Source organism: Haliotis cracherodii, unplaced genomic scaffold, assembly GCF_022045235.1.
Source record: "Haliotis cracherodii isolate W230 unplaced genomic scaffold, xgHalCrac1.p SCAF_6, whole genome shotgun sequence".
In the NCBI taxonomy this organism is placed as follows: Eukaryota; Metazoa; Mollusca; class Gastropoda; order Lepetellida; family Haliotidae; genus Haliotis; species Haliotis cracherodii.
In genome coordinates this window covers 50,612,101-50,756,279 of record NW_027266319.1, presented here as the reverse complement: position 1 = coordinate 50,756,279, position 144,179 = coordinate 50,612,101, and the positions used below count along the sequence as shown (strand labels likewise).

General features: G+C 40.6%; 4 protein-coding genes across 5 annotated transcripts; all 4 read left to right on the top strand.

Annotated features, from left to right (window-relative positions):
• The first annotated feature begins 15,334 nt into the window (after positions 1-15,334).
• Positions 15,335-15,715, top strand: LOC139446482 (uncharacterized). Its single transcript, XM_071227792.1, has one exon. It carries the CDS (start codon positions 15,335-15,337, stop codon positions 15,713-15,715), a length of 381 nt encoding a protein of 126 aa, XP_071083893.1.
• Positions 15,716-30,898: 15,183 nt separating this feature from the next.
• On the top strand, positions 30,899-44,874 carry LOC139445526 (serine/threonine-protein kinase Nek4-like). 2 transcript variants are annotated; one of them, XM_071226667.1, is made up of 11 exons: positions 30,899-31,051; positions 33,963-34,223; positions 35,005-35,105; positions 39,502-39,598; positions 39,955-40,062; positions 40,166-40,309; positions 41,157-41,495; positions 42,223-42,301; positions 42,981-43,026; positions 43,377-43,461; positions 43,787-44,874. In XM_071226667.1, exons 1-11 carry the CDS (start codon positions 30,962-30,964, stop codon positions 43,901-43,903), a joined length of 1,467 nt encoding a protein of 488 aa, XP_071082768.1. In that variant the 5' UTR covers positions 30,899-30,961; the 3' UTR covers positions 43,904-44,874. The 2 variants fall into 2 exon arrangements, with proteins under 2 accessions (XP_071082768.1, XP_071082769.1); XM_071226668.1 differs by lacking the exon at positions 43,377-43,461 and having other exon boundaries at positions 43,787-43,902.
• A 1,146-nt stretch (positions 44,875-46,020) lies between these two features.
• On the top strand, positions 46,021-59,960 carry LOC139445960 (uncharacterized). The gene is made up of 11 exons (XM_071227208.1): positions 46,021-46,166; positions 49,000-49,260; positions 49,969-50,069; positions 54,360-54,456; positions 54,899-55,006; positions 55,188-55,331; positions 55,492-55,899; positions 57,350-57,443; positions 57,833-57,878; positions 58,676-58,760; positions 59,005-59,960. The coding sequence occupies exons 1-11, from the start codon at positions 46,077-46,079 to the stop codon at positions 59,119-59,121; spliced, it is 1,551 nt and encodes a 516-aa protein (XP_071083309.1). The 5' UTR covers positions 46,021-46,076; the 3' UTR covers positions 59,122-59,960.
• A 15,330-nt stretch (positions 59,961-75,290) lies between these two features.
• Positions 75,291-100,418, top strand: LOC139446005 (uncharacterized). The gene is made up of 12 exons (XM_071227274.1): positions 75,291-75,793; positions 77,619-77,894; positions 79,042-79,142; positions 80,002-80,098; positions 82,030-82,137; positions 82,492-82,605; positions 83,637-84,236; positions 85,630-85,693; positions 88,388-88,446; positions 89,771-89,946; positions 95,105-95,189; positions 96,990-100,418. The coding sequence occupies exons 1-12, from the start codon at positions 75,701-75,703 to the stop codon at positions 97,068-97,070; spliced, it is 1,854 nt and encodes a 617-aa protein (XP_071083375.1). The 5' UTR covers positions 75,291-75,700; the 3' UTR covers positions 97,071-100,418.
• Positions 100,419-144,179: the final 43,761 nt, after the last annotated feature.

Genomic DNA, 144,179 nt, shown 5'->3' with positions numbered 1-144,179 from the left:
CGCAATTCGTGTACTAGGTTCTACTCCAGCCAATCAGAACCAGTTGTGACTGTGCCGTTTTCGTAGTGAGCCTTCAATGCAGATCGAGAGATATCTGCAGGCTGTGCTTGGATGATTTTGTGTAATATTTTTATGTCTTTTAAATGTACATCCATCCAGTTATTAAAACTGACCATGTTTTTCTATATTTAGTACTGTCTTTTTCAACATGATGACTATGTTTGATGTGACCACAGATATTTTCAAGTAGATGACATTTGGCGCGGAACTGGGGGTGGTGTGTTTAGCTTCCCGGAGCTGGCTAAACAAGTCATTTCTTTGTTTTTATTGCTGCTCTAAGGCCAGACTGTGCACACACGTACAGGTAAAAGCTGTTGAATGGATAATAATTGTTAAAAACATTATAACGTTATCATAGAAGTCTGTTGGAAAACATTTGGTTGTGTGTAACCACTAAAGTCGCACTATTAAGCCGACAAGAGTGGTCTCCCTTTAGTCACTGGTCGAGAAGAAGCTGGATAAGGGCCCGGTCCATCCATTCCCCGCAAATGCACAGGAGATATAAGCTAATTAACTTACCTGTGGCATTACTTTGTTTATTGTATACATGATTCGTTTAAGAATTTAACGCCGGCTCTACATAATATTTCCAGCTGTATTACCACTCATCCAAATGCCAAGGCAGGGCGGCTATTTAACGAGACTGCCAAGCCCCACTCCCCTGAATCCTGAAAACCATCTCATTTTTCACTCTGAGTCTCATTGCTCAACCCTGAATCCCGAATACCGACAACTTAACACAAATCTCAAAAGCATTGACAAAAGGGTGTGGCTTGAGGTTTACTTGCTAAAAAAATATCTATAACACATTAAAAATATACAGGAAATATTTACGTGCACCATTATTTTTATTTAAATGTTAAATCTGCGAACCCAAAGCGATTATATTTGCGTCCCAAGTACCACATTGCTGAATCCCCAATGCCCTCTAAATAGACCCCAGAATCCCGCGTACCAAAAAGGGGTTGGCAGCCTCTTTAATTTTAAGGCAAAGTACGTGTTCACCTGGTCGTAATGAGTGACCTGTTTTGACATTCATCATTGTTGTCCGTGCATGTATTTGGTCAGTGAACCTGATCTACCATCTGGTCAAGATTAAACGCATCACTTTGATTTTAAGCTTCCCTACTTTTTAAATCAAACATGATTATAGGTAGGCCGTATATTTATACCACTACTACTACTACTACTACTACTACTACTACTGCTACAACTACTACTATTTCTACTACTACTACTACTACTACTACCACCACCACAATTAAGGAGTAGCATAGTGGTTAAAGCGTCCGCTCGTCACGCCGAAGACCCGGGTTCGATTCCCCATATGGGTACAATGTGTGAAGCCCATTTCTGGTGTCCCCCGCCGTGATATTGTTGAAATATTGCTAAAACCGGCGTAAAACCATACTCACTCACTTGGAGTCATGGCCATGCATATGCATGAGGATATTGGGATCGTCGTGGCTCAAGGGGAGACTAAACCTGCTCAAATTGGCAGTTCTTGTCGGGTTGGTTCACGTTTTTCAAACATAACTTTGTTTGCTTGATCGGATTGTATGTAGTCAATATCTATCTAAGAAGTAAGGAGTACCCCGATTGTCCCAGTCTCATACAAGGCATTAAGTACTACGTCTATACCTGGACTGAAAATGAGCGCGAGTCGAGGAGCACAAGCCCCCTTTCAGTCTTAAAATATATCCAAATATCTAAAGACTCGGTAACGGTAAAACAGTCACAAACAACGAAGGGAGATTACTCTCGATCATTCACGTTTTCATGAAACTTATAGTAAGTGAAGTGATCGTAAAATAACCAGTGTTCCGACATCAACTTTGTAGCTATGGCAACCCATGTTGATCTATTAACTTCGGGTTTGCCGTCACAGACTGCTAGTAGAATACTCTCGGCTAGAAGACAGCAACACAGCGGGATAGGGCAAATTACCCCCTTAATTTCTTCATTTGTTGATTAGTTTACTCTGTGTAACAACTTCAAGATATATTAAGACCAGAGTCGGTTCAGCTGCCTCTCCTGCTGTGTTGCTGTCATCTTGTCGTTATTAGATCCAAGGAAGGAAGGAAAACAGACTCTTGTGTATACCATTCATCAATATTTATTTAGATATAATCAAGTAATAGAATGGCAAGTGCTAGAAGAAAGTATCTGAATCGGGGCCAAAAAGGAAGAACAGTCCTCTGAATAGAAGACAAATAAACTTGGAAATGTCAGCCAAAGGGTATGCCAAAACATACTAGATCGAAAAGTGAGTCCAAACATAAGCCAAAAGTGTGCAGCCAAAAAAGACCAAAAGGGGGAATAGTTTACTAGACGAGCACCAAAACACATCCTCTCACACACAATCACTTACACCCGAACATGCACGCAAAACACATCTTCATTACCCACACACACTCACACACAATCATACAAGCGGAACACACCCTTCACATGCACACACAATCACACATGCAAAACACACCCTCTCACATGCAAAACCCAATTACATATGCAAAACACACCCTCTCACATGCACACACAATCACAAATGCAAAACACATCCTCTCACATGCAAAACCCAATTGCATATGCAAAACACACCCTCTCACATGCACACACAATCACAAATGCAAAACACATCCTCTCACATGCAAAACCCAATTGCATATGCAAAACACACCCTCTCACATGCACACACAATCACACATGCAAAACACACCCTCTCACATGCACACACAATCATACATGCAAAACACACCCTCTCACATGCACACTCAGTCACACAATCATGCAAAACACATCTTGCATGCACATCCATGCAATCACACATGCAAAATCCATCCTCTCACTAAAACACACTTCCACCCAATCACTCATGCAAAACTCATCCTCTCACATGCACACCCAATCAGACAAATCGCACCCTCACATACATACACACTTACATCCACTCACACATGCAAAACAGGCCCTCTCGCACGCGCGCACACACACATACACACATACATATACACAGGCACGCACACACAAGCACACTGGATGAGAAATCTACGAGAAGATTCTCCTCCAGAAGGAAGCCACTCTCCTCAGTGCCTTCCTCAGAGGATGAACTTCTCGGTCCTCCACAAAGCTGTCGTCGTCCTCGTCCTCATAGACCCAGTAGTCACTGTCGTCGTCACTAGGGGCAGGGATGTACGTAGGTGATGGTGACTGGGGCAGGGAGCGTCTCGCCGAGGTCAGGGCGGGCCCAGAAAGGGGTGAAAACACTCAGAGGATTGGGAGAGGGGGTCGGGGACGCAGCCTGGGGACGCTACATCAGTGATGGGGGAGGGAGGGAGAAAGGAGCGTCATTGGGCGAGATTTTTAGGAGGTTTTCAAAGACAAATTACAAGAGAAAGTCAGAGTTCATTGCCCCTGGTTACACATGCTATGAGAAGGTAACTCATGACAAACAAGCTGATAGACTGTTAGAAAGAAATGTTAGTGGGTAAATGGGAGAGGGGTACCCTGAGACTCATTTACAGCACATCATAACGATGGAAATATAATATAATGTCACTAGTATGCGTAAGAGGACATCCATACAAGGCCAAAAGAAGCAAGCTATTCGGTCGAATCTGAAGAACAGGTAGATAAGATACATACACAGTCGGATTCCTCATCCAGCGACGGCCATAAACTCGCAGCAGGAGTGACATGATACCGGATCATATCTTCCCGTGCTGAAAATCATCAAAACAACACACATTTAATAAACTCTACATACATGACGTGTACAATGGAAACAAAATGATTTGTGGCCGCCTGAAGGAAAGCGAGTCAAGCAGATTCCGCCAATATAGACCCTTAGGGGACACGTATAGGCCACGAGAATGCGTTCAAGGAATTAAAACGGGCATTTAATCGTTGTGTTGATATATACTGCATCTTTAAGTAATAGACTGCCCGTTTGAAAGAGAAGTTCACAAATATAAATGTAATAAAGTTAAGTCTTATATATATGAAAAAATAATCTTTGGTAATTTAACAACATCGTCCGTCATATGTAAATAACAACAGCTCTCATTTCAGTCACAGAAAAGACATTGACAAGATATAGATTTCTGAATTTTCACAAATTGCAAATGGCGGCCAGAGTGATCCCCACCGATCCAGCTGTTGAACAACGGCCAATTTCAGTGTAAATCTACATACTAACACTTTAAAATACAATAACTGTCTTCTTAAATACCTTGAATATGCAGCCTAGTAAACATCTTGTTAGTAGAAGTCCTCGAAACCATGTTGTAGTCAATGAAATGCAGAGCGATAGCAAGCAAGAGCGATAGTGAATCTGTTAAAAACAGAGGGGGCCGTTGGCAACGACAACGGTAACTATGTTATGAAGACGAAGTCAGAACGAGGCGTCATCGTCCATTTCCGGCAACGTCAAACAGCCAGGTGTAGCTGCATGCCATGGAGCCAAACACTTGGCGACTTTTAGGTTTCAAATCTTTGCCTATATACCCAAACGCCGGATATATGGTAGTTCACCACCAATTCGTGCCTGTTAGCTGTTGAAAAGAAACTATTCACTCTCTAAAGCCGGGTTAAGATTTGTACCAATAAGAAAAAAATAGGATTCGTTTTCAGTCAGAGAGAGTTGAGTCTTCCGATTTCCTTTTCGCTGTTTCATACATGTTTATAAAAGAAACAGACGTTGCAGTCTATAAACTTGCAGTCACGATTATAATGGCCTCTTGTACTTCGTTATTAACACCAATTGCATGATGCTGAAATATAGAGGATAAGATTACTGGACGTGGCCATTTGTTATGATGAAGACTGGAAGAAAGTCCTAAACTGTCGGCGCAGAAACAAACGGCTAAATGAAAGGAAGCAGATGATCCTGGTTAGACGGCCGTTGTCATGGTTTCCGGCGGTGATAAAATGAAGGCCAGGTTGTGTTTGTTTTGACCGTGGGTATTAAGTGGCTAACTGGGGAACGTATGTAATTGCTGGCAAAGACAATTCATCCGACCTGGGAAGGGTCTGCTGGTGTGTAGCTCGTGATGTACGTTTAAGGTTGCCGGTAGCTGCACTAATTGCTGCGGAAAGACAAGCTGCGCAATTCGTGTACTAGGTTCTACTCCAGCCAATCAGAACCAGTTGTGACTGTGCCGTTTTCGTAGTGAGCCTTCAATGCAGATCGAGAGATATCTGCAGGCTGTGCTTGGATGATTTTGTGTAAGATTTTTATGTCTTTTAAATGTACATCCATCCAGTTATTAAAACTGACCATGTTTTTCTATATTTAGTACTGTCTTTTTCAACATGATGACTATGTTTGATGTGACCACAGATATTTTCAAGTAGATGACATTTGGCGCGGAACTGGGGGTGGTGTGTTTAGCTTCCCGGAGCTGGCTAAACAAGTCATTTCTTTGTTTTTATTGCTGCTCTAAGGCCAGACTGTGCACACACGTACAGGTAAAAGCTGTTGAATGGATAATAATTGTTAAAAACATTATAACGTTATCATAGAAGTCTGTTGGAAAACATTTGGTTGTGTGTAACCACTAAAGTCGCACTATTAAGCCGACAAGAGTGGTCTCCCTTTAGTCACTGGTCGAGAAGAAGCTGGATAAGGGCCCGGTCCATCCATTCCCCGCAAATGCACAGGAGATATAAGCTAATTAACTTACCTGTGGCATTACTTTGTTTATTGTATACATGATTCGTTTAAGAATTTAACGCCGGCTCTACATAATATTTCCAGCTGTATTACCACTCATCCAAATGCCAAGGCAGGGCGGCTATTTAACGAGACTGCCAAGCCCCACTCCCCTGAATCCTGAAAACCATCTCATTTTTCACTCTGAGTCTCATTGCTCAACCCTGAATCCCGAATACCGACAACTTAACACAAATCTCAAAAGCATTGACAAAAGGGTGTGGCTTGAGGTTTACTTGCTAAAAAAATATCTATAACACATTAAAAATATACAGGAAATATTTACGTGCACCATTATTTTTATTTAAATGTTAAATCTGCGAACCCAAAGCGATTATATTTGCGTCCCAAGTACCACATTGCTGAATCCCCAATGCCCTCTAAATAGACCCCAGAATCCCGCGTACCAAAAAGGGGTTGGCAGCCTCTTTAATTTTAAGGCAAAGTACGTGTTCACCTGGTCGTAATGAGTGACCTGTTTTGACATTCATCATTGTTGTCCGTGCATGTATTTGGTCAGTGAACCTGATCTACCATCTGGTCAAGATTAAACGCATCACTTTGATTTTAAGCTTCCCTACTTTTTAAATCAAACATGATTATAGGTAGGCCGTATATTTATACCACTACTACTACTACTACTACTACTACTGCTACAACTACTACTATTTCTACTACTACTACTACTACTACTACCACCACCACAATTAAGGAGTAGCATAGTGGTTAAAGCGTCCGCTCGTCACGCCGAAGACCCGGGTTCGATTCCCCATATGGGTACAATGTGTGAAGCCCATTTCTGGTGTCCCCCGCCGTGATATTGTTGAAATATTGCTAAAACCGGCGTAAAACCATACTCACTCACTTGGAGTCATGGCCATGCATATGCATGAGGATATTGGGATCGTCGTGGCTCAAGGGGAGACTAAACCTGCTCAAATTGGCAGTTCTTGTCGGGTTGGTTCACGTTTTTCAAACATAACTTTGTTTGCTTGATCGGATTGTATGTAGTCAATATCTATCTAAGAAGTAAGGAGTACCCCGATTGTCCCAGTCTCATACAAGGCATTAAGTACTACGTCTATACCTGGACTGAAAATGAGCGCGAGTCGAGGAGCACAAGCCCCCTTTCAGTCTTAAAATATATCCAAATATCTAAAGACTCGGTAACGGTAAAACAGTCACAAACAACGAAGGGAGATTACTCTCGATCATTCACGTTTTCATGAAACTTATAGTAAGTGAAGTGATCGTAAAATAACCAGTGTTCCGACATCAACTTTGTAGCTATGGCAACCAATGTTGATCTATTAACTTCGGGTTTGCCGTCACAGACTGCTAGTAGAATACTCTCGGCTAGAAGACAGCAACACAGCGGGATAGGGCAAATTACCCCCTTAATTTCTTCATTTGTTGATTAGTTTACTCTGTGTAACAACTTCAAGATATATTAAGACCAGAGTCGGTTCAGCTGCCTCTCCTGCTGTGTTGCTGTCATCTTGTCGTTATTAGATCCAAGGAAGGAAAACAGACTCTTGTGTATACCATTCATCAATATTTATTTAGATATAATCAAGTAATAGAATGGCACGTGCCAAAAGAAAGTATCTGAATCGGGGCCAATAAAGGAAGAACAGTCCTCTGATTAGAAAACAAATATACTTGGAAATGTCAGCCAAAGGGTATACCAAAACATACTAGATCGAAAGAGTGAGTCTAAAAATAAGCGAAAAGGATGCAACCAAAATAGACCAAAAGGGGGAATAGTTTACTAGACGAGTACCAAAACACATCCTCTCACACAAACTCACTTACACCCGAACATGCACGCAAAACACATCTTCATCACCCATACACACTCACACACAATCACACATGCAAAACATACCCTCTCACATGCATAACACAATCACAAATGCAAAACACACCCTCTCACATGCAAAACACAATCGCACATGCAAAACACACCCTCTCACATGCACACAAAATCACACATGCAAAACACACCCTCTCACGTGAACACATAATCACACATGCAAAACACACCCTCTCACATGCACACACAATCACAAATGCAAAACACACCCTCTCACATGCAAAACACAATCACACATGCAAAACACACCCTCTCACATGCACCACACACAATCTTGCAAAACACATTCGCATGCACACCCATGCAAAATCCATCCTCTCACTAAAACACACTTCCACCCAATCACTCATGCAAAACTCATCCTGACACAATCTGACAAAACGGCGCCGACAGTAAGCTATTCAAGTAATAAGATAATCTCCATAAAAACCCCATCCCTACCACCATGTTTTGTATAAAAACGTCGTGCATGCGTGTTCTTCCATCAAATCGTCCATTATTACACAGCACACACGGGTACGCAAACCCCCGTTCCTTATATAAGCGTAGACACCTTGAAATGGGATAACTGAAACAAAATACTCCATATTGCACTCATTAATCTCATTAAAACAGATCGTGTCAGCCCTCTAGTTTACTGAAGTCCGAATAAAATACCCCATAATCTACACGTGTTTCTGTTGAGCCGCTCAATAATTACTACATATGTACATATCGTGTATTCGGTGTTTACCTTCGGAGGAGATACGGGTTGCCGTACGATTTGTAATTCGCCATGAAGAGGTGTATCCTTTACGCGTGTCAGACACTTATCGTGGGTTCGATCCCACTTTCGCCCATATTATGTGACTTGATTTGTGAGCACCACACCCGTGCTCGTAGGTTTCACCAATGTGGTAAACGCTTTAGACCTGCATCACTTTGGGCTTTCGTCCCACATAACGCTGACACGCCGTGATATGATTGAAATATTGTTGAGCGCGGAGTTAATCTAACTGACTCACTCACTACCCCAAAGGCTAGTATGTGTGTCCATCCATTTATCTTCTGTACACTGTCACCTTGAGGAAGAATAAGAATAAGAATAATAAAAATAAAAAATAAAAAATCTGTTTCGTAATCAATGTTTTTGTTTTTGTCCAATGTGTATTATATCTGCTAATTGGCCCCATTTCATACAGGCAGGGGTATTTGGGAATGTCTGAAAGCCGAATCACCACATAGGCCGCTTACGATTAACCGATGCATGAATAGGATTATGAGGTCCGATGGATTTTGGCACACATTGCAATTAATCCCTTTGTCATTGCGATGCATTATTTACCACGTGTATACCTTCTTTGTGGGGTAACTATACGCCGGTCAGTGTGTGTGCTGCGTTTCCATGCGAGCTCAGGACATAACGCCATACTGCGGAACGTCAATCCCTGAACGACCAGAGCTGGTATGTTGTGATCAAGCTTCTCTTTACGCCGACCTACACAGTGTACCTACCAGGTGGATATTGCGACTGTAGTTTATCGGTATGTGGACTCCAAGCCTCTGCTGTGTTCTCCTTACAACTCTATGGATATTAAGTTTCATTGGTAAGTAGTGCGGGCTAAAGATCTCTTTACTCAAAACCATTTGATTTTCTGGGTAAGGGCAGGGATTATTTTTTGAAAATGTGTTCATGAAACATTGGAAAAAATAATTTTGCTCCAGGTTATATAAATGAAAAAAGAGTGTCGTGGACATGATGGATACGTGAACGAATCTGTGTAAAGAATACTTTTTTTCTGTTGTTGTGTGCCATGACAGTGACTATCGTCTATATAATTCTCTAACAAACATCCCCATTGTGGTTGCACTCACTGCGGTAGTCTAACCAGACACTAACCGCCAAACCTAAGCATTGTCCTTCACTGAGTATGTGGTGTGCACACAGCGTATGATACGGCGCAGTTTGAACGTGTGACCCTTTCTTTTGGACCCCTTTGAAATTAAGGACGTTACAACATTATTCAACTATAGTTGAACACCATTGTGACGAAGCGTTTTGTATAATCATAATTTAAAAGTGTAAATAAACAAAGCTTGGACGGAACCTTCCATTCCTTTTTCAGTACTACCCGTGACGATCCGGGGTAGAATAGATCTTCAGCAACCCATGCTTGCCGTAAAAGGTGACTATGCTTATCAGAAGAGGCGTCTAACGGGATCGGGTTGTCAGGCTCGATGACCTGGTTGATGCATGTCGTATCCCAATTGCATGGATCGATGCTCATGCTGTCACTCATTGGATTGTCTGGTCCAGGCTCGATTATTTACATGTGGTGAGGGGTGGGTCTTAAACCAACCCAAAAAATCACAAAACTCCATATGTAAACCATTATTGATATTTTTTACTTTACCGACCAAATCAACATGTTATCATGGTAGAAAATGCGCATACCAAATGTCAACAGATGTGAAAAATGGGTGGCCCCTCCTAGAACCGCCCCTCCTCTGGAACCGCTACTGTCTGGCCTCCCAGTCTGCCTATGATAGTATAGTCCCTGAGTCTCGATGGTGCTGACTTTTACGTCCCTTCGTCACTCAAATAGTGTAATGAATGCGGTTTTTTTGCTAGAAAATGTGGAAAACCCAGATCCAATAAATTAAACCGAGGAACAAAAAAACATAAGTCGCAGTTGATTTTATCATAAAAAATTATGTTTGATTATTAATTTAAAAAACCTTTCGCATAAAACACAACTGGTGATGGGTATCATATCGGCACAAATTTACATTTCAAACACGACAGTGGATATGCTATTGCAAATTGATTTCTCTATCAGTCTTCATTAAACCAATTTATTTTTACAGAAGATTATCAAGCCACAGATTACCCTTTACAAACTGTTGCAGGAAAGAGTGATTGATGGTTAAATAGAAATAATCAAATTTAAAACAGTTCTTTCAATTTTCAATTACATAAAAAACAAACTCGATGTACTTTCTTTTGTCCCTCAGTTTACCTGTCACATGGTCACCTGCTTGTAACATGGCCGTATCGAGTATCGATCGGTAGTTAGGATTAACACAAGTGTGTTGTAAATAAGATTGAAAACTACCTGAAAATTGCAGTGATTGGTCGTTTTGGTTATCACTCGGGAGGAAATAGAACTATATATATGTTTTAGTTAAACCCAATTTTCAGAACACAAACATTTTAGTTCCAGATGTGAGTGCAGGAACCAACTGCGGCTACTACAACTCCTACGGCTACTACCGCTACCGCTACTGCAGCCGTGGCTGCTGCGGCAGCAGCTACGCATACGTCTGCTGTTCCGTTTCCCCAACGTAAGTGGATACTCTGTATAACACATTCCTTATGTAGAGCAATAAGTGAACTGGCATTGAGTTGGTGTGATCGTTTTTTTACGCCGCAGTGAGTGAGTGAGTTAGTGAGTTGGGCTCCGCGGGTAGAAACACCGAATAAATGCATTGAAAGTATACAGCGGATATGACCGACATATGCATGGGTTTTACCAAGGCATAAAGCCATGATTTGTAATTTCAGGATCGTGTTGTCTGCTAGCGCCATCACAGGTATTGTGATTGGAGTCTGTTTTTGTGTTGCTTGCATCGCCTCCTTTCTCATCCTGTTGAAGAAAAAACGGTACTGGAGAGGCCGGAGCATCGTCGGTAACCGGAACAACATCGTAGGTGAGTATCGTCGTCGCCGTCAGCCATATATTATTCAACAGCCAAGCATTGTTCTCAGTCACGCATTATTCCGTGCCAAGTATTATCCTCTGCCAAGGATTTTTCAGAATCATGCATTATCCTCAATCATGCATTATTCAGAACCACGCATTACCCGCATTCATGCAATATTCCAAACCCCGCATTATTCTCTGTAATTACCCCGAACCACTTATTATCCTAAGTCATACATTATTCCTAACCACGCACTATCCTCTGCCATACGTTATCCCGAACCACGCATTATCCTCTGTAATTATCCCGAACCACTCTTTATCCTAAGTCATACATTATTCCGAACTACGCATTATCCTAAATCTTGCATTAATCCGAAGTACGCATTATCCGCATTCGTTCAATATTCCAAACCTCGCATTGTCCTCTGTAATTATCCCGAACCTATCATTATCCAAAGTCATACGTTATTCCTAACCACATACTATCCTCTGCCATACGTTATCCCGAACCACACATTATCCTCCGTAATTATCCCGAACCACTCATTATCCAAAGTCATACATTATTCCTAACCACGCACTATCCTCTGCCATACGTTATCCCGAACCACGCATTATCTTCTGTAATTATCCCAAACACTAATTTTCCCAAGTCATACATTATTCCTAACCACGCACTATCCTCTGCCATACGTTATCCCGAACCACACATTATCCTCTGTAATTATCCCGAACCACTCATTATCCAAAGTCATACATTATTCCTAACCACACACTATCCTCTGCCATACGTTATCCCGAACCACACATTATCCTCTGTAATTATCCCGAACCACGCATTGTCCTAAGTCAAACATTATTCCGAACTACGCATTATCCTCAATCTTGCATTAATCCGAACTACGCATTATCCTCTCCGATGCATTATCCCGAACCACGCATTATCCTCATTCATGCATTAATATTATTCCTAACCGCGCATTTTCATATGTAATTATCCCGAACCACGCATTATGCAAGTCACACATTATTCCGAACTACGCATCATCCCCAATCTTGCATTATTCCGAACCACGCATTATCCTCTCTCATGCATTATTCCGAACCACGAATTATGGTAATATATTATAACCAGTCATATCAGAGAAAGTTTGTACTTTTGAACAGAGTTAAGGGATATTGGTTTCGACGACGTGTACCACTTTGATTAAACCCAACAAAGTGTGTTCTGTAGTGAGAGACCAAGGGTTATAATCGGGAAGAAACCTACGTGAGCTGACCCTTGTAGTTAAGGGACGAAACTCTTGTAAGAGCTACAACGTGGCCGTGTTGAAAGACAACAGAAGGTTTTAGCGAGTCTCACTATGACCATTGGTCACGAGCATAGTATATTGACAGATGTCAGAAAATACAGGTTTAAGATTATTTTGGGTAGAATCTTGGCAACAATGTTTAAAATCACCAAACACCAATGAGTACGAAATATATTGTTTTTCCACGAGATATGTGTTTTGTTGCCATTGAGATATAACCGAATAGTAATTATAATTGAAAGTGCATAAAATGAGGTTTTATTTGAGAAAGATATATATAATGTCTATGTGGCACAATATCAGGACAGTTAAATTTTGATCATGGCAGATGACAAATGTCGGCCATTTTGAAATCCAAGATGACCGCCGTGGTAGAAAGTTCGTGGTAAAACTGAACACATTGTTTTTTGAAAAGTGATGTTTTTTGATGATCGGAAACCTTGTAGCAAAGTTTCTATTGTTTTCTTACATTAGCCTGTTCAAGGTGCCGCGATTTGTCGTGCAGTGGTGCCTCATATAGGCGCGCCACAAATTTATGACCGTGGGTTAGAGTCTCCCCGACTTCGTTTCAGAACCAAAGTGATGAAAGTGTAAGATCTACACCACTTCCGGCTTTTTCCCCACAAAAAGTTGACACGGCGTAATATAGCTGAAATTCTGTTTATAGCACTACCACTAACTCCGTGACTAAATACATTTAGATGTATTTAGAACGTATACACTACTTTTTTAGGGATTCACATTTATCATTCATCAATACATATATTCCCAACAGTAGAGTCAAACACTTCCATCATCTGCGACAGTTAACCAGCTCGCCCTTTCTTTTCAGTGAGCAGTTCGACCACGGCCAGCAAGCCTGTCTCCACAGTCCAGGTGGCGCCCCCCGTCCCACATAACCCTTACCCTGCCTATCCACCCCCACCATACCCCCCACCACCCCAACAACCCCACCCCTCAAACAACCCACCTTACCCCCAACCCCAACAACCCCACACCTCAAACCCGCCACCCCAACAGCCCTACCCCTCAAACGACCCAGCTTACCCTCCGCCGCCCCCTGTCTACAGCACAATGTCGACCACTACCCATGTGTATTAAGATTGCTATTGTCAGCATTTAGGAAAACATCAACCCAGAAGTGCTTTTGTTTTATTTGGAGCCTCGAGAAATCAAAAGACAAAAAGAATTATATTTAGGTCGACCTTCCCACTGAAAATATAATAGCCACGTCACTTGTTAACTTAGAGTGTGGGGGCGTGGTGGCCCAGTCGTCTTAGGCGCCGAAATTGGCTGTGCAGAGTTGCGTCCCTTGGACACGCCAGAAATCTATGATTCGCATCCCGGTTCGCCCCGATTATGTTTCTAGGTTTGTCAGCACCATACCCGTGCACGTGGGTTTTACCGAAGTGGTAAACGTCTGAGACCTGCATCACTTCGGGCTTTCCTCCCACATTTGTTGCATTTCATATCGTTTTCACAGACAGAAAAACAATGACTTATGTCACACAAAAAGTTTATGGCACGATGACCAAAATTGACAGTCTTCCCACTCACAAGTGCTGTACATTTGAGATGAAATAATCCTGCTTAAGTTCATTCTAGAAGATCAGGAACGGTGGAATCTGGGTTTTGTAAAGAATAGTTAAGAATAATATAATGGGTCATTATTTCTGAATATACGTTCATGACGTTTGGTGACCTGTACGCTAATTTGAGGTGAGGTGAAGTGGGGTTTAACGTCGCGTCAAAGATTATTGCACTTATATAGCGACGTGCATGTTCGTGTTTGTGTGGCTGCTTGTACTAGTCCGGACTGATGCCGATTTCTAGTCCTAGCTCACTGAGATACCATTCCTCAGTTTAACATGAATACCACACTCAGACACAGTATACTGACTCCGAGCCGACCAGTCCTTGTTTTAGCCCCTTAATGCCGAGCGCCAGACAGGGTAACAACAAGTACCATCTTTTAAAGTATTTTGGTATGACTCGGTCGGGGATCGAACCCCGGACCTTCCGCTCTCCGGAGTGGACGCTCTACCATTAGATCACGGAGGCGGTCCACGTTAATTTGAGCACTGGTATCTAGCCATAGTTCCAGTGATGTCCAGATGATTATCACTTTGCCGCAAGTGTTCAAGAGTTTGTAAGTCTGTCTCACAAAGGTTCCATGTATTACTGTCTACATATCCCATTTTGAATAATCTGCTATTAGTAGGTAGGGAGTGATGTAGAATTATATATTGAATCCATTGGAGCTTAGTATCCCCAGTGTACCGAAAGGGTATACTATTACAAACTGACGGCCAAAAGAGACTTTACCACAGACTTTAAAAATGAAACTGCAAAAATTAGAGAACACAAGTTCAAACTAAATCAATGCAAAACACATCGACTAAAAACAATGCATTCCTGACAGTGACGTCAGCGACGAATTCCTTAGGGCACAGTGGCTTGGCGATTCCTGGCTCATGGAATTCGGGCTTACAGACCTTACAGAGGAACGTTATTGACAGCGGAACATCGTTGGCAGCGACGTGGCTGGCAGAGGGTCGTCTTCACTGATGAAAGGCGGTTCTGCGTGTTTAGAACTGATGGGTTACAGCGCCTTTGCCACCGACGGGGAGAACGAACCGCGGCATATTGCGTTCGGGAGGTCGTGCCGTGTGGTGGAGTGGGCATTATGGTGGTGGGAGAAATTTGTGGGCAGGAGAGGACACTGATGGTCATCAGTGACGGAAATTTGACAGCTCAGGGTTACATGAATGACATTCTTCGTCCGATTGTCCTAACATTTCCACAACAGCTGCCACGTGGTGTCCTTCATCAGCATGACAACGCCAGACCCCATACAGCCCGAATCGTAAAGAACTTCCTTGTAGCCAACAACGTCAACGCGTTGCCGTCCTCAGACTTCTCCCCGAGAGAACACCTCTGGGATGTCATGGATCGTCGTGTTCGACAGCGTCCACATCCTCCAGCCAACCGACAAGAACTGATCCAGGCCCTCCAAGGAGAATGGCGACTATCTCACGTGACGTCATCAGGTGACGTCATCAGATGACTGACTTTTTCCATGTGCCGGAGAGGTATCCGTGTCTTGTTTCAGGGGGTGGTCATACACGCCGTTCATGTGACGCGTCATTGAACGTGAGCGAGTTTCGATGGGTATGCATTTTGTCCATTATGTTGAAAGTTTGTTTGTGCTACTCCACCTCAATTCGGTCAACGGTCATACCAATATCGGATGTTGTATCACTGTCGTTTTAAATGTTGATTTCGTTTAGATTTTGATCTTTTCAATACATTTTACTTCATGCATCTATCGGTTGTGGTTTATAATCTACAGTGATTTCAAACTATGGTAAAGTTTCTTTAGGCCATCCGTTTTGTTCCTCCAGTCTTAAGATATTGCTTCTTGCAAAATAGTTTTCTGTTTCGTACAATGTTGATTTTTTCACAATGTTTGTTAATCCTGAAATGTGTGATTAATCAAATGTAACTGTGTGGTATGGTACAGACTCGATAAACGCGAATAAAGGTTTTGTTGCAAATAATGTACTTAAATAAAAAATAAAAGAATTTAATTGCTTTGCGTTAACTTTGTGTAGCATTTTTGTAATTGAAGAAGTTGCCCGTTTCATTTGTCTATAGAAATAACCACAGCAACAATATAACAATGGGATCTTCCCGAAAAATAAAAGCGACAAAACCATTTCCGTAATCATAAGAATTCTCTACCAAAAGCAGAGGCGGTTGTACAATTCCGACCACATCACGAGAATGTGTCCATGAATCGCCATTAAATGGTGGTGATACCAGGTGTTCGCGAAAAGGTGAGCGTACCCTGCCCCACCGGTAGCACCCGTCACAAACACATGCAAAGGCAAGTCAATTGTTCACCTGAAAAGGGGGAACATATGGTACACGTCAAAATAGAGAATAGCATCGGACATCATTCTTGTCACTGATGCGTCAGATTTGGAAATGTCATCCACCTTTTGAAAGCTTTAACGAGGCATTGAATGCTGTAACCTTTATCAAACAACTTTTGAGCACGAGTCTAGAAAGAGCATGTTTAACTGTACCCCAAAAGTTGTGAAATGTAAACACATAAGGCTGGAGCTGTTGGAATATTGCTCGACATAAAGGGAAAGTTGACAACTGGAAAGTTGAAGTCATCCCTCTTGTCATATAGTCTTTTGGAGAGTGCTGTCCGATTAAAGAGAACCAATCTAACTATCAAGTAATATACAGGGTTTCAATAGGACAAAAGGCTCACGCGTGGAACAACCACTAACAACACCTCGTATTTTGAAACATTTGCACATCCAGTGCAGTCTGCATTTTGTTGCAATTAAATAAAAATGATGTCTCGTATGATCTTAAAAATACAAAATTAAGTTTTGAAACATTGTCAGTTTCCAGAGGTGTCAGTGCATTCAGAACACCCCAAAGGAAAGAAAAAAAATATATATCTCGGATATTAACTATTAAAAGAAGATTCCAATTGAAAAAAGGGACTGCTCTCAGTCTAACTGTTATAGAGATGTGTCATACGAGGGCATGTTTTGCACGTGCGATATTTGAGCACCTGGAGAGTGAGTGAGTGAAATTTAACGTCACATCGGCAATATTTCAGCCATATCGTGACGAATTTGAGCACCTGGAGCATATTCGGGTAGCTTGTGTATTGTGGTGAACATAACATCTCAAAGTCCACCACTTAATCTTCTGTAAATCTTTAGAAATATTTCCAGAAATTCATCACAACGTTTGGAGAGAGAGAGAGAGAGAGTGAGTGAGTGAGTGAGAGAGAGAGAGAGAGAGCATATTTCCATTGTAATGATCCAATGTTTGTTTAAGAAAGCCCATCCAGTTGATATTCAACCCAATCAAAGAACAATTCACGTTATAGAAATAAAGACAGTCAGGAGTTGGATTTTCACAGAAATGTTATATGAGAACATGATCCCAGAGCATATATCTAACAACACATTCACCTCAATTCCATTCTCAACCCCTTCTTAGCTCTAGCATGTAGTCAATACCCATCCCCACACCGATGTTATATGATGATAGTGTAACGTAAAACTAGTGAGTGAGTTGGGTTTAACGCCGCTTTTAACAGTATTCCAGTTATATCACGGAGTGTCAGCTTAATGTGGGAGCCGTGTCTCAGACGTTTACCACTTCGGTGACGAATACGGGTATGGTGCTGACAAACCTAGAAACATAATCGGGGTGAACCGGGATTCGAACCCGCAATCATAGGTTTCTGGCGTGCCCAAGGGGCGCAACTCTGCACAGCGAAACGCGGGGCCTTAGACGACTGGGCCACCCGTGCCCCCTAAAATGAAACTAAAGCACGGACAATTACAAAACATCCATAGTTCGAGCATCGATTATGTCCCTGCGATTTAATCAATATGTATAAGGTATTTTGGTAAACCCAGTCTATAATAACAAAACAATAAATTTGATTATTTTTTTATTACTTAAATATACATACTGATCGAAATGTATGAATAAAAATCCGTAGCAAAATTGAATAAATTAAAACACATGTACAAATACGCATGCACATGTTACATCGGATTGCACTTGGTTGCTGATAAATACAACAAGAATTGGAGCCTAACGTGCCAGTTGTACACATTAGCTAAGAGAGAAACAAATGTAAATGTTAGTCACATCAGCCATGCAAATATTTGCTCTAAAACTACAAACACGTTAGCATACGAATGTACATATTGTTGACAAGAATTGATATTTTGCACCAAATATATTTCAATGTTTAGTCACTATACGATGTTTAGCACTTGTGTGTCTTCATTTAGCGGGAGTCTCGTCACACGTGTCGTGGACGATGTTGCAATGACGTCGCTGGAGCTACTGCTGCTTGTGCGCTATGAATGAATACAGCCTCTGTACCTGGCTCTGTTGGGGCGTGAGCACCGAGGGTTGTTGGTGGGGGAGGGAGGGGTGCTGGGGTTGGGCTCCGGGGAGAGACCCCCCTGGGTGCATCATAGATCCTGGGGCACCTTGGGGGTAGGGGAAATATGGGCGTGGCATCATCTGGGCTGCCTGTCCGGGGGCCATCATGGCGTTCGGTGGGAGGAAGGAGTATGGCGAAGCGGCTGACATAAGAGCGGACATTGGCTGAGCGTTGTAGGGATTGACTTGCGGTAGAGGCGTTGACTGCTTGTTCTGTTTGGCTTGGCGTCTCATCCGGGCACGTTTGTTCTGGAACCACACCTACAACAGACCCGAAATATTTCATGAAGAGGACATAATAATCAGGGGAAGAGATGCATCATTCATATGTTACATTAAATATATTAAATATGTATAGCACCTATAATGAAGGAAACGAAGACAACTGCTCAGGAGATCATGTACTCGTCCTTACAAATAAGTAGCTGAGCAACGTAGTGACATCTCAGAAAATAACGTTTCATGGGGTTTTATTTTACTGCCATGGTGAATATTTTTTAACATGGAATACATTATTCTGCAATTGTGATGTGTTCTCTTTCTTTTTTTCATCAGTATATGTTTGCATCAGTATCTACGCAAGAGTCATGAGTGAGTGGGTAGTTGGGTTAACGCCACTTTGAACAATATTCCAGTTATATCAGGGCGTGTCAGCTTAATATGGGAGGAAAGCCCGAAGTGATGCAGGTCTGAGACGTTTACTACTTCGGTGAAATCCACAAACACGGGTATGGTGCTGAAAGACCTAGAAACTGCCATTGACAATCAGGAATTTCAAACCTCGATGATGGGATTCTGACACGCCTAAGGGACGCAACTCTGCCATCGGCTTAATCGATTTGGCCACTCGTGCCCCATACTACATGAGACAGATTCTGATCCACTTTCAGATAATGCCTATCAAACAATTTCAGATAGATGTTTTAGATAATATTTATTTGTTTGTTTGTTTGTTGTTTAAGGTCGCACTCGGCAATATTCCAGCTCTATGACGGCGGTCTGTAAATAAGTCTGGGCCAGACACTCCAGTAATTGATATGATGAGCACTGATCTAGGCAATTTGGATACGATGACATGCAGCAACCAAGTCAGCGGACCTGACCATCCGATCCCGTTAGTCGCCTCTTACGACAATCATAGTCGCCTTTTACAGCAAGCATGGCTGCTGAAGACCTATCATCGACCTGGATCTTCACGGGTCTAGATATACTCCAAGTTTCAGAGACAACACGTACCCTAAGCCTCTGGTCAGGGATGTCCAGTTCTCTGGCCAGCCTGTCTATGGTATCACATTCCGGGTACGGGTTTTCCATGTACACCCTCTCCAGCGCCCGGAGCTGACCAGGGGTGTAGCTGGTGCGGGACTTCTTCTTGTAGGACCCCATGTCGGGGTCGGGGTTGGGTCTCTTGCCCCTGGTGGCGCCTGTAGACGACGAGGATGACGCCGTGGAGGAGATGGAGGTGTCACAGATGGAACTGGCAGACGAACACCTGGATCTCATCAAGGAGGTGTCGCTCAGGCTGGAGTTGGAGTCCTCCATACAGGGTAGGTGTGATGCGGTGAGCTCAGGACTACTTCTGGATTCGATGGAAGAAGATGGCGAGACACTACTGGAGTTGACGTCGATAGCAGAGTCATCTGAAAGGAGACAACGATAAATATATAGACGTGTTACCCATGTATTAGTCTCGAGTTCACAGCACGACATATGTATTCTCTCGAGAGAGATCGTATGCTAAATGTATATTGAAAACATATCCCTTACAGAAACGAACACCTTTGACGTTTGGTTATGGAAAAGGTTAGCAGAACCAAATGTCCTTATAGCCGAGCTAAATGCTGATAGAGTGTTACAATATGTGACCTGCCACTTCAGACCTGGTACTTCAGACCCTGACGGGCTGGAACGCTGCTCGTTCTGCCAACATCTGATTTGCCGAGCCAGGACTCAATTATTTACAGGTATCTGTGATATAGCTGATACTGTCAACTGTATCTGTATATCCGAGGGGAGTAACACTATCAAAATATGTTCTACTTCCGTAATTGATTTCTTTTATAGATAATTCATTGAACATACCTTTCCCCGTACATGTTGGACTCGGGTTTGAATCTGGGGATGATGAGAAGGGAGGTAACTGCGTGTTGACGCCTGTCATCTGCTGGGTAAAGAAACTAGGTGACATGAAAATGTTGTTGGAAAAGATGGCTGGGTTGACAGAAGCATCCTGCTTCTCTGGTGTTGGTTGTGCTGGAACGCTAGACGCCAAACTCGCGGTTAGGGCATCTGATGTCTTTGATTGGTCGTGGAGCCTGGACACCATGTGCTGGTGTTGGAGGTTCGGCTGGCTGTCCATGGACCTTGGGAACTCACTCAGAAAGTAACTCAAAGCATCAGACTGGCTCGGGAGATGCGGTTCTGGTTTCACTGTCTGGACGGGTGACTCCTCTTGTGGAGTCTGCTTATCGTTTGATTCAGACGGGATGTTTTCTTCAGTCGAGACTGGTGGCAGTTGCGGCTTTGGATCTGGTGCATATCCGGACCCCAGGCCTGTGTTATATGGATGCTGGAAGGGCTGGCTGTAGGCTGTACTGTTGACCCAGGGTAGGGAGCCTGGTGGAAACATAGGTGGGTATCCGTTGGATAGTCTCACTGGCTTGGGGTGTGCCAAACCACTTGAAGCGATCTTGGCAGAAGAGACGTGTTGTTCCCAGAAGTTAACTGGGTTGGTAGAAGGAGCTTGGTTGCCAAGGGAACTATAAGGAGTATTTCCTGAACTTGAATCAGATGGAGTGTTATCGGAAACAGACTGTCGGTCGTCATCACTGGAGTCGGACTCGGATGAGTGGCTACTGGGTGGTTGAGGAGTGTTGGGCTCAGAAAGCGAGTCCGCGGACTCTCCATCGTGTAGCAGCAGACGTGTAGAGTGAGTTTGTTGAACTGTCTGGTGGACCTGAGGCTGTGGAACAGCCTGGCCGTAAGTGATGGTAGCGCTGTGGTCAGCCGAGGTCAAGCCAGGGTCGTGTCCGTCTTGGTCTGTCCTCTGCGGCATCCCAGATAGGGTGCTATTGATCAGATTGTTCAGCTGCATCTGGAGGCTGGTCTGACTGGTATTGTCTTCGCTGGCCGGAGGAGGGCTTGACTCGGGGGCCTTGTCTTCATAATGTGTCTGGCTGTCGTCTTTCGGCTCTATACGTTGTGTTGACGGACGAGCTATGATTGGTTGCACCAGATAGTTGGAGTTACGGAGCCTTGATGGCAGCTGGGGGTGATGTTGAGCCAGCAGAGGACTGATGAGGTGACTGGGCTGTGGAACTCGAGTAGGCTGCGGTGCTCTATGGTGTGATACTGACACAGGCTGGGCTTGAGACAGCTGAACAGAATGCACCTCAGACTGGTGTGCAGGCTGGACTTGGGGCTCGGGATCGGACTTGGTCTGGCACTGGATATCTGGTTTGGGCTGACCGTGTACACCGGACTGAGGTTGAACCTGGAACGTATTCCAGGGCTGGATGGAGTGGTAAATCTGAGTCTGATTGGGAAATGGCTGGATTTGTGGCTGGTTGGAAGTCTGTGGTAGAGAACTGGGTTGACACTGGGACTCTGGCTGTTGCTCTGGTTCTGCCAAACCTTGATCCCGAGGATGTTCGGACGATTGGGGCTGTTGAGTCACGACCTGTCCGCTTGACTGAAGGTGGGACCAATGTTGTCTGAAGTTGGCGTAATCTGCTGCACTGAACGTAAAAGACTGTCCAGGGTTGCCTAGCAATGTATCCTGCATACTTCTCTGAGTATCCATGTGAGAAGGTACTGTCACGGGCGTGTATGACATACTGCTGACAGGCGTAGCAGACAGATAGTCGCTGTAGCAGGTTGTGGGGGCGACGTCTTTACCAATGTCAGACATCGTGCTGATTTGGTTGATTGTCTTCTCGTTCAGATTTAGGTGGTCGGTGTTCTGGGTCCAAATCGTCTGCTCGGTCTCCGGGAAACTGGGAATGCCCTGTTCAATGTCGTCTGCTTTGTCGCTCAGGAAGGCAAGCCATGGCAGGAGGTCGGAGCTGTTGGAGTTGCTGAAGTGTGGAGCTAGTAACGCTGCAGCGCTGGACGGAGGCTGAAAAAGATGAATTACAGATACATATAAATCGGCCGAATATGTAGCGAACATTTGTTTAATATTGCAATGGTCGTGTGTATTGTGAGACGCGGTAAAGACGTGATTCATTTCTTGATCATGCAGGATGCAAAACTTGTATGAATCTGACAATACCTGATGAAGTGCTGAAGCATCTTTGGCACGTACATTTTCAGATATTTCAGTGGGTCTCTACACATTGTTATACCCAGCAGTGTAAACCCCAGGAAATTAAATTTTGAAAAGAAATTACAGATTTCACGTATGTAGCTTACAAATATTTCTGTTCTTGGACAAAGTGAAATTATTTTGTATTTCCTTGAAAGAAATATATTTTTCAACGAAAAATTAAGAGTTGTCTAAGTATGAAATTCCTGACCAGATTTCTAACAGATATTATTGACGTCTCAGTTATATTGTTAATGACTTGGAAATATATACATATGTATACCCGTCTGATTTATCGAAAACGTATAAGTTAAATGATCATACTCGAATCAGAGAGACAAAGCTGCTATACAAGTCCACAGTGACACCTAAGCGCATCGTTGGCAGTTAATACATTAGTTTAAAAAGAAATATAAGCAAATAAATATGTAAGTTTAAAACTAGACATGTACCACAAGCAATGGGGACAAAGATTTAGCATGAAAGAATGAGGTCAGTATTTCCTGCAATTCTGTGTCAAATAGTATCATTTTAGTAAAACCTTTAATGGTTGCAAATAACATCAGAGCATCTGTAATTTAAAATGACCTTAAAGAAATTCACAGAAAAGTCAAAGCCAGCTTAAACGTTAACAGGTGAGCTAATCTCAATAACTGAAGCTCTGAAGTTGGTGATTTAGTTTTCGTGATACAGGTTCACAAGCGCATGCAGACAGCATGCGGCTCGGGTGAGGGGTGGTGTCAAAAGAAGAATGTGATTTTTTGACACGTTTGCTATGGCGGACAATGCTACTCTGATATGAGTTCAAACTACCCCCGGTCAAGTTCAAACACTGCGGTCATTCAGTAACTATTCTACACACACGACTGCACGCTGTAGGGATTCAACTAACGGACGAATCCTCAACATCCAATTATTCAACCCGTCTTACCTGGCAGGTGTTGACACGCGTCGCTGCGATGAGATTGAAACTATAGTCTTTATCTGATAATAATGATTATTGGCCCAAACCAATGGGACTAACTCGATGGTCATATCTCCAATTCCAAATTAGTCAAAATCTATTGAAAATATGTTTGCACTGTCAATGCACATATTACATAAATATACACTGAAAATAATGTTCTTACTTTTACTGACACAAATAATTGACATCAATTTCCAACCTCCAAGGGAGATAACTCTGGTAAAATCATATTACGCTACTTATCATGAATAATATGGCACAGATATTTTATTATATTAATATGATATTAAACAATGACTATTGACGAATAATGTCAAATAAACAATGGAAGTTAACATATTTCATATATACCCTAAATATCCAGCAAAGGTATGATGTTATAATTCAGAACTCCACCTGAGGTAAATCCAAGTGTATTACCCCCGAGTAAGGTCAATAGTATTTACATGACGCGCTATAACCCATATTTCACATCATCCAATGAAAACCCAGGAGACAACTTACCTCATTGTATGCTTCCATTTCGTTGGTCAGGATATTTCAGCTTAATCAAGTGACTTATTTTCGATGTATGAGAAATCACAAGTTGAATGCTTGCAGTGAACTCATCTCAGATATTTATACCCCAGCCATCTGTGATGACATTTCGGAGACTTCTCAAACATGCCACTCAGCAGATTAGTAAAAATCATGTGATAGAGATGATTAGAGTCTTGCTGTTTTTGATTGGTGTTTTGCGAATTGCATTACGTGTGTTGTTTTAAGCGCCACGTCAGTGATTAGTTTATTGTTTACCACCGTCTCAATATCACTGTACACGCTTTCGTGAGTTAATCTTGTCAGTCGGGATTTGTTTGTATGAGTAAGTGGATGATTGAATCTACAGTTAACATTGTAGCTAGCGAATGTACATGTCATTTTCTATAAGTTGACAAGCTACCACTCAAAGCATTTTTTATATTAACTCAAAATATTCGTTTTCGTTTTTATCCTTGTATCTATTTTGAGTTGGGCAATTTTCATCGTCATTAACGTCATAAATGCTTTTTGTATTTTTTCCGTTTACTTTTTATTGTGTGTTGAAATCGATTTTCAATTTCTGTAAATGCAGTATGTAGTTTTTATTACCGTCGTCACTAATGGTTGAGTATTGTGGACGATGATCTTGTCAGTGTGCGAACAAAACAACATGTCACAGTGAAATGAACACGATACCCCGAGAGATTCTGCACGTGCAGCATGCTTTGATCGGGTTGATCGTGTGAGTGTCTGGGGAGATTATTATTACAAAGAAGATGTTTAGGTTCAGATATTTAAAGTATTCATGGAAATGAAAAAAACCCCGTTTTGCTGGATTTAATAATCGACACAAAGCATTACGTAGATGTAAATACGAATTAACAAAACAACTGGAAAAGTACTAGTCTGGATTTGCTAGTTTTATCTCAGTGCTCAATACAAAATGTACTTTACAGGAGGTAATTTGTAGGCACAAATTGACATGGCAGAAACAGGCTATAGGCATTATGCAAATTAGCCTGGAAAAAAGTATCAACAACAACAATAAAAATAACAGCTATGTTTATGTACATGATAATAATGACATGTAAGTTGTTGTTTGAGAAGGGAATATGTTACTTTTACGTTCTGATATTTTGACGATAATTCACCATCCCACAATGCCACTCACAAATCATTAACCACTCACAAATCACATGCACGTGGGTTTCAAGAACCTGTTTTCACCTGTCGTCAAGGTGTCATATGTCATGGACATTCACCTTGATCTACTAACACCTGGTTATGTTCAGTTTCACAATAGTCTGTTTTGTTCATATTTTTACACACTATACGTGTAAAAAGACATAAAAACCTTTGATACGCTGTATTTGTGCCAAGGCCCAATTAGTACTAATTGAGTTGTTTGAATATTTATATATTTTGTATATTAACTGCATTTATTTAAAATCTGAGATCGAAAAAACAGTTTTTTTTCATTTCCGTGAGTACTTTAGTAATCCCACAAACGGTTATACTGATATCATACCAAAGGGCCTAGACGAGATTTGATATTTTATTGAAAAAAAATGTACTGTTTATTCAATCACGAATAGATACAAAATAAACAGATATGACTACATAGTGTCACACGCACAATATGTACAATATAAAATCGATACACATAAGACAAAAGGTTTATGGGGTGCGTCCAGCCAGACATTGGCTTATGAGACACTATATACAATATAAACAAAATATATACATAATATATACGATGTGGGAGGTGGGAAATTAAGCTACGAAATAAGAAGACTCACAGGAAACAATAACAAACTCATCGATTCAACAACGAAAGAAAAATAAAGGATAGATTGAGAGAGAGGTAATTTGAAATCTTGGCGACGATTGTCGTTTCTTAACATTTTAAACAGCATTGCGGCAAGCAATTTTTATAAAACGTTTGAATTCATTAAGTAATTAAATTTCTCTTCTTCGCATATCACATTAAAATTCCGGTTGTTTTCTTCAGCTGCACAATATAAATCATGCCGTAAATCTTCAGAAAAACTGCATTGTAGTTAAAAATGACATTCATCTTCCACAAAATCACAATTGCAATATTTACATAACCTCTCCGATAGTGGTAGAGGAGGCTTGGAATATCTGCCTGTCTCAACAAACAATGGTAAAATTCCACATCTAAACTTGGCTAAAATACGGCGGTGGTCTCTAAAGAAAATGTTTTTTTACATAGAAATCAACTGAAGGTGTACATATTTTCTGTAGGTACGTAACTTATTTCCATTCACATTACCCGTATCATTCCGAAGCGAAGTGTGCCAATTAACTGCGTCATCTTGAGATCAAACGTTTTTCATATACCTAACATAGCGTTTAACACCCCATCTGATTTCCAGTGAGTACAATTACTAGTATATTGGTTCAAAAGTTTCATTATTTTACTATCCCTAGCTAGATGTGGTAAAACATCCAGACCATCGGTGAATAATATTAGACAGACGCTCTTGCTACATAGATTTAAGTCTGAAAAGATATCTGAAACATTCTATTTTCTGAGTAGCCAAACTGAGCACCAGCCCATATCCCCTCTACTTGCAAGAACAGGAGCAGATTTAGTTAAACCAAGAAACATCCTGGCAGGCTTATTGTGCACAACCTCAACTTCTTTAACACCATGTAAGTCCCATATACTGGCACCATAAAACAAAACTAGTTCATCCAGCGATTTATACAACTTCGTAAAAACATCATATGACATTCCACCAGCATAAATATAATGAGTGTATAGAGCAGATAACGCTCTACTAGCGGACTTACAAAGCTCTTGTGCATGTCTAAATATTCGCTTAAACACAATCCTAGATAACGGTAAGCCCTATCATAAGAAATGTGAGTATTGCCACATGAAAACTGATAACAAGATCTAACAAAGGATTTCTTCCGAAAGTGGACAATTTTGGTTTTGTCATCATTAATGCTAATACGCCATTTTAAACACCAAGTACTTGCAATATCTAACATAGTTTGGAGATATGTTTCCTTTGGTGCTAACAACGCAATATCATCAGCGTATAACAAAATGGATAACATTTCGTTATCCAATGGTACACCTCATTTGAGATTCGTTATCTCCGTGGCTAGATCATTTATATAATATAAAATAGTGTTGGTGACAAATTGCAACCTTGCTTAACACCCTTGGAAACATTAAAAGAGCCTGTTATATAATCATTCACGCGTACTGCACACCTCACATCTTGATAAAGGGATTGAACAGCTTTCAACATCATGTATCTATGTCTGTCAGCACCATACCCGGGCTCGTGGGTGTCACTAAAGTGGCAGGGACAAGGGAGGTTACGCTGTACAGAGTCGCGTCCCTTGGACACACCAGAAACCTATGATTGTGGGTTCAAATCCCGGTTCGCCCCGATCATTTTTCTAGGTTTGTCAGCAACATACTCGTGCTCGTGAGTTGCACCGAAGTGGTAATCGTCTGAGACCTGTATCACTTTGGGCTTTCCTCCCACATTAAGCTGACACGCCTTGATATAACTGGAATACCGTTAAAAGCGGCTTTAAACCCAACTCACTCACTAAAGTGGTAAACGTCTGACTTTCCTACCACATCAAGCTGACACGCTGTGATATAATAGGAATTCTGTTCGAAGCGGCGTTACATCAAACTCACTGACTGTTTATTTTATACCAGATTAGGAAAATTGTACCTTTATTTGGCATTCACATTTTACTTTTTCTTTTTGTCTCTACAAACTATTTAAATAACACCGTAATGGTTATATATTCTTGACTTGTCTATAATTTTAGATATTCCTGCTAATTTTCAATTTATAATATCTCGGTGTTTTTTTGTCGTTCATTCTCCCTGGTGAAATGGATGAAACAAGTTGGGGATCGTATTTTGTTTGTGTTCAATTGTAAATAGACCGCCTCCGTGGTCTAGTGGTAGAACGGAAGGTCCGGGATTCGATCCCCGGCCGCGTCATACCCAAGGATACCCAAATATGTTTTTTGTTGTTACCCTGCCTGGCGCTCGGCATTAAAGTGCTAAAACAAGGACTGGTCGGCTCGCAGTCAGTATACTGTGTCTGAGTGGGGTACAGTATACTGTGTCTATGTGTGGTTTCAAAAACAACCCAAATACAATAAATACATAATGTCCACACATTCGCACACGCTCACACAACCTGAAGGTCTAACGACACGGTCACACTGACAGTGGATTATTTAAGGACGCTTGATTGTTACTGTTCTCAAAGTCACAGAAATTCTGTGTCTGTTTTACGTCTTATTATTATCTCCTTTTTCTTACCTCTTATTTTTAGTTATTTCTTTGAGCAATGCCCCTTTCTATTCTTAGGATGTCTGTTAATCTCAGTACACAATGTGTGACAAATATTCTCTTTCTCTTTGAACTCGACACGTGCGGATACCAGGTATATAATATTGTCCCCAACAACCTGTGCTTGTCGCAAGAGGCGACTGAATGGATCCGGTGAATTGGTTGATTAGTGGCATCGTAATCTGACATTGTGGACCGTTGATCAGAATATATGGTTTGTGTGGTCTAGGCTCGACTATTTATAGGCAGCCCGCATATAACTGGAAAATTACCGAGTGCGGCGTTAAACAAAGTGAACACATATACTGTAGACTTGGAACATCGTTTGGTCATTCACTCACTCACTCACTCACTCACATGTAAACAAAAGCTATCTAAAAAAACCAATAAAGTCATTCTAAGAAGGTCAAAATAGGAAGGTAGTCTACCCTTTTACTTGAATAAAACGACACACATTTCTTTATTTTGCCTGCAATACGTTTAGGTCAAGTCTTCAAATAAAGCTCAACAAGAAATACATAATCGCGCAATACACAAGTCATAATCAGTAATAGTTGTAACAACATTTCCCCTTTGATTATATCCTATAGTGAGTGAGTGTGTTTTACGCCGCTTTTAGCAATATCCCAGCAATATCACGGCGGGGAACACCAGAAATGGGCTTCACACATTGTACCCATGTCGGGAATCGAACCCGGGTTTTCGGCGTGACGAACGAACGCTTTAACCACTAGGCTACCCGACCGCCCCTATTATAACCTATAAGTTTGTACAGTATGGAAAACACAATCCTTATATATCTGTTATTGAATTCTTGTCATGTCTCAACAAGTCATATATAATAATATCATGTTTACAATGTACGTGTCCCAAGAGAGTGAGTGAGTGAGTTTTGGTTTAATTGTTCAGGCTTAATCCAGATGAGGCAAGTCCAAAGTGATGCATGTTGTAGAAGTTTTCCACTTTGGTGAGATCCACGGTGCCGCCATACCAAGGGTCATAATCAGGACGAACCTGGGATTCGAACCCCCGGCCATAGGATCCTGACACGTCTAAATGACGCAAGTGTGATTGTCTCGTTTCTCTTAGTTCTATACAGCCAACATACAGGTAGCGCCAGACGAACTCACGACACGCCCGTAAACAAGTCAACGCAGAACACTCAATTTCATATTAACAATTGAATACCAACGTCTCCAAGTATATACCGTACTTCCTCTAAAAGATGTATGAGTGAGTAGGTGAGATAGGTTTAACGCCACTTTTAACAGCATTCCAGTTATATCACGGCGTGTCAGCTCAATGCGGGAGGAAAGCCCCAAGTGATGCAGGTCTAGATCTTGAACGTTTACCACTTCGGTGCAATCCACGAGCACGGGTATGGTGCTGACAAACCCAGAAACATAATCGGGAATAGATGTATGATCAACACCGGGGCATAGCGGCCGATTCGGTCGTGAATGTATAAATCATGAATTCTTCTCCGGTAAATTGATTAATTATCTCCATTTCTCAAGGTTCGCGAAGAAATAGAGACCGGGTTTAGTTTAGTTTGTTGTTTCACGCCGCTGTCAGCAATATTCCAGCTGTATGACAGCTGTCTGTACATAATTGAGTCTGGACCAGACAATCCAGTGATTGACATGATGAACATCGATCTACGCAATAGGGATACGATGCCATGCATCAACCAAGACCGCGAGCCTGACCACCCGATCTCGTTAGTCGCCTCTTACGTACGACAAGCATGGGTTGCTGAAGACCAATTCTTACCTGGATCTTCACGGCCCGGGTCTAGTGAAACAGTAAATTAATGCCCCCGCCATTGTTCACGGGCTGTCGAGCAATGGGGGCCAGATCTTTTAATAGACGCCGCATCGTCTGGGCGTCGTTTGGAGGAGATCCGGTAAGTGGGAGATAGCACACATTCTTTACCTCGTAAAAGCATAGGTAGTCCTGGTAAAGACGCAATAGATTACAGGATTTATTGTACCAAACCCTGCACTTAAGATCTGTATTTGAACGGTTGATAAGAACAACCAATCAATACTACCTGGGCCATTCATGCACTCAGCTTGGACCCGGAAGTACCGCAACAAAGAACGTGCGTACTGTGCGTGGAATAAGAGCAGAGAAACTCACTACCCCTATTAACATGGGGTCGGACTACCAGATCATCAGGGAGCTGGGAAAGGGGGCGTTTGGAACAGTTTACCTCATCAAACACAAAACAGCACAGGAATGGGTAATGTACAGTTTATTTGCCTTCTGTTTTGTGATCGTGTTTGTTGATACAGTGCCAAGCTGTAACACAGCGCCTAGTGGTGTAAGCTTGTAACATAGAGGGTTTGACACCTGTCGATGTATTGCATATGAATACATACACTACGTCAAGTTAAAACTTGTTTCGGAAATTCACGTGTCATTGTTACAATTTGTTTTCTTTAGAACGCAGAGATCTTCATGATGTCACTGAATATTTCACGGATGAATATTGTCCATATTCACGACAATAACTACCAGAAATAATGCATAACACATATGCCGGCAATGCTTTAAATCTTTTATGGTTTATAGTTAGTGCATGTGTTTACGTGCCGTCTATCCGCCCTTCTCCGTTACCGTAGTACGACAACGCATGGCAGTAATGTGCTGTTCCGAATCTGGGTAACGACTTACAAGACGTGTCTCTATGGTAATGGCGTCTTCTCTGATGTTTTGGCAAAGAACATATACCCTCGATTGTCTGATTGCATGGGTTATATGACCGGAAATACTTTGATAAACCTGGAAATTGCATTGTTTATGGTTTGTTTGTTTGTTTGTTTGTTTGTTGTTTAACGCCGCACTCAGCAATAATCCGGCAAGTTGAGTGAGTGTGTGAGTATAGTTTTACGCCGCTTTTAGCAATATTCCAGCAATATCACGGCGGGGGACACCAGAAATGGGCTTCACACATTGTACCCATGTCGGGAATCGAACCCGGGTCTTCGGCGTGACGAGCGAACGCTTTAACCACTAGGCTACCCGACCGCCCCCCGGCTAGATGACGGCGGTCTGTAAATAATCGAGTCTGGACCAGACAATCCAGTGATTGATATCATGAGCATCAATCCACGCTATTGGGATCGATTACATGCATCAACGAGCCTGACCACCCGATCCCGTTTCTCGCCTCTTGCGACAAGCATAGTCGCCTTTTACGGCAAGTATTGGGTGCTGAAGACCTATTCTACCCCGGATCTTCACGGGTTGCATTGTGTGAGGTGACAAAGTTTGAACCTGACTTTCAGAACTCACCACCTCTTGCGGGTGTGTGGCGGTGGGGTAACCAAAGGGTTAAAGCGTTCGCTCGTCACGCCGAAGACCTGGGTTCGATTTTTCTCTTGGGTACAATGTTTGAAGCCCATTTCTGGTGTCCCCCGCCTTGATATTGCTGGAATATTGCTAAAAGCGGCGTATACCACACTCACTCACTCTTGCGGGTGTTGTGGTCGGGATCAAACCTGCACGCGAGCCACGAAGGAGCGGATACCTTCGTATAGAGAGACCGTGCTACCCCGAATAGTGTCCATTTTTCAGCCGAGATCTAGACGTTGTAATTAGTACCTTGCGTGACAAGGAAGTGAAACATACATCATACATAACATTTGGGTTAGCAGACAAACAGGTCTTTGGATTACTCGAATCAAACTTACTAGACCCTTTTAACAAGTCTTCGAATGTTTGTGCTTTAAACTAACAAATTCATCTTACATGCGCACCACTTTGAGACCTGGCTGAATGTTCGAAATATAAAAGAAAATACCAGGCTGCCATCAGGACACACGCACTTTAGAAGCTGCAGGCCCTGACTAAACGCTTCAGGCCCTCATTACAATAAATGCAGGGTATTGTGAAAGATAAATCAAGACTTTAGTGTAGGCCATAAGGACCCATACACATTTGAAACTACGGGCCCGATACGAATTCTACCTTTTACGGGCCTCCGGGTCGACCCCTATTTCGAACACTTGTTACATGTGTCAATTACAATAAGCTCGACCGCCTCCGTAGTCTAGTGGTAGAGCGTCCACCCAGAGAGCGGAAGGTCCGGGGTTCGATCCACGGCCGCGTCATACCAAAAGACGTTAAAAAATGGTACTTGTTGTTACCCTCTCTGGCGCTCGACATTAAGGGGCTAAAACAAGGACTGGTCGGCTCGGAGTCAGTATACTGTTTGAGTGGGGTGTTCATGTTAAACTGCGGCATGGTATCACAGTGAGCTAGCACTATAAATCGGCATCAGTCCGGACTAGTACAAGCAGCCACACAAACACACACACATACATGCACGTCGCTATATAAGTGCAATAATCTTGGACGCGACGTTAAACCCAATTTCATTTACAATAAGCTTTACAAACATGCAGACGCATGTGCACGTGTCGAAGTATGACAAAACCTATGTATATTAAATGGTTCACATTTCTAACACCTTCACAATCCCAGCCTTTCCTTTTATAATCAGTGAATTTAATTCAATCAAAATACTTTAACTACTTTCTGTACACCGTTGATCCCGGACATCAATTCAATGTGTGTGTTACAATAACTAATATTTAAACTGTTGGTGTTCATACGGGTATGTTCATTGATATCAATACCCGTTAAGATATGGGTTAGAATAGGTTTTCAGCAACCCATGCTTGCCGTGAAAGGCGACTATGCTTGTAGTAAGAGGCGACTTACGGGATCGGGTAGTCAGGCTCGCTGACTTGGTTGATACATGCCAGAAATGTGGGAACCTCAGTTGACTTAAGTCACTAAAAATGTAGTAATCAAAGGCACGCTGTAATACTCTATCTATGTCAAGACTGTCTGTAAACCCAATCTGGGTCAGATGAACAGCACACACACTGTACTATGTACTGGTATACGTTGAACGCCGCTTTGATTTATTGCTTCAATTTTAGCACGGTACAGCATTATGCTAAATTCGTCGAATAGACGTCAACCACTTTTTGTCTGGAGATAAGATATTATTTCAGCTAAACCCCATATAAGTTTAACTAAAACAAGATTACAGTCTAAAACAGTATGAAGCATATTCTTTTCAAGAATTTTCAACATAATATCAGTCTATATAATTCAGTCCTTATTCCCCTCACCACCAGTTCGCCCTGAAAACTGTGGATTTGTCAAAAGCCAACTCCGAAGAGAGGGCCAGTGCCGAGAAGGAGGCCAATCTGATGCGAGAGTTGGACCATGATCACGTGGTGCGTTACGTGGCCTCGACCTTCAACGGGTCCACCCTCTTCATCTTCACGGAGTACTGCGAGGGCGGGGATCTGTCCCACTTCCTGGAAGACTCCAGCGGGAAACTGCCGGAAGACTTGATCGTGTGTTGGGTGTATCAGACGGCTTTAGCATTAGAGGTAAGTGAATGAGTATGCTTTTACGCCGTATTTGTCAATATTCCAGCCATGCCATGCACGGCTGGGGACACAAGTACAAGATGTGGGGAATCGAACCCAGGCCTTCGGCATGACGAACATGGGATTTAACCACCTTGGTACCCCACCGCCCTAGCATGGGAGGTAATATACCCTGGGTGTGGTGGATCTTAAAATGACATCTATGTTTGGTCAGAGGAGAGGAGTGAGTTGGGTTTAACGGCGCTTTAATTTCAGTTCCATCACAGCTTATCGACCTTTACTATTTCTACACGTTTCACGACAACAGAATCGTGGCCGGCTAAGGGACGCAACGCCTTAAGGCCTATAGGTCCTTTGTTATATTTTCGAACAGATCGTATTGGTTCACAACTGGTTAATTGGCAATATGAAATCATCAGAAATCTATTTTATGAAATGATCAGGTCAACAGCTTACATATCCCATTTTCATGTCAATTCACAATTCACGGGCAAAACCATAAACTAACAACCATCATTAACAAATCGCCCCTTTGTATGTTGAATAAGACATAAGATACCCTCGATTATAATACCCTGGATAATCGAGGATGGGCATAAGGAAAGCATGGCGCTTTTTTGTGAAAAACATACAAGCACCACCTCTCTGTCACTGGTCACTATATGGCTGAAATACCTTTGTAAGAATCCGCTACGCGGATTCATACAGTTTGCACATTGGTTTTTCGATTCATACCTTAATGAACCGAAACAAATACACAGTCAATCCTTAAATGTTGCAGTATCTGCATCGGATGAACATCCTGCACAGGGACCTGAAACCCCAGAACATCTACCTGAGTGGGGAGGGGGACGTTAAACTGGGGGACCTCGGAATTGCAAGGTATGAATACTTGGGAGACTCATCTTGTCCAGAAACAATTTGGAGATAAACCTACTGTGTTTTTAAATTTGATGTACTCCCACTGTAGTGTAGATACCTCTTATTTTAATTTGGAACCGAGCGCTTTTTAAAAATCGTATGTGCAATAGTGCAAATATCACCCCAATGTATTGTCTACGTCATGGTCTTCAAATATTATTGTGACAAAAGTTTAGAATGACGTCACACTAGAAACGACGTCATAACTGAAGATTTTTGACGTCATTCGAAAATTGTGGTTTTCTATCCGAATTAAGATTATAATGGCTGATATCGATGATTAACCACTGCGTTCGGTTGTTACCGAAAAATCTACACACGAGTGATTAATCGGTCACGATTAGAATAAGGCTTTTTTCTTCTCCCATAACAATAGCCATAAAACGTCGAGCTCGCAGTTTAAGATTTCCCGTGTTTAGTAACCACTCGGGATTCCCCCTAGCCTCGTTTTCGAATATGCTCAGTAAGACAACTGCACCATAAACAGGTAAAAAGGATCTAGCGAAGACAACTCGAGTTTTCACACGAGTTTTTTTAAAATAGCGACACAGCTTTCCACTACCAGGCAGCCAATTAGATTATGTGAAAAAAATAAACTGCTGTAAACCTTGTGATGGGAGAATAATAAATAGAAATATATTTCTTATTTTGTCATATGTCCAGTTTATCATCACAAGAAATGCTAAATAATTATCATTAAAATAAAGCCAGCTATGCATATTGGGGCTCTTTATCTGCTATCATAGTATAACAATTGCTTTTTTCTCCCATAACAATACGCCATAAAAAGTCGAGCTCGTAGTTGAAGATTTCCCGTGTTTAGTAACCACTCGGGATTCCCCCTAGCCTCGTTTCCGAATATGCTAAGTAATACAACTGCACCATAAACAGGTAAAAAGGATCTAGCGAAAACAACTCACACGACTTTTCCGTGACAGGCAACCCACTTGTTAGCATTCATGTTATGTTTTTTGTAAACTATTAAAAGCTGATGGGAGTCACGTTTTGAGAATTAGTAATGTGATTGATATTTGTTAATGGTTTTGGATTACTTGGCCCATAACTTTATTTGCATTCGTCTCGCCGTGACTATCATTCTCAATGCGCAACACTTAATAGGCCCACCTTTTAGTGTATGTAAATAAGTTATTCGTTTATTTGTTCGCTAGAAACAAATGTTATAAACCCCATTAAGAGAAAATTAAATATTGTCTTATATATTGTAAAATACTGTTAACGAAAAACAAGATCCCAAAGGAACTGTCAGCAGGATTGATCAGGCTAGATTCTATAAATACCAACTCAGGCAACTGATCAGCTGATTACATCTTCTCAAATCCATCAATGGATTGTAATATCTTTGGACGAATTTTCCTCTTTAAAACTAATTTTACAGTGAATAATTTTAAAATGTAAAATGATGATTATTTCATGTCGTCCTTTTTTTTATATATATATAAAACTTGTTCAGTGAACAATCTTTCTTTTCAACATTATATTTAACATCATGACACCAAAAATGTTACGAAATGAGTCATCTAATTTCCCCATATTTGTGAATGACAAGAAACAATGTGAATTTGACAAGCACAATAATTTATTGTATGTGAACCATAAATACATAGGATATATGTAAACAATAAATTATCATTTCAGTAGTTCTACAAATATTTGCATTTTAATTCCCTTGTAATTTTACATTGTTTGACTGCAAAAGTTACCTCCAAACTTTATGCTTTTGTTATTTTATCAGATCAGAAGTTAAGATTTAAACTTAACATTTTCTTCTTATTATCTTCATGAAAACAAGACATTATAATAAATATGTATTTTAGTGACCTGTTCATATGTGATTTCTTTTGTAAAATGTATTAAAATTAAAATTAGATATTGCTAATGTAAAGAAATGAGGTTTATGGTAAAATGTTATAAGAGGACCTCTTGTTGGTCATTTCTTCATCACCAATAAATTTGAGTTTTTCTTTACTTACCATGTTCTGAATATTTTAAGGTCTCTGATTAAAATAGCGACACAGCTTTCCACTACCAGGCAGCCAATTAGATATGTGAAAAAATTAAACCGCTGTAAACCTTGTAATGGGAGAATAATAAATAAAAATACATTTCTTATTTTGACATATGTCCTGTTTATCATCACAAGAAATGGTAAATAATTATCATTAAAATTAATCCAGCTATGCATATTGGGGCTCTTTATCTGCTATGATAATATAACAATTACATTATTAGAGAAGTAGTTTTTTCAGTAATCATGGTAAATAATAAATCTTTGGTTTAAAGAATATACTTGAGACGAACCTAGTTCTACATGTCTTAATACTCTGTATTGTCTGTTAATTCTGAAAATAATTAACTGTGATATTGAGTTTCTACCTAAAACTAATAATATGAAATTAATTTTCAGATTATTTCATCCTATGTAAAACATAATTTTTTTTTAAGATGCATAAATGTACATCATTGTTGAAAAAAAAGGATATTGTTTTTGAAAAAAATAAACCTAGTAAGGTTGATTGGTGCCATCCATCTTTATCTTCATCATTTTGTCTGCTCCCTATAATAAATCAAAATAGTTAAGAAAAAATATAAATACATATATTACTTTCTGGAGTTTATATATACTAGCCACATTAAGAAACTGTGCACGGAGAAAATATAGATATAAGGGCACACCGTCCATATATGAAATATAGGTTTGAACACAGCACTTATTGGAAACATTCAAACGCTCATGCACGTGCCATGCGATATGACGTCATTGATGAGGGCCTATGGACGTGCAATGTGTTACTGCACGTGCATCCTGTGCAGCTGTACACATCATGTGCAACTCAAAATTCGCTGTCACTTTGGAAAGCATGATCTGTGGTCATTCAAAAATTCAAAACTTCTCAGGCGCAGACACAAGCATATCACAAGCAAATCATGCCAAGATTGACAGCTGCACAGCGTCAAGCCATTGGAATGATCCGAGCGGGAATGAGGCAAAAACAGGTGGCAACACATTTCCAATGCCATCGTAACACGATATCGGCATTGGTGAGGCGTTATCAGAACACAAATGACGTTGCCGACCACCCACGTTCAGGACGTCCCCGAGTAACGACGCCAAGACAGGACAGATGGATTCGAGTTACACATCTCCGACACAGGTTCCAAACCGCAGTAACGACGTCCCAGACAATTCCTGGACTGCGTCGTATCCATCCCAACACTGTCAGGAATCGTTTATGTCAGTGCGGGATTCGACCACGACACACCGTCATCGAGTCAACCGTCTAAGATGGTGTCGAAATCATGTTCGCCAACCTCGAATATGGTGGAGAAATGTTGTCTTTACAGATGAATCGAGGTTCAACATTTCCCACAGTGACGGGCGCCAACGTGTCTACCGGCGTTTGGGAGAACGTTATGCACGCAACTGTATTGTGGAGAGGAATCGTTTTGGAGGTGGCTCTATGATGATTTGGGGTGGGATAACAGCACGGCACCGAACCCCTTTGGTGGTTGTTCAGGGCAATCTCACCGGTGTTGGCTACATAGATCAGATTCTAAGGCCTGTGGTCATTCCTTTCCTGCAACGTCATGGCCCGGGATTGACATTTCATCAGGACACCTGGTCCCCTAATAACGATGCGGTATCTCGCTTCGGCTACCGTCTTCTCATTCTGCAACTGAATCTGGTACATTGGGAAGAATATCTCCACATATCACACCACTTCTTCACCCACATATTTTCTCTCATTCACCAACTTTCGGCAATGGAAACATTGTCACTACGGTACTGTTTTGACAGCTGGGGATTTCCTGTACAAGACGACCTCGGGTATCCTCGATCCGAAAATAGTGCCGTCAATTATTTTTAGCCAGCCAATCAAAACGCGATGACACAACTCTCCACACTCAGCCAGCCAATCAGATTGGGTGAAAAAAAATAAACCACTGCATTTTTAGCCAGCCAATCAAAACGCGATGACACAACTCTCCACACTCAGCCAGCCAATCAGATTGGGTGAAAAAAAATAAACCACTGCGAATAAACCACTGCTGGCGATTGAAGATCAAGCCCTGTTATGGGAGAAAAATAAGTTATTTCATTCGCTCGTGTGTTACACTGATTTTACGAAACTCGAGAAATACAAACATTCTGACATTCGATCCGTAAAATCAGTTTGACACACAGGCTCGAATAACAATCTCTATATACGACTCATAACAAGTTTTCGAACACGTAACATGCAAGTATCACGTACACACAACACATTTAAGCTCTATGTGGCAAGTCGATTCAGCCAAAGAACTTGTAAGAAATATGAACTGAACATATTCATTGTAGGATTCTTGATAATGGGATGGGCATGGCAACAACAATGGCAGGAACCCCCTTCTACATGAGTCCCGAGATATTCCAGATGAAAGGATACGACCACAAGGTAGCCCTTTTCCTTAACTTTAGAAACCTTTTTAACCACCCGGGAAGACACTTAAGAGGCAACTATGCTCGTCGTAAAAGGCAACTTACGGGATCGGGTGGTCAGGCTCGCTGACTTGGTTGATGCATGTCATCGTATCCCCGACCACCGTCATAAAGCTGGAATGTTGCGGAGTGTGGCGTTAAACAACAAACAAACAAACAAACAAACAAATTACGATTGTCTGGTTCAGACTCGATTATTTACAGACCGCCGTCATATAGCTGAAATACTGATTAGGGCGGCGTTAAACAACAAACAATACAACAATCCATTCAAACCTGGCTGGTCCCTTATCTCTCCACATTTTGTTTCAGACCGACATCTGGAGTTTCGGCTGTGTGGTGTACGAAATGGCGACAAGAGAACATGCCTTCGACGCCACGAATATGTCATGCCTCATCTATACAATTGTCGCGGGGAAAGTAGGTTGAAACTGAAATAACAGTTACCCGATATAATTATCATTTGCTTTGAAACATCTCCAGAGCATCAGTCAGGTTTGACAGCATCGTTCATCTGTCATAGGTTCCTTCGATACATGCATCTTATAGTGTTGGGCTGCGCCAACTAGTGAAGTCGATGATGGACAGGGACCCGGATGAACGACCAGGTGCTGAAGAACTGCTAAACCACAGCCCGATCAAGGAGTTTGGTGACAACCTTGAAAGGGTATGTACACTGGGCAGGTGCAAGGGTACAAAGTTGGCGCGGGTGGTCAAGTTATTTGAGGCGCACAATTGTCTGTGCTGAATTGGGTCTCATGGGCATGCGAGAAACATATGATCGTAGGTTCGAATAACAATTTCGCCTTGATTATATTTCTTGGCTTATCAACACCTTATCGCCAGGGTAAAACAAAACACCCAAGGCCTGCATCTTCGACAAAGCCCTTTGCATGCTCATCACAAATGTCTGACACGAGAGTCCATTGTATCCCATAACCGAAATACTGTTCAAAGCGGCGTTAAATCAAATGCCTTCACGTACTCCAAGGGTAGAACGTATTGGCAGTATTTAAATAACGGTGAAGGAGTAAATATTAACAGGAGATCTGGAAATATGTGGTGTCATATTATCGTGCATGTCTGATAACATGTACCCCGTGGGAATCCCCGGGCAGAGCTAGATGCCCAACATCCCATCCTTATCATAGTAGTTGACTGACCAGTGAAGATCCCGGTTAGAATTGGTCTTCAGCAACCCATGCCTGTCGTAAGAGGCGACTAACGGGATCGGGTGGCCAGGCTTGATCATGACTTGGTTGATGCATGTCATCGTATACCAATTGCGTAGATCAATGCTCATGATATCAATCTCTGGATTGTCTGGTCCAGACTCGATTATTTACAGACCTCGGTCATATAGCTGGAATATTGCTGAGTGCGGCATTAAAACTCAAACAAACAATATAGTTGACTAATGAGTATCGGGTGGTTACAATGTGGGACCTGGACGATGGCGTGGATTGTGCTGTCAGCCACCGTTTTATAACAACATGATTTACTCTTATGTTTAGCCCAGAACAATTATGAAGAAATTTAAGTTCAGGACCAAGTGGGGAACAGGTGAGTCGACTGTAGACGTCTCCAAGATGTTCCAGGCTGTGGAGCTGAACACTTCCCAGTCCTTCAGAGAACAGGATATATGTATTCCTATAGACTCTCTCGTGCTGCACAGAAAGAGGTTGGGTCGGCCTTCACCCTCGGATCTATACGAAACCATCAAAGCGAACAGACACATGCCTAGGATGAAGGTTGAGGAGAAGACAGTCGATCTGAACCCGAGTCCAGGTCATGCGGCCGTTATGCAGGCAGTGATGCTGGGCTTGATGGGCAAAATGGGACAGTCTCCCGATGTGAGTATTAATGCCATGGACACCACGATATTCATTCTATATGTCTAGTCGTCACGATATTTATGCTTTGTTTGTTTATTGTTTAACGCCTCACACAGCAATATTCCAGCTATGTGACGGTGGTCTGTAAATAATTGAGTCTGGTCCAGACAATCCAGTGATTGGTATTCATGAGCATCGATCTAGGAAATTAGGATACGATGGACATGCATCAACCAAGTCAGCGAGCTTGACCACCCGATCCTGTTAGTCGCCTCTTACGGCAAGTATGGGTTGCTGAAGACCTTTTCTCTACCCGGATCTTCACGGGTCGGATAATAATGATGTCAGCAATGTTTGGAGCTCATAATAAAAGTCGAATATATGGCAGAAATACAATACTGTTGGCCAACTACGCATTTGAGATTGTTTATGAGTTGTGTACTTAAAATGTACACTTGCATGCAGGGAAATGTTAAACTGAATATCAAATGTTCGTTCGGTCCCTAAGAGTCGACGTGATTGGATCGGGTGGTCAGGCTGGGTAGATTGCAGATTGTGTGTCCTCGTGACCTGATGTCGATGGGTCACTGTTCATGGTTCCAGTCGCTGGTTTTCTAGACACGATTATTTACAAGCTGCGTTATATAGCTGGAATATCGCTAGACAACATTCATTCATTCAGTTATTGGCAGCTAATGGAAGCCATACAGGTGAAGATCCCTGATGAAGTTAGTTGTTATTTCAGACCACACTCAACGCTGCAACCAACTTGCCGGCTTCGGACAGGGACCGTACAGGGGGCAAGGGGACATCAACCAGGAAAGGTTTGCAGCCTAGCATAATTACAGCTGTATCGCATGATTTACAGTAACGTGAAAAAACGAGATGAATGGAACATCTCACAGGAATGTCTTCCAAGAGCAAGATATTACATTGTTAGGTTCAAATATTAATCCACGCTCCTTAATCCGAGGCATACGAAATAATCCTCTCCGCATTACGTGTTTGTGTATGTGTTGTATAACGCCACATTCCAGCTATATGACGGCGGTCTGTCAATAATCGAGTCTAGACCAGACAATCCAGTGATGGGTATCGTGAACATCGATCCGGACAATTGGGATACGTCGACAACCAAGTCAGCGATCATGACCACCCGATCCCGTCAGTGGCCTCTTACGACAAGCATGGATTGCTGAAGGCATATTCTAACCCGGATCATCCCGCGTCTGCAATACGTGTTCCAACAGGGATTGGAAAATGACCTGCTGCTGTCTTTGTTTCTGGATTTGTCGGAATTTGCTTGTTATGTTACAAAATTTCTTACTTTAACATGGAACGTATTTTCATCATTTTTCCTGTTCCAGACATTCTGTACCCATATAAGTAATAAGGGTTCACTTTTGTAACTACAAAGTTAGGCAGGACGTGTTTTTCAAAGACGGCTTTATAAGACAGGTCAATGTTTCATGAGAATTCACGAACTTTCATCTACAATTTCAGACATAGAAACCCATGTCATGTTGAGCCAGATACAGCGTTTACAGAAGTGAGTCTAAACATTCTGGTAGTTTTATCCAAATACATACTTCATAAAAAACCCATCTCCGTGGGGATTCTAGAGAAGAATATCCATTGTTCATGTAGTCACACCAGTTTGTACGTTACATCGTTCGTAAAAGATTCACTTAGATGATGCCCCACGTGAAATAACGAAAATGTAACGCTATTTGACACCCAAACTCCATCGTGTTACGTACTAGGGCGATACGATACGGAATCTTAGGTACGGCCCTGGAGTCGTTTTACACACTGAAAATCAGAGATATCACGTACTGATATTGGTTACCATAGTAACGAACTGTATACAATTGTTTGATAATCCTTATTATTTAACAGAGACTGTGCCCAAGGTCTGGGAGAGGACAAACTGAAAGAGGCGTACTCTATCCTGGATTCGGTTCCAGATGCTGGGAAACTGAAAGTAGGGGAATTGCTAAACCCTGCGTCAAACCATGCTTACTCACTCGCTCAGCTAAAGTTTACCTGTACAATGTAATACATACAGGCTTCATTCTCGATACAGTCTTGTCTGTACTTGTTGACGATTTTAACATTTAATAAGTAAAAGAAAGTTACAAATTGATGCAACGAAATATCAATAGTCCAGCAATATCACGGCGAGGGACACTAGAAATGGGCTTCACACATTGTCCCCATGTGGGGAATCGAATCCGGATCTTCGACGTGACGAACGGACGCTATAAAGTCTGTTTCACAACACTGATTCAATCTCTCTGTACTTGCAGGCACATCTCGTTGGGTTGATCGGGGAGGATATGTACCAGGAATATGGCGAGAAAATCATGTACTTGCGTCTGTTCGAAAAGGGAATGAAAAGATTGGATAATCAGAAGGGACAATAACTCCATACTGATAACAGGATTCCATGTCTACTGATATCTACGGAAGACCAACGTGGAAGAATAAAATACAGCTTCCTGCAAAAGGCCATCAAGAATGTGTCTGATTCTAAATTCGGTATTAGTCAGCTTGAACTGATAAACCTAAAGTAAAAACTAAAGTTCTGGGACTTCCGGTCGAAGCATCTGCACCTTCGTCGTCAACATGTATCTCAATCATGCATTACCTATCACAATGAAGGTCATACACAACGCATCAAAGTCATTAATGACTGCATGGAACATTGTATGTATCGTATCTTACCTTAGACATCCAACTGTTTCAAATTCGACTTTTGGGTCTGTGCAGATGATTTCCACTTGACGGTTCTCCCCCACGGCGACGTGGATGTCATATTTCAATGCAAATGTAATTAATGTATGAATGCATCAGAGACCATATAATAGATATGGTCTCTGAATGCATTAAGTTCCTTTTTATTGGTTTCTTTACGGATTTTTTCGCTCAAAACTAGAATTCGGTTATCGAGAAAAAGTGAGAAAAAAAACCCTTCAAATTTATTTTGTATTTTGTGTAAACATGTGATCAGCATGTATTAAAAAATACAATAATAATTACAATTCAATGTCATGATAACCAAGATCCTGAACAGTTATTTAAACATGTCGTGGTGAGTTTCATATCTTGTGTCGGGACAAGCATGAAAACAATATGTGATATATTTTATTTCAGGATCGACTGGATATTTTTCGGTTCATTAACGTATGAATCGGAAAACAAATGTGAAAACATTTGTAAAGAATCCGCTTTTGTAAAAATCAATCCTTATAATTAAATTCAACAACGAAAACGTGTGTTATCTACAATAGTTAAACTAAAAACAGTTGTATATATCAAAGCAGACACAGATGACGAGACTGATAAACATTCCAGGTGTAGAAATACATACTGTGGCGGGATATGAATCAGGTGACTGATGTCATGCAGTCCGAGGAGACACAAACGTTAAATGCCAGTAAAATTTACATTAAAATGAGATTTATTTGTTTGTTTGTTGTTAAACGCCTCACTCAGCAATATTATAGCTATATGACGGCGGTCTGTGTAAAAAATCGTTTCTGGTCCAGACAATACAGTGATTGATATCATGCGCATCGATCCACACATTTGGGATCGATGACATGCATCAACCAAGTCAGCGAACCTGGCAGGAATGGGTTGCCAATGGCGACAGATCGTAGACGTTTCCATGTTTGTGGAACAAGTATAATGATAAGGGTGGATATGGGAATCTAACTGACGATGAATAGATCCTGGCAAAGCTTTACGGCGTCTTAGACGACTGGGTCAGCCCCCGGTCATATTAATGAGACCCTGCAATTTAAGATCAAACCAACCGCGAACAGCTGCATTCTATTTCTTATATATGCTGATTTCTTATATCAATTTCTGTAAAAAGATACAGTGAAATGTTTTGGGGTAATGACGAAGGATTGCTTCACTTTCTATACTGGTGAACTACTTTGAATTATATTTTTGATGGAGTGAATGGAATTTGGCAACGTTCCAGTCACGTCACGTTCTGTCACTAATGCAATCCAGTGTTTGACAGCAAAAGCAAGATCCGGGGTATGAAGGCACACTATGGGGGATGTCATGCATAAATCGTCATTACTCGGCTCTCACGACAAGCATGAAGTATTCTGTAACAACCCCACATGTACACACACACACACACCGGCATGAAATATTCCTTCAGACAAACGCTTAATTCTTTTCTGTTATTAAAAATCCATGCAAATATTATAATTATATCAGAAATCGTTCAGAAATACCTGTAAGAGTACATGCGTGTGTAATGAAAAGAACTAGACAAAAGTCGGGTCTCGGCAAATGGGTCAACTACATATCAGTAACTGCCTCTACCAACCATGCAGCGCATTATTCTTTTATACTCGAGATTCGTTTTATATATGACAAATAAAGGGTTATAAACAGCACCTCAGCCCAACAAAGCACGTCACTTCTCATATTTAGCTGAAAGCGTGTCACAACGCGATACGAGTATCATGACAATAATTCAACTCTAACCCGGAAGTCCCAAAGCGAAAGTACAGTTAAATTCGGTGTAGGGTTTTTCCGTACAGTAACAACAGTGTACTACGCAAAACTGTCATGGAGTCAGACTACAAGATCATCAGGGAGCTGGGGAAGGGGGCGTTTGGAACAGTTTACCTCATCAAACACAAAAGAGCACAGGAATGGGTAATGTACAGTTCACCAGTTCGCTGTTCCGCGTTCACCTTTGTTGGCATGACGCCCAGGTGGTTATGGTATACTGAAGGTAGGGTGTAAACACTTAGACCTCCTAGAAGTACTAGTATGGGACTGGCGGATGTCTTGCTATAACTCATTCTGTTCACTATGAACGATGGTATTCCATATTTAATAGCATATACGTGCGTGTGCGTGCGTGTGTGTGTGTGTGTGTGTGTGTGTGTGTGCTTGTACTAGTTCGGACTAAATGCTGGTTTTAGTGGTAGCCAAGTCCGACTAGGATATGCAGCAGTTTAACCATACCCAACTCAGACACAGTACACGGACTCCGAGACGACCAGTCCTTACGGCCGGAGATGAATCCACCGACCTTCCGCTCCCTGTTAAGTGGATGGCATGCAATATTCACGGATGTATGTTTTAGCTCACTTCGACGCGTGTAAACGAACGCTATATCTAATTTCCTTCAAGCTATGCCATCATACTGAGATGCAGGACTCTGTCGCCTAGATTTAGAAATTGTAATTAGTGCTATATAGTATCTCAATGTAATAACGGTAACATTTAACTACTAGAATGATATACGTCATTTTGAGTTAGAAGACAAACAAGTGGGTTTGGTACTCTCGAGCTCTCTTTAACTTGCGCTGTATTTGTGTCACTATAACATGCCGTCATAGATAGATAGAAGAAAAGTGGGTTTTGAAGGAGGGCTTTGAGACTCTTTACGTTATGTCATATTGACACTTGTATGTCTAGAAGTTAATGTGGAGTACAGTGACCGTGTCAGTTTTTCAGGGGACAAAAGAGGGTGTTTTCGCGATGTAACCTAGTGCACAAGAAGCTGTTATAGACAACCGAATTTAATGAGTTAATCACAGTTTCATATAATATTGATATCATTTACAAAAGTCCCAAAGGGTTCCCCAGTGTCCCCTCCACACAAGCGCCCAAACACAGACAGAAAGAGACAGACACACCCCTCTGGGTCCGTGTATGCATTTTGTACTACCTTAAACGTTTCGAGCGCTGATTGCCGTGGAGCGACCTATATACAACAGTACCCAGTACTCGCACAGCTGCACGTACATTGTTATGTTAAGACAGATGACCCAGCTTAAAGACACCGACGCAGCCATAAAAGTAGATGTCCGTGTGGGGACCGAGTTAGTAAGGTTGGGTCGAGTTTACACTGAATCATGCCAGGATGGACTGGGCTCAACTGAGGCATGGACAGCCTGTTGTGTAGCACTGAAACCTAGACCCTGTACTATTGATAGGTTAGCGTGACAGGTACAACCTATATCTTTTGAACTGCAGTAAACATTGTCACGCTACCACCTCGCTGTACGGCCCCCGTTTCCCCGATGTAAGAACGGACACTGTGTTAAGGTCCTCTTCAGATTGTACGCAGGAGGCATTCAAGGGACGCAACTCTGCGTAAGGTCACATATAAGATGCTATTTTGAACCTTTATCCAGCAGTTTAAACCACAGTGATCATTTCACCCCCTACTACTACTACTACTACTACTACTACACGGGACCCGTGAAGATCCGGGGTAGAATAGGTCTTCAGCAACGGGCCATGTTTGTCATAAAAGGCGACTGTGCTTGTCGTAAGAGGCGACTAACAGGATCGGGTGGTCAGACTCGCTGACTTAGTTGATGCATGTCATCGTATACCAATTGCGTGGACTGGCGCTCATGATGTTAATCACTGAATTGTCTGGTTCAGACTCGATTATTTTCAGACAACCGTCTTATGGCTGGTAAATTGCTCAGTGCGGCGTTTAAAAACAAACAAACAAACTACTACATGGCTTGCCAAGTTGTAGTCTGGAAATGTACATGTATTTTGTGAGCTGTGCATCTTGGTTACTTGATTAATATTTTATCATATTCTTAATCTTCGTTTTGAATGGCGTCAAATTGCTTGCTCGTGTGATAATGAAGTGTCATTTTACACAGAAACACAAGTTAACTTACCCCTGCTGTGATACTGCGAGCTTAGTGCCTAAACCGGCGCAAAACAAGTTACTCAATCATTCTCTGTTTATGGAACGATAGGGTAACCCAACGATGGCTATTTGATGTCATTAAGCAATTTCAAATTAATCATTTTAGTATGAATTTACCATACTAATAAAACGATCGATAAACTTAATCCAATGTTCTGTATTCTGCTTTTTAATTGGTCAAACATGGGCAATGAATCTAATTTTGAACAATATACGACTCTGACCGCATCAACAGTAAATATAATGTATATGCAAACAATGTCGTTTTTCACGGATAGACCTCATTGTCGCATTAATGAGGTGACAGTTAGATATCAAAAGACATTCTCTTTTGCGACTCCAGTCTTTTTTAAAAGTAATAACGGGTTCCATCCTAACTTTAAATGTTTGAATACGTTTTACAGTTGAGTATGAAAGAGACTATACATTCACGATATATAATTGTATTTTCGATTCTGTTTTACCTACATTGAAACAATGTTTACAGAAAATAGGATATCGTCCGTTGCATACTGCCACAGAAAGTGTCATCAAAATATAAGTTATATGTGTTGGAGTTTGGTTGGTTGGTTTGTTGTTTAACGCCGCACTCAGCAGTGTTCCAGCTATATGACGGCGGTCTGTAAATAATCGAGTCTGGACCAGACAATCCAGTGATTAATATCATGAGCATCCATCTGCATGCATCAACCTTATTTATTGGGCGCAAAATTAGGAGACCTCTCTCACTCAGTTTTACTGCCTACAACATACTACATCTGGATCCGCCTATGTTATTTATTATTATTTTTCATCTACCAGTTCGCCCTGAAAACTGTGGATTTGTCAAAAGCCAACTCCGCAGAGAGGGCCAGTGCCGAGAAGGAGGCCAATCTGATGCGAGAGTTGGACCATGATCACGTGGTGCGTTACGTGGCCTCGACCTTCAACGGGTCCACCCTCTTCATCTTCACGGAGTACTGCGAGGGCGGAGATCTGTCCCACTTCCTGGAAGACTCCAGCGGGAAACTGCCGGAAGACTTGATCGTGTGTTGGGTGTATCAGACAGCAGAGGCTTTGAAGGTAAAAGATTTTTTATACCTAATTTGAAAGAACCATCCAGGCATAATTTCACTGATACTGTTTCAGGAAGAGCATTACCCGAAGATACGAAAATTTGGATATGCTGATTCGGGCACGCGTTTTATTCCCGACTTAGACGACAAAGCGGTGTGTGTACATCACAGCAAGCCATGAAGCTATTGCACGAGTTTGTCAATGCAAATGATAAGTTCTGGTATATACAAACCGTGGAGTGTTCGGTATGGGGTGTAAGTAAGGTTTGACGACGTTTGTAGCAATATTACTGTCGTGTCACCGCATGGGACACCATTATTTTGGTGTACACATCACTGACGTCAACTCGGATTTTCAGAGTGACCAACGATCCCGTTAACCGGCCGCTTAAGGTGCTTTCTTCGTCCTGTTTGCGGGGCGGTCGGGTAGCCTAGTGGTTACTCGTTCGCTCGTCACACCAAAGACCCGGGTTCTATTCCCGACATGGCTACAATGTGTGAAGGCCATTTCTGGTGTCCCCCGCCGTGATATTGCTTGAATATTGCTAAAAGTGGCGTAAAACTATACTCACACACTCACTCGTCCTGTTTGCAGAAGGTAACACAACATTGTATTACTGGCAATACAGGAGAAGGACATGTACATTCGAAGATCCTAAATTTTTTATCATGGCTTAAAGTAACGTTCGACCCGGACATATTCTCCATGTTACAGTACCTGCATCAGCGAAAGATCCTACACAGAGACCTTAAACCCCAGAACATCTACCTGAGTGGCGAAGGGGACGTTAAACTAGGGGACCTCGGTATTGCAAGGTACATATACCAGTAATTTAGACAACGTCCGCTCTTCAAGGATAGCATCCACACTACGAGGTAACATCCACACTACTACAAGTTAACATCCAGAATCACACAAGGTAACACCCACACTCCCACAAGGTAACATCAACACGCCCACAAGGTAACATCCACACTACTACAAGGTAACATCCACACTACTACAAGGTAACATCCACACTCCCACATGGTAACATCCACACTACTACAAGGTAACATCCACACTACTACAAGGTAACATCCACACTACTACAAGTTAACATCCAGAATCCAACAAGGTAACACCCACACTCCCACAAGGTAACATCCACAATCCGACAAGGTAACATCCACACTACTTCAAGGTAACATCCACACTACTACAAGGTAACATCCACACTCCCACAAGGTAACATCCACACTCCCACAAGGTAACATCCACACTCCAACACAAGGTAACATCCACACAACTACAAGGTAACATCCACACACCCACAAGGTAACATTCACACTACTACAATGTAACATCCACACACCTACAAGGTAACATCCACACTCCTACAAGGTAACATCCACACCCCCACAAGGTAACATCCACACTACTACAAGGTAACATCCACACTACTACAAGGTAACATCCACACACCCACAAGGTAACATCCACACTCCAACACAAGGTAACATCCACACACCCACAAGGTAACATCCACACACCCACAAGGTAACATCCACACTACTACAAGGTAACATCCACACTACTACAAGGTAACATCCACACTACTACAAGGTGACATCCACTATCCCACAAGGTAACACCACACTACTACAAGGTAACATCCACACTACTACAAGGTGACATCCACTATCCCACCAGGTAACACCACACTACTACAAGGTGACATCCACACTACTACAAGGTGACATCCACTATCCAACAAGGTAACATCCACACTACTACAAGGTAACATCCACACTACTACAAGGTGACATCCACACTACTACAAGGTGACATCCACTATCCCACAAGGTAACATCCACACTACTACAAGGTGACATCCACTATCCCACAAGGTAACACCACACTACTACAAGGTAACATCCACACTACTACAAGGTGACATCCACTATCCCACAAGGTAACATCCACACTACTACAAGGTAACATCCACACTACTACAAGGTGACATCCACTATCCCACAAGGTAACACCACACTACTACAAGGTGACATCCACACTACAAGGTAACATCCACACTCCCACACAAGGTAACACCCACACTTCTACAAGGTAACATCTACACCCCCCCCCCCCATGGTTACATCCACAACCCCACAAGGTAACATCCACACTACTACAATGTAACATCCACACCACTACAAGGTAACATCCACACTACTACAAGGTAACATCCACACTACTACAAGGTAACATCCACACTCCCACATGGTAACATCCACACTACTACAAGGTAACACCCACTCTATAATGTAACATCAACACTACTACAATGTAACATCCACACCACTACAAGGTAACATCCACACTACTACAAGGTAACATCCACACTACTACAAGGTAACATCCACACTACTACAAGGTAACATCCACACTCCCACATGGTAACATCCACACTACTACAAGGTAACACCCACTCTATAATGTAACATCCACACTCCCACAAGCTAACATCCACACTCCCACAAGGTAACATCCACACTACTATAAGGTAACACCCACACTATAATGTAACATCCACACTCCAACAAGGTAACATTCACACTCCCACACAAGGTAACATCCACACAACTACAAGGTAACATCCACACTCCCACAAGGTAACATCCACAATCCAACACAAGGTAACATCCACACAACTAAAAGGTAACATCCACACTCCCACAAGGTAACATCCACAATCCAACACAAGGTAACATCCACACAACTACAAGGTAACATCCACACTACCACAATGTAACATCCACACTACTACAAGGTAACATCCACACTCCCACATGGTAACATCCACACTCCCACAAGGTAACATCCACACTACTACAAGGTAACATCCACACTACTACAATGTAACATCCACACTACTACAAGGTAACATCCACACTCCTACAATGTAACATCCACACTACTACAAGGTGACATCCACACCCCCACAAGGAAACATCCACACTCCCACAAGGTAACATCCTCACTCCAACACAAGGTAACATCCACACAACTACAAGGTAACATCCACACTCCAACACAAGGTAACATCCACACTACTACAAGGTAACATCCACACTCCAACACAAGGTAACATCCACACTCCCACAAGGTAACATCCACACTACTACAAGGTAACATCCACACTACTACAATGTAACATCCACCATCCCACAAGGTAACATCCACACTACTACAAGGTGACATCCACACTACAAGGTAACATGCACAACACTACAAGGTGACATCCACACTCCCACATGGTAACATCCACACTACTACAATGTAACATCCACACTACTACAATGTAACATCCACACTACTACAAGGTAACATCCACACTACAATTTAACATCCACACTACTACAAGGTAACATCCACACTCCCACATGGTAACATCCACACTACAATGTAACATCCACACTACTACAAGGTGACATCCACACACCCACATGGTAACATCCACACTGCTACAATGTAACATCCACACTACTACAAGGTAACATCCACACTCCAACATGGTAACATCCACACTACTACAAGGTAACATCCACACTACTACAAGGTAACATCCACACTACTACAATGTAACATCCACACTACTACAAGGTAACATCCACACTCCCACATGGTAACATCCACACTACTACAACGTAACATCCACACTACTACAAGGTAACATCCACACTCCCACATGGTAACATCCACACTACTACAAGGTAACATCCACACTACTACAAGGTAACATCCACACTCCTACAAGGTAACATCCACACCCCCACAAGGTAACATCCACACTACTACAAGGCAACATCCACACTACTACAAGGTAACATCCACACCCCCACAAGGTAACATCCATACTACTACAAGGTGACATCCACACTACTACAAGGTAACATCCACAACCCCACAAGGTAACATCCATACTACTACAAGGTGACATCCACACTCCTACAATGTAACATCCACACTACTACAAGGCAACATCCACACTACTACAAGGTAACATCCACACCCCAACAAGGTAACATGCACACTACTACAAGGTGACATCCACACTACTACAAGGTGACATCCACACTACTACATTGTAACATCCACGCTACTACAAGGTGACATCCACACACCCAAAAGGTGACATCCACACTACTACAAGGTGACATCCACACCAGAAGGAAACATCCACACACCCACAAGGTAACATCCACAACCCCACAAGGTAACATCCACACTACTACAAGGTAACATCCACACTACAATGTAACATCCACACTACTACAAGGTAACATCCACACTACTACAATGTAACATCCACACTACTACAAGGTAACATTCACACCCCCAAAAGGTGACATCCACACTACTACAAGGTGACATCCACACCAGAAGGAAACATCCACACACCCACAAGGTAACATCCACAACCCTACAAGGTGACATCCACACTACTACAAGGTGACATCCACACTACAATGTAACATCCACACTGCTACAATGTAACATCCACACTACTACAAGGTGACATCCACACTACTACAAGGTAACATCCACACTACTACAAGGTAACATCCACACACCCACAAGGTAACATCCACACTACAATGTAACATCCACACTACTACAAGGTAACATCCACACTACTACAAGGTAACATCCACACTACTACAATGTAACATCCACACTACTACAAGGTAACATCCACACTCCTACAAGGTAACATCCACACTACAATGTAACATCCACACTACTACAATGTAACATCCACACTACTACATGGTAACACCACACCACATAGTAACATTCACACTACTACATGGTAACACCACACCACATAGTAACATCCACACTACTACATGGTAACACCACACCACATAGTAACATCCACACTACTACATGGTAACACCACACCAGATAGTAACATCCACACTACTACAAGTTGACATCCACACTACTACAAGGTAACATCCACACAACTACAAGGTAACATCCACACTCCCACAAGGTAACACCAACACAACAAGGTTACATCCACACTCCCACAAGGTAACCTCCTTTTTCTCTTGCAGGATTCTGGACAAAGGAGCTGACATGGCGTCCACAATGGCAGGGACCCCATGCTACATGAGTCCCGAGATATTTCAGATGAAGGGCTACAACCACAAGGTACAATCACTGCCATACCTCTATTTTAAAGTAAAAAATATATATCGTTCTGCCTTTGAGGTAGACATCGAGCGATACAATTTGGTAAAACATTCCTATAAACATCACGTGACCCACGTGTACACGACACCAGTGTTAAATAACACTATGTGTAAAAACAACCCTGTGACACTAAAACTATGGATTATGTAAGCATCGTGGTTTGATTAAGCAGCGCTTTGAATGAGCGTTCAATGACAACCTTTAGGTCCAAAATGATCTCTCCATATATTCTAGGCTTCCAATAAATAAAGCCAAAGGCAGTGTGGTTATAGTAACGTAGTCAAGGCTGTGTGCTGTGGATAGTTTGAGTTGTTTTCAAAGTAACCCAATATATCTATGTTTTTTTCCATAGCTTGATATCCTGGTTAATACCTACCATTATGTACCACGTGTCTTTCAGACTGACATCTGGAGTTTCGGTTGTGTGGTGTACGAGATGGCAGCGGGAGAGCGGGCGTTTGATGCCCCTGTCATACAATTCCTCATCTTCAAAGTGGTGGCTGGGACAGTAGGTTCCATCTAAACTACCTGCTCGTTAAATTTCAACAACCACTTACGGTCCAATTAGGGAACGTTCATTTTTTATTGGGATGTGTGTGTGTTCCCCAAACAATAAGAAAAACATTTGCTTGACATGCTTGATGTCCGTATTGTGAGATTTGGCATCATGCGGCCTCGTTCTGTCGTAGGTCCCTCCAATTCATGGTGACTACAGTAATGAATTGCGTCAACTTGTGAAGTCGATGATGGCCAAAGACCCAGATGACCGTCCCAGTGCTGCAGACCTGCTAAACCGTAGCCCAGTCAAGGAATTCAGAGAAAGTCCTCAAAGGGTATAATACACATTATACATCATATAGCTATCGTATACTCATAAACAATCCGCTTGTGATTGTATCCTTACATATATGAAGCCGAAATCACTGCGGTACCACGGATCTAGGCCAGTGGGTACTTTGTCATCTCATTCCAACCATTCATAATCCTTTTCAGCCTAAGAAAATTATGGAAAGCAAAGGATTTAGGACCAAGTGGGGGACATGTGAGTCAACAGTCGACGTGGCGAAGATGTTTAAGGCCATGATGTTGAATCCTGCCCCACCCTTCAGAGAGGGCGACATACGCATCCCTGCAGATTCTCTCCAACTGCACAGAGAAAGACTCGGTCTCGCTGGAGTGGCTGAAGCTGCACAGGCCACCGGAGGCGGAGCGGCAGGAATATATGGGACCATTATGGCTCCTAAACAAAAGACCAAGCAGAAAGTTGCCGACAAGAAAATAGAGGTGACCCTGAAACCCCAAAAGTCGAGGACAGAGATGTCAGAAGGAAGAGCCGCCATCATGAATGCAGTGATGCGGGGCCTGATGGGAAAGATGGTGTCGACGGATGTGAGCCAGGACGTGAGTATCAACAGCACCTGACGAACTAACTGGACAATTTCACCTTGAGGGCCATGTCATGCATGTTAATATGCCTCAAAGTGAGATTGACCAATCAGAGAGCAGATCAACTGACCCCCCTCATGAGCCCGTATACCGTCAGTACAAATCCAAGATGATTGATGCTGACTTAATATGAGACCCTATACCGTCATTAACTTAATATGACACCGTATACGGCAACTAAAGACACCATAACTAATAATATGCAGTGGTTAAACGTCATTATGAGTAAAGAAATGAGGGGTGGTGTTAGGGACCAATTCTAACCCAGGTCGCACAAGAAAGCGAAATCTAACCCATTATCGAACGAATACTGTGTGACATTTAAGAATTGACCTTCACTTTGTGTGAGTTCATTGGAGTATGAACCTTCATAGAGTGAGGGCCAAACATTGTATGAACGTCGTCGCAAGCTCCGACGTTCATACAGTTTGGCCCTCACTCTACGAAGGTTCATACTCCAATGAACTCACACAAAGTGAAAGTCAATTCTTATATTTTTTTTATCACAATTTCTTACCTCAAAGGATGTAGGCCAAGATCTAAACACAATTTTATTTAGTACGCGTGACTTCATGTTTACACTGACAGCCATACAACAACCAGCAATATCGCGAAGTATAATAGTTCCTCAAAAAGAGAGGTGTTTGGATGCACAACTTGCTCTTCAGAAACATCTTACGCAGCACATGTGTTCAAATCATATCCTCATTAGATGAGAAAGGTCTATAAAGAACTACCTCACTAAGTCAGCCACAATGGCAGCGCGTCGTAATACATTTACATCAAGTACAAGACGTCAAAATGGCCGACACGATAAACGTGACGGGGGAAATTTCCGAAGTTGTTAATGAACCTGTGGCGGTTACATGTGTTAGTCATCATTGATCAACTGGCCGATCATTGAAAGGTGAATAAAGATGCGTCAAACAGACACAAAGGTAAATTCATAGATTGCTGGAGACGGTCATTGTCAGCCTAGGCACGGATCGAGTCGATATTTACGATAGTTTAGATGTGCATTTCTTCGTTTGTTCATTAGGATGGGCCGTAGCGAGGATATTCGTGAACAATCATACAGTCACGCTCTCTGACATTTCTAAATGCATACTGAAACGCTGAGACCAAGAATAAAGGTTCGAAATGATCAGAAAGAACGCTAATGCATGTTTTCGTGCTAGGGAATTCCCAGGGGTGTCCCCAGGAATGTGGAAGTAGTCCGTCAGTGTTTACGTCATTACAAGAACACGGTCTCGTGAAAAACGTATGAACGTCAATTTCGCGGTCATGTGACCGACCTCTCGTCCAATGGAAAAGCCGTAAATCGTGTAAACTCCAAATTAAACAATTATTGACACTTGAACCATTACAATTCCGAGGTCACTAATGAAGTTAGTTCTTGTTTCAGAGAACAGTCCGCGATTCTTTCTCGAGCTCGTCTTCTTCAGACTCGGACATGGACACCACATTGGGCGCCAGTCAAGGAGCCACCGCCAAGAAAGGTCCTACTTTCTATAAAATCATGACATAATATAAGTATTAGCTCGATTAGCGAAATAGCAACGGTTTTGATTTAGCATTTTTATGAAAAGATCCTACCATCACATTTTCCTGTAAACAAATGGTTCGTTACTGTCAAGGAGTTTGTATTTATTTGCAACAAACCAGACAATTTCAATTTCTCAAGGGCAAGATCAAAGGCTTCAAAATATCACGAAAAACGCCACCTTAGCGGGCCTGCATGTTAAATTTTGCGCGCGTAACTTCTACGTTTGAATGAATGTTGTGTCAAGGGTGCCCTGTAAATACTCAAGACGAGTGAATGACACGTGATAAGGCAGGTAATGTTATTGTATTTGGAGAACTCATCGACTCTAATTCATGGTTTCAGCAATAGAGGCTCAATTCCTCATGCGACAAATACAGGTGTTGCAGAAGTAAGTATTATTATTCAGTGACACATGTTTCTTGAGTAAGCATAAAACGTCAGTTGATATATGTATACCAAGGCCCAGTTCCACAAAGCAATCTTAGCGCTACGACTGTCGTAAGTCTATGTTAAGGCATGGGAGTTACGCTTACCGTAGCGCTGAGATCGCTTTGTGGAACGGAACATTTGTCATAAAATCAAATTTTCAAAGTTTGAAATGGGCTCTGTCTTCACAGTGATAAAAAAGGGACGGCGTGCATTGAGATAATTTGCTTATAAAAGATAGAGAAGGTTCAAATTGGGACTGTATATGGTTTGCCTCATCCAACTATTCGTTATATTCGGTTTCAACTTAGATTTTGGATTTAGTCTACAGCAAACACAAAAGATGATTAATTACCTTTGAAGTTTGATAGTTCGACACTACCATCGAAATGGGATTAGATATGGCAGACAGAGGTCTTTTGTTGGTTTAATTTTTGACACATGTTAAAGAGACGCCCATATAATCGATAAACCGTGATTGAAGTGGAACAAATGTCTCCACTAGCTTTTGTATTTAAATGAAAAATGTTTTCCGTTTCTGCCTTGTGTGTTTATAAAGTTCTGATAATAATGCATAGTCTTGAACCCCATTTCACCTCACCCTTAAAGTTATGCACAATGATGCTTACTTTAACTAGATTGGTAACAATTCAAATGCCATTAATTCGGTTGGAAACGACTGAAATCAAACGGGAGGTTAGATGTCAGCTATGCCAGCAATGTTATGTGTGTGTTATGATGTTTGGTTGTGCTCCTCAGACACTGTGCCGAGGGGTTGGGACAGAGTACCTTGACGAATGCTTACTCCATCCTGGAGTCGGTGACCGACGCCGGCCAACTGAAGGTATGCTTATAACCAGTAGTGTTGTTGGATGGTTCACATGAAAAGTGTATCCGACCTTCGTGGTCTCATATCTGGGCTTTTAGGTTAAACATGGCAATAAATATGCTTTCTATTTTGTGTCATAAGGGCCAGACAGACACAACGTACCTTTTTCACTTGGTCCAATGACTACCAGGCGCATTATCTTCTTTAAAATATTGAGGGGAAATAAGATGATAACTTCTGCATGTTTTTGTGTTTGCAGGCCCGCCTCGTGAAGCTGATTGGGGAGGATAAGTTCCGGCAATATGGCGAGAAGATCATGTACTTGCGTCTGTTCGAAGTCGGATTAGACAAGGTCCAATCTCAGATGGGAAAGTAACTCCATATAGAATAATAAAAGTTCAGTACAACTGATGACAACTGAAATTACGACATGAGGAGCATAGGAACTCTGCCAACCGGTCAACTGTACATGCGACCACTCGTGACGGAATGCTGCGGGTAGTATTCACAAACACTGGTGACGGAAAGCTGCGGGTAGTATTCACAAACACTCGTGACACAGGAGGCACGTGGCACCGACTCGGGCGACTGGGGCATCGTGAATACTCTTATCATTTCGATGTAACAATTTACAATACAAACAGAATGTGTCTTCACCAGCTGTTTATAAATTGACATCTATTGCCATTAACACGACAGGGCACAGATATTTGTTGACGCTTTCGAAATTAAGTTCAGTTTCAGTTGAGGTGAGGTGAAATGGGGTTTAACGTCGCGTTCAAGGTCATTGCATACAACGGCGTTCATGCTTTTACTAGTCCGGACATACGCCGGTTTTACAGAGCTAGCCCATTACCGCAGTTTAACATGAATACCCCACTCCCAGCATACTGACTCCGACCGGACCAGGCCTGGTTTTAATCCCTATATGCCAGCGCCAGGCAGGGTAACAACATGTACCATCTTTCAATGTATTTTAGTATGACACAAATTCAATTCCAATCAGAGGTTGGACATAACCGATGATGCATAAAGAAGGAACAAGCAGCCACCCAGCTGTGTAAATGCAGCTCTGCTTTTCTAAAGAAAATGTACATTTATGGTGTCATATTCTGCATACTATTTCATAAATAATATTTCTTTTCCGTGAGTGTTAAATATTGATGTGTACATTGTGTATCTTTATTGGTGAACTTCGAATACATGAAACTAAATAGAAAAGAAGTATGTTTTCTTATCAAATATTCTTATCATTATTATATCATTGGTCTCAAGTATATATAGAATATTTGCCATATATTGTGCTTTGTTGTTCACGTGTATGTTATTCCATATCAATGTGATAAAAGAATGTCTTATAATAAGTACTGAAAATGTGTCATCCAGACATTATGTTATAGATGTGATTGTCATTGATTCAGTGGGATGTCTTGATCCCATGTGAAATAAACACAATTATCATATAATGGGTAGGTTGCTCGGCAGGATAAAGCCAACGGATAAAAACGATATCCGTTGGGGTCATATGCGGATAGAGATGCAAATATCAAAGGTCAAGTAGGGACTATTTTCAGTGTTTATAAACAAACATGGCATCGCACTTGTCATTCGGCGATCGAGTCAGAATTAACCATCGTGAATCTGGATAAACTACAGGGATAATTGCTACAATTATTTTAAAAAAAAACAGTCTTATATACTGAAAGTCAGTGTCGAACTGCGACGTAACTAAGGCATTTTATAAGTTTGGGCAACTTTGGAGATATAAATTTCGAAACAATTTTGCGAGGGCACTAGGCCTAGCCAAGCGGGATCAGAAGCCATATCTGTGCTTGTAGACCTCTGCGGCTTGAAACCTTTTCCACAAATAAAAATAGTTGGGTTTAGGCGAAATATGTATGAATTGTTACCTTGTTTCGTTTTGGCGCTGTGTATACATCCGACTACACTTCTTAACGTTATGACAGAACAGGCCGACTGTGATGAACTGGCCGTGATGTCTCATAGACTAGGGTTAGAGTAGCTTCCCTTTGACAAAGGGCAGTTACTCTAGCGGACAGACCGATGGATTGTCGCGAAAAGCAAGTAAAAACAATTGTTGTTTTGCGTATATGTTGCTTCGCCACTGTATAAGAAACAGATTTCAGTTTGAACTATATTGGCTACTGTCACTGTCCGATTGACACATCACCTACCCTGTGACGTAATAAATATCAATGCGCGCATTCCAGGAAAACTCGCAATGTTTAGGTAATGTTTGTGAGTGAGGGGAAGCGATTTTTAAGCACAGAATTGAAGAATGACATTATATGATAAAGAGGTTATCACGCTTGTGTGTTTAGGGATGGTAAATATCCTGTATTAGGAATAAACACTATGTATTTAGCTCGCCAAGGCTCGCTCAATACAATGTTTATTCCTAATGCAGGATATTTACCATCCCAAAAAAACACACTCGCGTGATAACCTCTATTTACTCAGATGGGAAGATTGTGGTGAGTGAATTGGGTTCAACACCGCTCTGAACAGAATTAAGTATTGTCAGTGAATAGCTCTGAGTCAGTTATATGAAAGCTCGTCAGCTGAATGTGGGACGAATGTCTGATGTCATTCAGTTCATAGATGTTTAATGTGAAAGACAAGCACACGGCTGACAATTAGGGCGAATTGGGATTCGAACCCAAGATGAAAGGATCTTGCACAGCGACTTGGGGAGCATCAGACGACTGGGCACACATAAGACTTAGGATGGATACTCCACCGGGTACTGAACCCCCTTGACGATGTCTGGTGTTAATAGGTCCCCACCAACCTATGCTTGTCGTACGAGGCGAATTAATGGATCGGGTGGCCTGGCTCGTTGATTTGGGTGAGAATAGGTCATCGTACCAAGGCGGCGTGGACCGTTACTCAAAACATTGTAACTGGGTTTTTCTGGCATGACTCGATTATCTACAGGCTCCGTCATAAAGCTGAGATATTGCTAAGTGCGGCGTTACGACAAGTAACTAACAAACCACCACGTGGTAATGACACAATACGTGAAACCCATTCTTGATCTTCTTTTACCTGATACTGTCGCGGTACTGCTTTCAGTGTGTAAACCGTCCGTTTCTTACTATTTCTCATGAATATATCCACACAAATAAATGTGAATTTACAAATCTTGTACGTTCAGGTTATGCTTGTTTGTTTGTTGTCTAACGTCGCACCCGGCACAATTCCAGCAAGATGACGGCGGTCTGTAAATAATCGACTCTGGACCAGGCAATCCCGTGATTAATAATCCCATGATTATGAGCTTCGATCTACGTAATTGGGATACGATGACATGCATTAAACCAAGTCAGTGAGCCTGACCATCCGATCCCGCTGGTCGCCTCTTACGATAAGCATGGGTTGAAGACCTATTCCAACCCGGATCTTCACGGGTCTTCAGGATAATGTCATCACTGCGGTAGTATTGACGATGGATTAAGGATGACATATTATGTCAAGTTCCATGCACATGTCGACGGGAAAATGCAATCGTAAGATTAGGTATTTAAGTGGAGTATCCAAGGGAAGAAGGTATTCTCTCAGAACGTGTACACTACATCCACACTTGATCTGTCGCAACAATTATACGACATTACGTGGCAACGAAGGTAACTTTTATTCAAGGGCGGGATAGGTTATAAGACCCTAGTAATCAACACTTAAGTACGAACGGAAGTAAGAGGATGGGATGTCTAAAATGAGTTACATTGTGCACATCGTCACCGGTCGAGCAAAGCAAGCCACGTATATTGTTCGTGATAAGCAGAATCATTATGTAGCATTTTTGATTGAGTCTAAACCTCAACGTACGCGCTGAACAAACGATCTGCCAAGGTAAAGAGATACTGATGTTGATGTATATTTAGAATACTTCATGAATGTCTCGCTGATTTTATGCCATTCAAGAAATGAGAGTTTAACAGGAGTAGATTAGGGATACTGTTATCCATCTACCTTCAGAGACGCCATTGGTATAGGATCATATACACATAATTTCAGACTCATAAACCAAGAGGTTTTGGAGATGTAAACATGCAGTAATTTTAATAAACGGGGTTATGTTCAAAGGACATTGCATGGCAAAACATCAAAATACCGAATGCCACATACTTCCCTATCAAAGTTACAAACGATTCTTGTTAAATAATGGTAAACAATAAATTGGCTTCTATCAAATCAAACATCAAAATGTGGTTTGTTTAGGAGTGTTACGATATATCAAACTATCGCAATTGTTTGCCCTACGATAGTACTATATCGATGTGAATTAAAGATGCCAATAGTTTGCATAACAATAGTGTCCATAGTCGCATTTAATTATTTAGTAATACACAAACTAGCGGGCAAAAGTAACGCCACCAAACAATTTTCTGGCCTAAAACAAAACAGGCGCAAAATTTAGTAACAGTTGATGTTTTATTATACGAAAAAACAATTATTCAAAAACGGTATTTGAAAATGACAAGATCAGAAACCATGTACTTAAAGTTCTGCAGACACGATTATCATGCTGGGTGCACTGTCCAATATTCGATCACAGAATCCGCAGAACCGACGTCGATCTCTTTTAAAGTCCCGTGCTACACACATTGCTCAGTTTCGGATGTGTCCCCCACCAGGAACGATGCAGGCCCTAACACCACGTCGAACTGAGTACACGAGTCTCCTGACATCCTGATTAGGGATCTTACACCATTCCTCCTGCCGGGCAATTGCCAAAACATACCTCGTCAATGGCGGCTGTTGAGGTTTCCGAATCCTGCGTCTAAGTTGGTCCCGGAGATGCTCTATGGGCGACAGGTCCGGTGATCTGGCTGGCCACTGTAATACGGTCACTGTGTTGGCGTTCAGAAAGTCATCAGTGACTCGAGCTGTGTGAGGGGTGGCGTTGTCCAGCTGAAACGGCGTCCGTGGGTGTCGTTGCAGGAAAGGCAGTACCAAAGGTCGCAAAAGTTCATCAATGTAACGACGTGCAGTGAGATTTCCGTCGATGATGACCAGATCTGTCTTCTGGTCCCCGCAGATGCCACCCCAGACCATGACTATAAGGCCCCACTTCTTGGACGCAACAACGTGCCGTCCATTCAACACGTCGGTAGATTCGAACAAGCCCATCAGACTTGAAGAGCTGGCACCTACTCTCGTCGCTGAAGAGCACTCTTCGCCAAAGTCTCTGCTGCCACTGCTGTGCAGTTTTGGCCCATCTCAGTCTGTGACGTCGGTGTAGAAACGTTAACGTCATGCCCTTGAAAGGTCGATAGTCAAGGAGACCATACAGGCGGAGTCGTCGAGCAACGGTCCTTCTCCTGACTGGATGACCAAGACTGTTTGCGGATGATGACGTCACAGTTATGAATCTAGACCTTAGGTGAAGAACCCGTAAATACCGGTCTTAATGTGGGGTCGTGACCTTGGGTCATCCACTCCTCGGCCTGTCTGCAGTACTGCCAGTTTGCTTGTGACAAGTCTGGCGATGGTGCACTTGAGGCAGCCCATCATCCTGGCATCGTGCTCCTAAAGGGTGTCCTTATTACACCTCACTGAAAGCTTATGTCAATGTTCAATGGTCCGGCGTCGGCGTCTGTAAACATCTTCTCAATGAAGTAAAAATTGGACTTTTCTCCTTCTGATGGACATAATATTTTGTTAAAAACACATTAGAGTTAAGTTTTTATGCCGAAAATATATGAATATCAGCTATTAAGTAGGTGTCTTCTTTGACATTCCAAACTATTGACTGCATATCCAGATGAGTTGTAATGACGTCATTTTGTCTTACCATATTTATCAGGCTAATTAAGTACGAGGTTTCGTTATCTTAGCTATGACTACTATGGAGACTTGTCAGGAAAACCGGAATGGTCTAACCAACATTATCTACATTCCAGCAAAGAGCTATACAGCATCGAAAAATATTTGAAGACATGATGAGGCTTCCAGACGACCTCAGCTGGCACTACAACTGCCTTTCTACGGTAACTGGGGTATCATTGGGTGTGGACAGCACCCGCAACTCATTCACCATGAATGCGGAAGGTTATACTTTCCCAGCTACTCGGAACATTCTGACCAGCAAAATACACCCCTATATCTACTGACCACATTCTTCACAGGGAAAGTCCAGCATAACATGGCTTTCTCAGACTGGAGCCCACGTGACCACGGACAGTTGTAGTGTGTAACCCATGTCCAGGCACCTTGGTCGTCTAGGTATAACTTACTCGGGTAAGACATGTTCATGTTAAACGAAGTGAATCGAATATAAATTGCGCAGTTCCGACAAAGCTTCTGTGGAGACAATAAAAAGCTGTATTTATTAAGTAATGATAATTATATCGCGAGATTATGAATACAGAATTAAAAAGATTCACGCAACGAGCCTGATATTCCAGTTGGTGTTAAGACGCAGCCTTGCTATTATGACTCTTCGGATCAGGAATGTTTCTGTTCAGGGAGCTCGCTTTATTTATTATTTTACCAGATGTTAATGCTTGGAAATGCTCACCCGACAGCTAAAGTTTATCGAAAGTTGGCATCGACTGGAACATTATACGACAATAATTTGTTCATAGGACAACTTAAAGATTTAGGCCTTATCAGTGTATATGTTACACCAAATCTGTGCACCTTCCCATACAGCTTGCCCAATGCATGAAATGGACAGTTGCGTGTATGAGTTTAAAATCTTATTCACAGAAGTCGAAAGGACAAAGTTCGCGAAAGGACGTTACCTGTAATGGGATGTCCTCAGCGAGAACTTGTATCCGATTTTAATGAGCTTGAGGTAATCTAAGCATGTGATTTACATCTGTTTAAAGCAGTAATTGTTTATTGTTAAGAAAGTTTATCCCTGCAGTTTATTCTATGAAATGGAATTCGTCTTCTATTCTGTGGTTAATCCCTATGATGTCATATGTACAGATAACTTCCTTTGCAGGGGTGAAACTACCATTATAGCAGAAAAACAATTGCTTACACCAGTCAGGGTGGCCTCTTTGGGATGTGGATTTTCAATTCCTACTGCAGGACCCGGTTTTTCGCGTACACCTGTTTAGGCACATTTTTCTTTAAATAAGTAAACCACAATTTACAATCTATTCAGTACTGTATTAATTCAAACTCTACACGATCGAATATGATATTTATTGTCTAACTTGAAATAGGAATCTTTACGCACTTTATAAGGCACATTTAGATCATCATGACATCCCCATACGGATTTATGTAATCAAATAGCCTATTTGTAGTCTACTAGTAACCTTTGTCTGTCAAGTAAGTAAAGTTATGCTTCATGAGTTTACAAACCTACTGCATCTCCACCCACACCAGGAAATGGTCAGTGAAGAAGACAGGGACTGCGGTGAATATCAGATCAAGTTCTCCACCCTTGATGTGTGTGTGTGTCAGAACTGTTTCCCCCATGTTGGAAGTGAAGATACAGTTTCAACCAAAAGACACAGAAAGTTGCTGAGTAGGCCTGTAGGTCGGTATACGACTAAAACCAATACCGATGTATCTGAATGTGTAACCATTACTGCCATCAGCTCCAGAGATGTCGGACAATGAAGATATGTGTGACTCATCTCTCTCTTAACTAGCATTGCTACTCCGTGATCAGATGCCTTGTGCCGGAATGAACGAGATGGGAGACGATTGTATTGGTGTATTTCCTCAACTTGGAGATGGGTTTATGTGAGGCATACCACTGACATTGTATTGGTGAATACAGGAGGTGATCGTAATGTGTTTAGAGTCCACGCACATTGAGATGTCCAATCAGAAGTGAATCTTGTGGAATGCTCAGCAGGGAAGACTTCCAAGAGAACAAACCATCCTATTTCAGTCACCCTATGTCCTTAAGAGCATCCTTATTGACTGGGGATCAAAGCCAACTAGATGTATCCCTTGTCTTGAGGTAACCCTACTTACCATTATGCACACACGTCCTTGCATAATTGGCCTTGTGACTTGTGATCAGTAACATCCTATCTAAGAACACCAGGATACTGTTTTCTTTCCACTGGCAATGAAAGATTTGACTGTAACAGCCCGAATAGGAGTTGTTTCCTTCAGGTGTGGAGGATTTCCTCTTCTAGCTCGCTATTCTTCATTAACATGGTCTGAATGAAAGGTACCCCCTTGGTTCTTGAGATATCGCGCCAAAAAGGGTCGCAAAGACCAAATTATCGTAAAGGCCTTGAAAATGTCAACTGGCATCTGGACATCCTCCATATACACCTTGATGCCATATATGAAATTAATGAACGAACCTGTTCTCCAGATATCACGAACCTGTTCTCCAGATATCGCACCAACAAGGAATACAAAGTGCAAATCTTGAAATTATTGTAATGACCTTGAGAATGACACCAAAATCTGGACATCCACCATATACACCTTGGTGCCAAATATGAATGAAATGTACCAACTGATTCTTGAGATGTCGCGCCAACACATTTTTTCGGACGTACGGACGGACGGTCGTGAATACTATGTATCCCGGCTTCGCGCTATCGCACGGTGGGGGACAATTACCCAAGTTGCGCCCCTGCTTTGGGTACAATATCTTCACTTAAGAAACATATTGAGTTCGAGATTATGCAAACTGAGTTTGCCAGTACCTGGATAAAATCGTTTGGTTTGCATCTTCTTAGATGTGATCATGGCGGGCAAGTCTCTTGCCGAGTTAAGTTCTAAGTGTGGCAGTAGCGAAAAGGAAGAAGCTGTGGTTCAAATCATCATTGCCGACCTCAACATCAAGAAGTGCCCTTCGACTGTATGGGCAGGCCACACACCGGCATATATCGCTGTAGCGAGCTTATGTGACACCCGAAACAACATTGTTTCAGCAGATGTCCACTCACTGGTTTCAAAATACACAATAAACCGGAACCAATAGGGTACAATATATTGAATACACAAAGATCATTTTACTGAGGCAAGAGTGTCCACTAGCCTATACCAAAGTCGCTTTTCAAAACTAGACTTTGATATAGGCAGTGGACACTCTTCGTTCGGGAAGATGCCAAAAGCTACAAATGAGAATGATTACGCGTAAATGCTCAATGGCTCAAAGTATTATCTGTAGCATTGTTGGATGATGTATTTTATATGTTTAACCTCTCTACATATATTGTTGGCAAATATTGTGTATACTGGTATATAAAGTATTGCTTCAAGTCGTTCCTTCGTAACAAACTGTAAGCCCTAAGTATGGTTTGGTAGTCTAGTGATTATACATTCGCTTGCCGTGTATTATAAGAACTCCATTCTTGGTTACCCCGAGTTGTGGCTGGGGTATAGCTAAAAGCGAACATTGGTACAAAGATTATTATTAGTCGTAGCTTTTAATGCGTATTCTTTGTACGTGATCCATGCAATGTCAAACCTAATTAGTAAGAATACAACAACTTGAAGATATTTGGACGAACGTAAATTATCACACGATCAATAACGATCCCTAACATGTAAATAACCACACACACCCCACAACAAAAGGCATTGAAACACAACAATTACATGATAGTTTGTTAAACAATGTTTTCTCTACTTCATGTAAATGTCTGAAATATGGTGACGAGTTGGTATGGACAAAGAAATAACGTTCATTTGTTGTTTTCGGATTTATATCTCTTTTGCATTTCATCGGTACGATTTTGCAGCACAAGGACTATAATAGAGAGGAGAACTAATAGAATTAGAACAAATACAATACAAATAAAATCACAATACAATACAATGCAATACAATCACCGCTGATCCACTCAAGCATGCTTGTTATGAATGTGCATGGCTCACAGATATGTCTGCTTGATAATTGTGAAACAGGAAGCGTTTCAAGTTTGTTTGTATACATGTTTATGTGTATGAAATGCTGTTTGAATTTTTTTTTAAAAACGAGGGAAAATAAAAATATTGTTATTGTTCATAAACATGACAATAAGACAAAATTAAATAGTACTTGACTTTTGATGCTTCAAAGGAAAGAGCGAAACAGTATGATTTTATTCATCACATACTTGGTTATACTTGAGTGCTCAAAAAGATTGTTTGACGGATTAATACACAAATTGGGCATGAAAATCGGAGGCAGTTATAAGGCTAGTCAAATTAACAAGTGAATAAATAAAGTTCATATGTTATTTACATTTTGCATTTTGCTACAAACATGCATTAGGTATGACCACATATTATATATGGATCATAAAGCTTGTCTCAACGTGTTTCTTCAAGGGACATTATTAATTTAGGAATAATGTATACTGTTCCTATATATTCACGAAATGGCAATTACTTTATTATAGCCATTGGACCTATAGAGTATACAAACAATCTGTCTATATTTTGTTCAAAATACAGGCCCAAAATTCGTTGAATCAAACGTTTGTTATCTGTGGGTATGGTTTTACTCTGCTTTTAGCAATAGGCTAGCCCCAACGAACGCTTTAGTCATATACCCCGTTAACATTCACAACATTTACTCACGTACGTAATTTTGCATATGTGTAAACTATACATATGTGTGCGTGAGTAAATTAACTATGCCTTCACATGGACATTAACTAAAGCCCCATTCACATGGACAAAATTTACTCATGTAAGCAAATTTACTCATGGAGTATATTTACTCAAGTAAGCAAAAGTATATTTAGATTGCGTTCGCATGAAATTTATGCAAGGCAGAAGTACACATCATTAATATATAAATTGTGAACTTTTATCACTTGAGGCCATGTCGCTATCGAAGATAGTCAACCAGAGGCGAAAGAGAACGTTCTCAACACTGGTGAAACGATCATTTGATGATAAACTGTGGATCGTTAACTTTCGCATGACACGCGAAACATTTTATGAACATGTTATGTTCTTTGCAAGGACCTATAGCCGTATTTTCCTGATTATCAGTATCTTGGATTTAATATGCTTACGTAAGCAAATAGAAAATCTGTTCTCATGACCAGAAATACTCCAGGAGCATTTATACTTATATGAGTAAATATACTTTTACTAGACCTTATCAGGTGTAGCAAATATACTTTTACTCATGTCTCTTTACTCCTGGAGTATATTTACTCACGTAAGCAAATGCGTTCACATGCCACCATAAGTAAATTTACTTATGTAAGTATATATACTCACGTAAGTAAAAGTGTCCATGTGAATGGGGCTAAGGGTGTGTAAATATAGTATGTAAATGGTGTAAGGCACAAATATTCCTGTCTGTTCAGGACTTTCAACATAAAAAGGTTGTCTTCCACTCAAAGCGGAATGAGAAGAGAATTACCTTAAAAAACTCTTCGCATGAACCAAAGTGTTACATTTTATCTGTGCTGGCTCGCGACAAGTTATCGCCTAGGACCAATTATCGCCAACTCCCCGTTATAACGCGCACGTGATCTCATTTTACGTATGCTCGTTTTCATAAGAAGAAAGAAATGTTTATCCGAAAATGATGAACAAAACGGACTCTTGTGAGGAAACATTTAAAAAAAAACCGCACCATAATCATCTTGCTCAAAAACAACTTTAGAAAAGACGCGCGGGTGGTGTCACGAGACTAATTCACGCGAAATATAAATCAAACAACACGATGATGCACTTTCAGTTCTGTCACTGCTTTCTATCTGTCTGTCATTTCTTTCCCCAAATACAATTCTGAAACCTATTTGAGCTATTTCCAAAAATACATAGCCTGTGCTGCAGGACACGACTGTGTGACTCTTTTTAAGCCAAAGAAAACACTGTAAGCCCATCTCGGGATTTTAACATTAAAGTTTGTACTGCTGTATCCAGAATAGCGTCAACTACAGAATACAGAACTGATTAGTGTTGGCAAATCAGCAGATGTATTAATAAGATCGTCCTCTGGTGTTGGCATTAACGTTCACATGACAAGATTACTCATGTGTGTATATTTACAGGTGTGTGCAAATATACACACATATGTGAAAAGGTGCACGTGAACAGGGTATTATTATAGACACGCCATCAATGTTGTCAGCGATGTAAACAACCACAAGCAGTGTCATGAAAATAATTACTGACTCGTCAGTTTAACCTCTCTGATCCATAGATCTTATCCTCACTTAATACTCGTTAGAACTGGTTCATCAGTACTCAATCGTACCCTGTACGTTCCACTGCTCAAATCCACCAGTAAAACGAGTCGTAATATCAATTATCGGCGGTTAAGACTGTACAGTAGGTTACGTTAATAAACTTATATAAGTTTCTTTGTATTTGTCAGTATTTTTTTGTTTTGTTTGTTTATTGCTTAATGCCGCACTCAGCAATATTCCAGCTATATCACGGCGGTCTGGAAATAATCGAGTCTGGACCAAACATTCCGGTGATTGACATCACGAACATTGATAAACACAACTGGGATATGATGACATGCATCGACCAAGTCAAGGAGCCTGACCACCCCATCCCGTTAGTCGCCTCTTACGACAAGCATAGTCGCCTTTTACGGCAAGCATGGGTTGCTAAAGACCTATTCTACCCCGGATCTTCACTGGTCTAGTAGTTTTTGTTTCATTCAGGATCAGAACCTCTGTTAATGTTATGACTGTTACGAAACAGAGGACATACATGGCACACTGCGAAGTCTCGTAATGCACAAAAACACGCGACAGGTTGTTTGAAAATAGGGGAGGCACCCCCTGCACACACACCTCTGGATTTAGCCTGTAACACACACTACATCGGGATAGTAAGGTCGTGATATCATAATTATACGATACGACACATGTAAAACCTAAGCTATATTCAATAATCAAAGCCAAAGTTGAAGGAACAATGGCTTTAACTCTCCTCTATATCCCTTTTGAAAAATGTTATATGTCTTTCACATTTTGTGTGGATCGAAATAACAGCTCGACACCACTCTCGCGTTGGGAGACCAAGTATCGCTATACAAGGATACTCCAGTGAATCGCGTTACAACCCTATAACATACTTAATAATAATGATAATAATAATACCATAACATCTAACATATTTAATTATATATTCCTGCACTTACCTTATTATCATGTTTATCATTTCCTCAAAATTCACAGATGGGGAAGAATCCCGTTGAAAAAAATGTTTCTTCATTGGATAGCCTTAATAATGCATATCACAAAGCAAAATTTCAATACCAACGTTTACCTTACCGCGTGAATAGTAGAAACAACAAAACTATGTATCTAAGCTGAATTCATACCGGCTTTGGGGGAATAATTTGACATTATCCGGTTCAGTTTTAAATAAACGCCCCTTCTGCTTCCATTCATGTCGTCTGGAATTAACGCGCATCAAAAACTCATGCAAAGGAAGTGAGCCCCGATTGGTTGAAATCGTAACCATGACATCGCGTGACAATCCTGGCGAACACCTGCGTGAAATCTACAACTTTTCGAACCACAATATTGACATTTGTTTATGTTAAAAGTCGAAAACGACGAAGCGACTTTAAGAGCGACTCTGTCGGTGTGTAACCAAGTGGTTAAAGTGTTGTCTCTTCAAGGGGAAACCGGGTTCGATTGTTTACATGAGTACAAAGTGTGTTACTGTCTCCCACCGTGATATTGCTGGAATAATACTTAAGGCCAAATTATGACATTTTATATTATCTTTGTTTTCAAATCGGCTTTAAAAACAGTTTACTTTGCATGAATGGTGTGTCCGTGCTGGCTCGGGAAATACGCAATTCGAACACTCGTTTCGTAAAATCAGTACCACATTCACTACCCTATAATAATCTCCCACGTGGGTACAACGTGTAAAGCCCATTTCAGATATTGCTAAATATATACCCTGACATTGCTAAAATCGGCGTAACACTCGTTCATTCATGTAATATTCTTTCATTATTACTCATTTATCTTCAATTATTAATGTTAATAATAAATTGAGGATTTCATACTTTTTTGCGAGATACCTTTTTTTTATCTCATCAAGTGAATGAGAAATGTAAACATAGGTCCAGTCAAGAATAAAAATGTCAATTTTCATTCATCCTTTGTATCATTCGTCACCACTCGCCCCTTTCCGTAACCTGCTTTTCCCGGAATAACACGAGTTGGTCACGAATGCCTTTCTATGAGTCTCTTCTAAAATCTAAAGCGTTTATATGTTTTCCTGACATAATTTCGTAATGTCGATTTTCATACGATACTCTCATAAATAGTTACGCATTAAATACTTTGTTTCTCGTAGCAATACAATTGCGAGGTACCTGGCTCAGATAAGCCTTTAATCTCGAATTATATCTATCTGAGCACTTTTCTAGTTTCCGGATTATGCATCCACGCCGATCTGTGGTATAATTTACGGTTCATGGTCGGATCGCGAAACAAAGTATGCTGACATTTTCACTTCGCGGTCCCGGGCCCGGGTCATTTTATCGACGCTTCATTACCCGTGGATTTTCCGTGTCCGGGCCTGGTTAGAATTGGGCAATGCTTGTCGTAAGAGTGAGTGAGTGAGTTTGGTTTAACGCAGCTTTTAGCAATATTCCAGCAATATCACGGCGAAGGACACCAGAAATGGGCTTCACACATGGTACCCATGTCGGGAATCGAACCCGGGTCTTCGGCGTGACGAACGAACGCTCTAACCACTAGGCTATCCGACCGCCCCGCTTGTCGTAAGAGGCGACTAACGGAACAGCACGGTATGGGATGGCTGTACTATAGGAATTAATTACACGCAGTTCCCTGTGCATATTACACGAGTATTTGCGTCAATTCGGATCAATTAAGGTCAGGTTAATGCTTCAAAAACATGAAAATACAATTTAAGTGGATACTTTTGGTGAAAGGTGGGGTGAAATGAGATGTGACGACGCGTCCAAGATTGTTGCACTTATTTTGCGACGTGCATGCACGTGTTTGTGTTTGTGTGTGTATGTGTGTGTGTGTGTGTGTGTGTGTGTGTGCTTGTACTAGACCGGGCTATACTGACTCCGAGCCGACCAGTCCTTGTTTTAGCCCCTACATGCCGATCACCAGACAGGGTAACAACAAGTAATATCTTTTATCTTCTTTTGGTATGAAGCGGCCGTGGATCGAACCCAGTACCTTCCGCTCTCATTTTCATGTTGCTGAAAATGTGATAATTACACTTTTGTGCATGTTCTGTCAAAGTATCAAACTTTTTCTTCCTCTATTTCAAAATATAACTGTGTCAAGATCGCAATCAAGACTACACACTTTTGACTTGTAACTTCCATATAACATAGCCTATCGTCAAAACAAGTAAACAATACATCAGAATTATTCGTAATTCATTGAAGAAAATGTATGTGTATTTTTCAAAAATTCGTAGTATATGTAATATGAGTGATAACAATGAAGACCCTCCAAACATCACTGTATGCATAACCCAATACAGTACTGTGCAAACCCGTGAAGATCCGAGGTAGAATTGGTCTTCAGCAACCCATGCTTGCCGTAAAAGGCGACTGTGCTTGTCGTAAGAGGCGACTAACGGGATCGGGTGGTCAGGCTCCCTGACTTGGATGATGCATGTCATCGTATCCCAATTGCTTGGATCGATGCTCATGATGTTAATCACTGGATTGTTTGGTTCAGACTCGATTATTTCTAGACCGACGTGATATTGGTGGAATATTGCTGAGTGCGGCGTTAAACAACAAATAAACAAACAAACGGTACCGTGCAAGGAATGGGTTGCTGGGATCGCTGACTTGTTTGATGCATGTCATCGTATCCCAAATGCCTAGATCGATGCGCATGATGCAATCATTGGATTGTCTGGTCCAGACTCAATTATTTACAGATCGCCGTCATGTAGCCAGAATATTGCTGAGTGCGGCGTTAAACAACACACAAACAACCAAACAAGCAAATAAACAAACAAACAAATAAGACACAACTGTATTGGTGACATTGGTTTATTCTGGACACAAAAAGATGCAACAGGAGCACAATAGTGTACGTTGATCGATATCCTGACGTGTGAGGAATTCTACACCTTAATATCATCGTCTCACAGAACACTTACCTCAGTCTATATACGTAGCCAGCACAATTCGTGGAGTCAAACATTGATGAAAGTACTGGATAACATCATCAACAACAACAACAACAACAACAACAACAACAACAACAACATCAACTTAAATTTGATTTGAAATTTAGGTTCAGATTTTACTCAGATATGACGCGTCAACCAAGGCACATCAGACTAAAATTAACTATTTCAACAACAACAACAACTTAAATTTGATTTGAAATTTAGGTTCAGATTTTACTCAGATATGACGCGTCAACCAAGGCACATCAGACTAAAATTAACTATTTCTCTCAGTTTTTGGTCTGTCCTTGTCGACGTTAATTGTCTTCAATTGAATAAGCTGACTTTAGCTAAACGTAAATTTAAGAGTCCTACGTAAAATCCTCAGCAGGTGCCCTATCACCTGGCAACCAAGACGCGAACAATTGAAAGGGAAGTAACTCTTATACTACATCCGGGATTGGCACATACCTCTATTTTGATAACATGGGGAATTTCTCTTGATGTTTTTTGCGTGTTTACGATCTGCAGGGAATACACGTTCGATAACATTGATTATGGACTCATCCATGAAACCTACAACAAGTAATCGCCAGCTGACATAATATGTGTGCATCTAAATACTCACTGCTTCTACAAGAAGTCTCACGTTTGTTTTAGCCAGATATCTATGACTATGAGTTTGGTAAAAAAACCAACACGGCGTCTTGGAAAAAAATCACTTGCAGTTTGCCACAGACACCACATCAACATTATTAATGAACGAATGAATTATTAATTTTGTGTGTTTGTTTTGCATGACTGCAAACGGATGTAGTTTAGACAGTGTCTAGTTTGTGGGATAAGCAGTGTTTTTCTGTGGCCCGTGATTATCGGGGCTGTCTGAAGGGATGACTTCGTACAGTGTCACTTGCAAACTCGGCGAGGGGAGTTTTGCTAAAGTGTTTCAGCTGTGTTCAGTGGACAGGGACGAGGGACAAGATGTAAGTAAAGAACGCTTCATAACTGTTGTCACTTAATACATATGTTAGGCCCGTGGGTATGCCAGGTAAGAATATTCGTCCCCAGCAACCAATTCTTTTCACAGTGGATGCACGCCTTTGTATCCCAATTGCATGGATTGATGCTCGTGATGACAATCACTGGGTCCATTCTATATTATTTGCAAACCACTGTCATATAGCTGGAATATTGCTGCGTGTGGCGTTACAAAACAAACAAAACAATACATATGTTATTTTAAATTAATTTCCGCATTTCACCTGTGGGGACTTGAAGCAATCCCTGTTTCAAAATTTTGATTCAAAACAGACATTTTTTTATCCTCTTCCTGGCGTGTTACAGAGCTACAGATAAGCAGCGTATTAGGAATGCATAAAACCTCTGTAACCTAACTTTTCATAACAATGTTTCCATTTTTATTTGTTTTTTTTGCTTTTTGTATATGTGCTCCTAAAACATGTTTTAGATATGGGATGTAGTGTTTTGTACCCAAAACTAAAAGGGTTTCTATTTTATTATGATATGATAGAGACTGATCCAGTTTATTGTGGTTGCAGATCAGAATATAGAACCCCAGTATTCATGCTTGTCCTAAGAACTGACTAAATCATGACTGTGTAGTAACAATATATTGCCCGTCAGATTTTGTGTCTGACTGAATGGATTGTTGCTCATATATTTTTTCAATATTTTGATAAAAAAAATTTACATTGCTTTTATTTACCATCAGCTGTGATAGAACTTAAATATTGCAGACTACATGTAGTGTTAAATACCTTTCACTCACTTACTCAACTCTGTAGACTGTTTGGTTTTGACATCCACTGGAAGAAGGCCAGGTGTCCTACCACAGCAGGGCCCACTTGCAAAAAGCAATCTTAGTGCTAAGATGATCGTAACTCCCATACTTTAACATAGGCTTACAATAGTCTTAGGGCTAAGATCGCTTTGTGCAAGTGGACCCAGGTCTTGTAAAACATTAAAGATATGGTCCCTATAAGAAATCATGTAAATACTCCTAAATTACTATGACTAGTCATATTGGCCATTAAGACCAAATCAACTGATTCATTTTGGCATTGGTCTGTTTTGAGGCTTGCTGTCTAATAGTGAATGAGCGTGTAAAGTTTTATGCTGCTCTTAGCAATATTCCAGCAATATATCAAAGAGGTCACCAGAAATGGGCTTCACACATTGTACCCCGAGGGGAGTCGAACTTGTGTCTTAGGCAAGATGAGCAAACAGTTTAACCACTGCCCATGGTCTCTGATAAAAGATGGGCCATTTTATAGTCGGAAGAAATATTTGCTGTTGTCGTCTTTTACAGGAAAGAAGTACTCACATTTTATGATATCAAAACAGACCAATGCCAAAATGAATGAGTTGATTTGGTCTTAATGGCCAATATGACTTGTCAAACCTCACCAGTGTTTGTCTAAATGGACCAGTGAAATATCGCATTGAAAACGAAGACCAAATGTTTAATCATATACAAAGTATGTGAATAGAACAACATTTGTCGGAGCTTGTTGCTTGCCTGATTACATATCTGAACAAGTATTTTCGATCTGATTTGTAAAAAGAAACTGATTATGTCCTCTGATTGATGATAAACTCCTGACTGATTAAATATGATGAAATAAAATACTACTCAAAAGAAGTTAAGAATCACCTGATTCTTTCATATTACAATAGTTAATCTCTCATGCCATGACAGATTAACATTACCAATATGAAAGAATCGGGTGATCCTTAACTTCTTTTGAGTAGTATACAAACAATATGTGCCATCCATTGGTTTTACAGTATGCCTTGAAAGTGATTGACAAAGATCGCTTCTCCCACGATGAACGAGACAAGTGCATCCAGGAAGCCAAGCTGATGAGGAAACTGAGGCATGAGAATGTCGTCGCCTGTTTTGATGCCTTTGAGTATGAGAACCACCTGGTCCTGGTGACAGAATACTGCCCCCAGGGCGACATGTACTGTTACCTTGGTGACTGCCGCGATGCCAAACCTCAAGAACCTGTATCAGAGAACAGGATCTCCAGATGGGTGCTGCAGATTGCTAAAGCTTTGCAGGTGAGCTACATTTTTGTAAAATGCAATATACAGTGATACAGATTTTCATGCTGAGATATTGTAGTGGAATGAAACATCCTGTTTTGTTTATTGTTTAACGCCACACTCACCAATATTCAAGCTACATGTATGTGACGGAGGTTTGAAAACAATTGAATGAGGGCCAGATGATCCAATGATTGACGTCAGGAGCTTCAATCTATGCAATTGGGATCGATGACATGCATCAACCAAGTCAGTAAGCCGGACAACCCGTTCCCGTTAGTCACCTCATACGACAGGCATGGGTTGCTGAAGACCAATTCTTACCTTGATTTCATGAAACATATGATTTTAGTGGGCATTAACTCAATTAATGTTAACAATCCGATATGTTTTAAGCTTACATACTATAACAATTCACTTTGTTAAGATATGATACATTTCTTAATGGTATGGTCATGATACGATACACAATTTTATAAATGAAAATGTTTGTCATTCAAGGAGTCATATGGTCAAGGGGAATGCATAGAAGCCAAAACGTATTTGAAAGTAGCATTATATATCATATTATCATATTATCATACATGTCACCCTTCATACACGGGAATTGTTTTGTATTGGTACATATGATTACAATATGATACTTGTATCATGGTGTAGTATTACTGTACGCACAATGTTTGGTTAACCTCTATACATCACACAGACCGCCTCCGTGGTCTAGAGGTAGAGCGTCCGCCCGGAGAGCGGAAGTTCCGGAGTTGAATCCCCGGCTGCATCATACCGAAAGATGTTAAAAGATGATACTTGCTATTACACTGTCTGGCGCTCGGCATTAAGGGGCTAAAACAAGGACTAGTCGCCTCGGAGTCACTATTCTGTGTCTGTGTTAAATTACGGCATGGTATCTAAGTGAGCTAGCACTATAAATCAACATCAGTCCGGACTAGTACAAGCAGCCACACACACGTGCATGCACGTCGCTATATAAATGCAATAATCATGGACGCGATGTCAAACCCAATTTCACCTCACCTATACAACACACAATATAGAAAACTGGTTTAGATGCAGTACATTGTTCAACATAATCATGATAATGTCCTTCATACTTTTCCGTAAAATACTAAACTGCATAAACTTTTCTGTTTTTTTATTTCAGTATCTGCATGAAAGGAAAATTCTCCACCGAGACCTGAAGACAAAGAACATCTTCCTGATGGATGACTTAACTGTGAAAATAGGAGACCTCGGAATTGCCAAGTGAGGAAGAGAAAAGGAGACTGCCTTTTCCATGTTTATAGAGAACTATTATTTCAGTTCGTTAGCACTTTGTCATATTAATTAAACAACAAAAATGATAATAATGAAATAGGTTTAAACATGTTATAGTGTGATTCCTATAATGTGGAAAACTCTAAATTTTCAGATCACCCAAAGAATTGTTCTATTAACATGATTAAGGAATATGTAACAAATATTTTTTTATCATGGATTTTATTTAGACTAACAAATGAATGGGTTCTTTTTGACTCAATTTGTCATGCCAAGGGGTCAAAGTAATATTTCATCTATTCATGCATGCACTTACATGTCATCTCCTCAAAAAATTGGTAGGGTAGTTTTTATTCTAAGCCTGTCAGTTTGTTGCCAATTTAAGATTTATGCGACAGATACTCAAATGGAGGTTGTGAATCCAGAAAATCTATTGATTTTTTCTATCGTGAGGATTGGATGGTCGCAATGTGTGATCTGGTTGCCAGTGTGTCATCGTAGCAATATGGTGTGGATTGTTGTTCATGCTATTGACCACTGGTTTATCTGACCCAGATTTCGTTATCAAATTATGAACAGGGTGCTGTGACACGGCTTGAACATGGCTGAAAATAACATTCACTCACTCAATTTGTTGTGACATGAACAAAGGAATGATTGCATTATAATGGCAATTTGTTATCCTTAAATCCCAAAACTGGCACTAAAATACTAATTTTCTGTAACATTTGCAGAATGTCTGCAGATTACAATTAATGCAGTGGTAGGAAATATGTATTTGAAAAGTCTGTTTAGTCTAGACCTAGTCGCCAAGAAGACACAATACTGAACAAGTGTTTGTTTGCAGACAGTTGGATTTCACACTGGCCCAGGCCGATACGTTCCTGGGAACGCCCTTGTATATGAGCCCCGAGATATTCCAGTTCCAGCCCTACAGCTACAAGGTGAGGGTCGTCCAGTGCTGACAGGGTCATAGAAACAAATGAATGGGTTCTTTTTGACTCAATTTGTCATGCCAAGGATGTCTGATGCAGGAAGCGATCTTAGAGCTACAACTGTCTTAGATGTCATATTTTACAGTTACAGATTCTGCAGCACTAAGATCACTCTGTAGAGTAATGCCCAGGGTGTCGTTGTTCAAAGTGATCTTAGCGCTAAGATGAACGTAACTCCTAACTTCACCATAGACATACGACAGACATAGACGTAAGGTTGTTTGGTGCCATGACACCCAGGCCCCTTTTCTCAAAGCAGTCCTAGCACTAAGACAGTCTTAAGTCTATTTTAAAGTATGGGAGTTACAATCACCTCAGCCACAAGGTAAAACAAGTGTCTGAGCCATGATGCGATCTTAGCGCTTTAATTATCGTAACTTGGGGAGACACAATACATTGGTGCAGTGATTCATCGTGAGTTTTTATGCGACAATGTGATACATTTTTTCTGTATCGATATAAGACAATAGGTCTAGGTTAACGAAATTACTTACTGCTCGTTTAATGACATCCTGCATTTTTGTCAGTCAGATTTGCGAAATGTGTTGTAATTATGGTTCCAAGTTCCCTACTAAAAGTAGGCACAAAGAACATGTGTCTACAGCAAGCTATTTTTTTAACCTGCTCTGAAATATTTATAGTCAAGAAGTTTCCATGTGATTTGACATAAATGTGTGTGTTGCAATATGCATTGTATCATGACCTATGTAATGTGATATATATGGTATCGTGACCATACTGTATCATTTCACCCCTAGTCCTAATTGTCATATTTTAACAGAGTTACAAATGCTGCTGCATTAAGTTCCGTTATGTTGTAGCACCAAGGGCTGGGTTTGACCCCTACAACTGGAAGCCTTTGTTGAAATATTAGTGTATCAACAGTCGTGCCATCCTATATTATCCAGCGTATTAATTCTCCATTACTTAATGATCAATACCCTGGACTTGTTCTCAACTTCGTTTTGTTATAGGTCTGGGGTATATAGTTATACCAAGGTTCTGTCAGTCCGTCTGTCTGTCCGAAAACTTTGTCAGCGCGATTTCTCTTAAACTATTCAGTGGATTCATCTCAAACTTAGTACATAAAATCTGTGTCATATGGAGGGGTGCAGTCAAAAGAAAAAAAATGTTTTTATTAATTTTCCATTTTTTAATGAATTTTTCAAACCCTAACTCTATCCTAGGTATTTAATTTGAAACTACTGACACACTAGGCGGGTCAGGTGTATTAGTGAGCCACGCTCACTTTTGCACTTGTTCCAGTTGTTTTGAGATGGCAAGAAAAAATTTGAACAGGTATGTGTGATATCGTTGCTTGTTTCAATTCAAATAGTGTAATTTGATTGGGCATCTATCTCTGGCATCGTTGGCAAATGGGTCCAAGGATTTATCTTATCGGAATAAAGATTAAATACACTGGTTTATCTGGGATGACGTTTTGGCGCTATAGTCACTTTGAGGCCCAGGGGCAGCCTAGTGGTTAAAGTGTCGACTCGTCATGCTGAAAAAAAACAAACCCAGATCCTTCCTGGTCTGGTCTTGGTTTTTGATCTCAGTGGCAAATATTGAAATAAGATTAAAGGTAAAAATCTGCATTAAATGATGACAACTTAAATTATGACCCTTGGATTGTCAGCACCATTCCAGTGCTTGTCGGTTTAACCAAAGTGGTATATATCTACTTTTTCACTTCAGGCTTTGTTCCACATAATTTGACCTACTGTGATAGAACCAATATATTGTTGTTCAAAAGTGGGGTTATATCCAACTTACTTTGAATCCCTCTGTTTCCAAAAAGAGGATTATATGGAAATACATATTCAACAATGATAGATAAGCCAATTCATGATGTGTGTGAACTTTGTTGTGTTCTGCAGGCAGACATCTGGAGCATGGGCTGCTGTGTGTACGAGATGATGACGCTGCGCTTCGCATTCGAGTCACCGTCGCAGCAGAAGATGGTGCAGAGGATCATCAAGGGCAAGGTCACATATCTTTGGCTGCCATCTTTAATCTGTGTACATTTCCTGTTATAACGAAACAAAACTTATGTCGCATTCGAAGGATCAAGTTGGGGGTTGGGTTAAACCCCATGATGATGATGATGATGATATTTTGGCCATTGGATCAGTGTGTGATTAAGGTGCTTCCTCAGCTCCCTGGGGAGTATACAATGGTGCATCACACTTAAACATGTTAAAAGGCTTTTTGGTGTGTTTAAATAAAGAATTTACTTGTCAGTAAAGTTTTTGCAGGTACTATAAAGTTTAGATCTACTGGTGTCAGTGGATGTAGTGATGTTCTGGTATATTGGACAGTTCTGTTCCGTGTTCTGGCAGGCCCCGAGTGTTCCGGACATGTACAGCGAGAGCCTGGGGAGGCTGGCTAACGGCATGCTCAACAAGGACCCTCAACTCCGACCCCATGCTGCCGACATCGTCAAACAACTACAGGTGGGGCTTCTTTATAACCAAACTGACAGCTTCTCAGGAAGCCAAGAAGTCTGAATCTAAGGATTCTGATTTGTTTTTAAACAGGTATCGGTAGCAGAATTTTGTGTGCAATAACATGCATCAATGTTTTTAGTTTTGGATATAATAAATACTTTATAATATTGATATTTCTTTCAATGGATTTATGAAACTTAAAATTTTGTGTTTCTGATCAACAATAGTGTTAATAATTCACAGGAATTTGAGCCCATTTTAGAAATGGCCACACCACAGCAGTCATACTAAACTGTCAGTTTGACTCAGCACTCCCACATACATGTTTTGCTTAAAAGAACGAGGTAGCATACAAGCCCTTGTTGACAGGAACTACATAAGTTTAGAAAGTGTCATTTTAGAAATCATTTAATAAAACATGTAACTTTAAACTTTGACATTTCCAGTAGGCCCTTACCCTACTACATAAGAAGTATGTAGATTACGCAATGGGTAATAGTACATCTTTTTTAAAATATTTTTTTTTGTATTAAAATCATTGAGCCACGAATTTACTTGAACTGGGAGGGACCGAAATGGCTGTGGTGACCCTTACATTTTAACATTTGTATATGCTCTGCATACTTGTACTACCAAAACATTAGTGTGCAGAGAAAGAATGTGAAACAGAATGCACAGGTGAAAGGCTACAGAGAAAGACGAAGAAGGAGAGAGAGAGATATGCCCTTATTTTATTTCCCATTAACATTCATAAGTAAAAGATAGAAACATGATACACATTATAGTCAATATGGGGGAAAACAATTGCTCATGTTTACAGAATTTACATTCACTTACCGTATTTCCTCGATTAAATGCCTGGGTGTATATTTCTTTCAGACACTCGTTACCTCGGCATTAAACTGCTTTATGATGGAGCGAATTCGATGCATAAAAGCTATCCAGCGTTAATTCGAGGATATGGTACTTCAAATACATACAGTTCTATATTGAAATGATGTTTGATGTAATATATGTAATAACTGATCTCTCCCCAGTCAAATGAAGAGAGACCCAGCTCTGGGGACATGAAGATCTCACCACGGAGCAGGCGCCGTCTGTCAATAACAGCTCGCAGTGACAGCCGAGTAGACATGCCCGACCTCACGCCATCACTACGGTCAGACCGACACGCCATCGTCGACTCTCTCATGACGTTCTTCAGGCAGAACACAGCAACAGGTCTAGGAAACGGATTTGAAATCGGCGTTCTGTCCTCCACAAAATCTGCTCTGTCTAGAACTGTCAAAACAATATGGACCCGTAGCCCTAGTCAGGAGGAGACAACTCAGTTTGTGAGAAAGTTTGGGACAGGGTTACATAATGGGGAGGGTCATCATAGTGACGATATGGTGGACAATATTGGGTATGGGGAGACGTCTGACTTTCATGATACTGTGAAGAAGAGCCCCAGGAAACGTGATAAGACTGCCTCACAGAAATCCATGCTCAGAGACTATTATGAAGCTGTTGAAATGTATGACGATAGTTTCCATGACAACCAGCCTGACCCTGACGAGGTCATTCAATGGGCCAGGCAGAATCTGGCATCGTGTAAGGCATCGGCTGAACCTCCTTCCAACATGTCTACTGATAAGGTAAACAAAAACTCAAGTTAATTGGTTTAAACAAAAATATTATTACATGAAATCATGTTTATTTTGTTTACAATGTACAGGATATCAGTGTTGTGGTTCAAGTGAGGGAGTAGAGTTTTATGCCGCTTTTTGCAATATCCCATCTTTATTAGGGACCAACCATATAATATTCTGGGGTTTTTATCGAAAAAAATAAATTGTTCCCCAAAATGCTTGAGAAATATAATTGTGCTTCTGACTGTTGAGAAAAAAAGAAATTGTCAGCCTAAAAGAATTACATTATTGCAAGCTTCTTTGTAAAATAATATTTAGGCTCATAAATGTAGCTGAAAAAATAGCTGGTCTCCATAAAAAAAACCAGCCCCCCCCCGCCAAATATGAAATGGTCGGTCCTTTATGGCAGGGGGACACTATAATTTACTTAACACATTGTAGCTATGTGAGGAATGGAACCTGGGTCTTTGGTGTGAAGAGCCAACACCTTGACTACTAGGCTACCCCACTGCCCCTGTGGATCAAGCTTTCCTAAAATCTGCTTGAATTGGGAATAATATCTTAAAAATCAGTTCTATTGGTCTGACATGGTATGACCTTGTGTGATGAGCTCCATCAGAGGTCAAGGCAGGTGATCCCTCTGATTTGACAATCAGCACCGAGGCTCCTAAACTTACGATATGAGAAAGCAAAGCATTCAGAGCAGCAAAATTGATTTCTGTATCTTTAAAAAAGAACATAAACAGGCAGTTCCAAATGGAGATGATAAAGAATGCACTGTTGTGTTGTTGTGGTTTTCTTGGGAGAATGGTCAAATGTGTGTACACACAATTAGTCATTGCCATGCATCACTAAATGACGGAGGGGAGAGTGAGTGAGGGGCTACTGACATGATTGAACTGAACCTACTTCGTGGTCCTAAACATTTTCATACAAACTGAATGTGTAGCCAAATATTTCTGAATCAGAAGGTGTAAAATAGGCGAAGGGCTATGACAAGAAATGCAAATGTGATCTAAATTTTTTTGTAAGTGGGATTAAAGTAAACTTAAAGTATGTTTTAGAGATTGTTATATTTTTCAAAAGTCATCATAAGATGTTGTGATCATGCCACTGCCGCCACTCGTTTATCTGGTCCCATTGGCTTCGTAGTTTAACCTATATTGTATGCATGACATGTGTTGAACATTAACTTTCCATTCAGTGGAATAAGACATACAATTCAGATTTGTTCCCCACTTTATGTAAATATACTAGGGTCGTCAGATTCTGTACACCAGTGGAACTATGTCTTGCCTTACAGAAGGATTATGAAACAGGAACTACAGAACAAAGTGATTGTTTTCTGCAGTACTGATAGCAACATGATACCCTGACTCTTGTTTGTTCTTGCCTTTAGGTCAAGTCAAGAGAACCATCAGATGCAAAAATGAAGACGAGAAAGAAGAAGAATTTCTTGAAAGGTATACGTAGGTCTTTCCTGAAGGACACTGCTTATGATTTACTTTAGGTCATAATTTTAACTTTTATTCATTCCAGGTTTCAAAAAAGCATGTTTTCGTCTGTTTTCAGTCGTACAAATGGGTATCTCTCATACCCTCACGTCTAGTCGCACATTCAAAGGAAGCCAGAAGCTGGAATGTAAACATTAAACTTGTTTCCAGTCTGGTTGTGCACGCACCTCCCTATGACATGTCACAAATCTCTCAGCCGCCTCTGAGCTGGTCGCTCAAGAAAGGCTTTCGCGGTAGACTGCTAGTTTGTATTCTACTCGTACTTATCGCTTGTCTACAGTTGTTGTTCTAATAAAGTAATAATAAATATGTCTTCCCTGTAGACTCCTGGAATGTAATGCTTGGTTTGTGTTCAACATGTGTTTCACTGTTTGACTTGATTATACACGTGGCAACATGTCAGGCATTGGTGCCTCGTATCAAAGAAAACTGTCTAAAGTAGACCCTCACAAGTATTGTCCTTCCTGCATCATTAAAGACGGTTTTCAGCGTGTTCGTGGGATAAACGTTGTAAAGAATGTGAGCAATTGTCTTCTATAAACTTTAACTTGTATCTTCGTGCGTTGGCGAAGTGGACTGCTGACCAGCGCTACAAGCAGAGAAGGTCACCGGGTGGATCCTTGGACTCTGCACCCTCCACATCAGGCCCTGGGGGTGGCTAGTCGGCCACACCCATGGCATCAGTTGATAAAGACCCGCCTAACAACTTCTGTTTTCTACAAGACACTTGACGGTTGATCGAGAGCGTCACTCAGCCTCCCCAGTTACGACGGGACCGGGTGCTGACGAGGACCATGAGGGGACTACGGTCCCCAGTTGGTCCGTATCTCGTTCTACAAAACGATGATAGGGACGTCGTTTGGGACGACAGTGGACACAGAAGTCGTTCCCGTTCAAATCAGGGCGTCAGGTCGAGTGCCTCGTCGAGAGACAGTACACGACACGAGGGCGTTCACCGCCTTCGTGGTTGTCGGGAGTCCGATTCGGATGATAACTACGATGGTGATCGTAGTACTTCTACGGTTAGAGATTGTAGCCCTCGTCCCCACGGGGACGTTCTCGCAGGGAGTTTCTGGGAATTCAGAGTCGTAGTGAAGATAATGACAGAACGACGCCCTCGTCTCACTTTCATATCGAACTGGCTTAGATAGCCCAGATCACGGCGGCGGTCCTCGCCTCGACGGCGTAAACCAAGAAGGATTCAACTGCGTCGGGGGTCCATGGACCGTCAACCAGTACACCAGCTCGTTCATCTACGCCTCCACAATCGACTCGACGATGGATTGTGACGACACCCTCTCGGATGTCCTCGACTAGTCCCGATATGTATCGGGCCAGATTACTACGGCACGTCGCCATGGTTACATCGACTGCACTGAACTACCTGATCGTCATGGCAGGACACTGTAACGTCATCGCAACAGTTGTTTGACGGTCGTACCAACGAAGTTCTGGACAAGTACTCCAGGGAAGCCGAGTGTGACATCATCATTTCGGCTTCATACAACCTGTCCAGACGGCCACCGGTTTCGAACGCCCCACGACGACGTTACAGAACGAGAATGTACGTGCCTTCATGGTTGAAGATCAGTCACGTAAATTCCGACCGCCGGCCTGGGACCTTGATGTCGTTCTGCGCAACCTGTCTAGTCAGACTTACGAGCCTCTAGATCAGGTCGCGTTCGACTTATGGTCTCAGAAAACGGCTTTCCTTCTCCTGCTGGCTACGGCAGCGAGAGTATCGGAAATACATGCCATTGACGCCGGTCGGATTACATTCGATCAGCGTAACCATGGCAACGTCCAATCCCAGGGGGGAAAGAGCCAGTGGGGGAAGAAGTGAGGACCCTTCCCCTGCCGTCACCGTCGTTGCAGTCTCCCCCGGTGACACTACCTTTAGACGTGCTACCGGTAGGGGGGAGACTTCATCACTAACGCCTGAGATCGGATTACGTTAGATGGCAACTTCCATCTTGGTCTCAGATGGGATTTTTTAGCAAAAAATCAACTTCCTGGCCAAGATTCGAGAATGTTCCTCATTTCTTCCTTGTCTGCCATTATGGGCCTTCATGATCACGCTGATCTCACCCTGTGCCCAGTTCGTGTGCTTCGTATTTACGATCTGAACAGCGACAACAACATTTTCGATGGCTGTTCATACCGCTCTCAACCAATGCAAAGAAAGAGATTACATGCAATACTCTCTCTGAGCGGTCATTCTCAGTGCTTGCGAGGCGCAAGGACTCGCACCTCCCACCTCCTCTCATCCACACGAAGTTCGACCCATAGCTTCAACATTAGCACTCCACAGTAATTGTTCGCTGCAAGCTATTATATGGAGGGCTGCTTTTGGAGATCTACTTAAGTGTTTGATTCGCATTATCTCAGAGATATCTCAACAGAAGATGTTGAAGGACTCAAACAGTTTGGCCCACTTGTGGTGGCACAACAGATCTCCCAGAAAAGACAGTGAATTTGTGCTTTATTCACTTTGGACTTTTTGCTCGACACTTTGTGACAGAGAACAGGTTACAATAAAAACTGTTGGCGAATGTACGCATTCTTATGTTTTTTTGTTGTGTGCAGTATTGGCTTTTTAATTATGGTTGTGGAACATGTCACAAATGTTTTCTGTTATTTCAGCTGTCTCTGAGAAGAAGAAAACATCGATGTCAGAGAAGGAACCATCTGCCCAAAGAGAGGTTAGTTCTACCACAAGTGTGAGTACGTAACCCCATTCAGGTAAGTTACTCAAAGGTTCATCACCATTTCATGTGAAGAAGGAGGTACACAAATTGCCCAGTGGTGAAGGGCAGCACAATAGCTTTGCAGAGTTGTGTCCCTTGGTCTTCCTGTTGATTGCAGATTCTGACCTGAGATTCATCCTGATTATGATCCATGATCTGCCTACACCGACCTGTGCTAGTTGGTTTCACCTGTGTGGTAAACGCCCATGACATGTGTCACTGTGGACTCTCCTCACACATTAAACATACACATCATGATACGATAGTACATATGTCTATCAAACTCTATACACAGACCTACTCCCAAGGCACAGGCATCCACTAGCCTTTTTATCAAAGTCTTGTTTCCACTTTTCTTGGCTCGACCCTGGCACCACCTCACATAGATCACGAGTTGTGCCCCTTGTAATGATAATGCGATATCCAATCAGATCCATGTTCTTATCTTGTATAGCTTCAAAAAGATAGCAACTACCATAGGCGACAACCTAGTTGATCAGATAACGTAAAGATTTGCAAATTCATCCCTGACACAAAAACATAGGCAATCGTTGGGGGTTTAAACGATGATAAGGGCGTGTCACTTTCATAGGAATGAGCCAAGATGTCTGGATAAATGTGGATAAGTGTGATATATACGAGGGGTGTACAATAAGTTTTGCAGCTTGGGCATTTGTGTTTACGTAAACAATGTCAACGTGTGGCAGGTGTGACAGTAGTCATAACATCAGATTGACACGTGTCATAACACAACAATAAGTTAGATGTGATGGCTTCATTCACCTAAGGGTGGTCACAATCTTGGATTCTCTCAAACATGAACAACCCGCTGTAATAAAGTTCCTTACATGCTCCGGTTCACAAGTTGAGAATTGCACAGGCCTCCATATGTGAATGTAGATTCGAACAGTTAAATCACCCACCCTACATCCCAGACTTAGCCCCCAGTGACTATTTCCTGTTTCGGCAAATGAAATCTGCCATACGTGGAAGACATTTCCAGGATGTCGAGGACATAAAGGCTGCCACTGAGGCATGGTTAGAGGGCCAATCTGCGGATTTCTATAAAAGTGGTATTAAAAGCTTGAAGGACAAATTGAATAAGTGAATTGAAGTGAATGGAGATTATATTGAAAAATATAAGTGCAAAAGATATTCTGGGACTTGGCCTTATCTTGAAGTTGCAAAACTTATTGAACGCCCCTCGTATGTATGGATAATATCATTCTTTATCCATTGGCACGTTCATTATTTTATCCACTGAACATTGTTCTTGTAGAAGCCGCCACTACAGAAGACACTGTCCGTTGACGGTTCGAAGACTGTTACTCTCTTCACTCGGAGTCAGAAAGTCGTCTTCAGGAAGGAAGAGTTCCTCGCAGGGGACGCTGACCCCATGGAGAGAGAGTTGTCTAAAAGTCTGGACGGGGACGCAGATATTGTGAATATAGGGAGGTGAGTGACTGTAAGGGACACAGATATTGTGAATATGGTAGCAGTGAATATAGGGAGGTGAGTGACTAGGGGTTTACCTTGGTAGCAGTGAATATAGGGAGGTGAGTGACTAGGGGTTTACCTTGGTAGCAGTGAATATAGGGAGGTGAGTGACTGTAGGGGTTTACCTTGGTAGCAGTGAATATAGGGAGGTGAGTGACTAGGGGTTTACCTTGGTAGCAGTGAATATAGGGAGGTGAGTGATTGTAGGGGTTTACCTTGGTAGCAGTGAATATAGGGAGGTGAGTGATTGTAGGGGTTTACCTTGGTAGCAGTGAATATAGGGAGGTGAGTGACTAGGGGTTTACCTTGGTAGCAGTGAATATAGGGAGGTGAGTGTCTAGGGGTTTACCTTGGTAGCAGTGAATATAGGGAGGTGAGTGACTGTAGGGGTTTACCTCGGTAGCAGTGAATATAGGGAGGTGAGTGACTGTAGGGGTTTACCTTGGTAGCAGTGAATATAGGGAGGTGAGTGACTAGGGGTTTACCTTGGTAGCAGTGAATATAGGGAGGTGAGTGACTGTAGGGGTTTACCTTGGTAGCAGTGAATATAGGGAGGTGAGTGACTAGGGGTTTACCTTGGTAGCAGTGAATATAGGGAGGTGAGTGACTGTAGGGGTTTACCTTGGTAGCAGTGAATATAGGGAGGTGAGTGACTGTAGGGGTTTACCTTGGTAGCAGTGAATATAGGGAGGTGAGTGACTGTAGGGGTTTACCTTGGTAGCAGTGAATATAGGGAGGTGAGTGACTGTAGGGGTTTACCTTGGTAGCAGTGAATATAGGGAGGTGAGTGACTGTAGGGGTTTACCTTGGTAGCAGTGAATATAGGGAGGTGAGTGACTAGGGGTTTACCTCGGTAGCAGTGAATATAGGGAGGTGAGTGACTGTAGGGGTTTACCTTGGTAGCAGTGAATATAGGGAGGTGAGTGACTGTAGGGGTTTACCTTGGTAGCAGTGAATATAGGGAGGTGAGTGACTGTAGGGGTTTACCTTGGTAGCAGTGAATATAGGGAGGTGAGTGACTGTAGGGGTTTACCTTGGTAGCAGTGAATATAGGGAGGTGAGTGACTGTAGGGGTTTACCTTGGTAGCAGTGAATATAGGGAGGTGAGTGACTGTAGGGGTTTACCTTGGTAGCAGTGAATAGTCCAGGGGACCCTCAGAAAAAGATTTGGGAGTCTGAGGTATGAAAACGAGAATACCCTGACTTCCTGCTGAACAATCTCGTTAAAATCAGATCTTAGTTCTCGCTATTGCTAAACAAAGATTCGAGAAAATCCCATTAACGGTCACGTCAGAGCGAACTTTCATCCAACCAATCAGAGCGTCGCTTACCAGATCATGAAAGTGACTGTCGAAATGTGTTTTCTAACGATGCAACCACGAAATATTTAACATGGGGTATTCCGAACGACAGTGATTATATACATACAATCTAGGCCATAACTAAGCCATTCCAGAATGTTCTTCTTATCGGTTTTAATTTTTTTTAAACGAGAATATGTCAAAATATCTTTCGGAGCATAGTCGCCAGTTTGAAACTAGTGTCGTAAAGCTCGAGAAAGCTGCCTTCTGATTGGCAAATGTCGATTTCTTGTCAGTCATTTCATTGGTCGGTCAAAATTCGCGAAAAGTCGTTCAGAAGTTACCGGTACTGGGATGTCCTCAGATCTTTGTTCAGCAGTAACGAAAACTAAGATCTGATTTTAATGAGATTGTACTGCTAAACAAAGTAAAGAACTTTCTGTGTTAACACTGTTTTGGAAATGAAAGTGTTGACCATGTATGGAAGCATGCATGTCTTTGAAACATTGGACCGGTGGTGTGTGCATGTGCACCGTGCTGTGGCATTCCTCAATGTGCCACGCCAACTTGAAACATGCTGTGTTACATACTGATCATACAAGGATTAACAAGGTTGTTTTCGTTCAGAGAGACATCTTTACTGTCCGTCAGCAAGTCAATGTCAGAACACAGGATCCTGTAATGCAAGGGAGGTAATTCATGTTACACCACTGCAGTTGTATATTTATTTGTTTGTATTTTAATGCTGCACTCAGTAGTATTCAAGCTATATGATGGCGGTCTGTAAATAATGGAGTGTTCACCAGACAATCCAGTGATTAACATCATGAGCATCGATCAACGCTTTTGGAATACTAATACACCCTGCGGGCACAACAATGTTGAATCAATGTTGCAACAATGTTGTGCTTCAATATTGAAATAACATTGAATTTTGGTTGGATTAGAAAATTGATATGTCGACGATGAATCAATATTAGATATCAATGTTGAATTTTGGATGTGTATTGGTTGAATATTGAATGTGTATTGGTTGAATATTGAATGTGTATTGGTTGAATATTGGATGTGTATTGGCTGAATATTGGATGCATTGATAGATATGTATACAGCCCTGTATATAATCAGTTCAAATGGACTCACAAATTCTACTCTTATTTCTGAGTTGCACTTCCTTAGATAGTAGAATGTGCTGACTGAGGTACAGGGTCCCTCTCGTGTCAAGGGCATGCCAGTTTCGCAAAACTGGAGACCCGTACCATACATGGTTTATTCAGGCTGAAATGATGCATTTTGAGTGAGTCCAATGTCACTGTTGGTCTGTAAGGTTCCCACAGGATCATCTCCATCCTCTATGCAGAGTTACCAGACTTTAGTAGTTTCCATTCTCTCGAAATCACGATATCTCATCATTCTCCAAAGCGGTAAAGCAAACCATTTCCATACAAAACACCAGACAAGCGATTGTCCGAACAAATGAAATTTTATTTGATACTGCTTGAAAAACAATCACAAGCTTTGAGCAACACGTTGACATGGAAAGATTCAAAGTAAGACTTCAATTGAGTAAGCGCAATCCATTTCACAGTCGGATATAGGAAAAAAGTCTGTGAGCACCATTCTAAATGCCTACAGTCTTTGGTATATCCATGTTTTGGCACAATTTAGACTTCCCTCAAACAGCCTCCTGTTGTCGAGTTCTGAACACACCAAATTAATAATCTCAGTCTTCCAACAACGGGATAAAGGCTGCATTATCTCCCTTGATTCATCAGACGTCTGCTCTCTTCGTCCTGTTGACTAACTGAAGAGAGGAAGAAAAACTCTTATTAACACATAAAGATGACAGAGATGATGAATTAACTGAAGTTAAAGAATAAAATTATTATTGAACATATATCATGGCAAATACAGCTAGATTACGGAACACAGTGCAGCAACAGTTGTCGAGCTGCAACGCGGGACAGTGCAGTCAGTAACACCAAGTCCCATATCATACTTTATTACTCCTAGTGTTAGAAATAACTGCATTCCTAAATATTGTATGTGCATATGTGCAAATATCACTTCTCGCCACCAGTGTATTGTTGCAGCCATCTGGACGGCATTGTTGACATCATTTTAATCTTATTGTGACTTAAGGTCAAAATCACGTAACACTTGAAACGTCAAAGCTGAAGATTGTTGACATCATTCGACAAATTGTGGTTTTCTAGGAGAGTGGTGGTGATCACTGCATGTTTCAAAAGGGGAGCTCAAAAGGATTAAGAAATAATGGGCAATAAAGAAATTATAACATTCACATGTGTATCATACTGATTTTACGAAACTTGTGTAGCTATTCATGTATTCTATGGTAGATATGTCTGAAATCACAATGCCCCAAAATATGTCGGGAATATTCAGGTTAAATACAAGATATCCTGGCCATTTCGTTCAAATAAATTATTCAGTGTCGACATCAGTCCTGTAGTTAAGAAAAGTATTTATTATATATAATTTAATTAGCATCATTAAACCAAATGTCTATACATTTATGATATAAAGTAAATGTTTAAATCATTATTGCTTGGTAATAAACATATTTGGTGGATAGTCTATTAATATATTGATTCCAATCAACCATAAAAATATGTAGTTTAAACAAAGTCGCTGAATTTGTTTTTATGAAATGTTATTGATTTTAGATTACTTTGCAATATTGAAACTATGTCAATATTAAACATGTTATCAATAACAATAGCCCAATGTGGAATTAATATTGAAAACAATGTCGTATTTCATCTTGCTAAAGAGTGTTGAAAATAACGTAAGATTTCAACATATTTTCAAATATATAAAGGTTAGTGTTGAATCAATGGTGAAAACAATGGCAGATTTCAACATATTTTCAAATATATAAAGATTAGTGTTGAATCAATGTTGAAAACAATGGCAGATTTCAACATATTTTCAAATATATAAAGGTTAGTGTTGAATCAATGTTGAAAACAATGGCAGATTTCAACATATTTTCAAATATCGGAAGCACATTGTTAAAACAATGTGTAGGGAAAGAAGTGTAGGGAATTGATTGTAATATCTTGTTTGATAATTGGGTCAATCCAATCAATCGATTATCAAAACTAATCAGTTATCTTCATTTGCTTGTTTTTCAAAGTGATGATAAGGAAGATGGATCACACCTAATAAAAACACCCAGACACTTTAATACTCCAGCACTTCAAGTTTGATGTTATATGTTATGTTTTTAAAACATAAACCATTTTTATGAACCATTTATTATGAACCTATCAAAACTTTACTGAAAACAATTCACACAAAAATATGAATACTTTTGAACATGTTGAAAAACCATATATCCTTAAGACCTACCCCGCCCCCAAACCGGTCGGGTAGCCTAGTTGTTAAAGCGTTGCTCGTAACGCCAAAGACCCGGGTTCAATTTCCAACATGGATACAATGTGTGAAGCCCATTTCTGGTGTCTCCCCTGCCGTGGTATTGCTGGAATATTGCTAAATGCGGTGTTAAACCTCACTCACTCACTCACAAAACCAACCTCCATATTCAAGGAATGTGACTAGCCTTCACCTGATGCTAGTCATAAGGGGTGATTAATGAGTATCGGGTGGCCACAATGTGAGATGATTGTGTGTCATCCTGTCTGGCCCTGACTCCATTATTTAAAGTCCGCCTTGACATAACCATAAACTACTCCCTCATTCACAATGCTTCTAGAACACGGACAGAGTCTACTTGTCCATGTGGGTAATCATTTCAGCTGTGTATATGTATATGCATATTAATATTTCAGTTTGTGCAAGTCGGACCTTGGCGAGGACATGCTTAAACGAGCAAAGCAGCTAGTGGAAATTGTGAAGGATGAACGACTGCTCCAGGTAAGATGGGATGGTTACCATGGTCACACATAATTTCAACAACATCACAGAACCATGCATGTTATTTTCCCTAATGCTCATGTTTTGCAATTCTATCAACATGCTCAAACACCTAAAAGATCAAACACCTAAGGTTGGTGAATTACCCTTGCGTACAATGTCAGATAATTCCTAATCAGACTGAAATATTTACAAGATTTTAGTGTGAAGTTTACATGGTATACAGCTTTTCCATTGGATGAGAGGCCGGTCACATGACCATGAAGCTGATGTTCAAAAGCAGAGAAACATATTTTGACGTTCATATTTTTTACAAGACTGTGTTCCATATTCCATATTCCTGGGGAATCCCTTGGAATTTCCTGGCATGAATAATACAAACAGTGTTCGAAATAAGCGCTTGCCTGTAGGCCATATCAGGTAGATCTCTTGTCGAACCTGCGGTTTCAAACTTGTATGGGTCGATATGGCCTGCAGGAAATTTACATATCGCTTTATTTGACACGATAAGCTTGAGTTTCTGAAATGAGGGTCTGAAGAGTTTAGTCAGAGGCTCCAGCATCTGAAGTCTGTGGGTCCTGATGGCAGCCTAAACACTGAATGCAAAACAATTGTTTTTGATCCGTTGGACACTATATTGTACTCAGGGTTGTTGCATGCATTGACTGCATGATAGAATATCCTTCTACAACCCAGAGTAGGTCCCTGGTACCCCATACTGGTGGTGAGAGCAGACGCCAAGGATGAGGTTGCATCAGCTTGGTGGCTGGCATATTGCCTATATTGTGTGGGTTGTTGCCTATAGTCAATCATTGGTGTGCCTGGTTTTTGTTTGTTTGTTTGTTTGTTTGTTGTTTCACACCAAATCTTCCAGCTATACGATGGCGGTCTGTAAATAATCAAGTCTAGACCAGATAATCCAGTGATTGATATCATGAGCATCCATCTACGCAATTGGGATACCATGACATACATCAACCAAGTCAGAGATTGCTGAAGACCGATTCTAACCCAGATGTTCACAGGTTGGTCTGGCTGGTCCAGACTTGCCTATATGATACATCTGGTATATTGATGACTGGTATAAAACAACATTCACTCACTCACAGCTTGCTGGGTCCTGCAGATTCATTCATGAAGCATTCAGAATGATAACAATAATTTTTGATCCGCTGGAAATGGTTCATTTTATGATCATGGACTAATTTGAACCGAGATGTTCATATGGTTGAGAAGAAGCATATTGTCTTTCTGCCACTTGCCACCTTAGAACTTACGACCTGTTGAATGACAGAAGTTTAGTTAAGATGAACCACTATCAACTTTTCACCATATGTTTGTACTGTCTTTGCCCTCATCTCCTAAGAAAATAAGTTTATGTCATGTTCAAAATATTAGAAAATTACGTTTAGTTTAGACCTGTGAAGATCCGGGGTAGAATAGGTCTTCAGCAACCCATTCTTGCCTTAAAAAGTGACTATGCTTGTCGTAAGAGGCGACTAACAGGATCGGGTTGTCATGCTCGCTGACTTGGTTGATGCATGTCCTTGTATCCCAATTGTGTGGATAGATGCTCATGATGTCAATCACTGGATTGTCTGGTCCAGACTTGATTATTTACAGACCACAGTTATATAGCTGGAATACTGCTGAGTGCTGTGTTAAACAAGAAACGAATGAACGAACGTCAAAAATTTAGTTAACATATCTGACTTTCATAATGATATCCAAAGTTTGTCTAATTTCATAAATTGTGCAGATGAAACATGCATGTTCTAAACCACTCTCTGCCGTCCACAGGTGCAGCTGCAGGACCTGCTTGGTTGGCGAAACTACAAGAAATTTGGAGCCTTTCTCATCAGTGAAGGACGGACATCATAGGCAGGAATGTTGCTGTAGGTTAATATCTGGACATTGTTGTCATGGAAATGACCTATGCCGGGCGACATACAGACAAGGTAACATCCCATGTTGAACAACAGAAGCTCCATTCCTAGGTTACCCCATGGCCATTATGGAGAGCAGTTGTGTCCAGTTAAAGGATGAAGTGGATTAGAGGATGATCATGATCATGTTGCCATGGAGATGTGTGTCAAATGTGAGATGCAAGACACAGTTTAACTTCACGGAAACCTTTGTGGAGATTGATGTGTGTCAAAGTCAGGAATGAAATCAGGAGAAATTCACAGGATTTTGTGGCTTTGAAGATGAACCTGTGTCAATTGTTGCCAAACTTGTGATTCCTATCCCTTGAATTTTCTTTTCATGAATGTTATGTGGGTGGATAAAACTGATGTTAATACTGGGTACTTCAAGACTGAACATTTGCAGGAGGCTGTTTCACGTGTACTATAATATCAATATTGTATGATGTCATTGTTATTTTCTGGATAAGATTGCATTGGTATTAGATTGTTGGACTGTTTACCTGATGATATTATTTCTCTCCTTGTCATCTATGTAATTAGATGGGAGTTATCACCACAGAGTGCTAGGCATTAGGGCTGGGACAAGTCCAAATTTACTACCAGGGTACCCGACACCCTATAACCCCGGCCCTACCTGGATACCCGCTATAGGTCTCAGGAGTTGGGCACAAAACGTCCGAATGGGAATTGTTTTACCGCAGCCGTGGCAAAAACTATTTAGATACATGTATAAAACTATCTGATCATGCATACACAAAAGTTGATAGACCCTTTATCCTTACTCGAACATATTGAAGTCAGAACGAATGTTTGCATTCTCAGAAAGAAATGTGAACATTAGCTATACTTGTAGTGTAACCATAGAGTTTTATTGTTAATGTCATTTAACAGTAAATCACGTGACTAACCACGGGTCCGGTTAGTTGTGTGGGTACCCGGGTCTTACTCAGGACCCACCCGACCCAAGTACCCGAGTTAGCCGTCTCAGTCCTTCTTTAGACATATCAAAGGCATTAGAGAAGGTAACTGAGAATTATATATTTTAATACGAAATTATATATTTTACATTTCAACATGGGGCTTCATGTATGTCCGGATTTTGTTTCTTTGTACATGTATTTTAATCCACTTGTTAATATGGTTTAAATGCTGAATGTGAATTTTTAACATGGTCTTATTGTCCTGAATAATTTGCTCAAATGTAATATTTTTTGTTTGTTTGTTTCATATTTTATAGGACATTGACCGATTCTCTATTTCCTTCATGTTGAGTAATGTTGTCTTTTCATGAAACGGCACGGTCTGGTAGCCTAGTGGTTAAAGCGTTCGCTCGTCACGCCGAAGACCCGGGTTCGATTCCCGACATGGGTACAATGTGTAAAGCCCATTTCTGGTGTCCACCACCGTGATATTGCTGGAATATTGCTAAAAGCGGCGTAAAATCATACTCACTCACTCACTTTTCCTGAAACATATAACATTCACAAATCATATAAGAACTAGGTTTTGTAAAGTCACTTGGGTCTTTTCTGTGTTTATGCTCAGAAATATTGCTCATAGCTTAAAGAAGACATAATAAAGATCGTTTGGTTCACGTTGGAGGAAATTTATGAAAAAATTTGATAATATAATCAAATTGTGTATGAAATATCTTATGAGTTACTCTCTCTATCTCACTCTCTCTCTCTCTCATACACACACGCATACACACCACACACTTTGCATACAAGGAAGAGTATTTTAACATCAGTTACTTTGTTTAGACAAAATTGTCAGTGATTGAGCAATTGTCAACAAACATCTGTGAAGGTGACTTTTTTAATGATAGGTACTAGTCAATAAATTACACCTTCTGTTTTCTTTTAACAAATCTTTATGATACACAACAAAGTATGCATATTATAATTACTGACAGATTAATCTGTAAGTTGGTCAGGGCTCAATAGTGTTTTGGTAGTACCAAGAAGTCTGACATCAAGGTGAACAATAAATAAATCGTTTGAATTGAGATACTTGACCCTCATCTCTGTAACAGCCTATGCTTCACACAGTAAATAATAAATATGCTCTTTATTCCACAATGATGCAAAATAACATTTATACTTTAGTGGTTGCATGATTAGAAAACATATTCCGCTGACAATGTAACACAACAATATGAATATTTCATTTTCCTTTTTTGTTCGTATTGTTATCTATCATGTATACGTAGTTGTCCAATTTTCGATCACGAACATTTATACTACCTAATTTCGTTTATCCGACATACTCGTTAATCCGACATAATCAGATGCAACCAACAATGTCGGATTAACGGGACATGACTGTATTTTGTTGTTTCATTTCAGTGTAACATGGTAATGACATTCATTTTGTTTGCCCGTAGCAATAGTTCGAGAATTGTGTTTTAAACAAAGAAATTTGGCAGTGGGTAGCCTAGTGGGTAAGCGTTCACTCATCAAGTTGACGACTCAGGTTCGATTCTCTATATGGGTACTGTTACAATGTGTGAAGCCCATTTCTGGTAAAAGCGGCATAAACTCACTTTCAATTTGCACAGATATATCTGCATTTTTCTCATAATCTCCAGAAGAGGATTGTCAACAATAAACAAACCAAACTCTCCACTGGACATCATCAAAACGTTGGATTAGAATGTTTGACACTTCGTCAGCTTCTGCTCTTCATGTTCACAGCCACAATCAGTGCCAGACCTGGAGTATCTTGTAGAATCTGCCACACATTGTAATGATGGACATGTCTTGTCCAGTCAAGTTTATGTGTAAATTTGACCTCAGTGTGAAGAATTCAGGTTTAGAATGAACTCAAATCCCCGGTCTGCTCCGTTATGATTCTCAGTTTCCTAGCACCATTACACCTCATGGACCAATACCAAAAATCTGCTTGTTTTTTGTTGAGAATACTAAATTTGGTTCCAGTTATTTTTAAGAGTTATTTTCAAAGATTCTCTTTTTAATGTAGCCTATCTCCACTAATTTCTAAAAGCCACACAATTCTAAAAGCTACACAAGATCCTCTCCACATAAATGGTTTCATTTAGTACAGTGGTTTAGACATTGAAACAAATTAAAAATACATACCACCCACATAAAGTAGTAACAAACACAAATAAAGATATTTAGCTGCAGAGAGCTGCAGTGTCCATGTTTAGTATGATGTTAATGTTATTGTCATGTTCAGGGAATTTAAGTTTGAATGAAAAATATATCTTGTTGATATCATCACATGTTAAAATGTTTGTGTCTAAAGTGTATTGATTTTATGTTGTTCCTAAACAATAAAGTGGGGCATATTTATATACTATAGTTCTTTGTTTGTTTGTTTGTTTTTATTAAGTAACACTGTCATTTTATATTTTATTATTATGTGTCCTTAACATAATGGCAGCAATATGGAAACTTACTCACTCAAGGATGTTGCCCTGTGCAAATAGTTTGGGGGCCTTCAACATTTCCACTTGGGAGTTTTAATTATATATAGACTGCCTCCGTGGTCTAGTGGTAGAGCGTCTGCCCCAGGGAGCGGAAGGTCCAGGTTTCGATCCCCGGCCGCGTCATTCCAAGAGACGTTATAAGTTGGTACTTGTTGTTACCCTGTCTGGCACTTGCATTAAGGGGCTAAAAACAAGGACTGGTCGGCTCGGAGTCAGTATTCTGTGTCTGAGTGGGGTAATCATGTTAAAACTGCGGCATGGTATCTCAGTGGGCTAGCACTATAGATAGGCATCAGCCCGGACTAGTACAAGCAGCCACACACACAAACACACGTGCATGCACGTCACTATATAAGTGCAATAATCATGGACGCGACGTTAAACCCAATTTCACCTCACCCTCTAATTATATAAAGGGAGACAACTCTTAGAGCCTTGTTAACAACCTGTTTTGTTACCGAAAATACCTTGGATTGAGCCGAATAAAGAGGGACACATACAGTTTTGAAACATGTTGAATGTTTAAACATTTATAAATTCTATAGGGGATCTTGCATCCAAAGTTTAAACGTAACACAACACTCACAACTATCTCATTTAAACAAAACTATACTCAACAACAAAAGTTTATATTTTAGTGTATTTTTCAAACAAGTAAAGTTTGGTTTTCAATATTGTAGTACATGCATAGAATCAAGTCACAAAAACGCAACTGCTACAGAAAATCATGCATTCCATGCAAAAGTTGACCCAAGCAAGCCCCATGCATTTCACTACCCAAGAATGGATATAAAAACGTGTGTTAACGGGATTCCATATTGTTTAGCATCGTGCTGACAACAACCACTCAGAAAAACAACAAAATTACCAAATTATTCAACATTACGAAATGCCACGCCTGTCCGAAAATGAGCGTTTGCAAGCCATTGGTATGCTTGAAGCAGGATCGAGTCAACGTGATGTTGCAAGACAATTTAACGTCCATAGAATCACCATTTGGTGTTTATGGCAACGTTGCTAACAGACGAATGCAGTCAGAGACCATCCTCAGAGTGGCAGGCCACGCGTAACCAATAATTGACAAGACAACGCTAACTGGATTCGAACAACACACCTACGAAATCGATTCCAGCCAGCAACAGTGACTGCAAGAAGCATCCCTGGCCTTCGACGAATATCTTCACAAACCGAACGTCGCCGCCTCAGATGTGCAGGGATTGTCGCCAGAAGACCCACCAGACGTCCCATTTTGACAGGAAACCACAGTCAAGCAAGTCTACAGTGGTGCAGACAGCATCTACGCTGGACGGCCATGCAGTGGGGACAAGTTCTATTCACTGATGAGTGTCGTTTTCACCTCAGCCACAGCGATGGACGGATTCGAGTGTACCGACGTAGAGGTGAACGTTACGTCAATCATTGTGACATGAAAGAAGATCAGTTCAAGTGCGGCAGCGTTATGGTATGGGGTGGGATTACAGCAAGACACAGGACCCGTTTGATAGTGGTAGAGGGAAATCTCAGTGGATAGGGCTACCGCGACGAGATCATCGGCCCTATTGTTCTACCATTTTTGTATCGTCATGGCCAAGGCATTACCTTTCAACATGACAACGCCCGGCCTCATATTGCACGACTTGTTCCGGGTTCTCTTCAACAAAGCAACGTGAATGTCATCCCCTGGCCGGCTCGCTCCCCTGATCTCTCACCAATCAAGCGCATGTGGGATGAGATGGATCGGCGCCTTCGACGTCAACCACGTGTTCCAAAGCAGTCCAGGAACATCGAAACATGCTACAGCAGATATCACACAGGACTTTGTGCAACGCCTGGTCCATTCCATGAGACGAAGATGTGTTGCTTGCATCGCAACCAGAGGTGGACACACACGCTATTGATTTGTAAATTGACATTTTGGCATGTTCATGTGTTTTTTTTATGAAATCACGCATTTTCTGAAGTCAGTATGGCAAATTAAACCATTTGAACACTTACAGGAAGCTTTTATCTGTTGCAAACCGAAATTGTTTCAGATTTGGTAAAAAACATAACTTTGCATAAATCTTATTCAATGTCACAGGAACTTTTGTTGTTCAGTATATTAAGGCTACCAAATGTAAATTGATTTGCGGAATATTTGCATTAATCTATCACTTAAAGTTACATTACCTCCTGGGTACAAAATGAACGCAGGCAAGGGTAAAAGTACAGGACTAAATTAAGTAATCGCATGGTTGTTAAAAGTTAAGATAAGGTTTTAGTCCATAGATTAGTACTGACATTGACTATAGTTTGACATCAGTATCAGGGGCGGTAATGGCATCGCCACAATTTGCAATTTGATTTTATCCCTCGGGATGCGGGTTTTAATTATCTTAACAACCCTCGGACGAGTTTTATCCTATACATACAGCACCCCTCGGGGGAATAAACGTATCGTCCCTAATCGCATCTTCCTCGCGAACAGTGACCAAAGGGAGACCACTCGTGCCAGAGTAATTATCCATGTGTATCAGTGCATATGGGGACTTAAATGTGTCCGCTCCTATCTGGAAGAATGTTTCAGTGAAAATAGGTCATCTTTCTCTGGTATTGGTGTAGGATCTCACCAGTGTAGTGTCTCCTTAACGACCCACTGACATCTGTTAAAACCAGGACCCCGATTCACAAAGCGAGCGTACCCCTACGACTGCAGTAACTCTCATGGGTTACTCACTACGACAGTCATAAAAAGGCGACTGTGCTTGTCGTAAGAGGCGACTAACGGGATCGGGTGGTAAGGCTCGCTGACTTGGTTGAAGCATGTCATCGATCCCAATAGAGTGGATCGATGCTCATGATATCAATTACTGGATTGTCTGGTCCAGACTCGATTATTTACAGACCGCCGTCATATAGCTGGGATATTGCTGAGTGCGGCGTTAAACAACAAACAAACAAACGCAAGTAAATCTGGAGTAAGACAAGGAGAGAATATATCACCCTTGCTCTTCTCGATATTTCTCAATGATATAGAATCTGTCATACTAAAAAAACAATGCAGCGGAGTTAATATACAATGTTCCAATGAAGACGGCTGGCTGCTGTGTCTACAGTTCTTACGGTTTTTTTTATATGCTGATGATACAGACAGATTTGGAGAAAACCCTACCTTTCTCCAGAAGTCAATAAATGTATTCTATGACTATTGTATGAAATGGAAACTCGGTGTTAATATATCTAAGGCCAAAATAGTTGTTTTTGGTGGTGGAAATGTTAAGAAGAAATAAACCAAGCACGTCAATAGCCAAGTAGAAACGGTGGATTGGTATGTTTATCTCGGCATCACATTTCACAAAAATAGAACATTTGCCCATGCAGTGAAAAACTTTGGTTGAGAATGCTAAAAGGGTTTCATTTTGTTAACTAAAAGATGCTTGAACTGTTAACCTTCCGTCTTAATAGAGCATTTGATCTGATGATTGTACCTATTCTACTGTATGGGTCTGAAATATGAGGGTTTGGGTATTCTGAACTTAGAGACAGATTCCATCTAAAGCTCCTAAAATGTTCAACCCCAAACCTCATGGTATATGGTGCACTTGGGGAGAGTACCTTCAAATATCCAAATATAAAAAAATGGCCAAACAATGGCTCAATATGCAATGGAAAAAATTTAAACGTATTTAAAAAATGATGCAAACTCGACTGTTGAACGAGTGCTAAAGGAAATTTTATATCAAATATGGAGAAGCGATATTTTAGCTAATCACTATCAATTTGTTTAACAGCTTCCGCCTGTCAGGAAATATTTGTTGTGTCCAAGAGCGATTCCATATGTGAGGTTTTCAGAGAAATATGTACATATCTAAAAAATACTTATTTTGGCAAAATATGCTCTTTCCAACGCCTATTTCCTACATCCAATTTGAAAGAAATTAAATCTCTATCTAAGTTTATATTACTCATATGCTTTAAAATAAGATGCAAAGAAATCCTATCCGTCTTCTCAATTTCTAAAGTAATTTACGCATACTGTGCTTCTAATACACCCCAGCACTTGCTCGCCCGAGGCGTATAGCTATTCAGCTTCATGGAGTGTGCGCTTACCTCCGGGCCGTTAACATAATATAACCTGAATGACAACGCCAACCTATAAATCGATTACCGTCGCACTGTGTGCAGCTGCAGTGGTATCTACTCATAGCTAGGATTTGAAGAATAGCGTACCCTAAATCAAATTGAGCAGGCCAACGATTCCATTGTATAAAGGTAATCTAATTTGATTTTATCGTCTAATTGTTCTGTTTAATTACATTGTTGAATGCTAGTGAACAACATTATAGATGTATTGGCAATTTTGATATAAAATTAGAAATATGGTATAACAAGAATTTCTGTTGAGTTGATCTTAACGTTGATATTCACGTATACAGTGAGTTGTAATGCAATAATTTCAGTCAAACATAGGTTAGCAATTCCGCAACATGTCGTTAATAATAGGGAGCTCTCTTTATCCGAGTCGTTTAAGTTGTAATCACTCTTAAACTTCAATCCGTGTTTTAAAACAGCCTAGACGTGTATATCAGGGAGGAATAAAGAATATGTTAAGAATATTAATCAAGTAACCAAGATGCATAGTTCACTAAATACATTTCCAGACTACAACTTGGCAAGCCATGAAGTAGTTTGTTTGTTGTTTAACGCTGCACTCAGCAATATTCCAGCTATATGACGGCGGTCTGTGAATAATCGACTCTTGACCAGACAATCCAGTGATTGACATCATGAGCATCGATATCCACGCACTTGGGATACGATGACATGCATCAACCAAGTCAGCGAGCCTGACCACCCGATCCCGTTAGTCGCCTTTTACGACAAGCACAGTCGTCTTTTACGGCAAGCATGGATCTTCACGGATTAGTAAGGGTATGAAGTGGGGATGTGGGATGCTGTGTACTGTGGTGAGGGTGTATTACTGAGATGTGTGGTGTGACACGGCAAGTTTGTGATTTTGCGAGTAAACAGGGTTGACAGGAGTGAGTGAGTTGTAAACACTCTTGAACTTACACAACCCGTGTTTTGAAACAGCCTACCCCTGTATCAGGGGGGAATAAGTAAAGATGTGAAGTTGGGATGTGGGATGCTGTGCACTTTGATCAGTCTGTGAGAGCGGTGTCAAACAACATATAAACGCCTATTCCTATTGTTCAGCATTACATTTAATAATTCGAAAACTGAAGATTCGTTGAAAGGTATTGATTATCGAGTATGCATACGTTTAGGTAGTTTGTTTGTTTATTTGTTCATTAACGCCGCGCTCGGCAATATTTCTGCTATATGACGGCGATCTGTAAATAATCTAGTCTGGACGTGGATGCTTATGGACTTCATAAGCATCAATCCACGCAACTGAGATAGTGACCATTCCCGAATACGACGTCTTCATTTGCGAACCATGATTCCGGAATACTACGTCTTCGATATCTTCAATTCTGACCATTAGTTTCGTAGTCTATAGCTTGTGTGACTGCTCACTATACCTGTTTGCATACCGACAGCAAGCTGTCTTCGCATTCACCTTTACGTGAGACATAACGTCTGCTTACATTCGGGACGGGACGTCAAACTCTGATAATTACTTCAGTTGGTCATTTTACGTGCGCTTTACGGCTGTAAGCGTCCGTTGCACACGTTTGACTGATATTGTTTATTCACTATTAAGTATGTTGTCCTCTAATAAACTGTGCTTTCATAGTGCAATAGTTCCGTGTTTGCAGCGCTCTGGTGTGTTTATTAGGCACGCTTATTGTTTGTCTACTGCTCATATTCATCACGATAGATGAGATAACGTGCGCTTTCCGAGTAAAGCATGTGTCATACACGGAATAAAGTTGATGTTGTTGAAACATATCTACAAGGTCACACTTCCATTGTTTAAAGGTAATATGATTTTAATTAATCGTCTAGTTATATTTTTTAATTAAATAGTTTATTGTTTGCACTATATTTTTAGTGGTTTTGCTATTTGGCTATTATGCTATAAATGTGGTGTAACAAACGTTCCTGTTAAGTCGACTCAAGGTTTTTAGTCAAATATATTTTAGACACAGCGCCCAGGATTCAAATTAACCCGCATGTCTCCTTTCTGGGCTTGTATTGAATCTTAATCTCAAACAACCCGTGTTTTAGTGAGTGAGTGAGCATGGTTAAACGCCGCTTTTAGCAATATTCCAGCAATATCACGAGGGGGACACCAGAAATGGGCTCCACACATTGTATCCATGTCGGAAATCGAACCCGGGTCGTCGGCGTGACGAGCGAACGCTTTAACCATCGGGCTAACCGACCGCCCCCAAACTGTGTTTTAAGACAGACTACCGGTAGATGTGTTACAGCAAGATTTTGATGTTGTGAGTAAACAGCATTTAATATTATAAAAGTGAGTGAGTTGGGTTTTGCACAGTATTCCATTGATATCCAATGTTAGAGGAAAGCCCGGAGTGATGCAGGTCTCAGACGTTTATCACTTTGGTGATAGACATGTGCACGGGTATGGTGCTGACAGATCTAGAAATATAATTGGGGCCCCCCCACACACACACACCTCATCCCCCTCACCCTCCTCACACCCCACCGCACACACACAATGTGAAATGGTTCGTCCCTGACCCACCTTTGAACAGTGTCAGAGCATACCAGCTTAATGTGGCAGGAAGATGCAGTCCAAGACTTATGCCACTTTAGTGAAACCCACTAGCACTGATGACATGCAAAGAAACAAAATCGGAGCAAGTCTTGGATTCCTGCCCACAATTACAGGATTTTGACAGGTCAAATGGACTCAACTTTGAAATGTGGCGTCACGACCTAAAACATTTCAGGAAAATATATTCGCCCCCAGAATAAAATCTCCCCCCAATTAGGGATGCCCAAAACGTTAATTAATGAAAGACGAGTAGTCAAAATACTGTCATTTCCTGCCCAGGACACCCCTACGCGGTAAGGTCGGTGAGAAACATTTTCATCAAAGAAAACACACAGTCAAGACTGTAGATTCCCGTCGTCTAGCTACAAATTCTGTGATGTATTAAAGGTTGAAGAATTTTGAACTGAACTGAACTCAGTCAGAACTGATCGAGCGAAACCCAAAACAGAAAGAGCCGCAGGAGGACTAATAATACTTATCAGGGAAAATATAAACTACGAAGAAATTAAAATAAACTCACCAAACCTAGAAGCAAACGGCATTCAAATAATTTTAAATAACCAAAAGATAAATATCATCAATATATACCACTGGGTAGGAAAAAAAAGTCCAACCTGAGGATCTAAACAAGCTTCTCCAAATAACCAACAAATCAGCTATATTCCTAGTAGACTTTAACGCTCACCATCCCACCTGGAGCATAGATGATAAAATAGATAACCATGGCAAACTTATCTCCGAATGGATAGAAACAAACGACCTGGTACTCCTAAATAACAACCACCCCACGAGGTACGAAAAGACTAACCATATGCACCACAGATTGAGCACAAATTACTCAATGGGAAGTGCACGATGTCCCACTAGGTAGTGATCACTTCCCCATAAATATAACCATAGGAAATACAAACGTACCAATCCAAACAGATAACCAAGAACCAAAATTCGATTATAATAAAGCTAATTGGGACCAATTCCAAGATATCTGTAATAAGGCTAACTTACACGAAATAGAAAATAATGATCCAGAAACCTACTGTAAAAACCTAACAGACCATATAATAAACGCAGCTAAAACCTCCATCCCTTTCAAAACATCTAAAACAGGCAAACCCATGGTACCATGGTGGAATGGGGAAATAGAACAGACTAGACGGAAACGTAAATCAGCCTTCATTAAAGCCAAACGCGACTAAAAACATCTAAACATAGCCCACGAACTAAACCACCCGGGCCCACTTGCACAAAGCGACCTTAGCGCTAAGATGATCGTAACTCCCATACTTAAACATAGGCTTACAATAGTTGTAGTGCTAAGATCGCTTTGTGCAAGTGGGCCCTGGTCCAAAAACTAGTCAAAGTAGCCAAAAGCAGAGACTGGAAAAAAAATCTGCGAAGGTATAAATAACCGTACAGATGCCAGAACGGTCTAGCGCAAAATCAACGCCATTAGAGGCTTAAAACGACATAAAAAAACTAACATTAACAACTCAACAAACCCCGCCGAAAAGGCAAATAATCTCGCCAACCACTTTTCGGCCGTTAGCAGTAACAACAACTTCAGCCAAAAATTCCAAGATAAACTTAAAAAAGAAAAAAAAACCACAAAAGAACCAAACCATAACAATCTAGAAATAAACCAACCCTACACAATGGAGGAGCTCCTCTACGTAATCCAAAACAGGAAAAAGGGCACAGCCCCAGGATTAGACCTAACTTCTTACCAAACAATTAAATAACTCCCTTCTAAACTACTCAAGGGACTATTCAAACTATATAATCTCATCTACCTAAACGGACAGGTACCTACTCCCTGCAAACAGGCCCTAGTCATACCAATCCCTAAACCAAATAAACCAGCTAATCAAGCTAACTCATATAAACCAATATCCCTAACCTCAAACTTATGCAAAGTAGTGGAATCAATGGCTAAAAATAGATTACAATATTACCTAACCCCAAATAACATCATAAACCCAGATCAAAGCGGTTTCACTCCTGGCCGCTCAACCCTAGATAACCTCGCCCGACTAGAGCAGGATATTAAGACAGGACAACTAAATAAACAATATACATAGGCATCTTCTTAGACTTCTCTAAAGCTTTCGACATGGTATGGCACGACGGGCTAATACAAAAACTTAAAAGAATAGGACTCAAAGGTCAGATAATAAACTACATCCAGGACTTCCTAAACAATCGTAAAATAACCGTGTGTATAGACCAAACACTATCCGACCAATGTCCCCTAGAAAATGGCACTCCCCGGGGCAGTATCCTAGCTAACTCATATAGACCAATATCCCTAACTTCAAACTTATGTAAAGTAATGGAATCAATGGCTAAAAATAGATTACAACATTACTTAACCCAAAATAACATCATAAACCCAGATCAAAGTGGTTTCACTCCTGGCCGCTCAACCCTAGATAACCTCGCCCGACTAGAACAAGATATTAAGACAGGACAACTAAATAAACAATATACCACAGGCATCTTCTTAGACTTCTCTAAAGCCTTCGACATGGTATGGCACGATGGGCTAATACAAAAACTTAAAAAAATAGGACTCAAAGGTCAGATAATAAACTACATCCAGGACTTCCTAAACAATCGTAAAATAACCGTTGGTATAGACCAAACTCTATCGGACCAATGTCCCCTAGAAAAGGGCACTCCACAGGGCAGTATCCTCAGCCCCACCCTCTTCAATATAATGATAAACGATCTATTCGAGGGTCTATCCCCTAAAGTAAACACATCAAAATTCGCGGATGATGGAGCCATCTGGATCCGCACTAAAAGCATGAAAATGGCCAAAAATCTACTCCAAAAATCTCTTAATAAAATACAACAATGGGCAGACAAATGGGGCTTCTCCCTTAACTCAGAAAAAACAACAGGAATAGTATTCAAACATAAAAACATGAAACCCGCCTCCCCAATCCTCCAGCTAAACAATCAAACAATCAAATTTCAAAAACAAACCAAATTCTTAGGACTTATTTTCGATGAACATCTCACCTGGGATGCTCACATCCAAAACCTAACAACTAAATGCAGTAAAGACCTAAACACCCTAAGATGCCTAACTGGCTCTAACTGGGGAGCCTCCAAAGATACTCTTCTCTCTCTCTACATATCCCTAATTAGATCAAAACTAGACTACGGCAGCGCCATATACAACACCCTAAACAACTCTCTATCTAAAAAACTTGACTCAATACAATATCAGGCTCTCAAACTCATTACACGTACCCAACATGGTACCTCCTACACCTCACTTCAGGCCTTAACAGGAGAAATGCCACTAAGTCTACGCAGGGAACAGATAAGCTTAAATTTCTGGGCCGCGTCCCAATCAAACCCTCTCATCCAAAACTTAATAAACCAAAACATCAGCCCTAAAAACCAAGCTCTAGCTCGTAAACACCCCTTACTTACCCCAATATCCCAAAGAATAACAAACTACCTAAATGAACACCAAATTAAAAATCTTAAACAAAACTGCAAACAATCAAATATCTTCACCCCTAAACTTAAAATACCCAAAATAAACACAACACTAGCTAGCCAAATAAATAAACAAACCGACCCAAACATAGCTAAAACTACCACACTAGCATACATACACAAAAATTGGCCAAATTGGTGTCACATTTACACGGACGGATCCTCAGATCCGACCTCCAAACACACGGGTTTCGGAGTCCATACCACACAACCAACTAAAACCACACAATCCTTCCGACTCCCAAATAACCAATCAATATTCACGGCAGAACTAATGGGCATGGCCTCAGCCCTCCACAATCAAGAATAAAAAAACCACAAACAAATCCTAATACTTACTGACTCCCTAAGTGGACTACAAGCCCTCCAAAACAAAAATACCCAAAACCGACCTAAATTAATAAATCAAATACTTAAAAGCTCCAACGACCTAACTAAGGCAGGCAAACAAATAACCTTCTTGTGGATACCCGCCCACGTAGGAATATACGGTAATGAAAACGCCGATAAAGCAGCTAAACTATCCCTCAAAATCCCAGAAATAAGCTTAAACTTACCCATGTCAAAATCAGAAATTAAAAGTGTAAACAAACAAAAAATCACCAAAAAATGGCATAACCTTTATCTAAACTCAAATAGCCAAATCAAAAGAGTGCTCAGCAAACCACTAACCAAACCAGAAATTCTCCATCCATCAAAAACAATCGACAGAGTAATCACTAAACTCCAAACAGGACACACCAACCTAAATAACCACCTAAATTTTTTTAAAAAACACACTACAGGTAACTGCCCACACTGCAAACAACTAGAAACCCCAGAACACGCACTCATCCACTGCACACACTACCTAACACATCGAACCGCATTACAAACCACCCTCGATCTAAACAAGGCTCTCACTCTAGAAGCAATACTAAACCCACAAAATAAACTAGAAAACTTCAAGGCCTTAGGCGTATTCTTAATCAAAACGGAACTAATAAAACGCATCTAAAACGACAATAACCTACCAAATCAAAATCACATAAACAAACAATCATCCACCATACCCAGCTCCCTTAGTTCTCCTCCCCAACCCCATCGGCATCTATTCCAAATCTCAAAATTCCAAAATTCTATATAAGCAACCCCTAAAGCCCCCTCTTGGGTTGCACAGACCACCTTCGCCCCTTTCGGAAACACATTAAATGGCCTGGCCGGGCCCGTGTGCGAAATACGCATCAGTCGGAAAGCGCACGTTAAATCTCCAAAGTAAGTAAGTAAGTGGCAGTATCGTCAGCCCCACACGCTTCAATATAATGATAAATGATCTATTCGAGGGCCTATCCCCCAAACTAAACACATCAAAATTCGCGGATGATGGACCCCTCTCGATCCGCACTAAAAGTATCAAAATGGCCCAAAATTTACTCCAAAAATCCCTACATAAAATACAACAATGGGCAGACAAATGGGGCTTCTCCCTTAACTCAGAAAAAACAACAGGAATAGTATTTAAACATAAAAAAAACATTAAACCCGTCTCTTCAATCCTCCAGCTAAACATCCAAACAATCAAATTTCAAAAACAAACCAAATTCTTAGGACTAATTTTCGATGAACATCTCTCCTGGGATGCTCACATCCAAAACCTATCAAATAAATCAAGTAAAGACCTAAACGCGCTAAGATGCCTAACTGGCTCCAACTGGGGAGCCTCCAAAGATACTCTCCTCTAACTCTACATATCACTAATTAGATCAAAACTAGACTACGGCTGCGCCATATACAACACCCTAAACAACTCCCTATCTAAAAGACTAGACTCAATCCAATATCAGGCTCTCAAACTAATTACACGCATCCAACATGGCACCTCCTACACTTCACTTCATGCCTTAACAGGAGAAATGCCACTAAGTCTACGTAGGGAACAGCTTAGCTTAAACTTCTGGGCCGCGTCCCAATTCAACCCTCTCATCCAAAACTTAATCAACAAAATCAGTCCCCAAAACCAAGCTCTAGCTCGTAAACACCCCTTACTTACTCCAATATCCAAAAGGATAACCAACTACCTAAACGAACACCAAAAAGACAATCTTAAACAAAACTGCAAACAATCAAATATCTTCACCCCAAAACTTAAAATACCCAAAATAGACACAACACTAGATAGCACAATAAACAAACAAACCGACCCAAACATCGCTAAAACCACCACACTAGCATACATACACGAAAATTGGCCAAATTGGTGTCACATTTACACTGACTGATCTTCAGATCCGATCACCAAACACACAGGTTTCGGTGTCCATATCGCACAACCAGCTAAAACCACACAATCCCAAACAATCAATCAATATTCACGGCAGAACTAATGGGCATGGCCTCAGCCCTCCATAATCAAGAATACAAAAACCACAAACAAATCCTAATACTTACCCACTCCCTAAGTGGACTGCAAGCCCTCCAAAACAAAAACCGACCTAAATTGATAAACTAAATACTTAAAAGCTCCAACGACCTAACTAAGGCAGGCAAACAAATAACATTCTTATGGATCCCCGCCCACGTGGGAATTTACGGTAATTAAAACGCCGATAAAGCAGCTAAATTATCCCTCAAAATCCCAGAAATAAGCTTAAACTTACCCATGTCAAAATCAGAAATCAAAAGTGTAAACAAGCAAAAAATCACCAAACAATGACATAACCTATATCTAAACTCAAATAGCCAAATCAAAAAAGTACTCGGAACACCTCTAACCAAACCACAAATTCTCCATCCATCAAAAACAATCGACAGAGTAATCACTTAACTCCAAACCTGACACACTGACCTAAATAACCACCTAAATTATTTTAAAAAAAAACACACTACAGGTAACTGCCCACACTGCAAACAACTAGAAACCCCAGAACACGCACTCATCCACTGCAGCCACTACCTAACACACCGAACCGCATTACAAACCACCCTCAATCTAAATAAGGCTCTTACTCTAGAAGCTATACTAAACCCACAAAATAAACTAGAAATCTTCAAGGCCTTAGGCGTTTTCTCAATCAAAACAGATCTAATACATCGCATTTAAAAACCCTATAAACTACCAAATCAAAATCACATCAACAAACAAACAACCACCTGACCCGGTTCCCTTAGTTCTCCTCCCAAACCCCATCGGCATCTATTCCAAATCTCAAAATTCCAAAATTCTATATAAGCAACCCCTAAAGCCCCCTCCTGGTTTGCAAACACCACTTTCGCCCCTTTCGGAAACACATTAAATGGCCTGGCCAGGCCCGTGTGCGAAATACGCATCAGTAGGAAAGCGCACGTAAAATCTCCAAAGTAAGTAAGTAAGTAAGTAAGTAAGTAAGTAAGTGAACTGAACTGTCCGAAAGTTTATATCTAATATTTTGGAATTGGATACAGTGATAAAGTCTTATATCAATATGTAGACTCAAAAATATTGATTGGTTTTATGTTTCAACGGAGATATTATATTTTCTTATGAAGTATCGCGTATAAGTGTAATTTGCATGCTTTACCTTTCATTGTACCATTCTATTCTAGTGAATGTTGTAATATCAGTCAATCGGGTGAAAAAAAAGCCCAATCCTCGCTCTATTAAGGACTATGTCAATCATTTTGCAAGTTGAGATGACCCCTTTATGAATACTTTATGACAGTTTATGGAGTGAAAATCAATGCTGATTATTCATAAACGTAATGCTGCGTACTGTAAGCCCATGGCCTCTTCAGTGCTGAATAAAGATTGAAAATACATCAGTCAATCAAAGATGAAGATAACTTTATACATCAGAGTTCTTGAGAATTAGTTCATGTTTTGTTCTTAGACTAACATTTCAACCATCGATTGTGTTCACATGTAGACTCAAACTGGTATATTTAAAAAATGTATACAGACAACAACAACTGTATTAGAAACAACAAACTCTGTAGAGACTCTTGTCTCCCATCCTTTGTTTGGTATGATTATGTCTTATAATTATTTTAGGATGGAAGGTACAGTTACCAAATAAAATATGCTGAAATATCAATTCATTATGACCATATTTCATAATCTATTTTTGAAAGTAACCCTCCTTACATTAAAGATAACTATTTAAAGAATATAGTACTTAAAGACATTGCAACAAACCGAATAATCAGGGGGGGGGGGGGGGGGGGGGGGGGAGGAGAGACTTTATACTGAGGGGGGCGCGAAATATATCCGCTAGGGTGGAGATTTTATTTCAGAACAGATTCTCCCCCGGAGAATCTGTACCGGTATAAAATCTCCGGGGGGAGAGTTTATACCGGGACACCGACAATGTTCAATGAAGCTGCTTTCTCTGTGGTTTACACTTCGATGACCTCCTAACACACGCCCTGTGTCAATGTGAGTCTTTATGCATATATCGAGACATTCTGTGGTGGTACAGTTACCAAATAAAATATGCTGAAATATCAATTCATTATGACCATATTTCATAATCTATTTTTGAAAGTAACCCTCCTTACATTAAAGATAACTATTTAAAGAATATAGTACTTAAAGACATTGCAACAAACCGAATAATCAGGGGGGGGGGGGGGGGGGAGGAGAGACTTTATACTGAGGGGGGCGCGAAATATATCCGCCAGGGGGGAGATTTTATTTCAGAACAGATTCTCCCCCGGAGAATCTGTACCGGTATAAAATCTCCGGGGGGAGAGTTTATACCGGGACACCGACAATGTTCAATGAAGCTGCTTTCTCTGTGGTTTACACAACGACGACCTCCTAACACACGCCCTGTGTCAATGTGAGTCTTCATGCATGTATCGAGACATTCTGTGGTGTGACACCATCAACACCAACATAGATCCGACACTGACTTTGTCTGCAGTCTCCTGTCCTGTAGCCTCCTGTTCCAAATATCTGTGATAACCAGACTCTATGATATGTGCAACTTCACAAGAGACAGTCAATCCATGTAATATCTCTCCTCTTCCCTGTTACCTTATGACATGTTTTGTACTCTCCTGCGGAGGAATAGGCCTCCAGTGCCCAGTGCTTGTCACGTGGCCAGACTGATGAGTATCGGGGTTTACAATATGTGAGTGCGTGTCACCATGACGCAGACAGTTGCTCATCGTGAAACATTCATACATCGGTAATCATCCAAAGGGCTACCAAACCCACTGATACAGTTAAAGTGTACGAGTCTCCTTTCAAATCACAACTGAAATGCTGACCCAGACCAGCCAGATGAATATAGTTCAGATTAATAGTTTCATTTTGATGAATGCCGAATATCACAAGTGTATGCTATAACGTTTACTCGTTCATATTAATTCAATATATACGCATACGATTGTATATTATTGATATTGTTTGTGTTCAAACTGCTTGGATGTATGATGCGTATTACTTTGCACAGTTATTTCAGAGGAAATAAGAACGGTTTTATTTTATTTTAGTATCGTATTAACAGAGCAAAGTCTCTGTGTTTAAATATAAGTTCAAGTTTGACATATTTCAGTTGCCCACATACCCTCAATGATGGCTGCGGTACCCCATCCTCCAAACAACGTGGCCAGTCGGCGAGAGGCCACGGCAGTGGCCCACCTTCCACCAAGGCTGGCTGCAGCAAACGACCCTCAAAACAACGTGGCCAGCTGGCGAGAGGCTACCGCCGTTGCCGCCATCCCTCCACGACGCAGTATCCGGGCGGTGGACAGTGGTCAAGCATCACAACTAGTGGCGTCATAAAGCGACGCCTTGATGATCCTCTGTGAAGGACTCTTTAAGAATCCTAATAACATTTCTCCTACAACTTCCTTCCCTATACAATATTGTACGCGTATATCTACGTATGTAACTACTGTTTCTTTATCTCTCAGAAAGACATGTGAACACAACAGCATCAACTGTGTATAGATGTGAAGTGTTGTAAACCAAGAGCGTTGTGCTACTGTAGATGACATCACAATCCACTCTGTGAGTGTAAGAATTCAATCAAGATCATTTGTTGATTTAACACATGGAATAAAGCTTTGATAACTTTCTGTCACTGAATCGCCATTTATCATACATATATTTCCCACGAGTCGTTATACCAGATTAGAAACCTCTGAGACTGGAGTCAGCCAGGAAGGGTTCATGAACGACCTTATAAAATCTAAAGGAAGGGGACGTTTTGTACACAACACGGATTAACTCGGATTGGGTAATATGCCACAGTTCAGAAGCGATGACAACAAAAACTTAATTACTAGACATGTATGGGGTACGTGGGTATCGGACACTTTGACCCTGAACCACTACAGTTAATGAAACATCATCCGTATCAAGTCAGATCATCATAAGTGATTAATAGTACCTCTTTCTAAAAACACTCCCATACCACCCATCCTAACAACCCAATCCTTATGGTACTCGCTCCCTCAGACTGGGGTACTGAATACTCTTACAACTAGGTATAGCAACATGTGTATATGAGCAACAGCTAATGTGTTGTGAATGGGTATAATCAGGGCACAGTATAGTAGTAATTTATCTATGCTCACAACCTCAAAAACTTTTTTTTTAGAATTATGCCCAATCAAGTATAGTAACGAGTTATCTATTGTTAATATATTGGTTATGAAACTTTGAGTAGCCGAGGTTACCACATGTCAAAAAAACAGTGTTGACTAGATTCAACCAGATTTAACCAGTGTTAATCAAACATAACTTAGGACAGTATCAGAAATAAAACACAATCGTAGATATATAATAGCCATGTGTATTGCTATGACACAATTATGAGATATTAACAAGTGGTTTATTTCTTGAAAAAGCTGCCATGTCTCTTTTCTAGTTAATGCATGTACAACGACCAGAAACTTCACAACAACAAAGATGCAAAATCATCATCAAAGTTGCATCAATTGTTCAACATAATTTAAAACATTAAATTAATGAGTTTATTTCTCATAGGTGTGTGTTATAGCAATACGCCTGGCTTTAGTCTTTCACCCTCTCCTGGCAGTCATTTTGTAGGTTGATGCGTTATATTTCCGGTACTGCCCTAAATTATTCTTGGTTAACACAGGTGGGATCTTGTCAACCCTGGTTGCCAGAACACACGTCCTGCGGATGCGGGTGACCATAGTATTTTCCGCGAGCTTCATCTACCAGCATTGTGCATGGAGAATGCTTTTCTCGGTTCGTGAATTGTCTACCTTTATAATGACTTCAGTCAGCACAGCACACCCAGGGGGGCCAGGCTGAGGTGACTTCTCTTTCAAGTAGAACTACCTAATTTTAGTAATTTATCTATGTGCACAACCTCAAAACTTTTTTTTTTTCAAATGATGGCCAATCAAGTATAGTAACGAGTTATCTATTGTTAAAACCCTTTAGCTTTCATTTCAAAGTTGATCAATTCATGCGCGCAGTGGTATTTTTAGATGGGGAAAACCATGTCTGACGGTACGGAAGTGAGTGAGTGAGTTGGTTTTAACGCCGCTTTTGACAGTATTCCAGTTATATCACGGCATGTCAGCTTAATGTGGGAGGAAAGCCCGAAGTAATACAGGTCTCAGACGTTTACCTCTTTGGTGAGAACCCACGAGCACGGGTATGGTGCTGACAAACCTGGAAACATAATCGGGGCGAACCGTGATTCGAACCCACAGTCATAGGTTTCTGGCGTGCCCAAGGGACGCAACCCTGCACAGCGAATCGCGGCGCCTTAGACGACTGGGCCACCCGTGCCCCCGACGGTACGGAAGACAAACAGAATGTGTTATATTTAGCTAAAGTCCGGCTATATTGCACAGCTCCAGATAACTTTTTGAGCAATTGAGTTTTTACTCGAGGGTTTCTATTTTAATTCGGTTATTATATTTTTCATTGGGTAACCAATATTTTTACGCTCATCTATTTACTACTCCATTGTTTTTTCCCCAGAATAAGTGAACATTTTAAGATTTAAAAAATAATAATAATGTTTTAAATGTATATAACTATTCTAAATATATAGGCTTGACCCGGAGAGTAAATTCGCTCATAATTGCATTTCGGATAATAGCTCCTTTGTACGCATGCTGAAAAAACTTCAGTGGGTATTTACGCTAGCTGTTTTTATACATTTGAGTTCTCTATTTAATGCATGAGTTTTTGTACACAAGTTAATTGAAAGTATTTGGGTTTTGAATATTTTGGGGGAGTATTTTACGCAAATGTGTGCTGATCAATAGCTCTGACATTACCAAGAACAAATGATTATTTACAGTGATTTCGGACATAGTGTCATTGTTTCAACATAATTAGTTTGCCATTTTTAGCTCAGTATTCGAACTATCCTACTTTGATTTGTATTTAACTCATATAATGTCATGCTTCAAGTACCTCATCATAAGTCAATTCTCCCTCAAGAGAAAAGATATATCATCATCATCATCATCATCATCTAGTCTTGGCACATAGGTATCAGAGAATAGCCTTTCTAAATCAATTTGTGTGCACTCTTCAGTTAAATACTATTTATAGTAGTCTCTTACCTCTTGAATTATTGTATGCTTTGTAATGGTCTTGGTGCTACGCGGAAAAATACTGGCTATGGGCAAAATATGTTTGGATTGACTTTCGTCAGTCGTAGCATGTTTTCGCTGTTCACTTCCTGCAAGATTGTGGTGGCATGCAAATGTGGTTTGTTCTAGCCCAAAAAGTGTTGTTGCGCATGTACGTCATGTTGCTATGTTTCGGTGTGTCTCACGTGGTTGTGCTTTTGCGATTTTCCTATCTTTTTACAAAATTCTCTGCAGTACCTAATTCTGTCCACACAAATCAATCCCAATCTATGCAGATTTACTACTTTTGCGATTTTTGTGTGTGTGCAGAGTATATGACATGCCATATTCAATAACTTGTACGAATATGTATTTACGGTACTATGACAAACAGAACCATGTATCACATGTTAAACAGATGAATAGCACTAACATGTGAATCATGTCATGTGAGGACACCCTTGGACACACAGAGCTGGTGTAATGTGTCCCTATTCTTAAATGCGTAGCGAACATTGGGGGCCAGGTTCTGCATCTAGAATGGAGCTACTCTCTCACTTCCATGACTTACATGTCTCGAGGTGAACTTTTGGTGACCTCCATATGAGACTTTAACACCCCCGTTAATCTCATATAGTCGGACATTTCGTCAACAGTCGATCCCAAAGTGGATGCATTTATGAGATGTATTTGCAAACAACGAGGGAGTGAGTGAGTGAGTGAGTTAGGGTTTACGCCGCTTTTAGCAATATTCAAGCAATATCTCAGAAATGGGCTTAACACATTGTACCCATGTGGGGCAAACGATGAATTGTGACAAGTGATTAATAAATATGTTGGCTAATAATTTTAGCTTAATATATCTGATTGAACATTGAACATAAAATAGTTGACTATACAAATTAAAGTAATAATAGTTAGTGGCCTCTTACGACAAGCACAGTCGCCTTTTACGGCAAACGGTGTTGTTTGTGATTTTTGAGAGTAAACAGGGTTGAACGTTGTAGGAGTGAGTTAGTTGTAAACACTCTTGAAGTTACACAACCCGTGTTTTAACACAGCCTACCCGTGTATATCAGGGAGGAATAAGTAAGGCTATGAAGTGGGGATATGTGATGCTGTGTACTTTGATCAGTCTGTGAGAACGGTGTTAAGCAACATATACTCAACAACAAAAGTTCCTGTGACACCAATATTTTAGTGCATTTTTCAAACAAGTAAAGTTTGGTATTCAATATTGTAGTACATGTATGGAATCAAGTTACAAAAACGCAGCTGCTACAGAAAAGCATGCATTCCATGCAAAAGTCGACTTTTATTCAAGCACCATGCATTTCACTACACAAGAATGTATAGAGTATAAAAACGTGCGTTAACGGGATTCCATATGCATTGTTTAGCATCGTGCTGACAACAACAACTCAGAAAAACAACAAAATTACGCAATTATTCAACATTACGAAATGCCACGCCTGTCCGAAAATGAGCGTTTGCAAGCCATTGGTATGCTTGAAGCAGGATCGAGTCAACGTGATATTGCAAGACAATTTAACGTCCATAGAAACATCATTTGGTGTTTATGGAAACGTTGGTAACAGACGAATGCAGTCAGAGACCATCCTCGGAGTGGCAGGCCACGCGTAACCAATAATCGACAAGACAACTGGATTCGATCAACACACCTACGAAATCGATTCCAGCCAGCAACAGTGACTACCAGAAGCATCCCTGGCCTTCGACGGATATCCTCACAAACCGTACGTCGCCGCCTCAGATGTGCAGGCATTGCCACCAGAAGACCAGCCAGACGTCCCATTTTAGCAGGAAACCATCGTCAAGCACGTCTACAATGGTGCAGACAGCATCTACGCTTGACGGCTTTGCAGTGGGGACAAGTTCTGTTCACTGACGAGTCTAATTTTCACCTCAGCCACAGCGATGGGCTGATTAGAGTGTACCGACTTCGAGGTGAACGTTACTTTACAGCAAGACAGAGGACCCGTTTGATAGTGGTAGAGGGAAGTCTCAATGGACAGCTCTACCGCGACGAGATCATCGGCCCTATTGTTCTACCGTTTTTGCGTCGTCATGGCCCAGGAATTACCTTTCAACATGACAACGCCCGGCCTCATATTTACGCGTCACTTGTTCAGGATTCTCTTCAACAAAACAACACGAATGTCATCCCCTGGCCGGCACGCTCCCCTGATCTCTCACCAATCGAGCACATATGGGATGAGATGGATCGGACAGACACTCCAGCAACTTCGAAACATGCTCCAGCAGATATGGAAAGATATCCCACAGGACTTTGTGCGACGCCTGGTCCATTGCATGAGACGAAGATGTGTTGCTTGCATCGCAACCAGAGGTAGACACAAACGCTATTGATTTGTAAATTGACATTTTGATATGTTCATGATTTATAATGAAATCACGCATTTTCTGAAGTCAGTATGGCAAATTAAACATTTGAACACTTACATGAGTCTTTTATCTGTTTCAGATTTGGTAAAAATCAAAACTTTGCATTAAATCTTATTCAATGTCACAGGAACTTTTGTTGTTTAGTATGTTAAGGCTACCAAATGTAAATTGATTTGCGGAATATTTGCATTAATCTATCACTTAAAGTTACATTACCTCCTGGGTACAAAATGAACAGTATCAGTGGCGGCAATGGCATCGCCACCATTTGCAATTTGAGTTAATCCCTTGGGATGCGGGTTTTAGATATCATAACAACTCTCGGACGTGTTTTATTCTATACATACAGCACCCCACGGGGGAATAAGCGTATCGTCCCTAATCTCATCTTCCTCACGACCAGTGACCAAAGGGAGACCCACTCGTGCCAGAATGTTTCAGTGAAAATAGGTCATCTTTCTCTGGTATTGGTGCAGGATCTCTCCAGTGTAGTGTCATCAGTCCAACCTTGTTCAACGTTATGATCAATTATGTTTACGTAGGCGCCTCACGCGTTGCTGATGATAGTGTCACTGAAGATGTTTCAGATTTTTAAAGTTCGCCCAGGGATCCGTTCAGAAAAGTGTAAACGTCATAGAGAACACGGTAATTCATTCCTCGGAAAATTCTACCTGATACAACATTACATCTTGTAAACAACGTATTACAATTTCGACAAGAAATTAAATCCCCTAGAGTATATCTTCACAGACGAGTCAATTGGCCAACACATATAATTTTAATTAACATATGTAATAAGATTGTCAACCCTTTGAAGAGCATCTAAATAGGCGCTTGCTATTATTTTCGTGCTTGCTATTATTTTGCCTGGACATGATAATGGTTGTCACATATTATTAAATACTTCAAGCAGAAGTCGAGTAAATTAGACAGAAGTTTAAAGCCTGATGGGTATGTACAGGAGCATGTCCAACATCAGCTGCATCAGTTCTCGCAGAAGCTGAGAAGCTGCTTTGAGATATGACCTAAAATGTATATAAACTACCATCTTGCTGCTGATATGTTCAGTGATTGAGTATGCTCATCCAACAAACGATCCAAATGCGTCTCCTTAACGACCCACTGACATCTGTTAAAACCAGGGTTCCGATTCACACCATACTCACTACGACAGTCATAAAAAGGCAACTATGCTTGTCGTAAGAGACGACTAACGGGATCGGGTGGTAAGGCTCGCTGACTTGGTTGAAGCATGTGATCGATCCCAATAGAGTGGATCGATGCTCATGATATCAATTACTGGATTGTCTGGTCCAGACTTGATTATTTACAGACCGCCGTCATATAGCTGGAATATTGCTGTGTGCGGCGTAAAACAACAAACCAACCAAGACAACCAACGTAGCACTACACCGGCTTTGTAGAACAGGGCCCCTGGCCTGCGACTGAAATGAGTAACAGAGTCCAAATGTTCGTTAATAAATGACTTCTTGGAAATAAATGAAATGTAATCGCCAGCAGTCCGGAAGCACTATTCTCAAATAAATAACATTGTTTTATGCATATATAGAAAAAGTAAAAAGAAAAAACTTGCTGAAGACTTTACTAAAGCATTTGATAATGTATGGAGAGTGGGGTTCTGGTATAAATTATTAAGAAGTTGAAAAACAGGTAAATTCATTACACTGGTCCAAAATGTGCTCGATAACATTAAATGGTGTGTACTTATCAATAATTATATTACGGACATTTTGCAAGTAAATCTGGAGTAAGACAAGGAGAGAATATATCACCCTTGCTCTTCTCGATATTTCTCAATGATATAGAATCTGTCATAGTAAAAAAACAAGGCAGCGGAGTTAATATACTATGTTCCAATGAGGACGGCTGGCTGCTGTGTCTACAGTTCTTACGGTTTTTTTATATGCTGATCATACAGTCAGATTTGGAGAAAACCCTACCTTTCTCCAGAAGTCAATAAATGTATTCTATGACTTTTGTATGAAATGGAAACTCGGTGTTAATATATCTCAGGCCAAAATAGTTGTTTTTGGTGGTGGAAATGTTAAGAAAAATAAACCAAGCAAGGCAATAGCCAAATTAGAAACGGCATCACATTTCACAAAAATAGAAAATTTACCCACGCAGTTAAAGCTTTGGTTGAGAATGCTAAAAGGGCTTCATTTTGTTAACTAAGAGATGCTAGGACTGTTAACCTTCCAATCGATTGTCTGATTAAAGCATTTGATCTGATGATTGTACCTATTCTACTGTATGGGTCTGAAATATGAGGGTTTGGGTATTCTGAAGTTATAGACAGAGTACATATAAAGTTCCTTAACCTTGCCTCTTGGCTAAAATTTTCAAACCAAAACTTCATGGTATATGCTGTACTAGGGAGAGAGCCTTCAAATATCCAAATATAAAAAAGAATGGCCAAATACTGGCTTAATATTCAATAGAAAGTAACTCGATTTTTATTATGATCGTGATGCAAACTCGACTGTTTATAGTATATATTTTATAAAAAATGGAGAAGCGATATTTTAGCTAATCACTATCAATTTGTTAAACAGCTTCCGCCTGTCAGGAAATATTTGCTGTGTCCAAGAGCGATTCCATACCCTATTTTATGATACATAATGACTATGATAATCTACCTGATGAAACAGGCCGTTGGCATGGGATCCCTAGAGAGCAAAGAACTTGTACATTATGTAAACCACCAGGAATTGATGTTATAGGTTTTTGATGTGAGGTTTTCAGAGAAATATGTACATATCTAAAAAATACTTATGCTGGCAAAATAGGCTCTTTCCAACGCCTATTTTGTACATCCAATTTGAAAGAAATAAAATCTCTATCTAAGTTTATATTAATCATAAACAACAGATGATAGAGGTCTCAGATACAAGTGCACTCAGTTCTTAACTGATTAAGTCTGTAAACATGCACACTCACCACTATTTCCTTGTATCGTGAGTGTTTCTGCTTGTCGGTTGACATGCGGGGACGATCCGCTCGCATAATATTTTAACAATTGAGATGAGTGTACCACGTCATAATGACCTACTTACTTCCTTACTTTTGAGAATTAACGTCCGCCATCCGAATGATGCGAATTGATTGCGTGATGAGATGAACTTCAATCCAGTTGAACAAGCCTACGATTCCATTATATAAAGGTAATCTAATTTGAATTTATCGTCTAATTGTTCTGTTTAATTACATTGTTGAACGCTACAACAAAATTATAAATGTATTGGTTATTTTGATATAAAATTAGAAATTTGGTTGATCTTAACGTTGATATTCACGTATACAGTGAGTTGTTATGCAATAATTTCAGTCAAACATAGTTTAGCAATTCCGCAACATGTCGCAAATAATAGGGAGCTCTCTTTATCCGAGTCGTTTAAGTTGTAATCACTCTTAAACTTACACAATCCGTGTTTTAAAACAGCCTAGACGTGTATATCAGGGAGGAATAAAGAATATGTTAAAAATATTAATCAAGTAACCAGGATGCAAAGCTCACAAAATACATTTCCAGACTACAACTTGGCAAGCCATGTAGCAGTTTGTTTGTTTGTTGTTTAACGCTGCACTCAGCAATATTCCAGCTATATGACGGCGGTCTGTAAATAATCTAGTCTGGACCTGACAATGGCCATTTGATAAGTATAAGCCTTTAAAACTAAACATGTTCTGAGCTTTTGTGACACCACCACCCGTGGAGGTATAAAAGCATGCATACATAGGAGACTACAATCCTTAAAGTTTTCATTACACCTGAAGAGCCGTTGAACGGCGAAAGATCTTGTGTGGATAAAGGAGTTTTGACAAGCACGAATATCTTGACTCTGTTTTTTTGGTATATTTAATACTTATACACCTGAATATGTGAGTGCGTGTCACCATGACGCAGACAGTTGCTCATTGTGAAACATTTATACATCGGTAATCATCCAAAGGGCTACCAAACCCACTGATACAGTTAAAGTGTACGAGTCTCCTTTCAAATCACATCTGAAATGCTGACCCAGATCATCTCAAAGAATATTGTTTAGATTAATAGTTTCATTTTGATGAAAGACGAAAATAACAAGTGTATGCTGTAGCGTTTGCTCGTTCATATTAATTCAGTACACACACGATTGTGTATTATTAGGGCTCCAAGCCGAAAGGCTGGAAGCCCTATTGTAATCGTTCGATTTATTATTAGGGCTCCCTGCCTACAAGGCAAGAGCCCTATTGTTATTGTTCGATTTATTATTATTATTTATTATTATTATTATTATTATTATTCCGCCGATTTTTGTTCCAATCCTAACTCCAAAACTACTGCTCAGAATTTCTTGAAAATTTCCACAAAGATAGCTTAGCTACTGAAGTTATATCCACAAAAATCTCAAGACTCTAGACTCAAAGACTAAGGGCAGATAACTCAAAACAACTTTAAAAATCGCAATTTCAACAGCTCATATCTCCGTCAAGAAAGCTCCAAAGACTTCCAAAGTTCTTGAACAGGTGCGGAATCAGATGGCCAACAAATTCTTTACACATCTAATGTAGCGAAATTGCTTCGTTTGTCCTCCAGATCGGATTAAGTGTTTTTGCACTGTTTTTTACCAAGTTTCTCAGTACTTGACTCCCAAAATCTCCTCAGCTCAAACTACCAGCTCAAAAGCTTCCAAACTCTCCATACTTTGGCTCCAAGTACCATACTAACAACTTCAAAGAAAACATCTATTTATGTCAAATGTGATATATTTTCCTGATAGCACTTGACCTGGCGATTCCAGAACACCAAACCGTTTGTCTGTAGCTCAATGGACAACGGAGCTACAGCTGTTTAGATATGGCACTCTTTGGCCCCAGTCCATAAACTTGCCATATAGCACAACTCGAAACACTAATATTTCGACTAATACTGGCCCGATTTCGCCCAAATTTCGTGTGTATGTAAACTGAGCCTGTTCATAGTCATGCCTAATTGTAGCCACGTCGTTTTGAAGGATGGGAAGAGAAAAATGTGAACAGAATTCATCTATAACAGCAAATTTTTTGACCTATTGTACCTCACCATATCATCCACTAAATGTCAGACTAGTCACGCTTTAGTATTTAAATATGCAGTTCGATTATGAAATGCTTTCACAAAATTCCACGTTTTACATACAGCAAACTGTGATCTGACTGTGAAAATGTCATTTTGTGGGGAAAACAATCAGATTTTACGACACTTCAAACTTGTTCAGAGACTGAAAGAAGCGTCCTTGCTCTTGACGCTGTATTCGGTAAATCTGTGGTATATGTTTGTGGATTTCATAAACAAGTACGTGGGCTTTGTGTATAAATTTCAGCGAACTGCTATTGTGTTCATCCGCTGTGGAGTGCCGAGATCAGTTGTCAGTGTACATTCTGCTGGTGAACAACGCAAGAAGAAACGGACCATAGAAATCTATTTTTGAAGCAGTGAAAGAAGCTGCAGTAATATATCGGAATAAGCCCCGTTCACAGCATTTCAATCTACTTAGAACACTGATAACGTCTTCGCAACGGACTTCTCCAATAGGCATACTTATTTCTTGAAGTAGTACCGACACGGTGATGTTTGAGATGTAATGTTGTGCCCTGTTTCCTGGTAAACTGCAACTGTGTTCTATGGCTATGGTTTTTGGATTACAGCTTAGCTACTACTGGTCCGATTTCGACCAAATTTCGTGCGTGTTGCTTGCACATACAACATACATACTTGATAACAACATACTTGAACCTATTGTACCTCAGCAGATCATCCAATAACTGTCAGACTAGGCACTTTTTAGTATTTACTCATCCGAATCATACATTCACCAAACTGTGATCTGACATGTTTTGAAAATGTTTTTTTGGGAGAAGGAGGACAAAGCGATTTTATGACGTTTCCAACTGGTTGATTAAAGACACTGAAAGAAGCAGCTGTAAAAATTTCAAACAAACCCTGTTCTGTGATTCTGTGTCCTATTCCCTGGTGAACTGCAACTGTGTTATTCCTATGGTTTACCGATTTCACTAGCGGCAGAGAGACATACTTACTTATCTATAGAAAGCATGTGCGTACAACATGTCAACATGCTGATTTGGCCATGTCCGAAGGTGGTATTCTCGGCAGTGATGCAGGGTCGTGCATCGATGGTATAGCCCAATGGACAAATAAACTTCGAACATATTGTGTATAACCACCCAAACCCTGCTTCAGCCGGCACTGACAAGGTGTATTTCGTGGCAAGGGCCAGCCAGCCACTGTAACACTATAGCCAGACTGCAGTAACGCTATATCGCGGTGATTGACCTATTTGTACCAGTCAATGCACTCAGTAAACTGCATTGTTCCCCAGGTCTTTTGTTTGCGTTTGACCCCATCGCCTTTCTCGGTTAATACAATCTGTGAACACATGATCCATAACCACCTAAATACTAATTGCTTCAATGGGCACTCAGGATAGATGATATGTATAAGAGTGTACAGTAGTGCTTATATCATTCCCGATACCGGAAGTGACTTATGAGTCAACTGGGATAATTGTCTTAAAAGTAATGACCTTGAGCCATTAAAAACTCATTTTCATTGGTTAAGTTCTCTGAATAACCAAAGTGAGATATTGTGAAATGCACTACCATGAATGTAAACAAGCATCAACACTTATATTTGATATCGCTTGGAGCCCGCATCGTTGCTTGCAACTATATTTTATTATTATTAGGGCTCCAAGCCGAAAGGCTGGAAACCCTATTGTAATCGTTCGATTTATTATTTATTATTATTATTATTTATTATTCCGCCGATTTTTGTACCAGCGCTAGCACAATAACCACTGGCCCGATTTTGTTCAAATGTTGTGTGTGTATGGAGACCTTTGAGTACTAGATTCCCCTAAAAACACAAGGCCATAGGCCCAAAGGACAAGGGCAGATAACTGAAAAACAAGTATTTTTGGACGATATATTTTGCCCTGCTGCTCCACAACCGTTTGTCCATTTACTTTCAAACCTTGTATGTATCTGCTGCTTCAGTTCCTTGACATTGTTTGTTCTTTGACTTTGGTCATTGGTCACATGGTTTGGCAGCCATATTGGATTAAAGGTTTTTACAGGTTTTTTGGGGGTACCTGTCTTCAAATACTATCTCCTCTGAATCCACTGCATGAAATGCTTTCAAACTTTCTGAGAATTGTCTCCATACAGAACACAACAAATAGGCATAGCCGTTTTTGGATATCTTTTTTAGTTGCGGCCATATTGAATTTAAGGTTTTCACAGGGTTTTTTGGGTACCTGTCTTCAAATACTATCTCCTCTGAATCCACTGCATGAAATGCTTTCAATCTTTCTGAGAATTGTCTCCATACAGAACACAACAAATAGGCATAGCCGTTTTTGGATATCTTTCTTGGTGACGGCGCTACTGGATTTTGATTTTGATGATTTCCTTCACCGAATATTTACTTTATACAAAGATCATATCTTGTAAGGTTCTCCACAGAAACCAGTGAAAGTTCACATGAAGTTAGTCGGACATATGTACATCATATTTTGTTCTTGGTTGCATGCTAAAAGTAAAACCGCTTGGTGGTAATATTGACAAAATACTGAATACATCGCTCAGAAAACCTAGGGTTATTTCCCTTTGACCGTCAAGTGTCTTTTGCAGTATGTATACTACCCTTGAAGATGAGGGTTAGAATTGGTCTTCAGCAACCCATGCTTGTCTTAAGAGGCGATTATCGGGATTCGAACATTGTCTTGGTGGTAATGGGTTTAGAACACACTGGTTAACTCTGGCACACACCAATTTCGTAGCGGTGATGTCCTGCAAACAGTGACTATCATTTGCATGAGTTGGTACAAGCAAACCATATGCGGATTCGAACATGGTCGATGTCAAACATGGGTTAAGAACACACTGGGACATATGTGGTGATGTCTGACAAGCGGTTCATTACATTTGACGGCGTTGGTACAGGCAAACCATTTGAGGATTCGAACATGGTCGAAGTCAAACATGGGTTAAGAACACACTGGGACACATGTGGGGATGTCTGACAAGCGGTTCATTACATTTGACGGCGTTGGTACAGGCAAACCATTTGAGGATTCGAACATGGTCGAAGTCAAACATGGGTTAAGAACCCACTGGCACACATGTGGGGATGTCTGACAAGCAGTTCATTACATTTGACGGCGTTGGTACAGGCAAACCATATCAGGATTCGAACATGGACGAGGTCGGAAACAGGTTTAGCACTTTATCTCAGCAATACGACATAAACCAGGGGCCCCGACGAACTCAGAACGCTCATCCATTTGACTGGAGCTCAACTGACAAAGACGTTACAGCCTGTTAAAGAGTCACCAAGCCGAAAAGCTGAAGAGTCCCAGTGCTATCGTTGGATTTAATATTATTATTATTCCGCCGAATTTTGTACCAGAGCTAGCATAATAACCACTGTCTCGATTCCGTTCAAATTTTGTATGTGTATCCAGATACTTATGTACCAGATACCACACAAATTCCAAGGCCGTAGGCCCAAAGACCAAGGGCAGATAACTGAAAAATAAACAATTTTTAAAGCTATATTTAGCCCTATTGCTTCACAACCGCTTGTCCAATTACTTTCAAACTTTAGATGTGTCTGCTGCTTTGGATGCTTGACATTTTATGTTCTTTGACTTTGGTCATTGGTCACGCGGTTTGGCAGCCATATTGGATTCAAGGTTTTCACAGTGTCTTTTGGGTACCTGTTTTTAAATGCATACTCTTCTGAATCCATTGCATGAAATGTTTTCAAACTTTCTGAGAATGGTCAGAATATGGTCATACATAGCACATCAAACTCTGTTAGCCGATTTTGGATATCTTTTATATCGACGGACCCATTGGATTTTGATTTTGATCATTTTTTTCACCGAAACTTTACTTTGAAGATCATATCTTTTAAGGTTCTCCACAGAAACTATTGAAAGTTTTCATGAAGTTAGTGTGCCATATGCATCTTATTGTTTGTTCTTGGTTGCATGCTAAAAGTAACACCTTTGTTGGTTATATTTGATTAATATTTGGGACACCCCTGGAACACGCCAATTTCGTTGTGGCGATTTCCGGTAACTATTTTGTTACGGAATTGGTTCAAGCAAACCCTTAATGGATTCGAACATGTCCGAGGTCAAAAATGGGGTAAGAACAGACTTGGACACCCCGGCACACGACAATTTTGTAGCGGTGATACCCTACAAGTGGTGCCTACATTTGAGGGATTTGGTACAAGGAAACCCTTTGAGGATTCGAACATGGACGTTTGTGCACAGTATAGCTTGGAGCCCGCCATTGCTGCTTTGCAGCTATATTTATTATTTATTATTATTCCGCCGATTTTTGTACCAGCGCTAGCAAAATAACCACTGGCCCGATTTTGTTCAAATTTTGTGTGTGTGTGGAAACCGTTGAGTACTAGATTCCGCCAAAAACCCAAGGCCGTAGGCCCAAAGGCCAAGGGTAGGTAACTGAAAAACAAGTAATTTTTGACAATATATTTTGCCCTGCTGCTCCACAACCGTTTGTCCGTTTACTTTCAAACCTTGCATGTATCTGCTGCTTCTGTTCCTTGACATTTTTTGTTCTTTGACTTTGGTCATTGATTACGTGGTTTGTCAGCCATATTGGATTCAAAGTTTTTACAGGGTTTTGGGGGTACCTGTCTTCAAATACTATCTCCTCTGAATCCACTGCATGAAATGCTTTCAAACTTTCTGAGAATTGTCTCCATACAGAACACAACAAATAGGCATAGCCGTTTTTGGATATCTTTTTTAGTTGCAGCCATATTGGATTTAAGGTTTTCACAGGGTTTTTTGGGTACCTGTCTTCAAATACTATCTCCTCTGAATCCACTGCATGAAATGCTTTCAATCTTTCTGAGAATTGTCTCCATACAAAACACAACAAATAGGCATAGCCGTTTTTGGATACCTTTCTTGGTGACGGCGCTACTGGATTTTGATTTTGATGATTTCTTTCACCAAATATTTACTTTATACAAAGATCATATCTTGTAAGGTTCTCCACAGAAACCATTGAAAGTTCACATGAAGTTAGTCGGACATATGTACATCATATTTTGTTCTTGGTTGCATGCTAAAAGTAACACCACCTGGTGGTAATATTGACAAAAATACCGAATACATCGCTCAGAAAACCTAGGGTTATTTCCCTTTGACCGTCAAGTGTCTTTTGCAGTATGTATACTACCCTTGAAGATGAGGGTTAGAATTGGTCTTCTGCAACCCATGCTTGTCTTAAGAGGCGATTATCGGGATTCGAACATTGTCTTGGTGGTAAATGGGTTTAGAACACACTGGTTAACTCTGGCACATACCAATTTCGTAGCGGTGATGTCCTGCAAACGGTGACTATCATTTGCATGAGTTGGTACAAGCAAACCATATGTGGATTCGAACATGGTCGATGTCAAACATGGGTTAAGAACACACTGGGACATATGTGGGGATGTCTCACAAGCAGTTCATTACATTTGACGGCGTTGGTACAGGCAAACCATTTGAGGATTCGAACATGGTCGAAGTCAAACATGGGTTAAGAACACACTGGGACACGTGTGGTGATGTCTCACAAGCGGTTCATTACATTTGACGGCGTTGGTACAGGCAAACCATTTGAGGATTCGAACATGGTCGAAGTCAAACTTGGGTTAAGAACACACTGGGACACATGTGGGGATGTCTGACAAGCGGTTCAATACATTTGACGGCGATGGTACAGGCAAACCATTTGAGGATTCGAACATGGTCGAAGTCAAACATGGGTTAAGAACACACTGGGACACATGTGGGGATGTCTGACAAGCGGTTCAATACATTTGACGGCGATGGTACAGGCAAACCATTTGAGGATTCGAACATGGTCGAAGTCAAACATGGGTTAAGAACACACTGGGACACATGTGGGGATGTCTGACAGGCGGTTCATTCCATTTGGCGGCGTTGGTACAGGCAAACCATATCAGGATTCGAACATGGACGAGGTCGGAAACAGGTTTAGCACTTTATCTCAGCAATACGACATAAACCCGGGCCTCGACGAACTCAGAACGCTCGTCCATTTGACTGGAGCTCAACTGACAAAGACGTTACAGCCTGTTAAAGAGTCACCAAGCCGAAAAGCTGAAGAGTCCCAGTGCTATCGTTCGATTTAATATTATTATTATTCCGCCGATTTTTGTACCAGAGCTAGCATAATAACCACTGTCTCGATTCCGTTCAAATTTTGTATGTGTATCCAGATACTTATGTACCAGATACCACACAAATTCCAAGGCCGTAGGCCCAAAGACCAAGGGCAGACAACTGAAAAATAAACAATTTTTAAAGCTATATTTAGCCCTATTGCTTCGCAACCGCTTGTCCAATTACTTTCAAACTTTAAATGTGTCTGCTGCTTTGGATGCTTGACATTTTATGTTCTTTGACTTTGGTCATTGGTCACGTGGTTTGGCAGCCATATTGGATTCAAGGTTTTCACAGTGTCTTTTGGGTACCTGTTTTTAAATGCATACTCTTCTGAATCCATTGCATGAAATGTTTTCAAACTTTCTGAGAATGGTCAGAATATGGTCATACATAGCACATCAAACTCTGTTAGCCGATTTTGGATATCTTTTATATCGACGGACCCATTGGATTTTGATTTTGATCATTTTTTTCACCGAAACTTTACTTTGAAGATCATATCTTTTAAGGTTCTCCACAGAAACTATTGAAAGTTTTCATGAAGTTAGTGTGCCATATGCATCTTATTGTTTGTTCTTGGTTGCATGCTAAAAGTAACACCTTTGTTGGTTATATTTGATTAATATTTGGGACACCCCTGGAACACGCCAATTTCGTTGTGGCGATTTCCGGTAACTATTTTGTTACGGAATTGGTTCAAGCAAACCCTTAATGGATTCGAACATGTCCGAGGTCAAAAATGGGGTAAGAACAGACTTGGACACCCCGGCACACGACAATTTTGGAGCGGTGATACCCTACAAGTGGTGCCTACATTTGAGGGATTTGGTACAAGGAAACCCTTTGAGGATTCGAACATGGACGTTTGTGCACAGTATAGCTTGGAGCCCGCCATTGCTGCTTTGCAGCTATATTCTATATTGTTTGTGTTCAAACTGTTTGGAGGTGTGACTCTTATTACTTTGTTCAGTTATTTCAAAAAAAATAAGTACTCTGTTTTTATTTTAGTGTCTAACAACAGAGCAAAGTCCGATGAATGACGAAACTACCTGTCCTTTGTCGGCCCCACTACAAGGTCTGGCCCCAGCACCCGACCCTCCAAACAACGTGGCCAGTCGGCGAGAGGCCACCGCAGTTGGCCACACCCCGCCAAGGCTGGCTGCAGCACCCGACCCTCCAAACAACGTTGCAAGTTGGCGAGAGGCCACCGCAGTTGCCCACAGTCCACCATGACGCAGTATCCAGGCGATTGACACTGGTCAAGATTCAGAACTGGTGGCGTCATAAAGAGACATTTTGTTGAGCCTTCCTTCTATATACAATATTTTACGCGTGTCTCCACGTATGTAGCTACTGTTTCTCTATCTCTCAGAAAGACATGTAAACACAACACCATTAACTGTGTATATATTGTGAACAATCGTAAACCAAGCTGTGTTGTGATACTGCGGGGGACAATACAACCCACTTTGTTTATGTAATAATTATTAAATCAAGATCCTCCTGAGAGAAACACATGAAATAAAGCTTCGATCACTTCCTATCACTAAGTTGCCATTTATCATACCTATATTTCCCACGAGTTATACCAGAGTAGAAACATCTGAGACTGGAGTTGAACAGCCAGGAAGGATTAATGAAAACGCTTTTAGAATCTAAGGAAGGGGATGTTTTGTACAAAAACTCGGATTCACTCGGATTGGGTAATATGCCACAGTTCAAAAGAGATAACAACAACAACAACAACAACCTAACAACAAGACATGTATGGGTACGTGGGTATCGAACACTTTGACCCTGAACCACTACAGTTAATGAAACATCATCCGTATCAAGTCAGATCATCATAAGTGCTTAATAGTACCCCTTTCTAAATACACTTCATACCACCCATCCTAACAACCCGATCCTTATGGTACTCGCTCCCTCAGACTGGGGTACTGAATACTCTTAAAACTAGCTATAGCAACATGTGTATATGATCAACAGCTAATGTGTTGTGAATGGGTATAATCAGGGCACAGTATAGTACGTGCGTTTAATTATGAAAATTTGAGTAGCCGAGGTTACCACATGTCAAACAACCAGTGTTGACTAGATTCAACCTGATTTAACCAGTGTTAATCAAACATAACTTAGGACAGTATCAGTAGTAAAGTACAATCGTAGATATATAATAGCCATGTGTATTGCTATGACACAATTATGAGAGATTAACAAGTGGTTTATTTCTTGAAAAAGCTGCCACGTGTCTTTCCTTTTTAATGCATGTTAAATGACAAGAAACTTCACAAAAACAAAGATGCAAAGCGAGCCTGATCTCTCGATCCCGTTAGTCGCCTCTTACGACAAGCATAGTTGCCTTTTACGCAAGCATGGGTTGAAACCCACGAGCATGGGTATATGGTGCTGATAAACCGAGAAACATTGCGAACCGGGATTCAAACCCAAGATCACAGCGAGTTGCGGCGCCTTAGAGAATTGGGGCTCCGGTAGAGGCAGCAGTAGTAATAGTATAATAGGCATGGAATTATAACATTTATTAAGATAATTAGTATGAAGTTGTATTAATCCATATGATTAAGAGGGAATATATGACGAATTCCAATAAGGATTGGTAATATATTCCCTCTTGATGAAGGTAGTTGTAACGTCGAAACCCGGGATTTTAATGAAGAGCGGAAGTCCAGTTAGGCAGTTTGGTGCACGTCGAATCAGAAACTGACCTCAGGCACCAGCGTTCAGACCGAGACTGACGCCTTATGGCCGAAGCCGCTTAACTATGTGACAAATAGAGTGTTTTGGACGAGCGACACAAAGTGTGAATAAAAGTTGCTGAAAGAAGAACATCCTCTTGTGATTGCTGTGGGAACTCGCGTACTGACACTGTACTGTACTGACAATTCGAGTACCGAAGAACGAGGGTATGCCGTAGTTCAGGTAAAAAGTACGGCCGTCAATCCAGGTGTCAGACACAAACGACCTTTTAAATTACAGTAAATTAACATCGTTAAAACAATACCTGGGACAATAGTAGTAGTAGTAGTAGTAGTAGTAGTAGTAGTAGTAGTTGTTTTACAACAGTGACGAAAAAGAACAAACGGCTGTGCATTTATGGAGACATGTGTTGGATGAGTATTAAACACCAGTGATGCAATCTGCTTTTAGGATGAAAGACTTATAAACCTCTAGTGATGCCATCCTATGTTTTAAGGGATCTTGATTCATAGAATAACTTCTTAGCAGGGATTTTCTACAGAATATCCCCTTCTCTTAGGGAGAGGTTTTGACATGTTTGGAATGTTCCCATTTATTAGAAATATATCTTGCTGTTGAATGTGAGTGAGTGAGTGAGTTTGGTTTAACGCCGCTTTTAACAGTATTCCAGTTATATCACAGCGTGTCAGCTTAATGTGGGAGGAAAGCCCGGAGTGATGCAGGTCTCAGACGTTTACCACTTCGGTGAAACCCACGAGCACAGGTGTGGTGCTGAAAAACGTAGAAACAAAATCAGGGCGAACCGGGATTCGAGCCCACAATCATAGGTTTCTGGCTTGCCCAAGGGACGCAACTCTGCACAGCGAATTGCGGCGCATTAGACGACTGTGCCACCCGTGCCCACCCACTGTCGCTTTCAGTTGAAGTAAGTCTTCATTCACTTTATTCAGATGTATTGTAGGCCATAGGCCCATGATACAATGGTTACAGTGTGGTAATGGGAGTTGGAGATCCCAACAAACTTTGCCTCAGATTCATAGCTTTCGGAATATACATGGCTAGTTTCTTAACAGTAAATGGGTTGGTAGATGACATTAAAATATTGTACTTATGTCTTGTCGGTAACTCATAATTATGCATGGATATATATTCTGACCTCAAAGCTTGATAACAATCACAAATTAAAATAGGGTGATACTCATCTTCGATATAACCATGTTTACAGACAGTACAAACTTTTCTTCTCTAGGTTCCTTGTTATGTCTACTTGATTCAATTCTTAGATGATGAGAACTACATCTGAAACGTGCCATAATACTTCTAAATTTATCACATGATAGCCTTGTAATATACATTTCAACACCAAATGTTTGCTTATACAAAGAATAATAATATGATTTCGAACTTTCATGTATAGCTAAATGCCAGTCTTGTTGGTACGATAATTTTAGCCTCACAAAAAAAATCCTTTATGAACATAGGTATATTTGCAACACACTGTTGATCCCATATAAAACCAAATCCTGCTGACACAATTATGTGTCTAATTTTGGAAACCCAGTTTACTTTACCATTACTTACAGCTTGCAGTTGCATATTATAGCATTTCTTTACATATCTAGATTCTGGCATTTTCAAAATTTTGCACCAATATTTAACAACTCTTTTATAAGCATTAATGTATAGAGGATATCGGCCACATTCACCACATTGAAGTAAGTCGCAGTCCTGGTGGGCATGGTCCATAGTAGGGGTGACAAGGAAGAAAGTACAGGAATTTCTGACACGCCCTGACTTAGCGGGTGGGACTAAGTCTCTTGTAGACGTTGTAATTTGTATTGATAGGCAACAAACTTTTATTGTTGGGATAAGTTAAAGTTAAACTTTATTTTAATGTATGAGATTTTCATGCCAGCCAATTTCCCCGTATCAAAATAGACTAGCCCACGTTTCGTAGTGCGACTGTTTACAACTTTATTAGTTTTTAAAGAAGGCCTTTTATGTGATTTCACGTCTGGTTACCATCTACACATACTCGAAAGCACAGCCCTTTGAAATAAGATTATGTCAGCAAGATTCAGCTGGCTGCCACTGAATTGCCGTCATATACAAACATGAAAACATTTCTCAATTTTACTTCCTGTTTGCTTCGCGTACAGATGTCGTTGACTTATCAAGATGAAATTGATAAAACTTGAGATATACCCCGGTACTTTATCCTGACAACTTAAGTGATACGTTACTAAAAAGTCATGAAGTTAATTGTATAAGTACGCTGTAGAATTAGAAGGAATTGTTGACAATGTATTTGAACATTCCAAAATTTTGTTTTTATATCTACCAATGAAAAGATTACAGCGAAAGGGGGTGGGTGGTCAAAATATATACAACTGCATGGGGAGTGGTTCATGAAAATAGTGACACTGCTATATTTCCAATAAAAATAAATAAATAAAATTATATAGTATAGATATTAATTCAATACTGGAATTCCCATCAACTTAACATAATTTCTTAATGTTGACTAAATCCTTATTCACCAAATATTTATCAATTTTAATATTTTTATCCATGTATGTGTTATATGATTATCATCACTTTAAAATAGATCTATACAGGTTTACAATTACATTTAGTAAACTAAACAATATTGAGTGGTCCTAGTGTGTGATAGTGAGTGAAATGTCTTTGTGTTAAATCTATAACTTATCCCATATCACACTATGCATTTATTCAGCCGTTGGACAGCGGGGCGCAAATACCCAAGTTTGTAAAAAACCTATTATATATCAATGAGACTAAGCCAGGTAAAAATAAATTTCCCTGAATATAATTAGACATTACAAATGCTTGAATCTTTTCTTCTTATATCTGCCTTGATACTGAACTGGATATGAGTTCAAATGATTCCAAATATTTGTTACAGATGTCTGGTCACTGGATGTGACCAGCCAACCAGTCTTCTGCTCCTTGGGATTCTGAAAGTTGGTTCGTCAGGTGAAAGACGGCAGTGAACACTTCACATTTAATACAAATTTAAAATGTGGATTTGAAAATCTTCTTCAGCCTTGCAAGTGTGTTCTCGGTCCGGTCAGTCAACGCGAAAAAAATAAGAATATAATTGATCAAAACTGCATGTCCAGGTTGTTGTTCTTTGTATTATAGGAGATAAAACCTTATTACTTGCAGTAAGAGTAACATGTTGTTGCCCCCAAATTGAGCATTGAAAGATGTACATGCCTTCCAAAATTCATTGAGATTTCTTCATTTAAAAAAAATATGTTCAATTTTGTGCATGTCATTGAAGAAATTCCGATCATTGCAAGGTGCCACATCTATATTCAAATGAAAATTGATAAAAGTACATTTTCGTGGTGATATTTTAAAATGATAATGAAGGAATTAATTGTTTTTTACTTTATTTATTGTGAATAAATATTATTGTTGAATCACATCAATAATCTTAAAATGCAAGTGAATTGTAAATGCACTTCTAAAACCATTCAAATTGTGGTAATTTTGGCTATTATTGTGCATACAAATTGCTATTTTCCATTTATTACATGTTATAATTAAAAGTTATGATACAATTAAGGAGATAGTTATTAATGGCTCGGTTGAGACCTCAAAACTTTTTTTCAAATGATGGGCAATCAAGTCTAGTAACGAGTTATCTATTGTTAATATATAAACCATTTAGCTTTCATTTCAAAGTTGATCAATTCATGCGCGCAGTGGTATTCATAGATTGGGACGGGTATGGTGCTGACAAACCTAGAAACATAATCGGGGCGAACCGTGATTCGAACCCACAATCATAGGTTTCTGGCGTGCCCAAGGGACGCAACCCTGCACAGCGAATCGCGGCGCCTAAGACGACTGGGCCACCCGTGTCCCTAACGGTACGGAAGACAAACAGAATGTGTTATATTTAGCTCAAGTCCGGCTATATTGCACAGCTCCAGATAACTTTTGATAACTAATTGAGTTTTTACTCGAGGGTTTCTATTTTAATTGGGTTATTATATTTTTCATTGGGTAACCAATAGTTTTACACTCATCTATTCACCACTCCATTGTTTTAAAATAATGATAATGTTTTAAATGTATATATTAACTATTCTAAATATATTGGCTTGACCCGGAAAGTAAATTCGCTCATAATTGTATTTCGGATATTAGCTCCTTTGTACGCATGCTGAAAAAGCTTCAGTGGGTATTTACGCGAGCTGTTTTTATACATTTGAGTTCTTTATTTAATGCATGAGTTTTTGTACACAAGTTAATTGAAAGTATTTGGGTTTTGAATATTTTGGGGGAGTATTTTACGCAAATGTGTGCTTATCAATAGCTCTGATATTGCCAAGAACAAATGATTATTTACAGTGATTTCGGACATAGTGTCATTGTTTCAACATAATTAGTGATTATGTATTGTATTTAACTCATATAATGTCATGCTTCAAGTACCTCATTATAAGTCAATTCTCCCTCAAGAGAAAAGATATATCATCATCATCATCATCATCATCATCTAGTCTTGGCACATAGGCATCAGAGAATAGCCTTTCTAAATCAACTTGTGTGCACTCGTCAGTTAAATACTATTTATAGTAGTCTCTTACCTCTTGAATTATTGTATGCTTTGTAATGGTCTTGGTGCTACGCGGAAAAATACTGGCTATGGGCAAAATATGTTTGGATTGACTTTCGTCAGTCGTAGCATGTTTTCGCTGTTCACTTCCTGCAAGATTGTGGTGGCATGCAAATGAAAACCCAACGTTTGTTCTAGCCCAAAAAGTGTTGTTGCGCATGTACGTCATGTTGCTATGTTTCGGTGTGTCTCACGTGGTTGTGCTTTTGCGATTTTCCTATGTTTTTACAAAATTCTCTGCAGTACCTAATTCTGTCCACACAAATCAATCCCAATCTATGCAGAAGTTATAAATTCATTTTTGGTAAAAAAATTTATGGATGTCAGATATTTACGATTTTACTACTTTTGCGATTTTTGTGTGTGTGCAGAACATATGTCATGCCTTATTCAATAACCTGTAAGAATATGTATTTACGGTAATATGACAAACAAAAATATATTACAAATATCACATATTAATAGATGAACAGCACTAACATGTGAATCATGTCATGTGTGGGCAACCTTGGACTCAAGTCGCCGGTTAAATCGATAACACAATGGTATTACACCCAACCCGTGTTTTAACACAGCCTACCCCTGTATCAGCGGGGAATAAGTAAAGGTGTGAAGTTGGGATGTGGGATGCTGTGTACTTTGATCAGTTTGTGAAAGCGTTGTTAAACAACAAATAAACACCTACTCATATTGTTCAGCATTACAATACATATTCCGAAAACTGAAGATTCGTTGAAAGATATAATTGATTATCGAGTATGAATATTTTATAGAAGTTTGTTTGTATATTAATTTTGTTTTAAACGCCTAATATATAACACTTTATTTTGAGTGCTTTTGCTATTTGGCTATTATGCTATAAATGTAGTAGAACAAAAGTTTCTGTTTAGTCGAATCAAGTTCTTTTTAGTCAAATATATTTTAGCCACAGCGCCACGGATTCAAATTAACAGGGATCTCTCCCATCTGGGCTTGTATTGAGTGAGTGAGTGAGAATGGTTTTACTCCACTGTAAGCAATATTCCAGCAATATCACGGCGGGGGACACCAGAAAGGCTTGTATTGAATCTTAATCTCAAACAACCCGTGTTTTAAGACGGACTACCGGTATATATGTCACAGCCACATTATGACGTTGTGAGGTAACAGCGTTTTATGTTATAAGAGTGAGAGAGTTGGATTTAGGGACAGGCTATTTGATAACTATAAGCCTTAAAATTAAACATATTCTGAGCTTTTGTGACATGGTACCAGCTTACCTCCCACCTCATCCCCCTCACACTCTACCGCACAAACAATATGAAATGGTTCGTCTCTGACCCACCTTTGAACAGTGTCAGAGCATACCAGCTTAATGTGACAGCAAGATGCAGTCCAAGACTTATGCCACTTTAGTGAAACCCACGAGCACCAGATTGGTGCTGATGACATGCAAGGAGGCAAAATCAGAGCAAGTCTTGGATTCCTGCCAGCCATTACCGGACTCTGACAGACCAAATGGACTCAACTTTGAAATGTGGCGTCACGACCTGAAACATTTCAGGAAAATCTGGTTCATAGCAAGAGCCCACCAAATATTAGGAAACAGTGTGCGTTCATTGTTAATTTATGTGCTCTCTGGAGTCCCGGCAATGTTCAAGGAAGCTGCTTTCTCTGTGGTTTTCACTACGACGACCTCCTAACACACACCCTGTGTCAATGTGAGACTTTATGCATGTATCGAGAGATGTTGTGTTGTGACATCATCAACATTGGTCCTGTGGAACTCAGTGTCCAATTCCAAGATAGATCCGACACTGATCTTGTCTGCAGTCTCCTGTCCTGTAGCCTCCTGTTTCCTTGTCCGATGAGGATTAAGAACTATTCCAAATATCTGTGATAACCAGACTATATGATATGTGCAACTTCATAAGTGACAGTCAATCCATGTAATATCTCTCCTCTTCCCTGTTACCTTATGACATGTTTTGTACTCTCCTGCGGAGGAATAGGCCTCCAGTGCCCAGTGCTTGTCACGTGGCCAGACTGATGAGTATCGGGGTTTACAATATGTGAGTGTGTGTCACCATGACGCAGACAGTTGCTCATTGTGAAACATTCATACATCGGTAATCATCCAAAGGGCTACCAAACCCACTGATACAGTTAAAGTGTACGAGTCTCCTTTCAAATCACATCTGAAATGCTGACCCAGAGCAGCCAGATGAATATAGTTCAGATTAATAGTTTTATTTTGATGAAAGCCGAATATCACAAGTGTAGGCTATAACGTTTACTCGTTCATATCAATTCAATATATACACACACGATTGTTTGTTATTGATATTGTTTGTGTTCAAACTGCTTGGATGTATGATGCTTATTACTTTGTACAGTTATTTCAGAAGAAATAAGAACGGTTTTATTTTATTTTAGTATCGTATTAACAGAGCAAAGACTCTGTGTTTGAATATAAGTTGAAGTTTGACATATTTCAGTTGCCCATATACCCTCAATGATGGCTGCGGTACCCCACCCTCCAAACAACATGGCCAGTCGGCCAGTAATTTTCTTTTGGACATATGGTACTTAGAACAGGGCTTTAAGGGCACAAACTAATACTTGTACATCAGTATTGTTTCAGTGTGCACGGTCTCCCTTCATAATTAATTGTTCATATTCTGTCCTTCGTATCAGTCCGTGAATTCTTCAAAACGTGACCAAAACGTGCAGGTATTTTCATAATATCATCCAATCTGTTCTTAATTTGTGACACAAAATTCTTGATCTGTCTGATGAACACTCTTTCAGCGGTTGAATTTAGTCAAATATCGAGATTGGAAATCTGTCTCTTGTTAATAAATTGATATTTTGAAATCATCAAGTTTTGTAGTAAGCTTCTTCATTTCAGTGTGACTTTCACCAGTATTTCTCAAGATCAACTAAAATACATCAGTGTTTTGTTGTGTTGTTTTTTATCTTGTGTCGGGGTAGCTTATCCATCCATTTCATTCGTTGACTTGTCACTTAAGGATTCAGTATCAAGTGCAGATTCTGTTAACACAATTCTCATATATCTGTTTGCTCCTTCAGTATTCAGTATTAGGATATACCATGACTGTCAGCTACATCGTTGAGGATGTGTCTTAATGTCAGTGACATCCGACACTACTGTGGATTGCCAGGGTGTTTTTATGCAACACCAGTGATTCCAAATTAAAAAAAAGATTGGATTGTCAGACAACCAACCGTTCAGAGAATCTGAGAATCAATCTTCTGCATGTAAACTATCCTACTCCCTCCTCATCAACAGACGTTGGTACAGATGATGTACAGATTACAGATGACCTGTACAGTTTGACATATAAAACTTCTTTCATTGAGCCCTACTCCATCCGTTCACAATGTGTTAGTGGTAACTGGTTCCTGGAATGGTGCTAAGATATTAACATTTAGATGTAACTGGTTCCTGGAATGGTGCTAAGCTAAAGACATTTAGCTATTGTCGGTCTATGGAATGGGCTAAGATAATGACAGTTAGCTACAGTCAGTCCAGGGAATGGTGCTAAGAAAATGACATTTAGTTGTAACTGGTTCCTAGAATGGTGCTAAAATATTGACATTAAGTTGTAACTGGTGCTAAGATAATTACATTTAGTTGTAACTGGCTCATGGATGGTGGTAAGATAATTACATTTAGTTGTAACTGGCTCTTGAAACGGTGCTAAGATTATGACATTTAGCTGTTGTCGGTCCCTGGATATGGTGCTAAGATAATGACAGTTTGCTATAGTCAGTCCAGGGAA

Bases quoted from the DNA above. Each gene is read 5' to 3' on its own strand.
- LOC139445960 (XM_071227208.1), top strand. From the start codon at position 46,077: ATGGAGTCAGACTACAAGATCATCAGGGAGCTGGGGAAGGGGGCGTTT. The intron at 49,261-49,968 runs GTAAAAGATTTT...TCCATGTTACAG, and splicing joins AGACAGCAGAGGCTTTGAAG to TACCTGCATCAGCGAAAGAT. The intron at 55,900-57,349 runs GTGAGTATCAAC...TTCTTGTTTCAG, and splicing joins CGACGGATGTGAGCCAGGAC to AGAACAGTCCGCGATTCTTT.
- LOC139445526 (XM_071226667.1), top strand. From the start codon at position 30,962: ATGGGGTCGGACTACCAGATCATCAGGGAGCTGGGAAAGGGGGCGTTT. The intron at 34,224-35,004 runs GTAAGTGAATGA...TAAATGTTGCAG, and splicing joins AGACGGCTTTAGCATTAGAG to TATCTGCATCGGATGAACAT. The intron at 41,496-42,222 runs GTGAGTATTAAT...TTGTTATTTCAG, and splicing joins AAATGGGACAGTCTCCCGAT to ACCACACTCAACGCTGCAAC.
- LOC139446005 (XM_071227274.1), top strand. From the start codon at position 75,701: ATGACTTCGTACAGTGTCACTTGCAAACTCGGCGAGGGGAGTTTTGCT. The intron at 79,143-80,001 runs GTGAGGAAGAGA...GTTTGTTTGCAG, and splicing joins GGAGACCTCGGAATTGCCAA to ACAGTTGGATTTCACACTGG. The intron at 89,947-95,104 runs GTGAGTGACTGT...TTAATATTTCAG, and splicing joins GATATTGTGAATATAGGGAG to TTTGTGCAAGTCGGACCTTG.
- LOC139446482 (XM_071227792.1), top strand. From the start codon at position 15,335: ATGGTGGTGGGAGAAATTTGTGGGCAGGAGAGGACACTGATGGTCATC.